The sequence below is a fragment of the Amblyomma maculatum genome, chromosome 2 (assembly GCF_055883805.1).
Source record: "Amblyomma maculatum isolate TAMU_Amacu chromosome 2, ASM5588380v1, whole genome shotgun sequence".
Classification (NCBI taxonomy): domain Eukaryota; kingdom Metazoa; phylum Arthropoda; class Arachnida; order Ixodida; family Ixodidae; genus Amblyomma; species Amblyomma maculatum.
Window position 1 is genome coordinate 201,939,177 of NC_139345.1, and position 140,610 is coordinate 202,079,786.

The window sequence follows — 140,610 nt, forward strand, 5'->3', positions numbered from 1 at the left end:
AATTAAAACGAGCCCCTTCCGAAATCAAGCTCAAAGCTTATACACTAATCAATATACCGAAAATAGAATATGCCTTTACAGTGTGGGATCCTTTCACTAAAACCAATATCTATGCATTAGAAATGGTCCAGCCGAAAGCAGTTCATTTTATTTTTTCTAAATTGCGCACTACCGATTCCCCTATAATTTTATTGAATGTTTTCATTTATGTATTTTTATTTATTTATTCAGATAACCTAAAGGCCCGCGGGGGGCATTACATAGGGGGGGGGGACATAAGCAAGTATACAATTCTTTGTTAAACAAACAAAGAACAACAAAAAAGAACAAGCAGAGCAATGGTGATGGTGAAGTAGCACTTATAAACAACACACCCAGAGATAACATAGTATTGTATCCTTGAAATTGAGTATAATGCAATCTGGTGAAAATTCATGCAAAAGAAAGAAAACAGCGGTAGAAAAAAGACGGCAGAGTGGTCGAATATATTTACCAAAGGTGTAATGATTCAAGGTAGGGTCGTAATGCTGACTGAAATAAAGATGATTCTGTTATCGTCGCAATTCTGGGTGGCAGTTCATTCCATTCTTTTATTGATAAGATTAATGGTGAATGTTTGTACTTTTCCGTCCGGTCAAAAACGGGGTTAACTTTATCGGCATGATCAACGCGATGTGACGTATGAGGGGGTGGAAAAATATGTGACCGGGTGAACGGGGTACTACTGTGATAAAGTGTATGAAAATACAATAAACGGATGATTTTTCTGCGCACTGATAGGGATGGCATGTTGAGTGTTTCCTTCAGAGATGAAGCGCTTTGATATCGCGAATAGGATGACAAGATGAATCGGCGCAGCTTTATTTTGGACAGATTCAAGAATATCAGTTAGGGTGATTTGATAAGGGTGCCAAATTATTGATGCATACTCCAGAGAAGGACGTACAAGGAAATTATAAGCTTCAAGTCTAGTGTCCCTGTCGGCGAGATATAAGCGACGCTTCAGAAAACCAAGTTTCTTTTGTGAGCTTTAGACATAATTTGCTCTATGTCGTCAGTCCATGTTAATGTAGAATTTAGGTAGACACCGAGGTATTTAATTGAGGAGACCGAGTCAATTAAACCATTAATTATAGTGTAAATATTGGGAGAAGACTTTGAACCTATGAAAAACTTTATATATTTATTCTTTTCTGCATTAATTTGCATCTGCCATTTGCAGCACCATGCCGTTAGCTTGTCAAAGCCAGATTGAAAAGTAATTATGTCGTTAGGGCTGTTTATATCTCTGTAGGTTATACAATAATCGGCAAAAAGCCGAACTGTAGAAGTAATATTATCGGTTATATTATTAATTATATTAAGAATAAAAGCGAGCCTATTACCGAACTTTGAGAGACACCAGACCTGACTGGTGCTGGACTGGAAATAGTACAGTTCAGTTTAACCGCCTGAAGACGATTGGTGAGGAATCCTTCAAGCCATCTTATTGTTTTATTATCTAACTCCAGATTGCGTATTTTCATTAGTAATCGTTTATGAGTTGCACAGTCAAAAGCCTTTGAAAAATCTATAAAGATGCCATTTACATAATGAATCAGATGCAATGAATTGTGAATGTCTGCTACTAGTTTGTAAAGTTGAGTCTGGCATGAAAGCTTCGGACGGAAACCGTGCTGATTGTTTATCAGCAAATTATTTTGTTTCATTTGGGTGTAAAGAATGTGCTCGAGCAGTTTGCAATTGATTGAAGTTAGCGAAACGGGCCGATAGTTGCTGAAAAGTGTATTATCACCAGATGTAGGTATTTGTAGAACATAGGCTAATTTCCAGTCATCAGGCACACATCCAGAACTAATTGATTGCTGAAATATAAGGGAAAGCATAACAGCTGAAAACTCACTTGTTAGTTTTAAAAGTTTAGCACTCACGCCATCAGGCCCTGGGCTAGTCTTCAACGGTAGACGGTCTATAGCACATTTCACGCCATGTGCAGTGATGATAATGGACGGGTATGCAAACGAGATGCTTAGCCTGGGGAGCTAATGGCATACAAACACTAAAAACTCGAAGAAAGGTTTTGTGAATAAAATTTTTCTTTTTGGTGAAAATTAACAAGTTATCAATAAGCCCAGACCCTTACATAACACCACTAGTGACGCGGTCAACGAGACATCGTCACGCCCAGTCCTTAACACCTTATCGTGCCAAAACCAACTTGTTTAAATATTCTTATTTTCCACGTACAATAACGGGGTGGAACCAGCTTCCTTCGAGTGCGCTGTTAACCACTGAGAACATTGCCAGTTATTTATAAATACTTTTCAATGTTGTATGTTCAGTTCTGGCAATAAACTGTGTTCAAGTTGCTTATTATTTTTGTGTGTGTTCGAATCATGCACGCGTTGTTTTTGGTTTGTTTATCTTTTATGCTGTGTGCTGAATGTTACCTTGTTTTGTATCGCATTGTATTGCACCTCCTGCCTCGGTCTACCAAGGCTGGCAGTATCGAAAAAATAAATACTAAATAAAAGAGCTGCGACGCAGATTTGCAGCGGCGGCGAACGCTAAGAAAGCGTCATCTCCTCACGCATGGTTGCACGTTCGGGACTGCTTGTGAGCGCGGTTTTCTAACGGAAGCGGATAGCTGCTTGAAGCTCTAGCGCTACGGACCTTCTTGGTCACGCGTGAACTTAATTTGCAGCACTTACACCCTGAACCTGTCATAGGAACAGCCCTCTCAATTTTATTTGTTTTATCGACGAGGAAATGAATCTTGCGTCACCTTCTGAGTTCTCAAAGCCACGCGGATTCTGCGGCGCGAATTTCCATCGTCATCGAATAACCTCCTGAAAATTGGATAGTGCTACCCTCCTTTTACCAAGAAAGGTGCACCTCGGACGCCGTACACGTGCTCTCAAACCTCCGTGTACGGTAAGCCTCCACCGTGGTCTAACCCGTGCAGTGCCGATATCCACCACCTGCTGTGGAAATGTCCAGCGCTGACGCCGACACGGATCAGGCACCTGGTAGCCGCTGGACCGATCCCCTCTCACCCCCCCCCCCCCCCCCCCCGCCACTACAAACGCGCACATGCACACGCCATCTGTCGTCATAATTCGCTTGGACGCAGGGACCGCACTATCCTTTACTCCTGGACTTACATCATTACATAAGCCAACCTCTTTTTTTCATTTATTTGGCCATAGTTTTCATCCTTCATAATATATCTTTTTCTGCCCCGAGGCAGTAAACATCGCAAAAGAAAGGAGTCCGGTGAATGTGCGCCTTTAATAGGCAAGGAATCATAAACAGAGGCGAAATTCTTCACAAAGAAATAAAACCATTGGGGCTAAACGAATTGCTTTTAGTATCTACAACTACTTACAAATTAGTTTTTTCCACTGCTGGAGCTGACGCTACGCTCTTGCAGGTTACTCTTCATTTCTGTACACTTTCCAATGCGCGGAACTGCACATAGACAACCCGAGACAAGCACCGATCGAGTGTCGTCTGTTAGCCGTCTGCAGCGCTCGGTGCCTCGCTGGCTTCGGAAATGAAAAAAGATGGAAAAGAGGGACGGAAAGTGGGTTCTCATCTCGTCGATTCGCGCCGCGCTCGCTCCCCGCGAGATGTCGCGAGATTGCACAGCCACGCGTGCGCAGTAGCAAGCGGCACTGCTTCTTTCAGCGAGCCTTCGTCTGTGCCGGGAGCCCGCACCGCGGCGTGGAGCCAGCCGCAGCTGATGGCCAGCGGACGGAAACACTGGCTGCTGACCGTCGCGCCTTCCGCGTAAGTCCGTTCTCTACCAAGTTCGCGCAGCCTTGGTGACAGAAGCACTCAGGTGCACGTATTTCCCGGAGAGAGGAGGAGACATCCCCACATACCATGGTGGCACGAGGGCAAAGACGACCCGCGCGCTTAACTTGACAGGGGCTGCTTACACGCACCTCAAACGTCTCTTGTTACCTGAGCCGCTGCTCGCAACTCCAGATCCCGTGAGCCTTGACGATTTCGCGTCCTTTGCGTGTCTGGCAGCGATTGTTCTGTCGTTGAGGCGCGAGGACTAAATCGCTCGTCTCCGTGAAGGTGCAGAAAACCGTAGTTCGAGCAGCGCTTTGCAGTGTTCGCTGCCCGTCTCTGCAGTCTAAGGCTGCACAGGCCAAGACAGTATCGACAGTGTCAGTGATCAATACCGCAGGCCGGCCGGGCCACCTCATCAGCTCGGTGCAGTGCGATTCCCCCTCCTCCTCGAATTGCACTGGAGTGCAGTTTAATGATGCCTACATTGCATTAGCGCTCGAGGCGCGCGGCGCGCGCGTGTATTGGGCAACCGGGCGCAGCGAAGGCCCGGTCGGCGAATAGCAAGACAGAGGTTTTGTAACACAGCGCTGTCGTCGGGCCCAGTGTAGCACTGGCGATACTCTACGCTGACAAGGGGCCAGAAAGCGGAGTTGCAAGTACGGCTCATCTCCCGTCAAGCCCCGCATTATATGTGCGTCTCAGCGCGGGGTGTTTCATAACACACGCGTCTCCTTTGCACCCAGTCTCCTCGAAACCCTCCTGCCGTTTGCGTGCAGCAGCGCAGGTTTCCGGTCTTTCATTTCTGCTGAAAAATTTGCAGGAAGGAAGGCAGCATCGTCCACGGCTTCGGAGCATTCATTGCCAACAGCATCACGCGCTTTCACGAGCTCGGCTTAATTCAAGCCAGGGATTAGAACCATTGCTACTTCTCCGCAGACAGTGGCGCGCGAATTTTTTTTCTTCTCTCTAATGCGAATCAAAGGTCTTCCCAGGACTGAAGTTGTGAGCTATATATAAATACGTAGGAAGAAGGGAGGGGGGGGGGGGGGGGGTGTAAGCGGTACTCGTTAGTCAACAGTGTAAGAAACTTACAAATTAAGGAGGCGCTTTCGAGGAAGCAGTGGCGTGTGTGTGTTGGGAGATCGTTGATAAAACCGAGCTACAGTATTAGTTGAACCTCGAATAGCGAATAAATAATGATCCGCGACACCATTAAACTCAAATGCGTCAGCAACGAACTACCAGAGCTGCGCCGGGCAGCTATCAAAATCCTTCGTGTAACAAGTGCTCATTACAAGAGCCAAAATCGGCATTGCTGAATGTAACCCGGACTTTGCCTTGCATAGTGCGCTAACAGAAATTAGCCCTCTTGCATTTTCTCGTAACTGTGTAACGACCTGGGCGGTTTCTGTTCCCTTGAAGGGCTTTAGCAGCCTTTATGTACAAGTTCCAATTTCCGCTTCATGATAAAGTCAGAAGCTGACGCATGAAAACGTCCAAGTTTAATGTTCTGCTTGTATACGTGGCAGAAAGCTTTAGCGTAAATTCTAGGTATTCGCACATGTCACCCGTTGATAATAGCTAATTTCTAAAATATATGAATGTACTCTAAATGCAGCTGCATAGGAGAAAATTGTAATGAAGAGTGACAGTGTTTAATGACGCGCGTCAGTCACTGACACTGGCCCTGACTAACTAAGTGTGCCGTGTGTTCTCGCCCCAGCAACAGGCGACAAGTACCCAAATCTGCGCGCAGCTCTTTGGTGCGGTTTCTTGATTTCTTGATTCTGCCTGATCGGCGCTTTAATTTGCCGGTGTGGTCGGCATTGTAGTTGGTGGCGTTATCGGCCCCCTGCGAGCGGAGACAGATGGGGCTGAGTGAACACCGCTTGCTACGACCAATAGACGACATAATGGAGGCACGGAAATGCTCTTGCCGCATTTACCGATAGTGAAGAAGAAACTTCAATCAACCAAAGGATGAAGCAAGTTTTTGGTAAGGGTATACTGCTATCGATCATACCTATACTAATAACCGGGTGATAGAAAAATCATCGGAATATAACTAGCCCATACATAGCATTCATTGATTATGAAAAAGCATTTGACTCAGTTGAAACCTCGGCGGTGATGCAGGCATTGCGAAATCAGGGGGTAGACGAGCCGTACGTGAAAGTGCTGGAAGATATATATAGAGGGTGCACAGCAACCATAGTTCTACATAAAGAAAGTAACAAAATTCCCATAAAGAAAGGTGTTAGGCAAGGAGACACAATCTCCCCAGTACTATTCACAGCTTGCTTAGAGGGAGTATACTCGGAATGGGAGCAGTTAGGGTTAAGGGTCATCTGCGGTTAGCTGCATTGCCTGCGAAAGCAACTCAGATAATTGACTGCAAATAATAATTTATGACCTAGACAGGAAAAACAGAAAGGTAGGCCTAGAAATAAGTATGCAGAAATCTAAGGCAATGTTCAACAGCCTCAGGAAGGAACAGCAGTTTACAATAGGTAGTGATCAAGCACCGGAAGTGGTAGGCGTATATGTCTACTTAGTCATCATGGGGTGTTACCGGGCAAGTTGGTTCCAGATCATGTTGGGGGAAAAAACTAAGAAAAAACAAAACAAAAAAACGGGACGAAGGAAGAGAAAGAGAATGAAGAGCGCTCGTGTGTGTGTCTCTTCCTGCGTCCCGTTTTTTTTTTTGCGCTGTTTGTTATCCCCAACCCGTCTAATTAGGAGAGGTATAAGTAACCGCAGATCCGGATCACGAAATGGAAATATCTAGGAGAATAAAATTGGGGATAGAGCGCATTTGGCAAGTACTCGCAGAATATAAGTGGCAGCTTACCGGTATCGCTCAAGATGAAAGTATACAACAGTTGCATCCTACCTGTACTCACCTATGGGGCGGAAATGTGGAGGCTAACGAAAAGGGGTCTATTTAAGTTGAGGACAACGCAGAAAGCTATGGAACGAAAAAATCGTAAGTGGAACGTTACAAGATATGAGGAATGCAGAGTGGGTCAGAGAAATAACTCAAGTTACTGACATTTTATTTGAAATCGAGAATAGGAAATGGGCATGGGCAGGGCATGTATTGGGAAGAGAGGATAACCGATGGTCGAAAAGGGTAGCCAATTGAATTCCAATGGAAGGAAAGCGCAGAAGGGGGCGGCAGAAAATCAGGTGGGCGGATGATGGTAAGCAGGAGTCAACTGGATGAAGAACAAAACCGGGCTAAGTGAATGAATATTGGCGAGGCCTTCGCCCTGCAGTGGGTGGCTGATGATGACGAAGAGAGAGGGTAAGATTCAACAGGTGGCTTAGTGGGTGGATGTTGTGGCGTAGGAATGGGCAACCGAAGGGTGACTGCATTCCTTGGGAAGAACCCTGGCTACCGTGGGAGCAGATCGAGCTAGTTATGACCAAGTCCGAAGGAAGCTCGTTCTGAGAGTGCTTTTACAAAGTGAGTCCGAATGGTGACTATGCGGTGGAAGCAGAAGCCGGCAGCGGATAAACTCACAGTATACGCAGGCGAGAATGAAAGGTGGAGTACAGGGATGCGGCTGGAGAAGGCAGCGGCTGTAGGTGGAAAGGTGGACGCGTAAGGTGGAAAGTGAGGGTGGCGGGCGGGGGCAGCGGAGAGAATCGCGCTCACTTTGCGCTGTGTGAGGCGTAATGTTCCTGACTGAAATGCGGTCGAAATAAAAACGTGCCCATGTTGCGTATACGCTCCGCTCTAGACGACGTACACTACAGTGACGAACTCACGGAAATCATGCACACGGCTGTTCTTTCAGAACCAGGTATTGGTCAGCGCTTGTGAACAATCTCCTGTCAGATCACAGGGCGTCATTTGTCACGATGAAGAACTGGGAAAGGAGCAATATTCGAAGCCTGGTCATGCGTGGGAAACAAGAGCAGCGTTTGAGAGCGCATACCTGTTTACCTCGGCAATTCGCAAAACCAATGCACCTAAAGGGCATTTCGCATTGCCGAGTATCATAATCATCTGGCCATTTTCTTTTTACCATGAACACGTCAAGAGATGCGCAGGACAATTTCGGTCGTAAGCACAGTGTACTTTTCAAACGGCACCTTCTAAAGGAATATCGAGGCGACGCGTCCAAGTGCTCCTGTATCAGCATACAACGGTGCCTCTGCACCAGTAACTCTAACTGAAAATTGAGTCTCTATGGGGTAGAAATGAAGATAAGAAATGCAGATAATTTTGATTAACATTCTAATATCGCTCGAGACTAGTGTTGCATAGGTTTTGCCCTTCTGTCACTTTGTGTACTTCGCTGAAATGACGCGCATTTTTCACCGGTTAAATCTCCTCTTCTATTCACTGGCTATGCCACTGCAGCGCCATACTGCGCGGCTTGCCGTTGCTTAGACAACGCGTTGCAGTGGAGCTGTTGAGCAAACTTACGGAAGACACTTCGTCAAGACTAAAGTGTAAAACGGCGGAAACCTGACGCCATTGCCAATGGCGATTTGTTGCATCGGAAACGCCACGGAAGCACACAGCTCGTACACTATGTGGATGTTTGCATGTTAAAGACCTGCAACGTCATCTACGCCCATGTCTGTCGTTTCGACATTTTTTGAGTCTATCATTTCAAAGCTGTCATCTGGGAAGATGTGCTTTAGTGGGTCCACATTCAGAATGGCTGCTTTATGGTCACTTAAGTGCACGGCTATGTAGCTGAGGTTGATCACACTACTGCGAGTGCGTAAGACGAGGTCTAGACAACTCCCTTGATTGGTAGTGGCTTCGCTGGGCGGGGTATCCAACCTGAGCATAAGGAAAGGACGCGCCGATGCATTGAGTCATCCCACGCAGCGCCGTACCACTCCGACACCCGCGCCCAACGACAGTGACGTCAAGCGCGCCAATCAGGAAGCGCACACCTGCGCCTAGCGAAAGTGACGTCGCGACACGGAGGAAACCAATCAGGAGGACGAAAACTGTGACAGTTCCTGCTAACGGCAGATGACCTTGACAATGAGCCATTAAAGGCAATATGTAGAGTGGTCGAGCACAAATAAAAATGCCGCACGCGTGGCTTGATAAAACTTGCATCTCCCATAGGCAACAAAGAATAAAATGAGCAGTGCTTGAGGGGAGCCTAGACAATCCGCTATCCAACTTTCCTAACCATGAATCTAACCATCACACAGCAGCAGCCGGACTATACCCACAGCAGGGCGAAGACCGCTCCTATATTTTTCAAATTAACCCGTTCATGTGCTAGCTGCGTCGACTTGACCCCTGCAAACTTCTTAGCCCATCCGCCCACCTAACTTTCTGCCGCCCCCTGCTACGCTTTCCTTCCCTTGGAATCCAGTTTGTTACCCTAAGCGACCTTCAGTTATCCTCTCTTCTCACTACATGTTCTTCCCATGCCTATCTCCTCAACTTGATTTCCACTAGAATGCCATTAACTCGAGTTATCTCTCTGACACACTCTGCACGCTCTATAACTGTTAATTTTACACCTCGCATTTCCCGTTCCATGGTTCTCTGCGTTTTCCTCAACTAAAGTAGGACCCTTTTCTTTGGTCTCCACGTTTCAGCCTTATAGGTGAGTACAGGTAAGTGCTGTTGCATACCTTCCTCTTGAGCGATACCGGTAAGCTGCTAGTCATAATCTGCGAATAATTGCCAAATACTCTCCATCCCATCTTATTCTCCTAGTTATTTCCCTTTCACGGTCTGGATCCGCGGTTACTACCTCTCCTAAATGGACATATTCACCTACCACTTCCAGTGCTTCGCTACCTATTGTAAACAGCTGCTCCTTCCCGAGGCTTTGAACCTTACCTTAAACTTCTGCATAATAATTTTTACGCCAACCTTTCCTTGGATCAGCAGTACGCTACTTAACCGAATAAAAGAACGTGACAAATTGTACAGCCAATTTCTAAAAGCGAAATGTCCTGATGCGTTGAAAGCTTTCAAATCTTTCAGAAACATAGTGACAAAAGAGCTTCGAGCTGCAAAAAAACTGTATTATGAGAATTTGTTTGTTTTTTCGAGGAATAACCCAGAGGTGACTTGGAAGAAATTGAACTCTATCATAGGGCATATAACAGAACCAATTACCAAACTTATTCTTAATGGTATAGAGGTTGAGCGACATGAACTCGCTAACGCTTTCAATGATTTTTTCACTTCTGTTGCCCAAACTTCGTCATCTTTCGAAGAGGTACCGCTCAACTATTCTCGCAATAACTCAACAATATTTTTGATTCCAGTTTCAGAGGGAGAGGTGGTGGCGGCTTTCAACAGTCTTAACAATAGCAAATCTGAGGATAGCGCGGGTGTTCAGATAATGCCAGTAAAATTTGTTATTCTTGATATATCAAACTGCCTGACACACATTTTCAACTTATGTTTATCAAAAGGCGTGTTCCCACGTAACATGCAGTCGGCGAGGGCCACAGTATTATACAAAAAAGGCGATAAAAACGACCTATCCAACTATCGCCCAATATCTATCCTGCCTACCTTCTCAAAAGGATTTGAAAAGTTAATTCTTGCTCGTCTTACGTCCTTTATTAATCATCATAATATTTTAAACCCCGCTCAATTTGGGTTTCGGAAAAACAGATCTACTGAGCTTGCCCTTCTCGCTCAAAAAGAGTATATATTAACTAATTTTGAAGAAAAGAAACTCGTCTTGGGCATATTTTTAGATTTCTCTAAAGCTTTCGACAGCATCAACCACAAAACTTTACTCAATAAACTAGACAGGTATGGCATACGTGGCACAGCCTACTCTTTAATATCTTCCTACATAGCCAATAGGACACAATATGTTGAAATAAACGGTTTCTCCTCTACAGTCAAGCCAGTCATCTCGGGAGTTCCACAAGGCAGTCTTTTAGGCCCCCTTCTTTTTATTCTCTACATCAATGATCTTGTTTCCATAGATTTATCTGCAAAACACATTATTTACGCTGATGATACAGGTCTGTTTTTCTCTGGTCACTCAGGCATAGATCTATCCAGTCGGGCTAACATAACCTTGGAAAACATTGAACACTGGGCGTGTCAAAACAGTCTAAAACTCAATGTCAGTGAAACAAAAGCCGTTCTCTTCCATCCCAGAAATAAAGCATTCGAGCTGCCTTCTCTTGAACTCAGTGGCACGAAAATAGAAATTGCTCACTCTGTGAAAACGTTGGGCGTGTACTTCTCAGAGCACATGACATGAGATGTTCACATAGAATATTTAGTCAACAAATTATCACGCACAATAGGTTCTCTACGCCGACATTTCCGTGTATTTCCACTTACTATTAACATTATGCTTTATAATTCACTGTTTTCGTCTATTCTGAACTACTCCTTGCTAGTATGGGCAACAACAACAGCAGAAAACATTACAAAGTTGCTACTCCTTCAAAAACGTGCAATAAGAAATATTACTAAAGCTTCTTATCTCGAACATACAGGACCAATATTTAAGCAGCTAAAAATAGTTAAAGTAACATCTTTGTATAACTACAGGCTTTTTAGATTATATAAACAAGGCATCAGTAAAAAAGACAACACACTAACACTCATAGCAGCGCTTCCAGACAACATAAAAACATACAACACCCGTAACCCGGAGCATTGGCACGTTACAGCGTGCCGGACGAACTATGGCAGTCAGATGCTTCGCTTCAGGCTTCCTACCATATTAAATCAATACTTTGTTAATAGTGGTCAAGATTTCTCTCTTCCTCCCATTAAATTAATCCGCGAAATGTTTCTATAAATACATATTTTTAAGTTAAGTGTTCTGTCTTGCAGCGTTTCTGTTTTATTTTCATGTATTTTTCCTGATTTACCTAGTGCTTTTTTGTAGTCTAATTATTTCTCCATTGATTGTTTACTCACTGCTTGGGCGTGACTTTCTCTGCTGTGAAATGCCGTCATATGCAGGGGCAGCCGCCCCGTCAAGCTGCTCTTCGAAGCAGCTTTTTAGCGGCTGCTCCTTTCCTTTCCTTGTAGTAAAGGAAAAATAAATTATTATTATTATTATTATTATTATTATTATTATTATTATTATTATTATTATTATTATTATTATTATTATTATTATTATTATTATTATTATTATTAATATTATTATTAATATTATTATTATTATTATTATTATTATTATTATTATTATTATTATTATTATTATTATTATTATTATTATTATTATTATTATTATTATTATTATTATTATTATTATTATTATTATTATAGGTCATCAACCTTTGCAATCCATCCCCTGAGTTACTTAGCAATGCATTGTCATCAGAGAATCGCAGATTACAGAGGTCTTCTCCATCTACCGTTATCCTTAACTGTTTCCATTCTATGTCTCTGAATACTTCCTCTAAGGAAGTAAGGCTGGGTAGATCGTGTCTCTTTGCCTGACACCTTTCAATATGTGAATTTTACTACTTTCTTTATGGAGAACTGCGGTTTCTGGGCAGCCACTATAGATACCTTGCAGTACTCTCACATTCGGCTCATCTACATCCTCATTTCTCGATGACTGCATGACTGCCGTAGTTTCTACTGAGTCAAATACTTTTTTCGTATTCAATGAATGCTACGTATAAGGGTTGGTTATATTCTGAGCATTTTTCTATCATCTGGGTGATAGCATGGATCATGGCAAAAAAAAAAAAAAAAAAAAAGAAAACACAGCGCCCACTGCGACACAGAGAACAAGGAGGAAACACAACCCCTTGTTCTCTGTCTGTGTCTCAGTGTTCGCTGTTTTTTCGCCGTGAACATTCACCAACTAGCCCAAACATCTGCTCTACGACTGATGACATGGATATGGTCGATGTAGAGTACCCTTTGCGATAACCTGATGAATCTTTTGGTTGGTTGAAGTCTAAGGTTGCCCTGATTCTGTTAGCGATTACCTTAGTAAATATCCTGTACCTAACAAATGGCAAGAGTAGTGGCCTGCAATTTTTCAAGCCCTTAATAGCGTCCCCTTTCTTATGGATCAACCTAATGGATGTCTTAAATATGGCGGTGAGAGCATATATAAACAGAGAGTTTACAAAGGAAGGGATGACGGAAAAAAAGCAATTCACTAAATCAATTCAATAAGTCTTCAGTGATAATTCTGAACTGCATCTTATCTATGATATGTTTGTACAATATCTTAAATGACCGCCTCACCACATCGGCGGGACATTCGTTTCTTCTCTTTGATATAGTAACTTACCCAGCAAAATGAGCCGAGTTTCCCGATTTTCTTTATCTTTTTATTCAGCTGCGGAAAAGTTTGCCTATTTCATTGCAGGGCGACTTGATGTTACGCTGTTCCCCGTCTAGTCTCCGGCCAAGAACGAAAGCACCTCTGCCCCGTGAATGCCGCTCGACTTAGGAGTGCTTTTTCTTCCTTTATCGAACGGCTTGCAGGCCATTATGTCTTCTTCCTCGTTCAATATTTTTTGATAACCTAGTTCTCGACCATTGTTTTCCGCATAGGCTCATGAAATGCCCTTTATGCCGGTATCTCTTGCCTCGATACAGTGCAGAGAAAGCTACATTCACTCTTTCATTTCACGTGTTGAAGGTGAGCCGATAATTCTGAAACAGATTTCTTCGAGATGGTGCCACGATTCCCGTGACGTACACGGCTGGCAAGAATCACTCTTCGCTATTTTGCAAGCGCTTCTCCATAGACGAGTGTCACGTCGATCTCGTCCGAGGATTGCTTGTAGTGAGCGTGTCCACATGTGGAGATAGAACGGGGAGAAAAAGACGAGTGTTCTGATAAAACAGTTGTATTTAAAAAAAAAAAACGGAGTGCTGTCCATATTCTGATGACTAATGGGGTGAAATTTCACGCGGTGCTTCCATCAGATCTAAACGAGGTTTAGTTTTAATTCTTTTTTTTTTTCCTTATGAGCGAATTTCAACATAGTCGATCGCGTCTGCAGTGAAGATGAAAGCAAGATGCCTTGGACACGTATTTCAGATGACCACTCTGCATGTCGCTGAAAATATACGCGGAATCACTACATGGAGGACGTCACTGTCAGTTGTGCGAAGTGCGCAAGATTGCCGATACTGCATCTCGAGGAAGCGAGCCTAGAGAATCCTGCAAGAAAATACTGCACGCGAGCCCAATAGGCGTGAGGGCTCGGAGGAAAGCGTGTGATGCGTCTTCCCTCGAGCAAGGCTTAATATCCCAGCTGCTCCACTTTATCGGTGGTCTTACGCAAAGAGAAAAACTGCACAAGAGTAGATTGAGGGGGTAAGCAAATAAGTCGATAACGGCACTGGCGCCAGCGTTCCCTCTGCTTGCGATCGTCCTGCGACTGCAGCCGTTCGCGTTCTTACGCGTCGGCCCGCGGCAGCAGCTTTCGCTTCAGAGAAAGAAATTTGGATCCGGTCTGCTTTTATGGAGATTAACGTCCCAAAGCGTAAATATGATGACGGAAGATGGCACTGCTCCAGTTTCTAACCATGCATCCTTTCTTTAGAATAATCCTTGGATAATCTGTGGCTAAATGTAGTAAACCGGAGTCTATCATATTCGCATAATGAGCACCACTTTGGAAAGCTTGCGAAATTTTGTTCAATAGTGACGGGGTCGTTGAAAGGCATATTTTCCAATAAATAAGCAATCGCCGCCAGATGTTACATCATTTAAGGAAGATAACTGTTATCAGACGTGGACTGTGTACGAAGGATAATTCGTAATTCACAAGAAATTGATGAGGAACTGAGACATGTTTGCTTTGCGTGATGGTGGGGATCACAGGCTTTAGCAATGCCGAGGAACACGCAGTCGAGTTGAAGAATGTGGTCCACTGTCGGTAGCACTCTATTAGTTGTGACTCACATTATACTTCCCTCCCATTCCCGCGGCTATTGTACGTAGGGTTAATGTTCCAACGCGGCACACGGAATGTGCGATGCACCTTGCAATGCATACTAGAGGGATAATTTTGACCACCAGGGGTTTGCTTGACGTGTTCTGACATCGCAGAGCACACGGGGGCGCATTGGGCTTCATCGAGCCCAATGTTCCCTGCACTTGAGTGCCCGTCACCAATGCAGGTAATATCGAAAAGTAATTAGCGGTGACAAAAGAGGCAAGATGAAAAAAACGGATGCTCGCAAAAAATAACACCTGCTGGTTCACGATTACAACTTCGCTTCGCCCAGCGGAAAGCAGGGTCATCGATTGCCGCCAGTGTGTTCGCTGCATGGCATCGACCTCGGTGAGCGAACGCGGTCTGGCTTATGGAAAAACATCGAGCATATCAATTTTTATTTCGCATCGACTTTTTATCCGACGCGTCAGGATATATTTTGACTCGAACTTTGCAAGCACTTTGGAAGGATCGGGCAGTTGAAGGGCAAAGAGGACGCGTCGGTCTCGCAGAAAGAGAGAGAGTGAAATATGCACGTCAAGTTCTCGACGAGGAAAAAAAAAACATCAAATTAAGTGCACTGATGTCGAGTGGCATTACACCTGGACCGCTTCGCAGCAGATGAATGCGTGGGTAGCGAAAATAAAAGATGAAGGGTGACTCTCGGTTTGTGTTTCCGTTGGCTTTCGCGATAGTGTTCTGATGAGGTTGCTGACACCCCCCCCCCCCCCCCCCCCCCCCCATTGCCTGATGGGTCTCATCTGACATGCTGCAATAAGTTATATCTTGAGAGCACTGTAAAGCTGGTCCGTAGCTCAAGGAAAGAGCAGTGGTCCTAGCCGACACACTGGAAGACTAAAATTGTGAGTGTTTAAGCATGACTTGGACCCAGTGTTACGAGCAAAAACTATTTTAAGCATGATTATGAATGGTCTCAATGTTTGAATTATGGGGACGCTCAAGCATCGCCTTGATAGTCGCCGCAATAGCCCCTGTAACACCACATTTTCAATACGCGATACTTTTTTTGTATATTTTTTTCTTAAGTTATGTTTTGGCGAAATGAAAGCGCAATGTCAAGGTCACTTTTTCATATTTTTTTCTTTGAGTTAGGTTTTGGGAAAATAAAGGCATAGTATACTTTTAGGTGGACACCACGGAATAGTGGACACCTGCACTTAAACAGGTCAAGCTCAAACAACATTTTTTCAAGATCAAGCAGTGTAACAGGTTGACCTTGGCTGATACATGACGTAGTGAAGCTATCGCTTCAGAAATTTTAGAGCACTGCCGAAATACGAAAGCGTGGGCGTTGTTACCGTTGTTGAGGCACAAGACACATGTTATTTTTATTTTATATTTCAGTACTTTTTATTTTTGTAATTTTTGTTTTTTTAATTTTTATCTCATTTTTATTGCTCGTCTTCTGTAAATCTTTATTTGTTTATTTGTTTGTTTCATTTAACCCCCTCAACGTTTCTACGCTAGACAAGGACAATTCTGGACACGTTCACTCTAGGTCGGTGTAGATTAGCACAGGTCCAGCTGGGACTTGCGGTCCAGTTGAGCACGCTGGGAAAGGAGGCGGTGGATCAGTAAAGCGCTAAAACTTCTTTGAAAGTCTCTTAGCATCGTTTTGCGTGTGTTTAACATGGCTTCACGGATGGTGCGAAGCGACGCGCCATAGATGCAACTCGAGAGCTCTGCACGCCCACACAGGGAAGCGGAAGTGCGGCGGATCAAGACGCGGGCCGAGTTTTCCCACTTTCTATTTCTCTGCCCTAGATGGCGCTCTTCTAGGACACATGCACATATATCCCCTCGATACAAAAGGGTGCAGCCAGGATCATCATCGTCAGCAGCAGCAGCAGTAGCTCTACCGCTCGATCCTTATGCCATTTAATAAGGCTCGAAGTTGTCCGGAAGGCGTTACGGTGGTCTCTTTCCTGCGTTTTCAGTCAGGCGTTTCCGTGCATATGCGCCCCCTGTTGGCCCATCTCCCAGCTATCCCAGCTATCGTCAACGTTCATATTGGTTCACCCTCATGGGTCCACCTCTGAGCAATAAAAAAAAGAGCATAGAGCATACCTGAATCACGTTTTCAATTGAAAAAAGAAATCAAACAAAAACAGTGCAAAGGAAGCAAGAAACCGCAAACACGTATATAGTATAAATAAATAAATAAATCTCGGAAGAAAGCGCAGATACTCTACAATGTCATCTTGTAAGAGCTGATCTGTGGTGGAATTAAGGTGGAATGAAGGTGGAATTTAGCATCTGTCTTCCATAATTGATACATTTATTCACTTTGTCGACACATGGATGGTGTTCGTGTTTTTCTTTTTTTTATATAGACTGTCCAGTTCGGCCAAGGTTGAAATATATTTTATAATGTATGGCCTGTTGCGTTTGCATAACTTGAAGCAATGAATTGAATCCCGGAGAGGGAAATTCAGATTTTTTGGATAAGTCCTGGGTAGCATGTCGGCATAGTAGTTGATAATTTAGTTGGAAAGAATTTATACAATCGTCAGACCCCATCAATAACAATGCTAGCTTATGCCTCGCTGGTCGCCATAGTGATTGTGACGACAGCCTCTGTCGAGCCACCGAAGAGGCGACTGGGAGGCATGCACGACAGGTACCCACTGTCACCTCTGGTGCGCCATTTGCTTGAAAAGAATCATTAACTGGTCTCTTTGGTGGCGCAACCGTTCGTCGTACAACGTTCTTGGGGCAGGGTAGAGCGAGATGAAGAAGATGGCTGCACAACATAAAAAAAAAAAAAACCGAATTGAGGGAGGAGCCTCAGCCTGCGGCTGTTGAGCTCCCTCTCTTCCTCATTCCTGGGGTGTCATTCGATCAGTCGTTTCATACAGCACCCATTTGCTAGTTATGCGAGGGGCTGGCACGCAACAGGGATTCGACCCACTCATAATTCATGCTTTCAAATCAAGGTTTCGGTGGATACGACTTCGAGACGCCGCTAGAAGCATGGCAGTCTACGTGCAGTACGCAAACGCACGCAACGAATACATTTGCAGCCGAAAAAAAAAAAAAAACGGAATTGAATACAGGTCGCAAGCATGACTCGAAGACGTTTCATTAGCGGGACTTTAATGCTTTCGTATTCGTACACCGTAATTAGTCTTAAATATATCTGGCAACATTTTTGTTTCTTGGCTGCTGGATCAATCAGTAATGTATGAAATTTATGGAAAAAACACGGTCCACATACTGAGAAGCGACGCAGAAGTCCCTATCTGAGTGCAGCAGCATTCGAAGTGCGTCGCAGTGTAGGAGGATCGGCTTGCTTGCTTAGGTGCACATCTCAGCGAAGAAGCGCGGGCATCGGTGCGTTGCTCAACTGCCTTGCCTTTATCTTACTTATATACTTGTAGCATTTACAGCATCACTGTTGGAGCTACGGGGAGTCCGCACTGAATTCGCTCATTCGACCTCACCGACAGCTCCAGCGCGCAACTAGAGCCACTTTTGGTTTTGGATTTCGTACTTTTCTTCATGCTAATGTAGGCTGTTTAGCAATTATGAATATACGCAAGGTTCAGTCAATTCTGTTTCGGCTCGACAATTAAATGCTGCTTGCAAAGAGATACCAAACGTTTTACATGAAGCGTTATTTGTCCCGTCCTGCGTTGTTTTTTTTTTTCTTTTTTTTTTTAATGACACGGAGTTTTTACTCGCGCAACTGCTGAAAACATTATAATCTTGATGACAGCTTTTTTTGCGACTACGAACGGAAACGCGTACAGAGCTGGTTGTGCACCGTATATTTCAGCTTTGAACCTCAAGAGCAGCAGCATAGCGTCTCTCAATCAGTGCACCGGACTGTCCGCGTATTCTGGCCCTCTTCACGCGGTTTTGAAAAAGGAACGGTAGCCTACCGTTCCCTTTTCAAAACCGCGAACAATTCCCATGTTCTTCTGAGAAGAACACGCAGACCACGCGGGCCACATGGACACTGTACGGGGAGCTTATCGACGATCTTCGGGCTCCTACAGAGCTGCATGCTTCAGGGAAAGGCGTAGGCCCTTCTCCAGCCATCGGATGGAGAAGAGCGGATCAAGATAAAGTAGTTTCGAGAGTCTATTGTGTGCAGCTAGTAATTCATTCTTCGCACGCAGCGACTCTCGACATCGTGGCCCGAGAGTCCGCTTATCAAATCCGCTGGGGGAATACTCTGCACGTGCGCTGCACCACCATTACTCCGGAAGGGTCCCCAGCACCTCGTCCTGCCGGTGGGCGCCTCTTTTGCTTCTCCAGGTGAGCTCACTGGAGCCCCGATGGCTTCCCACGGCGGCCGCATCCTCAGTTTTGCTGCCACCCATACTTGATTAACAGTGAGCTTTAGCCAGAATGATCGCAAATATGGTACAGATGTTCGAGAGGCGTGTACTCACGTGGGAAGCGACTTAGCCTCTCCCAGCGAAATGCTGCAGACAGCAGTCTGTATCTCGTTCAATATGAAAGGGAACAATGATTGAGCATTCAAAAAGTAAATTTTCCATAATGATGCGCGTCTAGCAGACTTTTTCTCTTTCCGAACTCCTCTTGTGGTAAATATCCAAAAAACCATTTTCGGCTTAAGTAGAAGAATAACGGATATATTAGTCCTTTGTGCAAACTGGCCGTTCCCGTTCATACTAAGCGACACTGTTATTGGGTTAGCTGGAGGGATTAGTGTGCCTCCACTTTCCCTTGTTCGGCTCCTGCGCGCTCTTTTTTCGTCATGTGCCAGGACTGCGAGAGGTGCAGTCCCCTACAACTCGGCGCTATTTATGGCTGCCTGCGTGGCCAGAAGTGTAGTGAGGATAGAAAATCTTTTTTCCCTGCCAGGAAGTCATCGCCGCGCTTCACGAAGGCCATGTGCGGAGCCGCGACCACCTTTCCGCTAGCTTGTCCTCCAGTCTCGCGGATAGTGCAAGCGACGTGCGAGTGCTCTATGTCCCAGCCGCTATGTCTTCGGTGATGGGCGGCGAGCAGCATGTGTCCCTTGAAAAGAGGCAGCAAGCTGGGCTCGATAGATGTAAGTCGCGCATGAAGATTATTCAAGAGACACGCCGCGAGAGCTTCGAGTGCAGTTCGGGACTTCGGCGAAAGTTTTCAGCGTACAACCGTTTCCTCGAAAGTATTCTCTGGACACGGCCGCATTGTTTCTTCTTTTGTTCTTGTTTTTGCTCTTTCTTTTTGCTTCCGTTTTGTACAAGCTCCGTCGAACTGCACCCTTAACGACGACGTATCGATGGTAAAACAATATCTTCTAAAGCGATTCCAACTTTGCGATTCTCACCAACGCTAGGAGCTTGTTTTTCCGGCGGATCAGGCGAATCGAACCTGGGCTCGTTAGCTTTCCGCTAAATTGGCATCGGCTAAATGAGGCGGGGCCACCTCGATGGCGCTTGTAATCGCTGCGTATACATACACATAACTATACTGCAGCCCACCGCATCGAAACAAATCGAAAGGGCGCATAAAATCATCTTTCTAGTTCTGGGTATAGAATATTCTAGTTCACTGGAGGTCTGGCCGGTGCTGCAGGCCTGCAGTGGTGCCGGATGAGTCAACAAAAAGCGAGTTTAGTCCATGTGTGGGCGGCGGAGAGAAGATGCGGCATCTACAGCGCAGGGGATCGCCTTGTGCGCTCTCGAACTGCAATAGAAGCCACTAATGGCATTCGGGGCTCAAGCTACGCGAAAGTGACCACCGAATAACAAGCTCACTGAACAAAATCGGGAGAAGAAGGCGACTTGTACACGAGATAAGAGTCCCGGCCGATACCACTTCTGAGAGCACCGCGCTATCACCATCCATTCCGTGCTCATATTTTGTACTCTTGACGACGATGGGTATGATGGGCCACGATCATTCCAAAAGATATCTATAGTTATCTGACTGAATTGTAGTGAATTGTGGTAACCTTGCCCCGGAATGTCGTTGTTATCATCACGAAAGGTGTATTATCGCTCACAGGATGGATGTAGCACTAAAGAATAGCGGGCGTCGCCGGTTAAGGAAGGCGAGGACGCTTCGTACGGTCGAATACTTCTTCGCAGCGCTGCGATAATTTGCGACTTGTCTTGCCTGGGAGATCGAGGAGACGTGCTCTGCGCCGTATTGCGCAAAAGCTCCTTTGCATGTTCGCCATCCGATGGAAGGTTGCGAGGAAGTCTAAGCAACGCGATGCTTGTCGCGTTCGTGTAAACGCTGCTTGTGAATGAAATGCTAATTCGTCGTTGCGGGCAATATCAGTGCCGGAACTCCGGCGAGAATACCATGCGCGATTAGTTGATTCTGAACTGCGATGTTTTGGATCAAAGTAAGTGTTTTACATAGCCGGTCGAGAGATGTGCCGATCGCTTCGGGTGATACAGAAGCATATGTTTCTTAATTTTTTTTTTTTTCAGTGAGAGCGTTGCTACGATATCTTTAGCCTCCTAAGTGCTTACACGAGCACTACCACAGTGACCTAAGTCATTAGCGAGAACATCAAAGTTAAAAGACGGGAAGGGCGCAGACTGGATATAGAAACATGCGTTAATTACCGATATCCTATATCAATTCAGGGCTTGCACGTATAATGCGAAGGCCGATGGTCATTATGGGCACGGTATTCCAAGAGTGGGTTGTTTGGGGTGTCAGGTTAAGACATGCCCCCAATGGCCGCAGTTAGGTTGCTGATCACCATGAAGAAACTAGCGGGGCATGAGCTCAGGACAAATACTGGTTGGATGTCGCCTTAGCCGAAACGTATACTACCACACCATAGCTCGGCAACTAAATAGGCGAATTACGCAGGTGATAGCGTGGGACCACCAACACGACTGTAGCATGCCTGGTTGGGCCGCCACGTGCCGTGGCCTGGAAGGGCGGAGTCGATGTGGCGGTCTCATGGAGGATGCCAATTTTTAGTTGTCTTTTTGCTGCGAAGGCAGACAAGCCGTCGTCCTAAGCGCCGGCCCAGAGACTGGCAGCAACGGTTGCTCGCAGTTTCTGGGTCAAGGATGGGGGAGGCTCGCGACGCACCCGCATCGATCGTTGCGCGGGGAAAGCCCCGCGCAGCCGCAGTGGCACCAGAACCCCACACTGGGCGGAAATCCTTAGCGACGGGCGACGCTGTCACGGTGTTCACGTAGATACCCATCTGTCTGGATGATCTGCAAAAAGGATGCGGGTGGCCTTATCGAACGAATAAGACGGGAGAGTCGCACGCGCGGTTGGACGACAATCAGTTGCCGGCGGAGGGCGTAACGGCGAAACACGGAGCCTGCACACGAAAGAATTATCCACGGCATTAGACGAGTACTACCTCTCGCGAAAAGATGTTTTCTGTTGCAGCTATTACTCCGTCTACGCATTTGTTCGTCAGCCTAGGGTCGTAACAAATATGTCTGCGTTTACTTTCGAAACTTGGGGACTAAAGGAAAATATGCTGGACTTTAATTTAAAAAAGACAACGTATAACGCATTACGCCCTATCAATAAACCATTATCATATACAATAGCACAAAATTTTGACGAGCAATGCCTTTCCTCGGTTAATAAACTAAAAGTCCTAGGTGTATGTATCTAGGAAGAATTGTCATGGCCGCCACACATGAACAATTTAATGTGTGAACTGGCACGAACCGCTGACTCTTTATACAAGGTAGCCCACATAGTCCTCCTATGGATAAAGCAGATAAAGCAACTTTTGTATAATACGCTGTTCTACTCAAAACTGTTCTATGAGATGATGCTGTGGGGTACCACAACATACACTAAATACAATAATATTATGACACTACGCATGAAAATATTACGTTGGTATGAAGATTATGGGTTTCGCCAGCTTCTACGAACTTCTCATTTCTTCTTAATGTACACAATGTGCAAGGCCGACCAGCTTTACTACTGAAAAATACTACAGTTCACAAAACCTCAAGAGCTGTACATCTACAACAGCGAATAAAATTTTGTTTATGCTTTCCGACATTAAAAAAACATGCCAAAAGCAAGAACAAACTATGCAAAACAAAGTCGCATGACATAAGATTGTTATTCTCAAAACATTAAAAGAATCCAATAAATTTCGAAACTAGTGTAGGTAGGTAAGCACATTGAAGATGTCTTAATATCATTGGGTGTTTTGTACGGGTATTGAATACCATCTTGGTCATGTGGTCATGTTTCCGCAGAATATATCATAGCATTGTATACTGTCCTGGTGTTTAATATAATTTTGTCGAATTGTGTTCCTGTGTGTGTGTGTGAGTGTGTGTGTGTGTGTGTGTGTGTGTGTGTGTGTGTGTGTGTGTGTGTGTGTGTGTGTGTGTGTGTGTGTGTGTGTGTGTGTGTGTGTGTGTGTGTGTGTGTGTGTGTGTGTGTGTGTGTGTGTGTGTGTGTGTGTGTGTGTGTGTGTGTGTGTGTAAATAAGAAAATATTTGTCAAATACAGTTTCATTTTCGTTCTACATATTGCTATGGTGTCCTGTAGTGTCATGTTGTGATTCTGTCAGTTCTTTCTTGCGCATTGTTTAAATTTATGTGCATTACTTTCTTTTTATGCAGTAATATGACTGCACTTCTGCCGACTGCAGAGAGACAGAGGCCTCCGTCAGGCGGCACAGCCTTTGGCATCTGCCCCTGCAGCAGATGCTGCTTTTGCTCAGCTGAAATAAATTTTAAAAAGAGATAAAATGTGTTGCCTGCCTAAGCTGCAAGAACACTCGAACGCAGTCCCGCCACTTGCCAGTTCAACGAAACAGAAACTTCTACGAGCATGAGTATACCTCGCGAAGGGGTCTTCTTTGCACTTCACAATCATGCGCACCTTTTAATTTTTTTATCTACCGCAAGATAAAAATGCCTCTCTTTAACAGCTTCAAACGAATGTGTCTCGATGGTTCATGTGCAGCGTGCCTGACTGGCAGCCCACGAGCGCAAGCTAGATTGTCATCTATTTGCTGAGATTATTTTTTTCAACGCAATCAATTTGCTTCAAATTCTTATATGTCAAAATGATGTTTCTGTCAATGCTCCGAACCACGATGTCAATTCCTGATGACGTCACGACCCTCTCGACCAATCGAATGAAAACTATCTCTATCGCTACCAGGCAAGTAACCAGATGGACCAAAAGTCATATTTATTGGGTAGCCTGTAGAGCCGGAGTGCAATTGTTGCGCCTCGTTTCGCGCTTACTGAGGAGGGGATAAGTTGCTGATCGTGGCCACAGCTCTATGAGAACTCATGGAGGCCCCAAGGTAGAGTCCCTACCAGAAGTACGTCTGTGCGTCATCCTGTTGCGGCACAGCGCCAGCCTGCTGCAGCTCAGTGCTCGCCTACAGAAAATTTAATTCAATTGAGTTTTTTTTCCCAAAAACCCAGGATCGTCTCCAGGGCTGAAAGCTGCTCAAGGAGCTAGAATGAGGCCCAGGTTACCATTTATTGACAGCAGCTGTTTATAGTGCAATACATAATTGGTTGGCATCAATAACAATAACAAATTGATAGAAGTTTGAAAAATCTCCAAACTAGCACAAACCATTTCAATGAATTGCGTTTCAAACCAATATTATGGCAAAAACCATGTAGGTGTCTTGTAAAGGCTAGAAAAAAGAAGACAATCTGATCTATATATAAAAACAGGGATCTAATCTGCCTGCTATTCAAACTGATTGTATGTATATGTAATTATTTAGTAATGACTGAACATTTGGCATTCCTTTCTTTGCTCCGGTGTCTCCGCCGCACCTTTAGCCTTCTGTTCGTTTTCCGTACGTTCAACGGCCAACTGCCAGGCGGCAACCTCGGGGTCCGACGAGTTGGGTAGGTTCAGATAGGAGGACCGGAGCGCGGACGGTGCGCGCGCGTAAGCACTACCCGCGCCCCACGTGACGCCAACGTCACTGCTCTGAGCGACGGCGAGAGAGCGGCGTGGCCGTCCGGGGCCCCGGATCGCGGAGCGGACTGAATATGCCGAGCGCCCTTTTCAGTCCGCGCAGGCCGAGCGTCCACCGCGGACCGAGGTAGTTTTCGCTCTTTTTACTTTATCGTTGCTACCTCCGCGTTGCCACGCCCGCGCTTTTTGTCTCGTATTCAGTTCGAGCGGGGTATGTTTGCTGTGCATGCGCTGCGTCGTTCGTTCTGTGTTCGCAACAGTGCATCGTTTTTTGTGTGTGGGTGGGTGTGCCAGAGTTGTAGCTTTACTTGGTTTCTAGTGCTTATTATGGGTGAAGTAGCGAAAAAAGCTATCAGTGATGAAGCGACAGTCAAGTTTTTAGCGCTCGTAGGGAGCTGCCCACCGATATGGAATATTGAAGATGCTTGCAATAAAGAACGATTTTTCGCTTCCTTGTCGTCCTCGCATACTTCACGTAGAACAGCCAGAGCGACGAGACGACGGTTTCGCTCGGCGTCCATGTTGAAGCTCTCGGTAGAAAGGTTTTCGGCAGCGCGCACGAACAGCGGGGAGGAGGGTACACGCGGATGGTCCGCTGGCTTCGTGTGAATGCTCGACGGCCGAATGGGCACGCGGACGCGTGGTCACGTGGCACCAAATCCGTGCTGACACGCGATGACCATCCGCGCTCCAATCCTTTCGCTGAACCCACCTTTGCGGCTTGACGTTCTTTAGCATCGCCCTCCATGGAGAACTCCGGGCTAGGCTGCTTTCACCGCCCCACATTTATACGCACGACACTGGCACGACGCTATCTCCTCGCACATGCGCAGTAGCGCGCGCCGCTTCTGCTCCACAAGTGGCGGGGCCGCTGGAGTGACATCACCCGGCTCCTCGCAGCTACAGCGCGCGGCCGCGGCGGCGTCGACGGCGTGGCTCGGCTCGCCAGCTGCGGCAATGACGTCGCTCGTTCCTCGCGCATGCGCAGTACGGTCGCCGGAGAGCCACGTGAAGCCAGCTAGAGTGCGGCCAGTGTAGCTCACGCAGCCAAACATGTCGTACCAAGTGTTCACCAAAGTTTAGCGCACATTTTTGTTAGTTGCCTTTAAAATACATGCTTCGCGTGCTGTTTGGAACGAGAGTCTGTGGTTAGTATTTACACGACCATGGAGGAGCCACAGTGGCCCGTGGCCACTCGTAGACGGCGCCTGCTATGTGTACAGCATCGTGATTGCCTTCCTCTTGGCTCTGAGAGGCGTCAGCGCAGTCTGTTCCGTGCATGAAATTTTTTTTTTTGAACGTCCGCGCTGCAACTCCCAAGGCCATTCACTTGCACTTTTGACCTTGCGTCGTTGGAAAGGGCCTAGCGCGAGCGCTCCTGGCCACGCCACTACCCGCTTCTTCGTCTTCCTCGTCCATATAGCCCCACCCGGGGCCATCGAGTGATCGCCCCGATCGTGGACACGGAGGCTGTCGGCGCTGATACCGCATAACTAAACGGGAGGAGGGGTGGAAGGGGGACTTTACTGCTTCGCTGGCAATTGGTTGCTCAGTATTTCCATGGATGAGATGCCTGCCAGGGAATAGTAACCTCGACAATATAATCAGGCATGTCCTCGATAGCCACCGCCAACTATGATTTCAATGGAGCTTACTTCTGCCCCCTCTCCCGCCCCCCCCCCCATCCACTCCTCTCCACCTCGGTGTTCGACGTGGGCACTTGAGACTGCTCAGGTGTAGGAATATGAAAGCTTTGTAGTCGCAAGCGTGAAATATTTTCGCCATGCATTTTTTCCTGCCGGCGTTCGATTTGCATATTGGACGTAGACTGCAATGCTTCACACGGCATCTGGGAGCCGTAATCACCGAAATATCGCTTATAAGGCATACAATTCAAGGTGCACGTACCTTATCGGTCAGAATCGCTCCTTAAATTTATAGCCTCCAGCTTGGCTGGAAAATGAATGGTAAATGCGACCTGAAATTGTGTGACACCAGCGGAGCGGCTGCGCTAATTTTGATATGAATGTCCGCAGGACTGCTACCACATGGTGTCAGTGACGTGATTACGAGCAAATGGCAATCACTGCGCAGACGCATTCACCACACTCCACGTTCTCAGGTGCCATTCGACTGCGTCGGCCATATGCGTGATGACATTTTTTACGGTGTTTGCAAGCCTGACGGTAGACTGAGTTTTGTGTAATGGGGATGTAAGGCTTTCACCTAAAGCTGGCTGCTGTGCCACATTTTCCCTGCTCACGAGTTTCTGACGACACATTCCCATGGCTGCCAGCGGAACGGCAGCTATCACTCTCGTTGACCGGGAGAGCGGATGGACGAGATCAACGCCGCATTTTCCAGTTACGACGTCCTACCTTACCAGTGCGATTTCCGCAATGCTTCTTCTGCAGAAGTTACCGGCGCACAATCCTTCTTTAAGCAGAAGAAAACTGAAAGAACCTGCCTACGGTTTATCGCATTGCACAGATCTCTACCCCACACCTTCCTGGTGTACACCACAGTGGGCCCACTGTGAGGGTGATGTCGCTTTCACTGGCGAATGCTATAAGGCTCCATTTTCAGTGTCGAGGTGGTGATCCCGTGAGTCTGGTGTGTTGATCATTCGGTGACCGATGAATAAATGCAGAATCATGCTACCTCTATGCCTGTTTTTCCAGCTGCAGCCTGACTGACCTTGCTGCTGCGCCCACAGGACCCTTGTGGCTGTTTGAGAGAGATGGTCTTACGCCCCACCGCCCTCATCGGGTGCAGCGTCCTCGCTAGCGACCCGCGAAGGGAAGAAAGGGACAAGGACGAGGACGACACAGCGTTAGTAGCTAATGCTATTTATTACACTTGCAAATAATACAGAGCATGCCGGCTAGCTATACATCAACAAGGTTTCTTGGAAGGGCAAGGCTACGTAAGAACGACTTCTGACTAACCAGCCGGGGAATGGGGGTGCGACTTCGGCGGTGGACATTCGCACCCCGTGCGTGCTGCATTCTTCGGACAAACCATAACATGGTGTCTGCCACGGGAGGCGGCGAGAGCATGCGGTGTTTACCGGTCGCTTCGAGGTGGGAACCAGAAGCCGGGCGGCCGTGCCAGCTATCCCCCGGCATTTGTCAGGAGAGGCGGCGACGCACCCATCGCTGGTCTTCCTTCCCCCAAGGGGAGGTAATTACCTCCTCTCCCAGCCGGCGCTGCCACGACGCTCGCTGGGGTGGTGGTGGTCCGCAGCGGCGAAAGGGGTGGCAACTAACTGGTATTCCACACCCTCCCGCCATGGCTGTGGTTGACGCCGACGCCGCGTAGGATAAGCGCCCCTACTTGGCAAATTGCTGTCCAACTGATTGCCGAGACATACGTCGATGTCGCTGGCCGCACACGGCGTCGCATTAGAGCCGCCTTTCTGGCTACTGTCCTGGAGATTTGTCTTTCGGTGCCCGCTCGTGACCCGTCCTTGACAAAACTGCCAACCAGTCAGTGCGAGGCCATACCACATGCTACAGGCATGCTTGTTAGTGTAGTGTATCCAGACACGCCACAACACAACCGGGCAGATAAATAACCCCGAGCCTTTATTGCCTTTGTCCCAGTCCTATTCTAGAACAATGATAGGGCAGGCATAGGGGGCGCAGTCTGGTAAAACGTTCGTGCAGGGTGATACTGGTTCTTGTGGATCTAGACCATGCTGCGGAACTTCCAATTTCGGAGTCGCCACGGCCACCACCTCCTCGCCTTGAGACAATGAAGCAGTCTTCTAATGCATAGTCCTGAAACTTAAGAAGACACGAAGGTTAGGAGCTTGGATTTTGAAGTCAAACGACAGCAGGACATGGAGGCGATTTGTTACGGCTGAACATTACATCGTCGGCCTGGCAGCAATTGCTGCAGTTGCAGGTACCGAATGATCCACCATTCCGGAAGACTTCGTCTATGGCTGGGCCTATACGCTGAACAGAGGCGGTAGCAGAGACGTGAGATCACTTAGAAAAGATTGAACTTTGCAGTTCCGAGAAGATACACAGGGAGCGCAGTCTGTTAGCTAGCGCCACCTACAGTACACTGTGGAGGTTCGTACACCAGCACGCAATGGCTATTCTGCTGAGCGGAATCCATAACACATTGAGAAATCCACGCCAAACCTGACCCCCGGTGCACTAGCACAGCCTAACTGGCACCTGTAGTCCTCCCAACTGCCCAGCACTCATAAGCCTCGGATGTCATTTCTTGCCGACCATGCAAGCAGCTTTTTTTTTCACCGCAAAGTACCCGCGTAGTCCTTATGGCAGCGCGCACTGATCGCACTGCATGCCAGGACGAGCTGCGCAAACCAATCCATTCGCATGCCAGATTAATCCTGCTCCGTGACCCGAGGCCCTGGGGATAATCCAGCCCACCCTGCTAGGGTTAATCCGCAGGGCGTGCGGCCCGTGAACTTAAGCTTCGGGAAGCTTGTAAGCCCTTGTGCAAACAGCGAATGCTTGCTCAACAGTAGAACGCAGCGGCTGCTCGCAGCGTCGGCACAGATGAAAAAAAAAAGCAAAATGGGGGGGGGGGGGGGGGACAACGAAAACATGGAGTACTTTGCCGTCAGCTACACTACGTCCATTCAGTTTTGCGATCCCAGACAGCCTTTTCAAACCGCCACTAATTTTATTTTCATTCGCCAGTGTTGGCCTATCTCTCTTCTCAGCGTTTCCTTTGGCGAGCGGACATGATCGCCCAGCGCAGCCTCCTCGTGAGAGATTTCGTCATCGCCGAGCAGCGCTCTCTCAGCTCGTAGTGTGTCTAATTACACGTGCATGCAGACACTGAGATATGCCACAGATTTTGTGTCCATCCTTCCAAACTTTGATTCTTCTTACCAAATGGACCGACCTCAGTGCGATATGGTTACTCCTGGAAGTTAAAGTATCTTGCCTTGTGAACGGCTTGACTTGCCGTGCTGTCTTCTTCAAACCAGGGACCGCTACTTCCTTTTCCAGTCTGGTACGGTTATTTGCTACGCGGCGCAAGTGTTCACACTCATCTCATGAGTAACTTTGTAACGCACAAAAGCACCAGCAAATCATGGCGGCAAAGAAAGGCAAAAGTTAAAAAAAGAAAGCTGAGCAAGCCACAGGGTTAACACGGAAGAGGCTGGATTGACAATTTGGAATATTGGCGACTTCTTTCTTCTTTCTACTTTTATTGCCACCAAAACTTTCCCTGGCCTGGAAGTGCTATGCGTGGTGAAGGCCCATCGCCATTTCATGAGCAATGAAAAAGACGTACCACATAAACAGCGGGTTTGGCCGTGGTGGGTTTCAGACGGCAAGCCGTACTACGCCAGCTAACCCGCAGCAGCCGTACACCAGCGGGACCTTGTCGGAGCAAAAGCAGAGGTACGGTGACTTCGCGGGATGTCTGGATGCCCATTGCATGCCTGCCCTGAGGGACGTCACGTTGCTCACAGCTTGCGACACTTTTCCACTGAACCCCACGCTGTGACAGTCATACTAAACACGGCTTGCGACCAGATATGGCACGTCGCGGCCTCATACGCGTCAGCCTAGCATCAAATTCAAGTCTGTATTCCTGACCTAGCTCCTCCTGAGCATCATAATTTTAGATTGAGGTTCACCATGAGGACTTCGACCTCCAAAGTCCACGCTAATAGCAGCTGAAACTGTTACGCTTCAAGATTAAGCTTGTAAACACAGGAAAAATTATGCGTGATATCGTGTAGCGCTATGCATTAAAAAAAGATTTCTTTTATGGGTTTTCCCAACCATCATACACGTTGCATTTTTTTTTTTCAGAGCACTAGTAATACCTGCAGGAAGCATTCGGGAAGATGCACTTGCATAAAAGCTAAATCTGTTTCGCGAAGAATTTGCAGCGTGCCAGTCCTTTGAACTAATGATGCACGTTAGTAGTTACAAACTGATAGGTCAGTGCCGTGACTATATACCACATGTGGTGTTATCTCGTCCATTACAACACAACAGCGCTAAAGCCTTGTTGTCCACCGTTGGCGTTGCGAGCGAAAAATCATGACCACGTGGTGGTCCACTTTGCATGTCAGAGTTGCCACCTCGGTTGGTTCTTTTAACGGGAATGAAATATTCAGGGATCCCATTAGGCCACGCAGGCGCATTCCCAGGGCTTAGTCGAGAGCAAGAATTTTTAGCGTGCGGCCTTTCACACAATGTGGTAACCTAAGACTAATGAGTCTGTGTGAGGTAACAGATGCACAAATTAAATGATTAAGCGAGTAGAAAGGTGCATGTATGCGAACGATGGTCCTCAAGAGGATACGGGAGGCATTATTGCTGCGACGTCATAGCCTCTGATACGGAGCTGAAGAGTCCCTAGTATGTTTGCTTAATTGTGACACCTGTTATACAATGGCCTCCGCTGTCAATTTATAAGAATAAATCTAAAATAACGTCTAGTATTATCGAAAAAAAAAATTCACGAAGGGCAATTGAGACCACTTACAAGGTACAGTGTATTCATTTATTCATTTTACCCTCAGCGTGCAGAGTACATTACAGAGGCTAAGGGCAGTTCACAATAAAAAAGAACACAAAGCACAATTCGTACAACAATACAAAAATATAGACAAAATCAATATTGTTAAGAATTTTCTTACAGCATAAAATAGCTGATCAACAATAATATAAAGAAATATGTTAATAAACACAGACACAGTATTTATTTCATCAGTGTTGTAAGGACTGTAACTTTATAGGATCATTGATGCTAGTTGTAATGCAGGTAAGGAATTCCATTTTTCAAAGTTCTTGGAAAATATTATGGCGCACATGTTTACTCTATTGCAGTGAGATACTAAAACTTTTTTTGGCGATTACGTCGAGAAATGTAGTGTGCTAGTTGAATTCATCGGGATAGAAGTTTAGTGTTATTGTAGAAACTGTTATGAAACAGACGAATGGGGACGTGCTTTCGTCGCGTAGCTAGCGGCATGAGGTTTAAAGATGATTTTATTTGTGTGGCGCTAGCTGAACGATGGTAGTTAGACAAAATAAAGCGCCTTGTACGGTCTGCACAGGTTCCAACATGTGTGCCTATTCGACGTGATCAGAGTCTTATATAGGTGAAGCATGATGAAGATGATGCTCGCACGCATGCGGTATATAATGTCGATTTGGATGATGATGATAAAGAAAAGGAAGGTTCTTCGAAGGTAACCCTGTGTTTCATGCAATTTTCAGGACAATAGGCTAGTTATGTGAATGCCGAGATACCACTAAGATGTTTTTCAAGAGGGTGACTCTAATTAAGTTGGACAAGTTGTAATCGAAGTAGAAATCCTCAAAACGTTTTTTTTTTTTAATGTTTAGTTCAATCTCTCAAGTATGACACCAGTCAAGTATCCAGGTTGAACGAGAAGAAGATGGCTGACACGGTATGAAAGAGCACTCTCCCCTCCTCTACCCTTGTTGAGTGCTCTTTCATGCCAATCAAGTATGCTATTCAGATCGAACCGGAGAAAGTGGGTGTAGGAATCGATAGCTATTTTATGGCACATCACACAGTCATCACCAAGTAAGCAAATTCTTGAGGTAACAGTACTAAGCAAGTCGTTTACGTAGATTACGTATAAAATAAGGTCAATACTGGTTCTTGAGATTCCCCATGAGCCAACTAGTACCTCAGATAAACTAGGGTCAATAGTGCTGGCAAAGTGAACGCGAGAAGAAAAAGAAAAAAATTTATGAATTCAGTTAAGAACCACTACGACAGTATTCAGACAAATGTCATCGAACGTTTTAGCAAAGTCAAGAAATATGCTATAGGGTAAAAAAGCGAAGTCTAAATAGAAGTGCAAGTCATTAGAGAAGGTTGAGTGTCGCAAAAAAAAATTTTTTTTTTAAGAAGTCGTGCTGTGTTAGAGAGAAACAAATTAGCCTGAGTAAAATTAACCTGATGTGTAAACATTATATGTTCCATTATTTTGCATGGTATTGGCGTGAGAGATATGGGTCTATATATATTACGTTTACCTCCGACTTTATGTACTGATATGACCGCAGCAGTCTTCCAGACTTCATCATGATGATACGATTGTGAGAACTATACACTGCTTTCTGTTTTGTTTTTGTATTGCTATATATTATGCTCACGACACAAGAATGGGCGGAATGAAGAAGCACACTCTTAAAACGCTGTGTCGACTATAGTCTGCATGGAAGAATAGCGGCTTTTCCTCACAGCTTGGTTCATTTTGGCTAGCATCCAACCCCTGGCCTATGGGAGGCGGACATTTGCATAACTTTGCAGACTTTTCTTGGAGGAAGCATGGACGTTAACTGCGTGCGAGCCGCTACTGCCATCTCGTTGATGCTAACGGAAGTAGCCTGTACCCGCCAAAGAGCGCGTGCTGCCCTCGAGACCGAATTTATGGCATGATCCCAGCCAGTTTGGGTATAAAACCGGAAGGAAGCTCGCTCTTGAAGGTACCGCATCATCAAGCCTCTGCATATTCAGCCATTCTTGTAGCCATAACATAGCTTCATGCGCTATAACGGTGATTCCGGTTACGAGAACACTCGCTGCGCACCAACGCACCCAAGCGTGACGCGTTAAGGGGGGATGCGGGGCTAAAATCGCGATTTTAAAAGAAAAAACGTGTTTTTTTATTTTTTGCTATTTTGGATCCTGCATTTATCAAAGAAGCTTCTCACCAATTTTGGTAGTCATCAGCGCCGTAGAAAATAATAAAATGAATTTTTTTCACGAGGTGGTGGAGTGCGTTCGCTGCCGAAAGCGCCTATGAACGCTGCTTTCAACGAGCGGCCACAAAGCGGGCAAGAAACCGAACGCGGAGTGGAACGCCACATTAGAAAGTTTGTTTTTTGCACTTTCTAGCCAAAGATGACCTGCTGTCGAGAGTACAGCGCACAACTAAAAAAAAAAAAAAAGAACGGAAAGCCTTATTTTGGGCCGGGCAATTGCGGATTGGCTGGAAAACCGAAACTGAAGCTTGGATTGGCCGAAACAAGACAAGTGACCTTCGAACGCTGTTTTTGCGCCAAAAGTAGCCTGGCTAACCAGACTGCTTTAGTAAGTCTATGAATAGTAAGAATATGGAACCCAGATAAAGAGGTACGCTCAGTAGGCAACAATGGAGAGCATTTCACGAGCACAGACAAGGGCGCTGGACAGCTGTAAAGCTGAAAAAAAGAGAAGGCGACTCGAAGCAATCGCCACAGAGCAGCGTCGAGTTGAAGAGGAGGGCCCTATGTATGCAGCAGGGCACTTTGATTAATTATTTTTGGTCCGAAAATTAAACAGCATGTTCCGAAATGTTTGAACTCATTTTTCTAAGTTCGCACTTTTTGCGAAAACACAACCTTAGGAAAACTATCATTTCCAAACTCTTTCGCTATAAGCGGCTTTCAAGGTGGTTTCTGGACTATATTTTTGTCGGGAACAAGATAAGGTACTTTTTAGATCACTAATTACTCTCCAAGTTAAAAAAGAATTGAGATATCTGACATACAATGACAACAAAAAAATGAAGTTTGTTTTCCAAATGCAGAAATTTTTACAAAAATGCCGTAAAAATCCCGCAATTCTCCTTATCCTGCACGATGAACTATCTAGAAGGTATTCAATCACAAAAAATTCGTACATCTTCACTGTTTTTGAAATGATCGTTTTCCTAAGCTGACACACTTCTTTGTTCAGTATAGCAGCTACAAGTTATTACCTATTTGTGCAATGAAATTTAGAACATATTCTAATAAGAGGAAGGTAAGCCACTCCAGAAAATTTTATGAAAATTGGTACAGCCGTTCAAAAGTTCACCCTTTAGCCTAGCATCCCCCCTTAAGGGTGGTTGTTGAATCGTTTCTTCAGGCGCTTCGTGTGCAGATCACGGAAGACATCTGATCAAACCCAAAGGATTCGAATATTCTAGGCGCTCGTAATTGTATAAATGCAAATCAGTAACCTTTTTACAGGCTTAAGGTAGATTGCAGTGGATTAAATGTGCGTTGAGCTGGAACAGAGTTTTTGGTGGAATAAGTAGACAGCGCCTTCAAAACACGAAAGTAGTTGTAGGTGCCCTCTTTACCTTTTGCCCACCTTGATATGTCGTTCCCATCTTTAGGCAAAATATTGCACCTCGGAAGCTCAAAAGCACTCCGCAAGCGGGAGCTCAGCCATGATTTGTTGAGCTCCCGACTCTGCGCATCGCATCTGCGGGTAATTTGCTTCCTAATTTGCTCGGCTCACAGAATGGAAACAAAATAACGAACGAAAAAAAAAAAAAACAGCGATCGCGGATGGTGCGTAGTGGGGGATGCGGATCATGCTCGTCCTGCTCACGATGCTTGACGACAGGCTGGACAGGGTGAATTTGTGCTCGGAGGCCAATCGGCGGCGTAACACGATGGAGGTCCAGCGTACGACGAGTACCAGGCGGCAGCAGCAAAGGTACTGACGCCATCGCGTAACAGCGAGTTACACCGTGGAGCAGAAGCGGCCGCCGCCCAGCGCCTGGCTTACGCCGATTTAATTAGCTGTGGTTTGGTTTGTGGGGTTTAACGTCCCAAAGTGACTGAGGCTATGAGAAACGCCGTAGTTGAGGACTCTGGAGATTTCGGCTACATGGGGTCCTTTAACGTGCACTGACATCGCACAGCACACGTGGGCCTGATTTTTTGCCTTCACAGAAGAAGCTTCCGTCGAGGCCGGGATTCGATCCCGAATACCTGGGAACAGTAGTCAAGCGCCCTAATCACTGCGCCATCCCAACGGGGTACCGATGTAGTTTGGTCATTGCCTAGTTCCGTCAGTATTTTTTCAGTATTTACATCGATTCCAGTGCCTAGCGAATTTTATACCTGAACGTGTCTCTTTCAAATGCTTGCGAAAAAATGATAAGCCAATAACTCACGATGGACTCCATGAGGAAAGGGATGAACGAAAGAGTGAGAAAAACCTTAAAACCTTTGAGAGCACTGCAGAACCTGCACTGGATAAATGCAAAAGCCTGAGCGTTGCTGCTGCTGTTGCCGCCCTGTCGGCGCTCGCAGACCTCGCTTGCTCTCGTTCAGGTGGGATATGTGTATGGCGCAGATTGAAGTTCATGAAGACGACGATGTGCACTACACAGCGCGTGAGTTGCGGCTTTCAACAGGGCGTGATCGGCTGCGGTGGTAGCATAGTCCAATTTGGAGAGAAGGCTGCGGTATGGTATATGTGTCCTCGTGCGTCACCCAGAAAAGCTGATCTCTTCGTTTTGGCGTGGGCTCGAACCCAGTCGCGGCAAGTTTTTCTTTCTTGTGTCAGATCATGCGGGCACAATCTCGGTCCATATAGACTCTGGTGACGTCATCATTAGACTAGAAAAACGTTCGCTTTAATAAGGGAGGAAAGGACTGCATGGATTGCAGATCTATTTCGCCCGCTGAACCTCGTCATAATATACTGACTTCGCACAGAGAAAATTTTGCTTCCATTTAAAAGCGAGAGAGAATAGATCTCGCGCATTCAATTCAATTCAATTCAGTTTATTTTTCAGAAATCTTCTGAAGGGTCACCTGGGCTAAAAGCTGTCATGTCAGCTTGGCAAGACCCAGGTGCCCGATGTACAAGGCAGGGCATGGTTGTCTACCATGCATAGGACAGTACAATGAAAAATAATAAAATACACAAAACTCATGGTATAGATTTGTACATGTGAAAAATAAGCTATGAGATGACAATAGGGATACATGCTTGCAACAAAACAGCAATGACATCATCCAAAGAATAGATGCAAGAGAGAAAAAAAATCTAGAGATGCAATAAAAATAGTACTTTTAAAAGGAAACATACAGAAAACAGTACATTTTCATATTAAAGGCTTCTGAGAATCGCGCTCATTGCCGAACACCGTGACGATGGAACCACCTGGGCTAGGGCGCTCTCCTGGACGAAGCTGCGCAGCTTCTACACAGATAGCGCAGACGCATCGGGGCACCACTATGCTAGTGGCCCACGTGACCAAACTGCGTCACTTTGACGTCACGTCGTGAAGAATGAGCGCTCCGGGAACCTGCTTACAGAGGGTCGACGCTCTACGCCAAGAGAGGCAGAAAAGCACCAGTGCAGCCATGCCAGCGGCAGTGCGCCAGGGAACGAGGGCGTGCTGTCAGTGAATTTGCAAACAAGCACCGTCGCCATGACGCATTCACCGCAGAGGCGGCTATCATGAGCGGTGTGACTGCCGCTGACACACGGAAAACCGGGGGGTCTACACGTTCGCTGCGTCCCGAGGAAGCACTTGCCTCACTCCTGCATTAGCAGTGTCGGGGCTCACTGTGCAATACCGCGGAAAACCTTCGCTACTGCAGTCCTGAAGGCTCCTTGTAAGATTAGTGAAGTACTGTGCGTGTGTCAGAACGACACTGGCAGGTATCACCTATCGCACAAAAAATTTGCAACAAAAGAACTACCATTGTTCAGTGCTCTTTCATACTGTAAATCCATCTTCTTTCTCTCGTTCTGCCCTGTATCCTTAACAAAAGAACTGGTTATTCAAACGGTTGTTGCGTTCTTCGTTTTATGCTTCACTAATCACTTTCTATTCTCTTCATGAAACAAAGTTATTTGTGAATTTTCTTGCTGGGTTATTTTTGCTATTTTATATATTTGTGCTGCTATTGCATTGATACATAGTAACTGCTATTGTGATTATTGTCTGTTCTTTTTCAGCGTGTCATGTTTATTTAATCTTCGGAAACTAACGTTTACTAAATGTACCAAATTTTTCACAAGAGGTTCTACTGCAGTTTTTCCTTTAGAATACTTTTTTTCTAATACATACTCTGATGCCTAGTTCTTTAACTGACAATAAACTCTAACTTAAATGGCTCCTGAAATGTACTTGCGGTAATATATTATAGTGCAAGAAATTCGTAGCGGTGGTCTTTGTGAGTATTCAAGTCAAATTGAAAAGCTTTGCGTAGAGCCTCTAATTTACAAATAATTTTTAAGAAAGGCTCCTGGCGACCCCTCGCAGCCAATCGGGGACATGCGCACAAACCTCCCCGATGACGTCATTAGAGCTTGCTGGGTGAGCCCATTAGACGCTCCCAAGTGACGCGGTCGGGACGCGTGTCGTCGCGACTTGTTCTCATTTTTTCTTGCCCACCAGCCTGCGCTCAGCTGAGGCGGAGAAAAGGAGCATCATTTGCGATTGCCAATATAATCGGTGCCAATGAACGCGCTAGCTTAAGGTTTTTTCGCTGTTGAGTAGACTGATGGGATACTTATTGCTCGGCTTTTATAGATTTAGTAAATGTAAAAGGGGGGGCATTTACCGGTTAAGAAAGCTATCAACAGATGTAATTGATAAAGCGAGCAAAAACACTCTCTTGAATCATGAACTGTTAGCAATCGCGTGAAGTCCGTCTCGAAAGACACCGACGGCCGTACCCTAGCATACACTGCTGGAGAAACTTCTCGAATACCCGTTGTAAAATTATGGATAGTTTGATTGTTTAGAGCCGCCTTCGAATGTAGGCTGGTTTTCTGCCCGTTGCCGTTTGTTTCTAATACTGAATGATTCACCGATGGCACAGTGGGTTAATTTGCATCTTAGATATATGGGTTTGCTACATCGACACTTACCCGTCAAGGTCACCATGTGTTCAGTGTTCTCTACGTGTTGCGCTCCTAGTCGAATTTTTGTCACAACACTTGAAGAAAGGCGTACTGATTTATCCACGGTATGATGCAGTCGCCACCACCCGTGTTGTTTTATTCAAACCTGTACTTGCAATTTCTGCTAGCCAGCCTTCAGACCTCTTATGGAGGTGCAGGCGTTACGTAAGACTGCCTACGAACGTAAAATGAAATGAATAATAATAATAATAATAATAATAATAATAATAATAATAATAATAATAATAATAATAATAATAATAATAATAATAATAATAATAATAATAATAATAATAATAATAATAATAATAATAATAATGTAATTTGTTACTGTTATTATTAATCAGTATATGTAATTCGTATAATAACCTTGTGCAACTCTATGCACACAACGAATGCCGGGTCGTCAGCGTATAGCCTAAGTGGCGTGCATGGACAATATTAATGAGGTTCGTAGCTTTTGCTAAAACTGTAATGGAGGATACGAAGTTGTTTTGAATGTACTGAAATGTATAAATGACAAAACACTGGCGGTATTTCTCAGATACCAGCAACCGTTCTTTCCTGTAGCAGCACCGCTGCAAGTGTAGCGGCGTCCTTGGTTGTAAGGTTCGTGTTTTGAAAGCCTTCTGAAAGTGATTTAAGCAACATTAAATAATAAAAGTAGCTGTAGTTTATTAAAATGGTGAAACGTATACAGTGTTAAGTTGATAGGAAGAAAACCGACCACCACCGGAAGGTATCGCGACCTCGCGCCTGGAATACCACATTCTCTTCCTCATTCTTCCCGGACTTCCAGCGGCTGGAATGGCCTTCTCCGCCGTGATCTTGTTGCCATTACCTGCCCATCTACGTTCTTTGATGCCATTACGCGTGTGCTTGAATAGCGAAAATGCTTTTTGTATAATTTTTTGTATATTTTTTATTTACGGTTATCATAATTCATTTGTTATTAATTTGTAAAATACGACGGCGTTATAGGTGATATCGTTGTGCGTGGACGAGGCATTCAAACAAAGTTCATTCCCTACAATGTGCTATTTCGGCGCTGCAACGAGCTGCATACTGAAGTGCTTACGTCTAGTCTTGACGAATATAGAGACGGCATATTTTTACTGTGTTAGTCTTCTTTCGGCGAAAAAGCATCATTCCGTATACGGAGTGTGGGCGTACGGGCTATTACCCACCCACCCGCCTTTAACCACCTGAAGCCTCTGCCGGAATACTGCGAGCGTTGATTTGTCGCACCAGATCGTATGATCGCTTGTCATTTTGATGCGTAGCATTACTAATTGGCTCATGCTTGGCGTGTACGGCATGTGTGTACAGAAGTAAGTCCGCAGGGGGTGTCGTGTATAATTGCAGGTCCTAATTAATTACCCTTAACTGATTAAAAGGTACTTAATCATTGTGAATTTTCGTAGGTTTAAAATTTCAACTAATCACATTGTTGTATAAATTATATCGACCACGATTGAGCTAAACTAATTGCAGGTCTTAGGTATCGACTGTTAATTAGTTAATTTTGATTACAATGAATCTTTAGGCAACAACGTCGTCATATGTCGTCGAAAAGGTCTAGACGAGTAGAATGCGAAACCATACACTAAACCACGCAAAATCCATGTAAAACCGAGCTGTCGCTCTTCCAGCTCGGTCCAAAAAAGCCTAGCAAAAGTGAAACAGTAGCACGTTATGCTTCCGCATTCTCAGCGCAAAACACTTTTTTATCTCTCTTACCCACATATGCTCTTTGGACCCTATAATAGTGTGTTACGCGTTGCAAGAATCGCACCGGGGGAAGCACGTGTACATCGCGGTGGTCCCAGCATGCTGTGGTCTCGGAAGGAGCAACGCCGCTGCGTAATAACGTATCTATTTTATGCCATAGCTTGGTCTGCTTCATTCCACATACACAAAGCGAAGCACATCTTCTTGTGCTCAGATGGCGGCCTAAGGAGTCAGTCGCTGGCGACATTTACCACGCCCCACAAGGATGCCTTCACCACTTCGGATTCTGCAGCTGCTGCACCCTAGCCGGTCGCTTTTCAGTGAATTTGTGTTGCTTGTGTGAGCAGCAGGAAAGCCAACCAATGTAGAAGCGACCCTATCTCGCAGCATCGTACAGAACGCAGGATTTTAATTCTATGAAAGCAGTCCTCGAGTGTGCAAAGGGCTCTGAGGAATGGCGCGACACATATTCTTCTGCCCAGGTCCTTCAGCGCTGCTTGCAAATGACGCAGAATCACCTCACTTAACGAGGTACTCTGCGTAAGCCTTCAGATTGAGTTAGGCTGCGAACGAGCGTGCGTTTTCCGAATCAAGCTCAACTGCATGTTTGCGCTTGTCCCCCTGTCTTTACTGTGCTGTGTTTGTGTGAAATGCTTGACGACTTCCCTACCCTTATAAGCCAGCTTGCAACAGTTGATTGCTTTTTGTTGGTTGCAGCACAAGCGGAAGCGGAATCTGTAGCGTTCATCCCTACGCTGTTGCCGCACGCACAAGGCAGCAACAGAAACAGGGTCATCCGAGGCGCCCGGCTGCCGCCAAGCAGAAGAGCAGCAACCGCAGAACTAGGTAAGCAGAAGCGGCCGAAAGCCGACCCTTGCCAGTGTTGTCACGGGTCTCAAAACCTACTGCTGTACCTTGCCCGCTGAGCCTTGAACCGAGAATCTTTCCTCTCCGGCCGATCACGTGCTTACGGGTCGTTTTTCTTCCAGGATAGCGTTGCAATACCGCCCACTCTCCCATCCGCTGCTTTCCCGGAGCTTTAGACGTTCATGCACCCGACGATAGCAGACACGTACGGAGTGGATACTGCGCGGAAGGAGAGCGTACAGGCCAAGAAACTACACAGGAAGCTCAGCTTTCAAAAGCGCAGGGTCTATGTCGACGATGCCGCATACCTGCAGTCCGTAACGTCTTAGCGCTAGCCACACTCAACAGGACTTCCAACCTCAAGTTTGGAACGGCAACAGCAGTGCCGCTTCCCGGCGCGAACCGAAGTTGCAGGGAGACGGCAACGGAGTGCACAAGGTGTGGCAACGCGTTTAGCAGTGAGAAACGTGTACCGCGCGTAATACTATTCAAACTATTCCCTCCGTCTGCATTACCGTTGCGTTGTGGAGGGCAACATTTGCGGAGAACAAACAGTCGGGAGCTCACTTCTCAGGCAAATGATATGAGCAGCAGAGACCCGAACCGTTTTTCATTAGCAATGAAAGCCGATTTGTTGACAAAACCAGAAAAATTGTAAACTTTTTTCGTGAGGCACTTCGAAGGTGATGTGATTTGTCACCTGCGATACACACTTCGTCTGCACGGAAACATTAATGCTGCCCTACTTGCTCCACATTTTACTCATGTCCTTCAGAATTAAGCATTTATTTAAAATATTACATAGTTGCACTTAAGTCTTATTATAAAGTTAGAGCGCAAAAAAAAAAAAAAAAAAACAACCACACGCAGACAGAGTAACGACAGACAGCACAAGCGCTGCGTCGTGTGTCGTTACTCTGCCTCTGTTAGGTTGTTGTTTCTTTTTTTTTTTTGCGCTCTACCCTAATAATATACAGTATGCACCAACTCGCCCAGGAAGAAGTTTTAATGCACTTAAGTCTCTATGCGGGAATGCGAAAGCAGCGTGAGTCTAGTTTCGTTACGAACTTGTTCGGCGTTTGTTTGTTTGTTTTCTGACGTCTACAAATTTACTTTTACTTACCTACTTACTTTACTTGTTTCATCTGTTTTTATTATTATTATTATTATTATTATTATTATTATTATTATTATTATTATTATTATTATTATTATTATTATTATTATTATTATTATTTAAATATTTTTTATGCTTATTACTTTTCTTTCCTTTTTATTGTATTTTCATTTTGTTATTTTTATTCGTGGTTTACTTGCAGCTGTTTCCCACAGTGACCTCCGGCGTCCTTACACTAGACAAGAACTATGGACTGCAGCACTCTAAAAAATGTAGATGTGGTTACTACATTTTGGGGTAGCAACAATTGTCGCATATATGACTACCTAGGTAGTAACTGTACGTAGTAACTACGAGGTATCAATGTTTTCTACCTCCAGACAGGTAGAAACAGTAACTACTACCTTCAGTACCATTTACTACCATAGGGTAGTAAGAATGACAGCTACCCTAATGTAGTAGCAGCAGCCATCTTTAGCAACGTTTAGTACCTTTGCATGGCGGTAACGGCAAGAACCTTTAGCAAACTGTTCTGTTTGTCGGTGAGGCAACCACTAACCTGGATAACACAAGTTAGAAGCACTATTAAGCAGCGGGGCTTAAATGGCTTCAAGAAAGAATGAAAATCAGCACAAGTGTTGCTCAAGATATCTACTTTATTTCTAACTGAGTTAAAAATTTCTTAAGGAGATGGCCCGCATCACGAGCTGTGTATTTGCTGCTGATTGTAAGCCAAAAAATGCTTTAAAAGAGCGAAGGTGCTCTTGTTCTTACTCAAATACTGGATGTTTAATACCCATCTCCATCAAAGCTCTCATTCCCACAATGATGTCAATGACCTCCACCTTCAATGTTTCAAAAATGGCACATATTTCAGTGGCGACCTGCACATTGTTTTGCGGACAAGGGAAGGGTAGTTGTCCTGTAATAAATGTAATTTACAAAAACGCGTAACTTTCATGCAAACTACAACAAAAAAGGAACAGTTTAATCTTACCGGTCCTCTCGGCTAAAATGGCTGTTCTTTTAAAGTGCGGCAAAATCTGCATCACAGCAATGTGAAAATAATCTGTCCACAAAAAGAATTCACAGAGCAACCAGACGATCACAAAAACATGAAAGTGGAAAGGAACAGGTGCTAAGAAACAAAACTGAACAAGTACATCTCTTTTCATCGCCTTCAGCTTCTGCAATGGCCTGCTCTGCTTCGATGAGGCCTTTATTGCTGAGCGATTTCACTTCATGATTTCAATGCGTCGTTGTCCATATGTGTTAAAAAAAACTCAACAGTTTGGGTTCAAAGTCTATTTGTGTGACAGCAATAAACTTCTGGCCAAGCTGAATATGATAAACAAAGCGTCTATAATCAGTTAATTCACAACATACTTTCAATGGACTAACAACTCAAAGCAAGCAGACAGCCTAAGCAAGTAAAACTCCGGTGCCACAAAATTATATACTTTTATATCTAGTCAGTGTAAAAATACACCACCGTTACAACACTATTACAGTGTTACAATCATTAAACTATACTCATTGCAGAATGAAGGTGATTGCCACGTATCATATGACCATCATCCTGCATGTGCCAACAGTTGCCTCTGTTACTCCACCTGCTCTCCTCCTAACATTATTGCTATCATTTTGCTTTTCAGTACTTGCATTTTCCTGAATTGTTTTCTAGGCCTTTTCATTATCGATTGTATTGGAGTTTTTGGCGTATACGCAACTCAAGCTATCATGCGCCAGGAACAAGGCTTGTTTATATTCTGTGGATAAGGACTGGTATATATATATATATATATATATATATATATATATACCAGTCCTTATCCACAGAATATAAACAATATATATATATATATATATATATATATATATATATATATATATATATATATATATATATATATATATATATACCAGTCCTTATCCACAGAATATAAACAAGCCTTGTTCCTGGCGCATGATAGCTTGAGTTGCGTAATATATACCAGTCCTTATCCACAGAATATAAACAAGCCTCGTTCCTGGCGCATGATAGCTTGAGTTGCGTATACGCCAAAAACTCCAATATATATATATATATATATATATATATATATATATATATATATATATATATATATATATATATATATATATATATATATATATATATATATATTGTGAGCCTTCTGTGGACCTTCTTTCATGTGTACATGCCATGATCTTCTTCTTTCATTTGTACATACCATCATCATCGTCCCGCGGCTCCGGCGCGCGCCTGGGTTCGTGTTCGGATTAAAACGCTAGACAAGGCTTCGCTGTCCTTGCCGTCACGACCTTGCCGTCTCGACCTAGCCTTCTTTTACAAGTGGTGGAGGTGAAATTTGATCCCCTTACTGCGTTGGGCATTGCCTCTCACTGGAGCTACGTTCCGGTCGCCGTCTGGCAACTGCCACCATCGCTATGTCTACCGACAGTACCCACGAACCGGCCGGACCCTCTACCTCGGCTGCACCACCCCCTCCGACTGTGCCCACACGACAGCGCGACCCGCCGCTGTTCGCTGGTCTTCGCGATGAAGACGTCGATGACTGGCTTGACACCTATGAACGCTGCAGTGCCTACAACCGGTGGGACGATGCTCTGAAATTTCTCAACGTTTCTTTCTACCTTATTGAGGTCGCCAGGAATTGGTTCATCAACCGCGAGCTCCACACAACTAACTGGCCCACCTTCAAACAGCAGTTCCGAAAGTACTTCGCCGACCCGACAGTTCAGACTGAGATCGCGAAGACCAAGCTCGCTTCCCGCCTTCAAGGTCCTGATGAGTCATATGCGTATCACATTAAGGCCATACTTGCACTCTGCCGGCGTATTAGTCCCACCATGGCGGAACCTGAACGAGTACACCACGTTTTGAAAGGAATCAATTCTATGGCTTATAACACCCTAGTTGCTCAGAATCCTTCAACTATTGATTCCATTATTACGACCTGCCAACGCATCGACCAGCTGCAGTCTTCCCGATTGTAGCCCGCCAACGCTACTGGCCCGACCTATGCTGATCTCGATCTGCGGGCACTTATTCGAGCCATCATCCGCGAGGAGCTCCAAGCCCTCAAGCCTGTCTGTCGACACGGGTGCGATCATTCTTCCGTAACTTCTAACGACGCTGGTCTCCGCAGCATCATCAGAGAAGAGCTGGCAACAATCACCCAACCTATGGCATCTGACCCTCCTGCACCCCGCCCCGTACCGACTTACGCGCACGTCGCAGCATCCCCCCCCCCCTCCTTTGGTTCCCCCGCCCCGACCGGCATCAACTTACAATCACGTCAATGCAATAGCGACGGCTCAACCTGCACCACCCTATTACGCACCTTGGCGCCCCTCCCGACCAGTTTGCTATTACTGTGGCATTAGAGGACCTATATCCCGCTTCTGTCGTCGCCGCCTCCAGAACGAGCGCCGTGGTTACGACACCTTCGAAAGTGACATGCCTTCAACGTCATGTTATCAACGGCGGTTTATTCCAAGCCCACCTCGAAGATCATCTTCACCTCCAGAATCCTCGTCTAAGCCTCGTGGAACCCATGCATCCCGACGCCGCTCCCTATCCCCATACCGCCGTTCAGTTTCCCCTCTCCGACCCGCAACAACTCTCCCTGTCCGCCATCCGGAAAATTAATCGTTGCAGTTTCCGGAGGTCAAACTGCACTCTGCGAACTTACTAAAAGTCCTCCTGATCTCCCGTATAATGTGATTTCTGTTTTCGCTGAAGGATTACCGGTCGAAGCATTGATTGATACAGGGGCTGCCATTTCTGTCATTCACGCTGATTTGTGCTACCGTTTGCAAAAAGTGACGACACCATATGATGGGCCTGAACACCGTGGAGCCAATGACGTCCCTTTGCGCCCTTTAGCGAAGTGCACCGTACGAGTTGTTATTGACGGCGTCCGCCATCATGTGAAGTTTCCTGTGCTCTCACCATGTGCGCATCTGATGATTTTTGGATGGGATATTTTGTCAACCGCTTCGGCGTTAATTTCTTGTGGCGACCATGTTATCCATATGACCGAGAGCAATTTTTCATCTGTAGTTTCTGAACGACATCATCCCCTCGTTGCACCGCTGATACTGTTTTGCCTCCTCAGTGCGAGAAACTGCTTACCGTTGTTTTTGACCACATCACTGACGGGGACGTACTCATCGCACCATCTTATCGTCATCTTGCACGCGGTATCGCCTTCCCGTTCAGTCTTGTGAGGTTCTGCAACGGCTCAGCGACAGTAGCGGCCACTAACACTTGACGTGAATCCCTCGTGCTCCCAAAAGGAACTTCTCTTCCCTGCATGGTGGATGTTCAACCTTTGTCCTTGATGGAACTCACCGCCCCTCCGCCTCAGCACCGTGTTTCGCCAGACGTCTCTCTTTCTGTTCTCACAAAGACTATTATTCCTAACCTCACGCCGAACCAACGCCAAGAACCGCTGACATTGCTTCGACACCACCAAGCCATTTTTGATGCCGCTTCCCCACCACTGGGACGGATTAGTGTTGCGCACCATCGCATCATTACTGAAGGTAACTCTATCGTTCGCCGACGGCCTTATCGGGTTTCCCTCTCTGAACAAAACGTAATTGAAGAAAATGTAAATGACATGCTCCATCGCAATATTATTCATCCCTCGACAAGCCCATGGTCCTCCCCAGTAGTGTTAGTTAAGAAAAAGGGCGGCTAGGTACGCTTTTGTGTTGATTACCGAACACTCAACAAAATTACTCGCAAAGATGTATACCCAATGCCAAGAATTGATGACACCCTTGACTCTCTCCAAGGCGCCGAATATTTCTCGAATTTGGGCCTCCGCTCAGGTTATTGGCAAATGCCTATGCACGAGGACGATAAATAAAAAACCGCTTTCGCAATTCCCGATGGTCTTTACGAATTTAATGTTATGCCTTTCGGACTTTGTAACGCACCAGCGATATTTGAAAGAATGATCGATACTGTGCTTCGTGGCCTAAAATGGAGAACCTGTTTAAGTTACTTGGATGACATTGTCATCTTTTCATCAACTTTTAACGACCATCTCACTCGCCTGAATGAGGTCCTCACGTGTCTCGCTTCAGCGGGCCTTCAGCTCAACACCAAAAGTGCCACTTTGCACAGAAGGAAATTAAAATATTGGGACATCTAGTCAACCATGACGGCATTCGTCGAGACCCTGAAAAAAATCATCGCGGTCTTGAACTTTGCTCGTCCACAACGGATTACAGAATTGCGCAGTTTTCTCGGCCTGGCGTCTTATTTCAGGCGTTTTATAAGGCATTTTGCAAGAATTGCTGCTCCACTTCATGAACTACTTAAAGCACGTAGCCCTTTCGTGTGGACTGAACAGTGCGAAGCTGCTTTTAATAACCTGAAGCACGCCCTCACATCAGACCCTGTTCTTGGCCACTTCAGTGACAGCGCTCCAACCATCCTGCACACCGACGCCAGTGGTCTCGGTCTTGGCGCTGTACTCCTGCAGCGCGATGCAACTTCGCTTGAGAAAGTGATTGCCTTCGCCTGTCGGACTATGACTCCAGCTGAGAAAAACTACACCATTACCGAGCAGGAGTGCCTTGCCGTCGTCTGGGCTGTCCAAACGTTTCGCCCTTACCTATACGGTCGGCACTTCACAGTTGTGGCCGATCACCATGCTTTTTGCTGGTTGCCTTCGCTCAAAAATTTGACAGGCCGACTTGACCGTTGGATTCTACGCCTGCAAGAATACCATTTCGACCTCACTTATAAATCGGGTCGCCAACACCAAGACGCCGACGATCTTTCTCGCTGTCCACTTTCAGAATCGGCTTGCTGTGTTTCTTCCCAATGCATTTCCACCTATGACCACAGCCGACCATCTCTTTCCCCGACGTATATCACGTTTCATATGACGACTCTGAGAACAAACACGCTCTCCGCTCACAGCAATTAGCCGATGCCTACTGCCGTCCCATCATCGACCGCCTTATTGGCGCTTCGGACCCACAAGGCTCGGCTTCGCCGACAGCTTCGCAATTTCAAGCTCGAAGATGGCATCCTACTCCGCTTCGTGTATTGACCTGATGGAACTCGCTGGATCCAGTCGTGCAGCGTGTGCTTCGCCCACGTAAACTGGCGGCTCTCCACGATGACGCTACTGCAGGTCACCTTGGTGTTGACAAAACCTACGACCGCGTGAAACAACGATTCTTTTGGCCTGGCCTATCTTCCAGCGTTGCCAAATACGTCGCATCCTGCCCTCTGTGCCAACGTCGCAAACGGCCGACTTTTTCGCCCGCTGGCCTTCTATAATCTGTTCCATGTCCCGCCACGCCATTCAACGTAGTCGGCATCGACTTATATGGTCCCCTACCTCTCTCCAATGGGGGTAACCATTGAATTATAACAGCTGACCACCTTACACGCTACGCTGAGGCAGCACCTGTAGTTAAACTAAACGGGGCGAAGGGCGTGGGGAATGGATGTCTTCCCTATACAGCAGGTGTTCTCGCTGCTTCTTCTGCTGCCTTCGCTCGTACCGAGTGGTGTTGGTGACCACCGCTGCGTCCGTGGCTCAGTGACACATTGCGGTGCGGAGATGACGACTTCTCTTCTCGGACTGTACACGTTTATTTACACTTTTTACAATTGGCGTATTTACACATATGTCGTCGGATGCGACATCAAACGTAGAGGGCTAACTGCGACTGGTGAACGATCTGAGGTCAGAGGCTAGCAGAATCAGGCCTTGGCCTCCTGCTACACTTTAGGCCGGAGTCCCTTGAGACCTCCGTCAGCCTAGCCTCCCTCTCGAACAACCCGTCTGCTCTCCACTCCCGTCCGAGCCCAACTCTGCTCCGAGCCCAACCCTGCTCCGAGCCCAACTGTCCAACGCTCATTTTCTTAGCGTTACCCAAAAATTCCAGTTTTGTCCGTTGACCGATCAACGTACGCCACTCTGTGGCCAATAACATGCAGTCCTTTAAAATGGGTTGGCCAATCATTGCGCCACATATACCCTCTCCTACGCATGTCAACTAAAACACACACAAAGCACGCACTAAGCGGCGAGTGGTTGCGCACACAAACACATACATCCGCAACTTTTCCCTCTCCAAAATCCTCCCACGCAAGAGGCGCCAAACAGTCGCAAAGACAAACGGCGTCAACGGTTACACTTCCGAAAATACATAAAAACACACGCGCAAACCTCAGGCCCAAACATTCCGATCCCTGCTCTTGGTCGGTTGCGCGCGGGCGGCGGATTCAAAGGGACACACAGGCGTCTTCCCGGGAAGACATGTCAACAGCGCGTTCTCCCCAGGCCTGTGTTACGCCGCGTTTCGGGATTTATGGCCTCCGCGCCCTCTCCACTCGAACCGGGAGACACCGCAGTTAGCGGCGAACCCAGAACCACGCGCTTATGCTGTGCGCTCTAACTGCACTGTTCTGCCTCCCTCGCGGCACGGGACGGAGAGAGCCGGCGGCGTCGCCCGCTGCCATGTGTTCTGGGCTCACTTCCGACAAGCGGTCGCCCGCGCGACCGTCATAAATCTGCCCGAGTCCAGCTGCCCCTTGACCTTGGTCGCCCCTTCGGAATCTCGCTTCTGTGCGAAGCCCGCAAACTTAACTCCTCCCCATCGAGAATGTTGCGCGTACACTTGCTGTACGCTCAACATAAAACTCCTCTAATGGGGGAAAGATGGGGGGCATTGTGGTTTGGCGTACACCAAACAAAACAGAAACAAACGCAGCATGCAAACAATAGTGCACCGCTCCGTACATAGGCGTGCGCGCCCTGAACGACAATACCCGGTGCGCCTATTCGCGAACGGTAAGTAATGCATGCGCCAAAACTCTGAACAACACTCCTGGCGTATGCGACACCACACAAAGCAATACAAGGTAACACTGCTTGGCGTATACAACACGAAACAAGGCAATACACACAGCATGATAAAGCACAAAGCCGGAGTTCACACAAGACACATAGTCCGGCACAGGAATGACTGTCCACTCCGTGCTCGAAGTCTCTTGGATGAGTCAACGTTCCCCCACTCCCAATCATTGCCCCAGCGCGTGGTCGAGCCACAGGGGATCTTTACGCCTGTCACAACTGGCAGTGGCAGAGTGGGTTAAGACTGTGAACATTGCTCGGCGCTTACCACCGGGATCAAACGGCTTGACTGCTCGCACGGCACAGACGAGCCGCAGCATGCAAGACAATCGCACGCGCCCTGCTTTCCGGCTGTGCCGCTCTCCTGCATCACATAACACGCTAGCTGCCTGCGTGCACGACACACGCGCTTCCTCGGAAGCACGAACAAGAATGCACCCAAAAGGCGCCTCTGAGACTATTGCGCCTGTCTCCAAAAGCTCATTCTCCGGAGGCTCCGCCTTAGCAGTCCTTCCTTTACGCAGATGCGCACCGAGGTCACAACGCTGGTCATGGTCCATCGCTGCATGTGACAATGTTATTTTGCGGTTTTCTAAGCGTGGGACGCAATTTCCGTCGCCATCGCTCAGACCATGCCTCAGACTGCGCTCATCTACATCCTCACACGAGCCCGTGTTTTTCGGGTTAGGATCGCCTCGTCTATCCAGCTGTGCGGCTGCTGGCTCCTCGGACGCTACTACTGGTGTAGCGATCACTGTTTCGACTGTCGCGCGCTCGACACAGCCTGCCTGACACTCTATCGCTTCGGACGGGGACACAAGTTCAGCGCTCGCGCCAGCCAAGCATTTCGCGTCCTTGCTCATATTCGCGTCATTAGCATGGTGAGCACATTCGGCTACCTCGCAAGACTTGACCTGCTCATTTTGGCTAATGACATTCCATGTCACAGGCGCCTCCGTAGAGCACACCTCTACCTCAGGGATATGAGACTGCTCCTCCCTCTCAACATCGGTTGATTCTACAACTCGCGTCTCCTCAACGCGAACTTCAACTGCTCTCCCCTTACCGACCGCCTCGATCAGCGTTTGATCAGTGCCATTTGCGGGAGTGTACGCCTGAATTTGTACCGGCTCCGGTAGTTCACGCGCTGCCCTCCGTAAGCGCTCCTCCTCCTCGAGCCTTTCCCTTTCCTGCCTTAGCTCTTCCTTGGCTATGGCTAACTCCCGCAGGCGTTCGTGGATCTGCGCTATTCTTTTCTCCCTTCTCTCCCTTTCCTCTTTTTCCTTAATTCGTTCAGCCTCTGACATCGGCGCATACCAAGCGTCGTATGCACAGTCATAATCACTCCACCAACCCAATGTAGCCATTATGCGTTACTTTACATTAACCCTGCGACCCATGCGCATACGCTGAGGCAAGTAAAGTGAGAGCGGAGAAACTGACTCAGTCGGCACTGTCAACCAGGGAGCTTGGGAAGTTCCCACACGCAGGAGCCGCGCAGAACGGGGTCCGTCGTCTCCCTGTCGCAGCGCTCCGTTCACTTTCACGGCGGCCTCTCGCTCGCCGGCGCTGTCCTGAATGAAGCCTTGGCTTCTGAGGCCTCTCACTTGGATGTCGCCTCACTGTCGCTGCCTCTCTGGGCCGGTAGCGTCGATTCCGGGGCACCTCGACGTCAAACTTCTACCTGGTCAGCCTTGGCTCACCGAGGTAGTGTGCCGCCCTCCGTGTACATCAGTCCGCGGCGTCGTCGATCTCTCGCCACTCCGCAGGAAGTCGCTGGGCCGATCCTGTCTCGACTGCGCCAGTTATACAAAACGGTGCGAAGTTTGGGGGATGGATGTCTTCCCTATACAGCAGGTGTTCTTGCTGCTTCTTCTGCTGCCTTCGCTCGTACCGAGTGGTGTTGGAGACCACCGCTGCGTCCGTGGCTCAGTGACACATTGCGGTGCGGAGATGACGACTTCTCTTCTCGGACTGTACACGTTTATTTACACTTTTTACAATTGGCGTATTTACACATATGTCGTCGGATGCGACATCAAACGTAGAGGGCTAACTGCGACTGGTGAACGATCTGAGGTCAGAGGCTAGCAGAATCAGGCCTTGGCCTCCTGCTACACTTTAGGCCGGAGTCCCTTGAGACCTCCGTCAGCCTAGCCTCCCTCTCGAACATCCCGTCTGCTCTCCACTCCCGTCCGAGCCCAACTCTGCTCCGAGCCCAACCCTGCTCCGAGCCCAACCCTGCTCCGAGCCCAACTGTCCAACGCTCGTTTTCTTAGCGTTACCCAAAAATTCCAGTTTCGTCCGTTGACCAATCAACGTACGCCACTCTGTGGCCAATAACATGCAGTCCTTTAAAATGGGTTGGCCAATCATTGCGCCACATATACCCTCTCCTACGCATGTCAAATAAAACACTCACAAAGCACGCACTAAGCGGCGAGTGGTTGCGCACACAAACACATACATCCGCAACTTTTCCCTCTCCAAAATCCTCCCACGCAAGAGGCGCCAAACAGTCGCAAAGACAAACGGCGTCAACGGTTACACGTCCGAAAATACATAAAAACACACACGCGCAAACCTCAGGCCCAAACATTCCAATCCGTGCTCTTAGTCGGTTGCGCGCGGGCGGCGGATTCAAAGGGACACAAAGGCGTCTTCCCGGGAAGACATGTCAACAGCGCGTTCTCCCCAGGCCTGTGTTACGCCGCGTTTCGGGATTTATGGCCTCCGCGCCCTCTCCACTTGAACCGGGAGACACCGCAGTTAGCGGCGAACCCACAATCACGCGCTTATGCTGTGCGCTCTAACTGCACTGTTCTGCCTCCCTCGCGGCACGGGACGGAGAGAGCCGGCGGCGTCGCTCGCTGCCATGTGTTCTGGGCTCACTTCCGAGAAGCGGTCGCCCGCGCGACCGTCATAAATCTGCCCGAGTCCAGCTGCCCCTTGACCTTGGTCGCCCCTTCGGAATCTCGCTTCTGTGCGAAGCCCGCAAACTTAACTCCTGTACCTACCGGTTGCGCTCAAGAAGTAGAAAATTTCTTCTTGCGATCAAATGTATTGCGTCGTGGCGCTCCTCGGGTGCTCCTAAGTGACCGCGGGATGGCCTTCTTATCGACAGTCGTTGCCGAAATTCTTTACGCGTCATCCACCCTTCATAAGACAACCTCAAGCTACCATCCCCAGACTAACGGGCTGACTGAGCGATTTCACCGCACCTTATCGGATATGATCTCCATGTACATCACACCGGATCATCGAAATTGGGACACTATTCTACCATTCGTCACTTTCGCCAATAACGTACAGCGGACTACCGATTATTCTCTATTTTCCCTCGTTTATGGCCGCCCTCCCACTACAATTCTCGACGCTGTTGTGCCTGGCCAAAGCCGCCTAGAAATTCAGCCGGACGCCAAACTTCTTCGGCGAACGCCTCCTTCACAAACTTGGATACTTCTCTGCAAAGCACCAATGCACTGGAGGCGAGCCGTACCAAAGGGACAGAAGCGACGTGTTTTAACATGCGCTGAACGTCCAGACAGCACGGCGCGCCGTGGCCCTGACGGTGAACCCCTTCTCGCCCCGCGGCATATTTGAAGCGAGAGCGCAGCAAGCTCTCCCATTGGCCCTGCGAAAGTGCTGCCGTCGGATTGGACCATTTGAGCGTCAACGGTTCTCAGCAACGGAGTCTCAAGTGCTTCCGTTCGAGACTCCGAGTGTGAGTTCGTCACTAGCGTCCATCGGGAGCAGTTCGCCCCCTGACAGTGCGGACGCGGCGGAATCTCCCCGGCCGTCGCTGCGCGAGAACAGTCGCGTACGGCTATGTTGTGCCTGGCCAAAGCCGCCTAGAAATTCAGCCGGACGCCAAACTTCTTCGGCGAACGCCTCCTTCACAAACTTGGATACTTCTCTGCAAAGCACCAATGCACTGGAGGCGAGCCGTACCAAAGGGACAGAAGCGACGTGTTTTAACATGCGCTGAACGTCCAGACAGCACGGCGCGCCGTGGCCCTGACGGTGAACCCCTTCTCGCCCCGCGGCATATTTGAAGCGAGAGCGCAGCAAGCTCTCCCATTGGCCCTGCGAAAGTGCTGCCGTCGGATTGGACCATTTGAGCGTCAACGGTTCTCAGCAACGGAGTCTCAAGTGCTTCCGTTCGAGACTCCGAGTGTGAGTTCGTCACTAGCGTCCATCGGGAGCAGTTCGCCCCCTGACAGTGCGGACGCGGCGGAATCTCCCCGGCCGTCGCTGCGCGAGAACAGTCGCGTACGGCTATGTTAGCTTTCGGCCCCAGAGCCGATCTTGTTGTGTAAATACATGTAAATTAGTGTATAAAGCCTTTTCTTCATCTCACCAACGCCGACTCGGATTCATCGCTACCGCCCAGGAAGCTGACAGCCCTCGTTCACGAAACGGGTGACGAGCGCTGCGTTACCAGCTCCTTGGCACAACCCTGTTGACGGTGGGCTACTGTGTGATAACCCCACCGGCACAACAACGCTTCCTTCTTCTCTACGCCCGACTACTCCACATCACTATCTACCCAGTTCTTATCTCGTGTGGCCAGATGCCGTTATCTTGCCCGCCTCAACACAGCAGCGTGCCAGGAAGACCGCAAGAGGCACTACGATTCTAAGCATCGCGTGGTCTCTTATCATCCCGTTGACGAACTACTGCTTTATACACCACTGCGCACCCCTGGCCTTAGTGACAAATTCCACTACTTGGTCCCTGCAAGATCATCAGCCAAACTTCTGCAGTTAACTACAAAGTCACGCCTGTTGATCCCCCAGTCGATCGACGCCACCGTGGAACTGAACTTTTTCACGTTTCTCGCTTGAAACCGTTTGTGCGCCGCGGTACATCGGTTAGTTAGGAGCGGCCAGGCTGGCCGCTTCCGACCCCCCGGGCAGATTGTGTGAGCCTTCTGTGGACCTTCTTTCATTTGTACATGCCATGATCTTCTTATTTCATTTGTACATACCATCATCGTCGTCCGGCGCGCGCCTGGCTTCGTGATCGGATTAAAACGCTAGACAAGGCTTCGCTGTCCTTGTCGTCACGACCTCGTCGTCTAGACCTAGCCTTCTTTTACTATATATATATATATATATATATATATATATATATATATATATATATATATATATATATATATATATATATATATATATATATATATATATATATATATTTACGACGTTTATTTAGACAGATGGTAGGATACGCTGGAGATTAGCACACCACAGCGGACAGACTCAGCTTCCTCGTCCTCTTCTGCTTATTCCACCAAACCTCATCTTCCTTCAATAAGGACCGCGGGAAGTGTGTGAAACTGCCCCCTTCGCAGACGATGCCCGCCGGGTGAGTCAAGGTTCGTCACGTTGATAGAAGGGCTTCATGCGGGCCACGTGGACTACTTGAGTCTTCTGAGAACGACGCCCTTGGGTGGTCACGCGAGAGACTACAAAGTTTACTGCGCTGAGGCGTTCCAATACAACGAAAGGGCCAGTATAGTGGTGCAACAGTTTTTGGCACAAGCCGCGCTTACGCAACGGCGTCCAAAGCCACACCAAGTCACCAGGGACATAATTAACATCTTGATGACGCTTGTCGTAGCGTTGCTTGTAGCGTTCCTGGGAGGCTAGAGTGCGAAGTCTAGCGAGTCGACGAGCTTCTTCAGCCAAAGAGAGAGTATGCGCTAGTGAAGTTTCAGCAGGGAGTGAGAAAGGCAGAAACGTGTCCAAAGTGCTTCGTGGAGGTCGTGCATAGAGAAGAAAAAACGGACTGTAGCCTGTCGTTTCGTGCTTAGCAGTGTTAAATGCGTATGTTATAAACGGAAGGACTTCATCCCAGTTTTTGTGGCGGGAGTCGACATACATTGCGAGCATATTGCTAAGCGTCCGATTGGTGCGTTCGGTAAGACCATTTGTTTGTGGGTGGTAAGGAGTTGAATGGCGAAATCGGGATGAGCAGAGGCGAAGAAGTTCTTCTACAACTTCTGCCGTAAACTGTCGGCCACGATCGCTTATTAACACACGAGGAGGCCCATGTCGAAGAATGATGGACCGTAGTAGGAACGCCGAGACATCAGAAGCAGTGGCTGACGGTAAAGCAGCAGTTTCACAGTACCGCGTAAGGTAGTCTACGCACACTATGACCCAGCGGTTTCCGTTGGAGGAACGGGGAAACGGTCCTAGAAGATCAATTCCTGCCTGTTCGAATGGGGTTCGTGGTGGCGTTATAGGCTGAAGATGACCCGGCGGTGAGCAGGTTGGGTGCTTGAAACGCTGGCACTGGAGGCAGCTGGCCACATAACGTTGAGTAGTTTGACGCATCTTCTGCCAATAAAAACGTTCCTTAGTCCTGTGCAATGTCCTCGCGAAACCCAAGTGTCGAGCTGTGGCATCGTCGTGCATTACCCGAAGAACCTGACACCTAAGACTTGTAGGAACTACCAGAAGAAGCCGCGCACCTACTGACGAATAGTTCTTCCTGTATAGTACACCGTCACGAATGCAGAATGAGGTCTTAGGGTTCCGGGAACTTGCTGCCTCAAAAAGCGGCGCCAACTCGTTGTCGTGCCGCTGCGCAATCTTGAATTTGCCAACATCAGGGAAACTTGTAGAGATAGCAGCTATATATTCATCCAGGACCTCATTGTCGCAATCAGTAGTTTCAAGTGGCAACCGTGACAAGCAGTCAGCATCACCGTGCTTACGACCACTCTTAAAAGACACAGTAAAATTGAATTCTTGAAGGCGCAAAGCCCACCGCGCAAGGCGTCCAGAGGGGTCACGAAGGTTTACAAGCCAACATAAGGAATGATGGTCCGTCACAATTTTAAATGCACATCCATAAAGATATGACCTAAACCGTTGCACACCGAATACAACAGCTAAGCATTCCTGTTCAGTTACAGTGTAATTACGCTCAGCCTTGCTCAAAGAACGGCTTGCATATGCAACGACATGTTCATCGCCATTGTGGCGCTGTATGAGCACAGCACCAATTCCAACTGCGCTGGCGTCAGTGTGAAGTTCTGTTGGAGCTGATGGACAGAAGTGGCGTAGTACTGGTCCTGATGTCAAAATAAACTTTAACTGACGAAATGCGGAGTCACAATCGGCAGTCCACTTGAATGGCACATCTTTTTGCAGAAGACAAGTAAGGGGATATGCTAGATCAGCAAACTTCGGAACAAAACGCCTAAAATAGGAGCAAAGCCCCAAAAAACTCCTGAGCTGTTTTAACGATTTCGGCGGTTTAAAACAAGTGAAGGCTTCGATCTTTTTCGGATCAGGCCTGATTCCATCCTTGTCTATCAGATGTCCAAGTACCACAGTCTGGCGTTCCCCAAAACGACATTTCTTGGAATTGACTACCAGACCAGCTTTCTCAATACACTCCAAGACAATCTCTAATCGACTGTTGTGTTCATGAAAAGTTGTCCCGAATATCACTACATCGTACAAATAACACATACAAATGTGCCACTTCAGCCCGCGCAAAATTGTATCCATGAACCTTTCGAACGTGGCTGGAGCGTTACATAATCCAAACGGCATCACATTAAATTCATACAGCCCGTCTGGGGTGATGAATGCCGTCTTTTCTTTATCTTCCGGGTGCATGGGGATCTGCCAATAGCCTGATCGCAGGTCGACTGAGGAAAAATAGGAGGCGAAATGTAAGCAATCAATGGCGTCATCAATACGTGGCAGGGGATACACGTCCTTCTTGGTAACAGTATTCAGATGTCGATAATCAACACAAAATCACCATGTGCCATCTTTCTTTTTGACTAGAATCACAGGGGCAGCCCACGGACTGGACGATTCCTGAATGATGCCCTTATGCAGCATGTCACGAATTTGTTCTTCGATTGTTTGGCGCTCTGATGGGGATACACGATAAGGCTTCTGGCGGATTGGATCAGCAGTTCCTGTATTGATTCGGTGCTGAGTACGGGAAATGGGAATCCGTGGTGGCGAGTCCCGAGAGAAATCGAAAGCCGCAGTATGTTTCGCCAGAACTTCCACTAAACTGTAACGGTCACTTGTTGGCAGGGATTTGTTAATCATGGCGAGAAAGTTTGTCTCATCTTCTTCTGAGCATGCGGTAGGCTGGGAATTGTCTGTGCTGAGCACGGCCACTGATTTAAAAGTGTCTTCGTCAAAGTTGGCAAGTTTTAGACCGCGTGGTAATACAACAGGTTCGTTAGAGCAGTTAGTCGTCCACAAAGAAGAATGGCCATTCATGATTGAGATGATGCAGTGGGGAATCAGAATACTTTTCTTCGCGCAGTTGAGGGGGAGTGGTTGAACCACAGCGTCGAACGCATCACTGGCACAGCTGGAACTAACAACTCGTATAAACTCTGCTGACATTGCAGGAATGACTATGTCTTCCGAAACGGAAAGCGTGCTAGGATGGGTCCGCGAATTTTCACGCAAAGCAGATTCAATTCGAGTGCTCACAGAAATGTCTCCATTGCGAAAGTCGAGAGTGGCCCCACATTGCTCCAGAAAATCGAGTCCAAGAATTACGTCATGCGTTGATCGAGTAAGTACTGCGAATTCAGTTCGGAATGTGTGGCCGGCGATAACAAGCTTCACGGAACAGACTCCAAGTGGGTTAAGCGGTTCGCCACCAACACCACATAATGTTGTCGCACTATCCCAAGCAAACATAATTTTACGACCAAGGCAGTTTTTAAAAGCGAGACTTATAATAGAAATAGTTGCACCTGTGTCCAACAACGCCATAGCACGTACACCGTCCACAAACACTTCAATTCGGTTCTTTAACATCGAAATGGGCAGAGGCATGAGTAAGCTAGAATCATTTGCGACCTCACCTCCATCGGCCGCACTCACTAGTTTCCCGGAGGTGGCGACCTTCGTCGGGGAGAAAGGGAGCGTCGTAGGCGCCGAGATGGTGGTGTCAGGCTACGGTCAGAGGCCGGTGATTCGTTTCGGTTCAGCACCACTCTGCGTTCTTGTCGGCTAGCTGTTGCACTGTACTCATTCCGGCCAGGTGTTCTATATGAATCATCCTTGTCAGCAGGAAGCCTTGTACGGGAGTTCACCCACTGTCGGCGATACTGCTGGTACGGACGACGGTTGCGGCAAAAGCGGGAAATGTGGCCGATCATTCCGCAGGCATAACACACTGGCGGCTCACGTTCGTTCGATGAATAAGGCTCATCGTCGCTTGTATTAAACGTTTCATGCTGTGGATGTGGTCGACGAGGAAAACGAGAGTGCTCGCTGTTGTAGGCGTTGATGGTAAGAGGTTGGATGTTCGGGCGATGAGCAGCAGAGTATCGGGTGTCCGAAGGACACGTAACAGAGGGAGCACAACAGGTAGAAGATGGGCTATTGTCTGACGAAGAGGTGCCACTGTAGACGGGTCTGACGGGGCCCCCAATATCTTGATGCCTCCGATGCTCTTCGCGGACGATCTGGCGGATTGTATCTGCCAGGCTTGTCGTTTCAGACACATCCACACTAGCGACAGTTGTCACATTAGGCAGCCGACCAAACTTCGGAATGATACGGCGTCGCTTCAAAGATTCAAACGTGCGGCAGTGTCGTGTTACATCAGCGGTGGTATTCAAATCGTCCCTGCAGATAAGAAAGTTGTACACGTCTTGCGCTATTCCTTTCAGGAGATGACCCACTCTGTCTTCCTCAGTCATCCGAGCATCGACTATTCTGCACAGCTTGAGGACTTCTTCTATGTAAGTTGTGCAGGTCTCCCCCGGTACTTGCGCTCGTTGAGCCAGAGTCTGTTCGGCGCTCTTTTTTCGAGCGTCGGCATCACCAAATCCCGCTCTCATTTCTTCCATGAAGCAATCCCAGGTGGTAAGAGATGCTTCATGATTGTCAAGCCATGTTAGCGCAGTTTCTTCAAGAAAAAATACCGCATTCGCCAACTTGGTAGTCGCATCCCAGCGGTTGTATTTGCTCACCCAATTGTAGTGGGTGAGCCAGTCATCCACGTCTTCCCCGGGCTTGCCATAGAAGTGCCGGGGTTCCCGATAAGGCTGTGCAGTGGTCGGATGAGCTGCTGGCGTGGGCTGCGTTGAGCCATCTGCTTGCGCCATCTCCGTCCGAAGGGGGGGTAGCCCAGCAATTCTTCTGCTCCGGCGAAGTAGGAGAGGTTCCGTGGTGATCTGTAGCCCGCAAACTCCACCACACTTGTTACGACGTTTATTTAGACGGATGGTAGGATACGCTGGAGATTAGCACACCACAGCGGACAGACCCAGCTTCCTCGTCCTCTTCTATATATATATATATATATATATATATATATATATATATATATATATATATATATATATATATATATATATATATATATATATATATATATATTATATATATGTTTATATGTATAATAATAATAATAATAATTTAATGTTTATATATATATATATATATATATATATATATATATATATATATATATTGATCACGTTCCACGTGACGCTGGCGGTAACAAAGGACGTTCCACGTCCGCCGCTGAGGATGGCGCTGGTGAACACTCTCAAGGTTCGTATACAGACAACATAAATACCCAAGCAAGTAGCAGGGGGGACAGCGGCCGATGTAGCTCAGTTGGAAGAGCACCGGACGCGATATTCGGAGGTCGTGGGTTCGGTTCCCACCATCGGCAGGTTGTTTTTTCTTCTACTTTGTGTTTATCTTTCCCCTAAACAGATTACATTACTAATTTGTGTGGTTATCCAAGTAAACATTAAAAAAAAAGACACAAAGTACCATCCCCAACGCTTTCCTTGGCCTCGCCGACTGTTGGCTTCTTTCCTTCATGTATTATAACGAGCACCCTCATTTCCCCTTAATTGATCTGCTTGTAGCTTACGGGGGTCTCGGTTCTGGCAGTCTTGAAGCCATAGGTAGCGTTAGAGGGTTCTAGCACAGCTTTGGCCCTCGCTCTTGATCACGTTCCACGGGACGCTGGCGGTAACAAAGGACGTTCCACGTCCGCCGCTATGGCTGAGGGTGGCGCTGGTGAACACTCTCAAGGTTCGTATACAGACAACATAAATACCCAAGCAAGTAGCAGGGGGGACAGCGGCCGATGTAGCTCAGTTGGAAGAGCACCGGACGCGATATTCGGAGGTCGTGGGTTCGGTTCCCACCATCGACAGGCTGTTTTTTCTTCTACTTTGTGTTTAATTAGCTTTCAACTAAACAGATTACATTACTAATTTGTGGGATTATCCAAGTAAACATAAAAAAGACACAAAGTACCATCCCCAACGCTTTCCTTGGCCTCGCCGACTGTTCGCTTCTTTCCTTCATATATATTGTAAAAGAAGGCTAGGTTGAGACGGCAAGGTCGTGACGGCAAGGCCAGCGATGCCTTGTCTAGCGTTTTTAATCCGGTGACAAAACCCAGGCGCGTGCCGGAGCCGGCGCCGCGGGACGATGATGATGGTATGTACAAATGAAAGAGGAAGATCATGGCATATACAAATGAAATAACATCCACGGAAGGCTCACACAATCTTCCCGGGGGGTCGGAAGCGGCCAGCCTGGCCGCTCCTACCTAACCGATGCATCGCGGCGCACAAACGGTTTCAGGCGAGACACATGAACAATTTCAGTTCCACGGTGGCGTCGATCAGCTGGGGGATCAACAGGCGTCACTTTGTAGTTCACTGGAGAAGTTTGGCTTATGACCTCATAGGGACCTACGTAGCGGTGGTGGAATTTGTCACTAAGGCCAGCGCTGCGCAATGGTGTGTAAAGCAGTACTTCGTCCCCAGGACGAAAAGAGACCACTCGATGTGTAGAATCATAGCGAGTTTTGCGGACTTCCTGGCACGCTGCCGTGTTGACGCGGGCAAGATGACGGCATCTGGCCACACGAGATAAAAAATGGGTAGGTACTGATGTGGAGTAGTCGGGCGTAGAGAAGAAGGAAGCGTCGAGAATTGTAGTGGGAGGACGGCCGTAAACAAGGAAAAATGGTGAGTAACCGGTAGTTCGCTGTACTGCTGTATTATAGGCGAATGTGACGAATGGTAGAATAGTGTCCCAATTTCGATGATCTGGTGTGATGTACATTGATATCATGTCCGACAAGGTGCGATGAAATCGCTCAGTCAGACCGTTAGTCTGGGGATGGTAGCTTGAGGTTGTCTTATGAAGGGTGGATGAGGCGTGAAGAACTTCGGCAACGACTTTCGATAAGAAGGCTGTACCGCGGTCACTTAGGAGCACCCGAGGAGCGCCATGACGCAATACAATTGATCGCAAAAAGAAATTTGCTACTTCTTCAGCGGAACCAGTCGGTACAGGTGCTGTCTCAGCGTAGCGTGTGAGGTGGTCGACAGCTGTTATAATCCAATGGTTACCCCCATAGGAGAGAGGTAGGGGACCATATAAGTCGATGCCGACTACGTCGAATGGCGTGGAGGGACAAGGAAGAGGTTGTAGAAGGCCAGCGGGCGAAGAAGTCAGCCGTTTGCGACGTTGACACAGAGGGCAGGATGCGACGTATTTGGCAACGGTAGAAGATAAGCCAGGCCAAAAGAATCGTTTTCTCACGCGGTCGTAGGTTTTGTCAAAACCAAGGTGACCTGCAGTAGCGTCATCGTGGAGAGCCGCCAGTATACGTGGGCGAAGCACACGCGGCGCGACTGGGATCCAGCGAGTTCCATCAGGGCAATACACGTAGCGGAGTAAGATGCCATCTTCGAGCTTGAAATTGCGAAGCTGTCGGCGAAGCCTAGCATTGGGAGGGTCCGAAGCGCCGATAAGGCGCTCGATGATAGGACGGCAGTAGGCATCGGCTAATTGCTGTGAACGGAGAGCGTGCTTGTTCCCAGAGTCGTCAAAACAAACGGTTGTGATATAAGTCGGGCAAAGAGATGCTCGGCTCTGGTCAGAGGTGGAAATGAATTGGGAAGAAAAGCAGCAAGTGGATTCCGAAAGGGGACAGCGAGAGAGAGCGTCGGCGTCTTGGTGTTGGCGACCAGATTTATAAGTGACGTCGAAATGATATTCTTGCAGGCGTAGAATCCAGCGGCCAAGTCGGCCTGTCAAATTTTTGAGTGAAGACAACCAGCAAAGAGCATGGTGGTCGGTCACAACTGTGAAGTGCCGACCGTATAGGTAAGGGCGAAATTTTTGGACTGCCCAGACGACAGCAAGACACTCCTGCTCGGTAATGGTGTAGTTTTTCTCAGCTGGAGTGAGAGTCCGACTGGCAAAGGCAATCACTTTCTCACGCGATGTTGCATCACGCTGCAGAAGTACAGCGCCAAGACCGTGACCACTGGCATCGGTGTGCAGGATAGTTGGAGCGCTGTCACTGAAGTGGCCAAGAACAGGATCTGATGTGAGGGCGTGCTTGAGGTCATTAAAAGCAGTTTCGCACTGCTCAGTCCACACGAAAGGGCTGCGTGCTTTTAGTAGCTCATGAAGTGGTGCAGCAATAGTTGCAAAATGCCTTATAAAACGCCGGAAATAGGACGCGAGGCCGAGGAAACTGCGCAAATCTGTAGTCCGTTGTGGACGAGCAAAGTTCAAGACCGCGATTATTTTTTCAGGATCAGGGCGAATGCCGTCATGGCTGACCAGATGTCCCAATATTCTAATTTCCTTCTGTGCAAAGTGGCACTTCTTGGTGTTGAGCTGAAGGCCTGCCGAAGCGAGACAGGTGAGGACTTCATTCAGGCGCGTGAGATGGTCATTAAAGGTTGCCGAAAAGATAACAATGTCGTCCAAGTAACACAAACAGGTTCTCCATTTTAGGCCACGAAGTACAGTGTCGATCATTCTTTCAAATGTCGCTGGTGCGTTACAAAGTCCGAAAGGCATAACGTTAAATTCGTAAAGGCCATCGGGTGTTGCGAAAGCGGTTTTTTCTTTGTCGTCCTCGTGCATAGGTATTTGCCAATAACCTGAGCGAAGGTCCAAGGTCGAGAAATATTCGGAGCCTTGGAGGGAGTCAAGGGCGCCATCGATTCGCGGCATCGGATATACATCTTTGCGGGTAATTTTGTTGAGTGCGCGGTAGTCAACACAAAAGCGTACCGAGCCGTCCTTTTTTTTAACTAGCACTACTGGGGAGGACCACGGGCTTGTTGAAGGACGAATTATATTGCGATGGAGCATGTCATTTACATTTTCTTCAATTACTTTTCGTTCAGAGAGGGAAACCCGATAAGGCCGTCGGCGAATGATAGAGTTACCTTCAGTAATGATGCGATGGTGTGCAACACTAGTCCGTCCCAGAGGTGTGGAAGTGGCATCAAAAATGGCTTGGTGGTGTCGAAGCAATGTCAGCAGTTCTTGGCGTTGGTTCGGCGGGAGTTTAGGATTAATAGTCTTTGCGAGAACAGAAAGAGAGACGTCTGTCGAAACACGTTGCTGAGGCGGAGGGGCGGTGAGCACCATCAGGGAAAAAGGTTGAGCATCCACCATACAATTCAGAGAAGTTCCTTTTGGGAGCACGAGGGATTCATGTGAAGTGTTAGTGGCCACTACTGTCGCTGAGCCGTTGTGGAACCGGACAAGACTTGACGGGAACGCGATGCCGCGTGGAAGATGACTATATGATGGTGCAATGAGTACGTCCCCGTCAGTGATGTGGTCAGAAACAACAGTAAGCAGTTTTTCGCACTGAGGAGGCAAAACAGTATCAGCGGCGGCAACGAGGGGATGATGTCGTTCAGAAAAGTCAGATGAAAAATCGCTGTCTGTCATATGGATAACACGGTCACCACAAGAAATTAACGCTGAAGCGGTTGACAAAAAATCCCATCCGAAAACATGAGATGCGCACAAGGTGAGAGCACAGCAAACTGCACATGATGGCGGATTCCGTCGATAACAACTCGTACGGTGCACTTCGCTGAAGGGCGCAAAGGGACGTCATTGGCTCCACGGAGTTCAGGCCCATCATATGGGGTTGTCACTTTTCGCAAACGGTAGCACAAATCAGCGTGAATGACAGAAATTGCAGCCCCTGTATCAATCAAAGCTTCAACCGGTAAACCTTCAGCGATAACAGCAATCACGTTATACGGGCGATCAGGAGGACTTTTAGTTAGTTCGCAGAGTGCAGTTTGACCTCCGGAAACTGCAACACTTAGTTTTCCGGATGGCGGACAGGGAGAACGGTTGCGGGGCGGAGAGGGGAAACTGAGCGGCGGTATGGGGATGTGGATCGGCGTCGGGATACATGGTTCCCACGAGGCTCAGAGGAAGATACTGGAGGTGGGGAGGATCGTCGAGGTGGGCTTGGAATAGACCGCCGTTGATAATATGAGGTTGAAGGCATGTCGCATTCGAAGGTGTCGTAACCACGGCGCTCGTTCTGGAGGCGGCGACGACAGAAGCGGGATATATGTCCTCTAATACCACAGTAATAGCAGACTGGTCGGGGGGGACGCCAAGGTGCGTAATTGGGTTGTGTAGGTTGAGCCATCGCCATTGCATTGACGTGATTGTATGTTGGTGCTGGTTGGGGCGGGGGAACCAAAGAAGGGGAGGATGCAGCGACGTGCGCGTAGGTCGGCGCTGGGCGGTTTGCAGAAGGTTCGGTTGTCATAGGGCGGCTGATGGTAGCTAACTCTTCTTTAATCATGTTACGGAGAACGGCGTCATTAGGAGGTGCGGAAGAATGATCGCAGCCATGTCGACAGAAAGGATTGAGGGCTTGAAGCTCCTCGCGGATGATTGCTCGTATCATTGCCCGCAGATCAAGGTCAGCAGAGGTCGGACCAGTTGCGAAGCCGGGCTGTAATCGAGAGGACTGCAGCTGGTCGAGGCGTTGACAGGTCGTAATAATTGAATCAACACTTGAAGGATTCTGGGCAACTAAGGTGTGATATGCCATAGCATTGATCCCTTTTAAGACGTGGTGCACACGTTCAGGTTCCGTCATGGTGGGGCTAATGCGCCGACAAAGTGCAAGAACAGCCTCTATGTAAGACGCATATGATTCATCGGGACCTTGAAGGCGGGAAGCGAGCTTGTTTCTCGCGATCTCAGACCGAATTGCCGGGTCGGCGAAGTATTGGCGGAATTACTGTTTGAAAGTGGTCCAGTTAGTAGTGTGGGGTTCGCGATTAATGAACCAGTTTCTGGCGACCTCAATTAGATAGAACGAAACGTTGAGGAATTTTAAAGCATCGTCCCACCGGTTATAGGCACTGCAGCGGTCATATGTGTCCAGCCAGTCATCCACGTCTTCGTCACGACGACCAGCGAACAGCGGTGGGTCGCGTTGACGTGTGGGCAGAGTCGGAGGCATCGGTGCAGCTGAGGTAGAGGGTCCGGCCGGGTCGGGATTGCTCTCGGTGGACATGGTTATGGTTGTAGTTGCCAAACGGCGACCGGAACGTAGCTCCAGCGAGAGGCAGCAAGGGGATCGAATTCGACCTCCACCACTTGTAAAAGAAGGCTAGGTTGAGACGGCAAGGTCGTGACGGCAAGGCCAGCGATGCCTTGTCTAGCGTTTTTAATCCGGTGACAAAACCCAGGCGCGTGCCGGAGCCGGCGCCGCGGGACGATGATGATGGTATGTACAAATGAAAGAGGAAGATCATGGCATATACAAATGAAATAACATCCACGGAAGGCTCACAATATATATATATATATATATATATATATATATATATATATATTTTTTTTTCTTCTACTTTGTGTTTAATTACCTTTCCCCTAAACAAGATTACATTACTAATTTCTGTGATTATCCAAGTAAACATTAAAAAAAAAAGACAAAGTAACATCCCCAACGCTTTCCTAGGCCTCGCCGACTGTTGGCTTTCTTTCCTTTATATATATATATATATATATATATATATATATATATATATATATGCTTTTTTTTTAAGTTTTTTTCAGGAGCTTTGCATCCTTTAGGAAATGGAGAACATTGTTAACTTCGACCAGTGTATTTTTTCGCAACAGTAGGCTGGGATGGAGAGGGACCTGTTCTGTGTAAAAATGTGCAAAATATTTTTTCCTCAACTTCTCTAGTTCAGTGCATGAACGTAGGGCGTGGTTTATTGTTAGTTCACCTCAGCATGAAGCTATGTGTCAGATGAGTCTGTCCGATGCGAAGACGACATAAAATGACTTCGATGAAGAGTTTTTGGTGACTGCACGATTTTCATTCATCAATGATCGGTTTGACAAGGTGTAATTTATTATTAATTTTGTTATTCCATGAGGTCTGCCATTTTACTCAGTTTTCTCTTTACAAGTCCTAGAACAACTTTATGTGTTATGTTGACTGGCTGTATTTTAGTATGACGGGCTGCTGCAGCACATGCATCAGCTCTCTCATTACCACTGATTCCAACGTGGCTTAGTTCCCAACAGAATTTAATTGTATGCCCCTGTGTTTCTGTGGCTATTATATCCTGAATGATGTCTCCGATTAGAGGTTCTGTAGCATTTCTATGATTTAATGCTGTGATAACGCTGAGAGAATCGGTATAAATGATGCTATTTTCAAAACCTGTCTTTAATATTTTTTATACTGCCAAAGAAATAGCGTGACATTCAGCTGTGAAAATGGATAATAACTCCGGTAAATGCGCTATTTTTCCCAGTTTTCTTGTATTACAGCACTTCCAACGTGAGATACCGTTTTAGACCCATCTGTAAAGAACGCTGTGTAATCTCTGTATTTGTCATTTAGTGCCGAGAACTCTTGTACTATCTGCTCATGTGGTGTTTGTTTCTTACGGAAGTGTGTCAATGTAAAGTCGTGTACAGCGGGGATGTGGTACCAGGGGGGCAGTGGACTGGGTTTTCGGGCAATGTGTGGAAGATAATCAAGTGTCTAATTTTTAGCATATCTGTTCGAAGCGAAGAATTAATGGTCTGATTGCTTGAGGTTTGTTGTTAGACAGGGTTCTAGTTGAGCACTTTGCAACTATGGGGTAGCAAAGGTGTTTTGGTAGTGAACGGATCTTAAGATTATGTGAACATGTTAGCATGGTTCTTCTACCTTCAAGAGATGGCTCATTGGTTTCCACATAAAGACTGCTTATAGGTGATGTCCTGTAGGCTCCGTTTAAGAGACGCAAACCTGAATTATGTACAGTGTCCAATCGTTTCAGATATGAGGGTCTTGCTGAACAATACACTATGCTACCATAATCGAGGCAAGAGCGCACTACAGAGCGTTAGATATGCAATTGGCACAGCCGGTCAGACCCCCAATGTTTACGTGAGCGGACCTTTAATGTATTGAGAGCTTTAAATGCTTTCTGTTTTAGGGCATTTATATGGCAGAAGAAAGAGAGCTTTCTGTCAAAAGTTAAACCGAGGAATTTGTGTTCGTGTTTTACTGGTAGTGTAATTCCATTCAGGCAGATTGTGGGGACAGTGTACAGTCCTCGTCTGAGAGAGAAAAGGATGGCTACTGACTTTTGTGTGGAAAATCTGAAACCATTTGTATCTGCTCCGTTTATTTACTGTTAGCTGTATCGGCCTTCCACATGTTGCTACGGTGGCTGATGTGCATGCAATTTGCAGGTCGTCAGCATAAACAGAGTACGCAATGGACTTCGGGATTACCTTTGCTATAGACGTCATTTTTACAATGAAAAGAGACGTACTTCAAAATGCACCATTGGGGCACACCAGTTTCTTGTGTGAAGTTTTTAGAAAGGATGTAACCAAGACGTACTTGAAAAGATCGGTTATGTAGAAAGTCGGTTAAACATTTTAGCATCATGCCGTGAATTCCAAGCTCTCCTAAATCCCGTAGGATCCCAAACCTCCATATGGTGTCGTAGGCTTTTTCGAGCTCAAAAAAGATGGCAAGGCAGTGTTGCTTATGTATAAACGCTTCTCGAACTGTACTTTTCAGCCAGACAAGGTAATAACGGGTGGAACATGCTTTCTTGAAACCGCACTGCTAAATGTCCAGCAGTTCTCGAGATTCGAGAACAAACATCAGTCGTAAATTTAGAATGCTTTCAAAGCACTTCGCTAGACAGCACGTCAAAGCTATTGACCTATAACTGCCTGGGGAGTTTAGCAACTTCCCAGGCTTCAAAAGAGACACTATAATAGCTTTCTTCCAGGCCTCTGAAATTTTCCCGGATATCCAGATTTTATTAAAGAGTTTCAATAGTGCTTCAACTGAGGTTTTAGATAAATGAGCTAACATTCCATAATGGATTTCATCGGGCCCTGGAGCAGTGTTTTTGCCTGATAACAGCACTCTTTTTGATTCTTCAAGTGTTATTTCAGCATTAAAGGTTTCATTTGCACTACCAGACATTGGAAGTTTTGGTCTTTCAGCTATTGATTTGTACTTTAAAAAAGAATGCGTATAGTGCATCCTCAAAGGTGCTGTCAGAATGGCGACTACTGAGCAGACACCTAATACAGATTTGTCTAAAGCTGCACTCGTAGCCTGCTATTCAAAGCTTCTATTCATGATCTAGGAGTGCATGTAAAACTATTCTTATGCTTCTATCTATGCGCGGGCATAACTAGTGTCGCTGTCATCAAGTGACACTTGTCTTTATCGTCATGAAGTTAGTGGCAGTTTTTGCAAAACACACTAAAAGCAAATTGAGTTAAACGAATTCAGTCAGTTTGGTTTGATCACACTTAATCTGAGAACGTTCACAAGATAAATTCGTTGAGCAGCCAAAATCTGTATAATATTGACATGACCTTACTTCCAGGATAGTTCAGAGTAGCTCCAGTGTTGTCTAGCCCAAGCAGATGTAAGCACATAATTCTGTAGACACGTTCGCTCTGCAATGCACCGTTAGCACCAAGCTTATTTTAGTCAATACTCCACCCAAGGACTGTGATAAACTAGAAGACGTATTTTCCTTAATGCAGATTACTGTACGTACAATGTTCACATTTCTGCGTGCACCGAGTAAGGACACTTAAGGGGTGGTAGCAGGTGAGGTAGTTGTTTGTGAACAATTAATTAAAAAGGAAGTCGAAAAATGTTGCCGGCCGTGGTAATCACAACCTAATATCTCAAGCACCCGAGCTGCGGCCGGTGGAAATAAAAAAAGACAGGAAAGGATAGTGGGGAGTGCAGAGGGGAGCGATATGCAGTAAGGACAGGGCTTCCAGGAAGTCGGCCTAGAGTAGTGGTTTACTCGCTCGGCTGGGAAACAGAAGGATAGGGGTTCGAGTCCTTGAAGTGGATTCACTTATTTTTCTTAACTTCTTCCTAACGAGGACACCATGAGGACCACTCGTGCAAGATGACACATTCCTGACGAGGCAAGAAATTTTTCTGCATTAAAACCGTCTCGAAAGCGGCACATCGCCAAACGAAGCGCCTCGCAGTATAAAATTCCCGCCAGTGAGGGCGCTGAGTGCTTGCCCAACCGAGATTTCGATCCCTTACACAGGGGTACTCAACGTCTGTGATTACAGGGGAATCCGATTTCGAATAATCTACTGTTTAGCCTCTCCCATAGCCTCAACACCCGCTATAGAAATTATAACTCAGTACGGTAAGAGTGCGGACTAGTTGCTGTTTCATGCATGGTTGGTATTAAAAAAATCAGCGCCTGTGTGTCCTCGTGTAGTAATTGTGTCTTTTGCCGTGTGGCGCTGGTATAATACAAAATTGCCGAACTCGTCATTATAGCTCTCGGTAATCGCTATCAAGTCAGCATTGATGCTATCAGCACAAGGACGTTGCTTCAATCATTGTTTTCCATCGAAGAACACAATGATGCACGCTTTAGTTCTGATATTGGTGTCATCTGTGATAAAGACCGATAACCCATGATCAGGAATAGATGTAAGTATAGAATGGTTACGCGCTCCGTTGCGGCCTTGTCACCTTCGTAAGCAGCCGCCTAAACGCGGCTTTGTCGGCAAGGGAAGGGAGCAGTCTTTCCCTCTGGCATATAATCAGGGCGGTCGCTTTCCTCAAGACGCTTCCTACTTCTCCTTTCATCAGGCTATTTTACCTGCATGTTCGGAGAATGCTTGCGCATTCTTGAGCATGGCCCGCATAAATTTTGAGGGCATCATTGTGTTGGCCAAATGAAATTGGCTTGAACACCACTTTTGGAAAAATTCGGATGAGGTAAATTTTCGGGCGTCTAGACGGCGAAATTAATGGGGTGGCCCACCTATATTTCGAAGTCACCACTGAATTTGCCATACTCAAGTCAGGTTGGAGACCACTTTTGCTCAAATTCACATGAAGTCAAATTGTGGGGTGTTCCACCTAAATTTGGAAGTCACCACAGGGTACCATACTCAGGTCAGGGATTAATTTTGGCGGCGGCCCTCCTAAATTTTGAAGATCACCCCTGAGTTGGCCACACTCTAATAAGGTTGGACACTGAATTTGGTCTGATTCGGGCGAGGTCTAATTTTGGGGGTCCGTAGGGCAAAATTCCCCAATCTAAATTTGGAAGTGACTACTGAATTAGCCTTGCTCAAATTAGGTTATAGTCATCGTTAGACACCAGAGGTCAAATTTTAGATGTCAGGAGTGCGAAATTTTCATGTGCTGGTGCGGACAAACACTTCCTGGGACACATGCCGGTCCTGTACAAGGGCTTAAAGCGCGGAGAACTCGTCTCATTAAATCTTGTTCGCTGCCCGGATAACGGATAATCACTGCCCATGCCATGTTTCGGGAAATCGGTGCCTTGGTGTTAGCTCTCTGTTTTGGCTCGAGGTCCCCTCACGGTTGCTAACAACTGGAACTGGCAGCAACCCACGCATCCCCGGAAGCACCGCTTCAGTCTTCGTACGGGCAGGAATCCGCTCCACCGTCCGTGTACATCAGACAGGTCCGTGCCGTGCAACGACCAAAGGCACCCGCCGAAATTCTCGTGTCTCTTCCGCCGTACTTATCCTTTATCTATCCCCGCTGAATCGCCGATCACATTCCGGCCCCGTTATTGACAGCTCGCTCATGCGCATTGGCGCTGCTCGTGCATGCGCGCGTAGTTTGAAACATTAAGAGGGGCCGTGGGGACCCCACAGAGGATTGAACTGAGCTTTTCGATATGACATGTTACGCCCTTCTACGTTATTTGCTAATTGTAAGCAATACTATAGGCTTATATTGCAGCATATTCTTTGATGTGACGTACGCGATATTCGTAGGACATTATTCGAATATTCGGTGCTTCTTTAGTCATAGTCTTATGCATGCGTTGGTAACGAGGTATCGTTATTTGCTGATGCTTTTACATCGACGTTTGCGTCGTGCTTTCATGGCTGTGTCGGCGGACCTTTACACGTGTGTGCACACAAGAAGAGCCATCTCCTTGGCCATCCGGCTGGCAGCTAGATGTTTTTCCAGAAAGTGTCGACACACACGGCGACAAGGATCTAATAAAGATGCATTATACAACGTACAACTGTCACTTATGGTCTGGCGATACCACTTCCCTCCAGCTAATGGGGGCAATGTTTATGACACCGCATTTCCGATGGAGGTTTGTAATGCAATCGAAATAAAATACCTTCGGTTAATATTCTTGGCTTTGGAATAAGCTTCACTGGGTTGCATGTTTATTTTTGCATTAATTGGTATTGGACTTATTCGCCCGACTGTAATGCTTCGGTTCTGCGGGTCCACAACAAAACAAAAAGACTCAACCTGTGCAATTGTCTCCATTTGAGGGTGTCATAAATGACCACCTCAACCAGTTCGGAGAAAAAATAAATCCATAGCAACTGCCATCGTGAATGTTTTACGTTTTCATGTCGTTTTAGCAAGTTGAATCCCGTAGTCAGGAAGTCGAGGTGGTATTCACTCTGTCACCAATGTGTGCTGGTGCCATTTGGGCCGCGTAATTTTGCGTTCTGAGCTCTGTGAAACCCGCGATGGAATCGCTGCCGAGTTTACACTTTAACCTCGGTTCGTCTTGGTTTCCGCGCCTAGTAGGCAGGATTACATTTTCCTTTCCTGCGTGTTCTTTTCAGGGAACCTTATACGCGCTCCCTTAGCGCCCCCACGAATAGGCATATATTGACCGATGTGGCAGCCTCGCCGAAACGCATCTCGTTACCCTGCAGTTAGCCACAGAAGTGAAATCCAAAAGCAGGTCTTGGATATAATATTAATTGTCACTGAGGACAAGGCATCACTGTCAAGGTTTCTTGACAGTGAAGCCGATATTGGGCGCACAAGAAGCGTCTCGTGTACCGCATGTGTTTGCTTCCCCGCATCACGCGATGAAGATGTTGCATAGCTATTACCTAGTTTCACCACATTATAAGACTGTCTTGTGGTGGAGTATAGAGCCGCGAAGTTGATAACCATTATCACATGCAAGAATAACTGCACTCTTGTTAAAAGCTAGGACGATAAATTATTTAGAAGAATATATGCAGAGTAGCCATTCTCGAAAGCAATCTGCAAATGTCTCTGTGCAGCCGCGGCCTTCATCGTCAAAACCCTGCAACGGAACTAAGCGAGAGAATTTAGGAAAGGGCAACGTTCAGGCAGTTTCCGCGCGTTTTTTTTTTTTTTTTTTTTTGCGTATTCTGCCTGCGAACTGTCACAGCTTCTGCACTGCCGGCAATTAGCGTCTTCGGTCATCCGCCGAGCACACGCGACGAGGCTATTATTGCAGCAGGCAAGTTTCGCCAGCACGTGCGTCCGTGCAGACTGCAATCGTCGTGGCCCTACCGCGTGTCGTTGCGCCATGCCGCGGGTGGCGACACTTTTTCCGACGCATTTATTTTACTGTACTTGCTGGGGTGGCGGCTGCTTTATGTGTCATACAGAGGCTGGCTGGCACTCCGCCAAATATATTCCTTTCTTTTTAACGCGCTTCATCGTATCTTACCACTGCGCCACACCCCTGGTTCTGACGCCAGGGAATGCGGGGCAAATCTTTCGTAACGCCCGATGACGTCTGCTCTTCCTGGCGCAGCGCGTTCTCCGCGAAAGTTGATGTCCCCAACTGATACCGTCGTCTAGATACTCACGTGAATCTATCTCGTGTGGTAGACGTCATGTTCGTCGCAGAGAACAGTCAGTTGGCTTCTGTATTTCCGACGTGTACACGAGAAGACCCTACGAGGCCCGTGGGACGATCACGGCTAGGTAGAGCTATGGTTTAAAGGGGCGTTTGCAACGCTCACGCCTCCTGATGATTCCTCCGGGGATGTGGAGTATTTCGGAAATGTTGAATGGGCCGGTGCTTCTTGGATAGCTGTGATGTAAACTGAGCAGTGCTGTCGAGGCGTCACGGGCCAACGACACGTGTGCGCCTGTCAGCCATACTGGGCCGAGTGCGATGACTCTGTCGCACTTGGTGCGTCATTGTCGGGCTCCATAACAGGTGTTTCGGGCGTGTATTACCTTAGTATTCAAGCTCTAAGAGGCCGCGTGAATCCTCGTTGATCCCTATGGGCGGTGCTGAGTGGCCGTCATCCGCCGCCAGCTCTGACTGTGCTCGGGTAGTGGCTTCGGACTCTGCGCTACGTCCCTGCCTCCTCGCGGTCACGAGTCAAACGGCTTCCGTGAAGGGCGTCTGTTGCCACCGGCAACGTTTGCAAGAGCTGCCGGCACGTTCCGCGAAGACGGCCGCCGGGTGCGGAGCGCGAGGAGGAGCGCAGTTGCGGGGCGCTCCCAGACGAGGGCGACGGAGAGCGCGGAAGAGGCTTCTGGCCAGGGTCCAAACAGCTGTTTACCCGGAGAGATGCACAGCTGAGGAGGGAGGGCCGTCTTGCGTCACGCTTCTCTCTTGCTGGTTGTTTTTGACCCGACCCTGTGGCAACTAAGTGGAGGGCAGTGATGCAGCACCCGTCGCGCACCGAAGCAGTGCACCCGAGGCACCGCCACACTCGCACAGCCGCGGCGGATGTCACGCGAGCACTCCGAGCGCGTGGTCTCGTGAATCGGTACACTGGCGCGCCGGCGTTTCAGCGGAGCTCCGGCCGCCCCTTGTCAAGGTAGGCCATCAACCTTTTCGCTCTTCCGCCTTTGCGGACAGCCCGCCTTACAGACTGCCGTCCTGTATCCGGCCTGTGAAGTCTCGCGACAGCCCTATGTGTCACGGCCTTGTACATCCCAGGATCACGTGGACCTCACTGCTCACGTGCATTCATTGACGTAGCGGCAGCTTTCCCGTGGTTAACTAGCCCGACTCCATTCAGTGTCTTATGAAGGATTTGAGCCGAGCCACACGTGCCAACGGAAGGGGCCGAAGCTGACCGCAGCCGGTGCGGTCAGCATTTCTATACAGCCTTGAATCATACTCAGCCAGCTTTATGAATTTCCTGACAAATAATGTGCATTTGCAGAGGCTACTGGCGGGATGGGGGGAGTAGAGGATTGTGTTGGCAAGGTGTCACGCGCAGCAGGTGCAATAACGTCAGTTCTTCTAGAACGTAGCTGAAATAGAATATACTTTTCTTTTTCATCCGCGAACGTCTAAAGACAATGGGAACAATACCGGCGTGGTAAAACAACCATTGTCACATCCGTCCGTCTGAGTTGCGCATCGCTTTCGCTTCTTGACCCTCGGATTTTTCTCGAGGGGCGCGTTTCGTCATGCCCTCCCCATACCGAGCACGTTGTGAAAGGCTGTGCAGATGACAGCTTCTGTCCTTCCTTCCGGTGGGCCTCACTTCGAGTTTCAAGGCGCTTTTTTGCGAGAACTTTTCAGGGTATCATTTCTCCAATTGTGCTACTGTTGAATTCCGTGCTCGGAAGCTAACTGGAGTGATATCCTATAATATTCGTGGGAGCTTGTAAACAACCGTTCGGCTGCATGCGCATGCAGGCGGCGTCATTATGTGTTAACGCATGCTCATGGGTTACTGCATCACGGCGCGTACGCAGGTGCGTATATTTTTGGCACCTTCCATAAGCCTTCCATAGCGCCTGAACTGCTACGACTTTCTACTGTGGGAGGCGGTGGCCTCACTGTAAACGCGACTGTGCTATCGTGGACCTCGGAAAGGACTTGGGCGATGGCGGCAGTGTGCAGCGCTGTTGTCTGATGCGCACTATAGCTGGTGCAAAATAATCCGAAATGCAAATGTGCTAGAAACGACGAAGACGAGAAGAACAGAGCGACAGAACAGGAAGTGGCCATTTTCCACTGTGCGTCTCTTGTGCGCCTCTTCGCCTGGCTTTATACGGGGTAGCAGCACATTTGGCTCGTTCAGCCAAAATCTGTCGCCGTGCCTCAGAATTGAGAGAAACGTGTTGAAAAAAATATGAAACTCAATGCGTTAAGTTTGTCACCATTGTGGCTCGACCCAAGCCTCTGCATGGCAGGCGCGATTACTAACACGAAAGTTATTTTTCTCTTTATTGCTTTTATTTCACGAAAACTACAGACTGGTAGAATCGTTGACATGCGGCACATGTGTTTATAAATAGTTCAAATTGGTTGTTGCTGCCAAGCATATTAGAGTAGCTTAGTGCACGCATTGTGATGCCTTGACATGATAAGATGTGTTTGAGATATGTATTCATGTACCCGGTACAACAAAAGAAAATATTTTATTAATTTGAACAAAAATTACCAACCGCCCAATGAACAGGTGCTATCTCGGTTTCGCATTGCATTTGCTACCTGCCTTTCATCCGGACGAATGGAAACGCGCGATAAATGTCGCTATTTTAGACATGCGTAGATGTCACAAAAACCTGCTCATCAGTCGCTTGGGAGAATATAACCCATTAGTACCCAGTGTCGCGAATTCCCGGCTTATAAGTTGTCTCAAGACAGCATTGTCATCTACCTCAATTTCCAAGTCACTGCCATTCGTAGTCTCTCAATCTCCTTTTTCTTTAGGCTTGTTTCGTCTGCTACAACCAGTCATTTTTTAGCACCGCATTCCAAACTGGAGTTGGCAATATTAGTTAAGTCAGCTCCAACTCGGTGCTTAATTTCCCACTAATGGCGGGATGCCAGTTTTTAGAACTTTATGGCCCAGGCATAATTCTATTGATTTATGAGGCATGCTTTGTTCATATAATCCCTCTATAGCAGCACTATATGCATCTATGGAGCAGTAACATATAAAAACGTTAGTATTTTATCTCTATTTTTTTTTTTGAGGCCAGTTACACCATGTTTGGCGCAGCGTGCGATGTCAGAAAGCCCACTTAACGAATTTTGCAAGGTGCCTATATCGGTAACTTTGTCGTGGTATATGAAAATCTCCTCCTCCAAAGTGCACGAAGTCAGTGCATGCGGTTCGGTTGCTGCTGAAAAAGCCAAAGCTTCGGGAGTGCATTTGCGAAGACTCAGCCGATGGCGCAGTAGGAATTGCCGCATGCGCAGGTCCGTAGTACTCAAAGGCTGCCGGCGAACGACTACCCTTCTCCAGCTTTTATACCAACTAATTCAGGCCTATTTGATGACGGGCTATTGAATGCACAATGGTGCACCTATGCTACAAGTGCCACTGAAGCAAACAGTCGCGGGCAGAATAATACAGACGATTGTTCGGCTGCCAAAAACTACCCTCGCATTGCGTAATGGAGATATAACGGTTGGTTGCATTCATGCGCAAGCGCACAAAGCGGCCCCTACGTATGCATAGGCATCGTCAAGTACAGCGGTAAGAGCGGTCCTGTCGACTTCCTACCTGTACAGAAGAAGACCTGGCGCCAGCGCGCCGGCACGAGACGCGAGCACCAGTCGTTCGAGTCAGCGAGCTACGCAGCCGTGCCCCCGCTACCGCGATGCTAGGTGACGTCATCCAACCAACCGCTTGCCACCCGCAACCTGTCCCGGTGCGCTTCGTCAACGGGATCCCGCCATTTTCAGTGGCACGGACGACCATGATGTGGAAGACTGGCTGTCCTCCTACGAACGAGTGAGCGCTCACAACCGGTGGGACGACGGCATGAAGCTGACAAATGTCGTTTTCTGCTTGACGGATGTGACGAACCTTTGGTTAAAAAACCACGAATCGGACCTCGCCACCTGGTCCGCTTTCAAGACATCTTTTATTGACATCTTCGGGTGTCCGGCCGTGCGCAAACTTCGCGCTGAACAGCGTCTTTCCTCTCGCACCCAACAGCTCGGTGAAAGCTTCACTAGTTATATTGAAGACGTCCTCGATCTATGCAAGCGCGTCAGTGCATCAATGACAGAGACTGAGCGCATCAAGCATGTGCTTAAGGACATTGAGCTAGACGCCTTTCACATGCTTGCAGCCAAATGCCCCACCTCTGTCAGCGAGATCATCAATATCTGCCAGAGTTATGACGAACTACGCCGAGGGCGAGTCTCCACTCGGCTGCCCTCAACACAGGCCGCGACTCTTAATAACATCGACGTAACGAGAGAAGTCAGCACTTCTCTCCTGCTCCAGATCCGACAGTTCTTCAGGGAGAAGGTCGCCCAGCAGCTGTCGCTGCTTCCCTCTGCTCCGAACCCGCCATCAAATCTGGCACCGACACTTCAACATCTCATCCGGGAGCAAGTGCCCGAGGCCATGCCATCAGTTTCTCATCCGCCTCCCGTTGCAATCCCTGCAGTTGCAGCGCCTCCCGTTGCAGCGCCTCCCGCTGCAGCGCCTCCCGCTGCAGCGCCCCCCACTGCTGCGTATCCTGTTACAGCGCCGCTTACTTAGGCTGAAATAACCCGACAGCCGCCGCCAGTGTTTCCTCCTTTTCGATCTCCCCCTCGAGTCATCCCCATTCCTGCTGTCCGCCGGCGCCCCAACGTTTCCAACTATGGCGAACACCAAACAACTTGCCAATTTGCTACGCCTTTGGCATCGCTGCACACGTGATGCGTCACTGCCATCGCCGCGTCATGACCTCTTTTGATGAAACCAACCACCGAGCATACGCCTCCACGGCATTTTACCAAAACCCCTACTTCCGAGCCCATCGACCCCTGTTCGTCGTCAATCTCCATCTCCGCGTCGCCGCTCGGTGTCTCTCATGAAGCGTCATTCAACCCCGCCGCAGGAAAACTAGTGATCGCAGTTCAGAGGCAAGAACTACATTTTTGACGGACGATCTAAGCCCTTGTTTTTCGCCGCCGAATTTGATAACAGTTTCCGTGGAGGGCATCGATGTTCTTGCCCTTGTTGACACTGGTGCTACTGTGTCCGTGCTAAGCGAAAAATTGTGCCGCCGATTCCCAGCTCATATACATTGCGGCAGCCTGTACAGTGAGAGTTCGTATTCAGGGCGCTCTCTACATCATTGAATTCATCGTTCTTTCATCATGCTCTCACAACGTCATCTTGGGCTGGGACTTTCTATCCCAACATCAGGCCGTTGTCGACTGCACTCGTGCAGAATTAGTGCTGTTTCCCCCCTGCATTACTACGACGACCGACACCGTTCATACCTGCGCCAACCTCGCTGTGGCTGACGGTGTTTCAATCCCGCCATGTTCTGCCGTTCTTATGTCTGTTTTTTCCGACTCTCTTTCCGACGGATCTGTCATCTCTACGCCTTCCGACGGCTTCACGCGTCGGCACTGTCTACCCCTGCTTTTTTCCGTGCTTACTGTTGAAGCTGGCTCTAGCGCCATCAATCCATTCAACTGCCCGTCCTCTCGTGGTGAGTGTCTGGGACACGTCCAACTCTTTGCCTCGATGCTCGAATGTGACAACTGCGATGATACCCCTTGCCATATACCGGTTGCTGCGCTTACTGCTACTTCTGTATTCATCTCCAGTAGACATCTTCGCCAGCTCTATTGACAATAAGCTCACGCCGACTCAACAGACCCAGCTTCTTGCCCTGCTTGACCACTTCCGTGCTTCCTTTGATTTGTCGCATCTTAATTTAGGCCGCACATGGGTTGTTACACATCGGATCGACACCGGTACCAATTTGCCCCTGCGCCAACGACCTTACCGCGTTTCCGCGACCGAACTTCAAATCATTGAAGAACAAGTGGCCGACATGCTTAAGCGTGGCGTCATTCAACCTTCCTTGGGCCTCTCCCGTCGTTCTTGTCACCAAAAGAGACGGCTTCATCCACTTTTGCGTTGACTATCGGCGGTTGAACAAAATCACTCGTAAGAACGTCTATCCTTTGCCGCGTATCGACGACGCTCTTGACTGTTTACAAGGCGCAGACTTTTTCTCATCTATGGACCTTTGTTCTGGATACTGGCAAGTCCCGCTTCCCAATGCAGACCGTGCCAACACAGCTTTCGTGACGCCAGACGGACTGCACGAATTCAACGTCATGCCGTTCGGGCTGTGTAATGCACCTGCCACGTTCGAGCGCATGATGGACAGCATATTGCGCGGCCTCAAGTGGGAGACCTGCTTGTGCTATTTGGACGACATTGTTGTTTTCTCGCCGGATTTCCCGACGCATCTCCCCGATCCAGCTAAACTTCGTGCTGTCACTGCGTTCCCAAAACCATCCATGATAAAGGAACTCCGAAGTTTCATAGGCCTCTTCTCTTATTTCCGACGCTTCAACCGCAATTTTGCTTCCATCATCGCGCCACTGACAACCCTCCTTCGTGGAAGCAACGACCTCTCCGGCTGGTGTTCTGCCTGTGACGAGGCGTTTAGTACACTGCACCAATTGCTTACCTCACTGCCCATATTGCGACATTTTGACCCTGATGCTCCTACTGAGATCCACACTGATGCAAGCGGCACAGGTATCGGTGCTATTCTGGCGCAACGCAAACCCGAGTGTGCTGACTATGTTGTCGCCTACGCGAGCCGCACCTTGACGAAGCCGGAGTTAAACTACTCAATTACGGAGTGTCTAGCCATAGTTTGGGCGATAGGAAAATTTTGCCGTTATGAGTACGGCCGACCCTTCGAGGTCGTTACGAACCACCATTCTCTGTGATTGCTGTCCTCCCTTAAGGATCCAACTGGGCGCCTCGCTCGCTGGGCATTACGGCTTCAAGAATATGATATTCGTGTTGTGTATCGATCTGGAATTACGCATACCGACGCCAACGCACTGTCTCGCTGTCCGCTACCCTATGGAAGTGCGACGACCAGCCGCAAATGGCTGGTCGTCATTCCTCAACACTTGCGTTCCGAAATCTGCACTTCATTTCACACTGACCCGCAAGCCGCTCACGCTAACGCATTCAAGACTTATACTCGGCTTCGCTTGCGTTTCTACTGGCGCGAAATGTACACCTACATCTGCAAGTTCGTTCGTTCATGCCTTGATTGCCGGAAGGTCGCCCATCGCCATTCCATCGGCACCATGCAGCCTCTTACTTGCCCATCAAGACCGAGTAGGCATCGACCTCTACGGCCCACTTCCCCACACTGCAACCGGAAACCGCTGGGGCACTGTAGCGGTAGACCATCTCACCCGTTATGCCGAAACCACCGCTCTACCTGTTGGTACGGCACGCGATGTTGCCACCTTCATCTTACACTACTTCATCCTTCTTCACGGAGCGCCACGGGAATTGTTGAGCGACCGGGGTCGTGTATCCTTATCTGAAGTGGTTTCCTCCCTCCTGCAGCAATGTAATATCACCCATCGCACTATTACGGCCTACCACCCGCAGACTAATGGTCTGACTGAAAGATTCAACCGAACCCTAGGCGACATGTTGTCGATGTACATAGCTGCCGACCATTCAAACTGGGTCACATTGCTACCCTTCGTCACGTATGCATATAACACCGCCACGCAGACCACTACGGGGTTCTCGCCATTTTTCCTATTATATGGACGTCAGCCATCTTCGCCACTCGGCACCATACTTCCTTACCGGCCCGATTCTTCTGAAACCACCACTGTGTCTGAAGCCTCGGGATACGCTGAGGAGTGCAGGAAGCTCGCCCGTTCACTCATTCACTTATGTCTTCCGACCAGGGCCGATAGAAAAATCGGTTTGACTCAGCTCACGCCGCCGATAGCTTTCTTCCGTAAGCCCGTGTTTTGCTACATGTGCCTTGTGCGTCACCTGGCCTCTCCTCCAAGCTACTGCCGAGATACCAAGGACCCTACCGCGTCCTTTTGCGCACCTCACCCGTCAATTACATTGTTGAGCCCGTCACGCCTTCGCCAGACCTTCGACGACGTGGGCGTGAGACCGTCCATATTTCTCGGCTCAAACCGTACTACGACCCAGACGTGGTGTTGTCCCCTTAAGTCGCCAGAATAGCTCCCTCTTCTCCTGGGGAGGGGAGGGGGGGGGGGTTGTAAAAAAGAAGAAGACCTGGCGCCAGCGCGCCGGCACGAGATGCAAGCACCAGTCGTTCGAGCCAGCGCCTACCTTGCAAGCGCCTACCTGCAAGCCTCGACAGCCATAGCAAACAAGCTCGCCTTGCAACTAAGCTCGTTACATACCAAGGTTTTCTTTTGTTGGTCCTCGGCAACGTTGTTGCGCGCTGAGTGTTCTTCGTTGGCGTTAATGAAGCGTGGTCTTTAGACCTTTTGGAACTGGGAAAATACTTATTCCGGAAGGGCATTCTGGGCTAACGAAATATCGGCGCATCATGCGTCTTCGGCTTTTTAACGAGAGCCTCAGCCACCAGAGATGAGACGCGGGCCGTAGAAAAAGCAGATGTCATCAGCTCTGCGCTGGTACTTGACAAGGCCCCAGAGGTTTTGCACCTTACCTTTGCACGAGTAATGCTGCCTCTACTGTTTGTACATATGTGAACTCCATTTACAAACTTCATTCTCCAACGAGTGACCTTTATTATTCTTGACACTCCACCAGGTGAATTTGAGGCAATCAGACATGTCCAGATTATGTGAATTATTGATCCAGCTGCGTCGAAAACGCCTGCGATGTCACGTAGTTGCCGTTAAACCACTTTTGAAGCTCCAACTCTGCAGGTTGTGGTTGCTGCTTTTATGTCATTGACTGTGCGTTCTGCTGACCGGTTCGTCGTACCTCTTTTGTCCGCTGCAGAATTACTGCGGTGTATGCAGTGACCATCTTAGTGCACTCTTTTCGAATGTACCCATGCTTTGCTGGTATAAGTGGCTCAGCTGCGAAATACGAATCATTCAGGCAGGTCTGTGAGGCTCTGAGTTCAAGCTTTGGTCACCGCCGCCTTCCTCTGTTATTCCAACGTACCTGCAGTATTCCATTTTTTGTCATGTAACTGGTGAAGAGCGAATACTGTCAAATCCTTGCACATTTTCATCTCGTGCGCCGGGAGTTGAAAATTAGACTTTGGCGCTCACTTTTTTTTTTTTCAGCCCAGCTATGGGCAGTACTCACATGAAAACTGTTTTCTATCACATGTTTTTCGAGCACTCAAACGCAGAATTAGAGCGCAATTCTCGTCGTCAACAAAGTATCAATCAAGCTGGATTAATAAAGCGGTTAATCACTGAACGCGGCCAACATACTGTGACTGCAAACTTTTATTTAGTCATTCGTATTAAAAGACTAGTCTATTTGATGTCCTACTTCATGTGGTTTTTGTGTGAGCCCACCCAGCGAATACTTACGTTAAGAATTGTAATACGAATAAATAAATAAATACCATAAATAAATATATATTCGCAATCTTGTAACATGCGCTCGTTTTGATATATCCGCCTCCAAATCTTCAGCTCGATCCATGTGATGAAGACATCCAAACGCAGTGGCGACTCCTCTGTGATGTAAATCAACTGTTACATAAAAGATGCATATTTTTTTCGCAGCGCCGCAGAGCAATAGGCGATGCTGATAACTATTCCACTTTCATTTTCATTCAGTGAAACTGAAAAAAAAAAGCTGAACATTATATGCTTTACGAGAACAGTGATATTCACGCGCAAATGTATCCATTACGCATGCACTGATCATGCTACACGCTTTCTAGCAAGCAGCTTGCAATGCTGCTGATATTTTTGCAAAACAAAATCATTCATCAATGCGGTGAAGTGCAGAGTAATGTGCGAACGAGCCCAACTTACAACCCGAGATTTGCTTCGTTTCTCCCTTTTCTAACGCAGGAGAACAAAACTGGCATGTATGTTTCCTCCCCTTTCTCGGCCGCTATAAACCCACTATCGGAAAGAAGATGTGCGCGAACACTGTGTGCTGCAGTGATGCCTCGGTCCCTGTTACACGCGCCGAGGTCCTTTTTCTCGGAGTAAATGCTTTGCTTCCTTTTTTATTATTTCATAGGGCCTTGTCAACTCGTCCGCCTGTCACTACAGTTTCTGGAAATCTTCGCGACCTTGTTCGTGGAGACACTGGTGCGATAAACTGCGCGCTTCGTAAAGTGAGATGGCAATATCTAGTGCAGGGAAAACATGTCTCAAATGGGCTATACCTCACACAAGAAAAAAACGTTATGTCCTGGCACTGCTATAGCATCAGAAGTTGTTTGCGAGTTTACACCTAGTCCTTCATGGCCCTGTTCCTGGTCGCTGCACGTCTGTCCGCGCACAACCAGACCTCTTTTCGGGTTATCTAGCTGGGTGTTTCCCGAAAGATGTCTAGAGGCTGTGACACAAGCGCAATCAAGATACATGGAAAAGTTTAACTCTCACTTTCATTCGTCTGATATCGCTGTCCTCTAGCCAACGGCCAGCAAACTAGCAAATTTTTTGTTGCAGAGGTCGCCGGCCGCGAGTTTTCTCTTTTCTGCGATGGGGCTTTTATCGTATTAAAAGCGTCGCTAACTGATTCCTCGCCGTTGTCACTTGCGGCCAGATAATTCGAAGTGCGCTGCTGGCCACTGCAAGCTAGACAGTGAAACGACGAGTAATTAATTTTGCGCACGTTCACCTTTCATTTATATGTGATTGGCTTGATACTCCCTTTAAAATAACATGGGAGCGGATTCGAATCAGTCGGGTGCTTATTAACTGCTGAGCCACTGTGTTTGGCGCTTTCGCTCGCAGTAAATAGGTTTAACTGTACGGTTAAGCCTCCGTCATTTTTTGTAGTACCGGCAATAGACGTGCAGTGAAACGCAAGTAACACGTGTGCATGGTGCTAAAGGCATTATTTTCTTTGCTTTCTTTTAGTGCAAGTGTTTGTTCCTCTCGCTCTCCATTTTCAGGCAGCGACTGAACGAGTACTGAGGACAGGACCTGAAGTCGACTGCGCGGTCAGCGCGCTGGAGGAAAAGCCATTTCGACGCTTCAGTGCCCTGTTACCGCCGCAACTAGAGTGGCCCTGTGGTTAGTACTTTGGCTACAGCCACGAGCAGTGCAATATCAGTCCAGTGGCCAAAGGCAAGGAGCCTGCGGCAAACAGGCTTCTTCCACCCCGAAAGCACGGGCCGCTGGAGGGCGCACCGCAGCAGCGTTCGAAGGCTAGAGTCCGGCCATCTCGGACATGGGTGAGCAGAGGAGCACGACGGAGCCTTCGGCCAACGGAGTGCTCAAGTCGGGCCACCAGCTGACATCGTCAGCGCTTTCCCCGCCGCCAGACGGCGGCTGGGGCTGGGTGGTGGTCTTCTCGTCCTTCATGATCCACGTGATCGCCGACGGCGTCACCTATACGTTCGGCATCTTCTACCTGGAGTTTCTCAAGCACTTCCAGGAGTCCAAGGGCAAAACAGCCTGGATCGCCTCTATCATGGTCGGCACCACCTTCTGCATCGGTGAGTCTTCACTCCTGGTACCACTGGGCGGAGCATTCCGGAGCATTCGTTTCTTCAATCAGCTGTCGTGAAAACACGCCGCGCAGGCAGCCGCTCTACTCGTGTATACCGGGCACCAATAACGGTTCGTCTTGCAACTAGTGTGCTGATCTGAAACGATGCTCAAACACGCCAAGATGAATATAGCAAATAGGTAACTGTGAATTGTTCAACCGAATTCACAACTTTCTCGGGAATGTTTGGCGTAGAACTGACCATCATCATCATTCATCATTTATTATACCCGTAATGCCCCGGATGGGGTACTGCATAGAGGGGGAGGGGGGGGGGAGGTAACACATAAAAATAGCAATTGTTCATGGTCTAAACATAGCATGAAAAGACAAAATGCTCAAATACAATTCTAATGAAGGAGGCGCTGCAAATAAAAAGGAAGAGGAAACAATCGGTTTTAATGCGAAATGACATGTGAGGCGTTCTTTGAATCTATTAGGGTCACGTTCAGTTACAATATGCTCGGAAAGCTGGTTCCATTCTTGAATAGCGGCTGGTAGAAAAGACTTGTTAAAGGCGTTAGTAAATCCTTGTAAGCGATGGATGCTCATGGAGATGAACAGACGAGATGCTGTGCGCAATGGTGAAACTAACAGAGAATCGTGGAAGTTTTCGTACAGCTTATGGAACAGGCATAGGTGAGAAATGTTGCGTCTTAGGTCTAATGGGCTGATACCGAGAGGAGTCTTAATACTGCAGATGCTGAAGTGAAAGTCATAATTTGAATACATAAAACGGGCTGCGCGATTCTGGATGGATTCGATTTCGTTAATTAAGTACGTATGATGAGGGGAACAAATTGCGGATGCGTCTTCGAGCTTCGGGCGAATAAAAGTTTCGTGCGCAAGCTTGAGAATGGATGACGGTGATAGCGAAAGTGACCTTCTAGTAACGCCCAGAGTTCTCGACGTGTCAGCAGCTAGTTTTGTGATATGCTCATCCATGTTAGTTAATTGCTGATTATGACGCCGAGATACCTTAAGTTTCAACCTGTGATATGATAGTTGTCTATGGTGAATATGTATAGCGAAATGTTAGAGCGTTTACGTGAGACCTCTATGAATATGCATATGGTTATGTTCATCTCCATCATTAGCAAGATCACGGTAGTATTCCGAGGTGGTCAGTAAGCGGAATAAATGGTTGCATGATTTGAAGGCATGCCTTAAAATCCCTGCTCTTTTAAGAGACAGATTTCTGGCCGATGTCTTTGTCAAAAGCATTGAAGGCACGATGGCATGTATGCCACTACTGGAGAGCTTTTACAACGAAGCGGTAGATATAGGTTCTCTGGCGCACGGTTCTTACAGATGATTTTGAGCGATCCACCCTTGTAAATGTGGCCTCGGTTTACAATGAATGAATAGTGATTAGGGGGATAATAATGTTAGCCCGACCGCGCTATTGCATGAACTGTCCGAGGCATATTAGGGTGGTGTATATGCTACAAACAAGGCAGCATTATTGTTAGCTGTGCATTGCGTCCGAATACATAGAATGCAATATGCCAGTCAAAGCAGCGCTCAAGTAAAAAAAATCGAAGATAGAACATATTTCTGAAGATCATATAAAGCTGGCTTATTTCTGCTGCAGATCTTGTCAAACTGTTCTCGTCGACACGTCTCTACACACCTGTATACGTACGGTGGTGTATGGGTGTCGTCCGACTGCACGCCGACACTCATTCATTCAAGAGGAACCAACCTCTTTTGGGCGCCTGTTGCGGCGACAAGTTTTAAAATGAGATATATTGCGTAAACTTTAGCGCAGTTCATTTCTTTTTGCTTAAAATACGGCGTGCAGTACTGTGCATTCAGTTTTGTACAGCAAGAATCTGTAGTGATATTATTTTTGGGGGACGTGCCTCCTGGAGAGGGGACGCAGTAGAAAAGCAGCGGTATGCAGCTCAAGGTGCCATTGCGTCCACCGTTACAAGCAGTCCACATGACAGCACGCAGCAAACTGAATACAAAGCTCCGCGAACAGAAAGTAAAAAACAGCACCGTTATAGTTAATATTTACACTTGTTCTCACTTATCGATAACATGAAGCGACACAATTGTTTTGCATTTGAAAAAAGAGGAAGGAGAGACAGGGAGAATATGGGGGTGCATGTGAACAGACATCCTTATAGTGAAGAATGTGCCAACGGAGCAGGAACAGTCAGCGCTCGTCCTTAAATGTGTCTTCAAAGGCAGTTCAGTGGGAGAGGACTTGATTGCGCGGGAGCGGAGCGAAGGAGAAAAAGTACAAGGGCCTGTTTTCTTCCGACTCTGTGGCGTATACAAGGGCGTGCATGCTTCCGTGTAGCGTAGTATGCTTTTTGTCGCAACATCAGTATCTCCAGGGGTCTCCGGTAGCGTTGTGTTGGCGTTCACGGAAGCGTCAACAGGCACGTGACCGGCGCATGGGTGTGCCTACTACAGAACTTCACGTGTCTTGGATGCGAAGAGATGCCAGCGCGGCTCGACCGCCTGCGCTGTAGCCGGAGCAACGCTTGGGCGCACAGTGCCCTCTAAATGCTGAAATGTTTTCCATCCATCCACGTGGCGTTCCGAGAAAGTAAGCTTGCCGGGCAATGGCCCTCTTTGGCGGCGGGCCCAGCGAAACACACTGCTGGCCTGCCGCGTGCCCTCGACTGAAGTGAAGTCGTCGGATGAGCATTTGCTTACAAACAGGACCATGGCCTGCGAAAGTACCGCGCTGCATTGCCTCGAGCCTCAGACTATTGCAGCAGCTAAACGCCGATGAATGTACAGCGGTTTAGTTGTCACTTTTTGGGCTCTCGTTGGCAACATTCTGCTGCACGTGCGCACATTCCGCGGAATCCTACCTTGCGCATTCACACTGCAGAACTGGTGGCGTGCGTCACACACTGTTCGCTTTGACAATCGATGCAGTGATGAAAGACGAGTGCGCGCTCTCCCCGGGAGGTTGGTTGGTGCTGGTATGCGTACTGAGTAGTTACACTCTACCCCGGAAGCCCTGACTATAGTGCCTAGAATATATTCTAGGCACTATACCCTGACAGTTGTGCTGACATCTGAGAGCAGCGGTGGCTAGACATGGTGGCTGTAGACGCTAGAAGGAATGAAGCTACAATAGGAGACAGCTTAAAGAACGACACTTGCTAAGTGCCGGTAGGGGTACAAGGTGTGTGTGTGCGTTACTCCGCAAACAATAAACAAACGCCGTTTTGGATATCTGACTGTACCAAACAAGCCAGATACATCGAAATTCGGTGTCATTTTTAGACCTTTATTTAGATACCAAAAATCTTTGAAAGTGGACGACTTTCTGTCGCATAGGAATTGTGTGGTGGTTACTGTAGACTTGGGCTATACTCGACATACATAGTGTGCGCCCGTCTGTTCCGAGCATTGCGCGATTATTACACCAGTGTCATGCCCGGTGTCAGATGAAACCATGGGGCGTCGGCAGCGCATGCGTCGTTCATGACCGGATAATCGCGTGGCCGAATGACCCCGAGATGCAGATCGCTGAATGAGCGCCGCGGAGTGTAGCGTCATGCACCACGTGACCTCTGCATGTTCGGCGCGATGGGCGAGGAGACAATCGACAACTGGCACCATATGTGTGCGGACATGAAAACCTCGCTGTTGAAATGGAGCCGTTGGTATGTAGTCGTCGTGCGCTACGAAAACTGTCCGTCCAATAACAGCTGCGCGGAGGCGCTATGTGTATGTCGCGCGGTCTTTCGCTTGACGATTGTGATTATCAAAAACGGAGCATGCCACCTGTCAAGTTTAGTACAAGGTAGCTTCATCTGCCACTTGGCATGATTGGAAGGTGGCAGAAGATGGAAATTCCCGCCATGCTCTCATATGAAAGAGGAGGTGCGGTGCAGTGGTGTTTGTGTGGGCAGGTGGACTCGCTGACGGTAATAATTAACCCTTAAAGGCGGAGGTGAGGTGTCTCCAATTTTTCGCCAGCATGGAACGGAGGGGTACATTTTGTGGGTCATTTTGAAACACTGCGAAACGGAAAAGAGAGAACGAATACAATATGAACACGTGTAGGCGTATTGTGCGACGCATTTTCCGCTGGCGTAAGCACTTCCACGGGAAGTAAAGTGTGGGACTGGAAGGGGCCAAGTTGATGGCACTATTTTGGGCCTCTTTCTTCGATGTGTACATTGCGTGAGCAAATGCACGCTTCCGGCTCGATACCCCAGCAGCGCGCTCCACGGTGGTCCGACGCTGCCATCTCCCTGTCCTCCCTCTCTGCCTTTCCTCCTCCTCCTCTTCCCAGCCTAGCCATGTTGGCTTGCTGCCATTTGTGCGCGAAGCCTCATCGCCATATGCATCTATGATGCAATCGCAACTGTTTATGTGAGCTTACAGCGTTTCGGCTCGAAACACACAAACATCAGCAACTTGTCGAGACGCGCCGGTCCAATGTTGACGCATTCGCTTGAGTGTTCCAGGCAGCGAAGGAAAAAACGCGAGTTCCCGGAGCAAGGAAGAGCGAAGGCAAAACAATAGCAGCATGACCAGAATGTTCAAACTAAAGGCGGCTAAAATAACAGGGAGGGCATCCATCTCTCCGTGATCAAAGCAATAGCAACAGAGCCCACGATTACGGCGAGTTGATCCACCCCGAAAGCTTCAGCATTCACCTGCCGAGTTCGTCGGTTCACGGCGGCCGCGTTTCGACAGAGGAGAAATGGAAAACACGGAAACACCTCGGTGCACTTCAAAAATCCTGGTGCCGTGGAATGTATCCTCAGACATTTACTGCGCTTGCTCCATTGACCGGCATTCGGTGTTAGCAAGTGGAAATCCCCTAACTCTTAACATTATCGGGAAACATTGAAAAGCAGGTATCGGGACCTTGAACATTAAAGGGGGTGGTAATGAACCGATCATTCGTCTTTGCTGCAGCCGCCCCCTTGGACTTTTGAACACCATAGCTTTGAAGTTCACCGGAAAGTCCGGCTTGGCCGTTGGGAGCGAAATATCACGAGCATGGCGCTCCAGCCGACCTGGTCGAGCACTGACTCGTCAATGGTTTATCTTAACCACGCGGTACCGTGAAGCTTGGAGGAGCTGTCAACTGGGGTTACTCATTTGAAGTGGGATGGTGGATCAACCATCCAGTGCTGTTTAAGCCGAGCCAGGCTACTCAGATGCGGCTTGGTTAAAGCGGGGCTTTATATGTGGGCCTACACTACACCGTTAAAGGCGGAACTTAAGTGCCCTTCATATTTTGTTTCTTGAGATTATCACTTTTCGTAAAAACTGACCAAGTGCCGGTGCGTCGAGAGGACCAACGAAGGGCCCCCGGAAGACGCCGCTGCAACATGTACTGAACTTCGGATTCAGGGCGTAGGCGGCAATAGCGGAGGATGCCGTCATACATGCCGAACAATCGCGCCGCTCTTACCGACGGATGCTTGGATCCTGTGGTTTATCCGAACCCGAAAAAGTATTTCCATGGAGTCAGTGACGAAGATTAGTCGGTTTTTCATATCTTTCTATATAATGTTTGAATTCGTCCTTTCAATTTTTTTATGTGTACGCGCCACAGAACGCAACCGCCGAGCCCACTCTTCCATTTCGAATTTAAAGATCGGTCCTTGGACCAAGCGAGAGCCACCTGATCGGTCTCCGGACCAAGCAAGGCCACACTCGTCCATGAGGCCGTTCTCGATGTTTACGCCTCGACCTAGCAAGCGCACATCCCGCAATGTTTCGTTATTACATTTTATTTTCTTTTTAGCTGCTTGCTCAGTATTTTACGGTGATCTGACGTAGTCAAATTACTCGAGAAACAAGGCCTGCTCAGCAGTGCCACGTCGCATGGCAGACGGAGCAGCAGCGCAGATGGCGCTCGAGGAGATCCTGACATAGAGTTACTCCCTATCCTGACAGTCGCAGGCAAGAAGTGCAAGAGGAGGACGGCTTAAGCGGCCAGTGACGTAGCGGCTCTGTGCGCTTTTTTTCTTCACTTTCCTTTCATCACGCTATAGCGTGGCGTAGGGCGATAACTACAGTCCTTGCAACTATCGCAACTACAGCCTCATTGTTGCAGATAAGCGTCAAATTGATGGTTTATTGTCTCGTTTCGAAGATGCAGGTTAAATGACGCCTACTCCAATAAGGCCTCTGTGTGGGATGTGAAGAAGAAACATGCGGCCTCTTATAGCACTCGACGTACTCTGTACTGTAAAGGTGCGTGTCAGAAAGACACTGCGGATGTGTATTCCACAAAAGAGACTTCAGCAGACAAACCCCGACAAACGCGCTGTTCCCGTCCTCTGAGCACCTGGCAGCCGTCGGGATTCAGTCAGCTGCGAAAGGGAGGAACGCTCTGGCCAATTTATGTTTGTGAGGCCCAAGGTGTAAGCAGTGACGTTTCATCTAAGTGCAAGTGTAGGGCGTGTCCTCTCCTGTTTTCTCCCTGTTTCAATAGTTTCCCTGCGTTCCGATAACCTGATTCCAAAGCTCTGTCTCGCTTAGCAGTGCGAGCGATTTATAAAATGGTGAAATACGCTACAAGCTCTTTCTTCTTAAAAACATTTTTTTGCAAACTTTTTGTGCGCATCATAGCATCAGTACGGACGCGTTTTGTTTTTCTTGCTGTTACAACCGAAATCATGGCAGGTCGGAATTCAGACGCCCTCCAGGCCGCCATCTTGGCCAGCTATGTTGTACACCGCTAGTCAGCTCCTAGCGAATGCCTTTGGCTCAGCGAACAGCGCTACACACTAGTGCGCCAGAATTATTCGAGCTTGTCTAGTGCAGTAGTAGACCAGGCACCCATTCGCAGGTCCCGTGGCGAGCGGCCTGACGACCAAGTACGGCTGCCGGGCGGTGACCATCGCCGGCTCTCTCATGGCCACCGCAGGGCTCGCGGTCAGCGTAGTGGCGCCCAATGTCACCTACCTCTTCTTCACCGTCGGCCTCTTCACAGGTGCGTATACGTGTGCAGGCTGCCGTGTGTGCTGGAAGCCGTACCGTGAAGCCGCGAGTTGTCTGCAAGGACACTCTCACAAAGCGCGCTAAAGCCCCAACTTTCAAAAAAGGGGGAAGATCAGCTTAGTGATGCGTTGATCTCTCTTCTTAACACGACTGCATTCAGGCTCAGTGAAAAACTGTGCGTCGGCACTGTGAGCGAAAAATATCTAGCATACCTCAATTAGTAGACAGACTTAGTGCGTTAGCCGACGTTTCGACCACTCGTCGTCGTCTGGGCCCGTACGAAGACGAACGCCCTTTGGTCGGAACGTTGGCTTACGCGCTCAGGTTTCCTTTCAAAGCATCTTCATCTTTCTCTGTCTTCTACAGCAATTCAATCTCCGCAACATTTTGGCTACAAAAAACCACTTAAACTAATATAGTTAAGCTTTCACGAGCATCCTCCTCGCTCTAATCAAGACGGCATTCCTAGTGCCAGATTAATAGGTTACGGCGCATGACGAACGCAATAATGTAATCGGAATTTCGCAAAGCGTAATCTTGCGTCACTGATCTGAAAGCATTTTTTTTTACAGAAAAACAAATTAAAATTTGGGTAACAATATTAGGACCATATCAACAGGAGAACCATATGTTCGAAATGAACAAGTAACTGCGGGTAGTGTGCTAAGGGTATTCCTTTAAGAACTGATGGTGGTATTTAACTGACAGCGTTTAAAAACTGACAAGCAGTGTAGGCCATGTATGCTGTCTCATCATGCTCTAAAAGGAAGAGCTCAAGTGTCCCCCAAATTCTTACTTAGTTATATTGATTATGCAGGGCTTAATAAATAACTTGCTTCTCAATAGCAAACAAAAGTAACTCAGCAAAGCTCTCTGTTGTGCTGCTTCTTTCACAATTATAGGTCACAACGAGCTCAGAAATCACTCTCTTCACCTCTTGTGTCTGCAGACGAGTGCTCGAGACAATTCCTCGAGCTTCGATACGAAGATTCGAGACATTCGTGTCAAACTCCCAGCGTCAAAAGGTATTGAGGCACTTAAGAACTCATAAGAACAGTAAGGTGAAATCCCTTGGGGCTGGTGCCACTGTAGTGTTAATTTGACAGAACTGCGCGGACCACACAGTGTAGGACAGCGGCTTCTTCCGTGTCGGATTTGAGGTGAGTAGCTCCACTCGATGGAGATGGTGCGCGCTTTTGCGCCGCTTGGTCTTCATTGTGCGCCACGCTCTCCCCTGGAGGTGAAGGCGTCATCGTCGCGCCCCTACGTTTCCATGGAGAACAGGACAAGGAGAACTAAGATACGTTTCTCGCGTGCCCGGCGTGGAGTAGTCGGTTAGCGCGCTCGGCTTGTAATCGGAGGGGTAAGAGCACGATTCCCGGTGGAGGATGATTTTTTTCTTAAAGGTTAAACAGAGCCCCGCCGATATTCCGCAGGATTTCTCACAGACACATCTCGCGGACAGATCGCGAGGACAGAACTCGTGGACGAGATATTTTCACTATAAGCCAATTAAGGATTTCGCCTTAGAACAGCAGTGATTTGTCGGCACAACTTAATTTGCTCACCCGTACATTCTCGCGCGGCAACATGTGGAACCACCAGCGGCCCACGTGTGTGGTGTCGAGGAAGCAGCAGCATAAGGGAGCACTGTTTAGCTGCTTCCGTTGTCCTAAATGGATAATCTATGAATACAAGGGAAAGTGCCTTTAATTATAGCAAAGTGAAGTCACCGGGGTTGTGCCTACAATAGTCGGCAGGCCTGCGTGCTTCAAAGTAGTGCGCAGTATATTCTCTTCGGTTCTCCTTCCGAAGAACGGTGTTGCGAGCACCCAGCAGCGAGCAACGTTATTCGTAACGTTGTCAGCGAGATGGGTGTGCACGCTCCATCCCTTCCCATGCATCAAGCAAGCGGAAACACGAACGCAGTAATCGCCTTTACGCCTTCCGAAGCTATATGCTCCTCTTGCTCAGTAATGCGGGGTACAACACTGAGTGTGAATAATATCCGGCTGCATGGCATTGTGGGCAGCAAAAGAGAAAATTCAGAGTCGCTTCGAGTGCTTAACGTAGATATTCGAGCGTTAGCCGTGGTGTGACAATAAGGAACCTTTCAGACAGGAACACGCCACACCGCCCTTTCAGCTTCTTGGCCCTCTCCTATAGCTTGACAGGCGAGCCATCGCGGCTGGCACTTTCTATATTAGAGCATCACCGGACGGCGTTACAGGTTTGCGCAGTGTACTTTCTTCGGCTCTTCTTCCGACGAACGGTGTTACGAACACTCAGCAGCGACCAACAGAGGTTCAGCTGCTGCGTTCCTCAACAACATAAAATTGAAGAGCGAAAAACAGGTAAAGGTATATAAGTCGCTAAGCCATTACAAGCTGGGGATGCTGGGATGGTAGGTTGGCGATGGACTTTTTATCTGTGGGTGCGCGAAGCTGCTCTTTCCGGAGGATGTGCAGCCTTTATAAAATATTTGAGGGACATGGGGCTTGCTTCTGAGCCGTGTAGTGGAGCTTTAACATTCCTCGAATTCTTACGCGTTTTTTCCTTCCGAAAATTTAGAATGCTGGGGGCCCACTATGTGTCATGCGGTGTGGCTCTGAAGCAAATCACCTGGGCTGCAAAAGTTTGTCAAATAAATGTATCTTCTGTGTGGACGATGACGGCGGCAATGGCACAAAAGTAATGAAAGCTAAGAGCTGTAAAACTTGTCTCTAGGCAACGCTGGCAGGGCATCTCCGTGGCAGCGCTCAAGGACCCTCGACTGCGCAGGTGCGGGCTTCGGTCTCATGTACCTTCCGGCCATCGTGTCGGTGACCATGTACTTCGAGAAGCGGCGCGCCTTCGCCACGGGCATCGCGGTGTGTGGCTCCGGCTTCGGCACGTTCGCCTTGGCGCCCTTCATCGAGTGGCTGGTGCACGTCTACGGCTGGCAGGGGGCACTTCTCTGCACCGCCGGCATGGTGCTTAACTGCTGTGTGTTCGGTGCCCTGCTGCGCCCGCTGCCCGCCGTCGTCCGCCACGAGAGGGCGCCGCCCAGGGAGATCAACGGAAATGCGTACCACGCCGCGTGAGTAGCATCTCCCAGTGCTGTCCTGTCACTGAACGGAGAGGCAAGATTTTACCTCATGAATGCTGCACGTCATACTCAGAACTACATCCTTGTAAACGAACGAGCGCATTCCGTGTTGCATGCAAGTACCCGCACAGTCTTTCCACGCAGTTCGTCGTACATAAATCGCTCGATTTAAAATGCGCAGTGGTATTCGACTTATTGCTATATCGTAGTTGGGTAAAATGGTAGAAAAAAAATTCTGGAAGGAGGGTAAGGTGGTGTTTATATCACCTCGGCTTTAACACAACTTGCCAATTTAAAACTTCCCATTCTAGTTTTTCTCGCAACGCCAAGCTGTAAAGCTCGCAAAGATATGTGGTGCGTTGTGGATGACGTTTAACATCCCAGAATCCCACAGAGTCTATGGGGGACACCGTAATAAAAAGATCCGAATTGCTTTCGACCACCTGAAGTCATACCATGGGTATCGACAGCGCACAGCGCGCCGGTGCATTTGCATTTCGCATAACTGTAGACCGCCGCGGCCGGGATTCGACCCGCGACCTTGACATTGGCAGCCGAACGCGTTGCCACGAACGAACCGCGACGGCGCTTTTCAAAGTAAGACCCATGATGGACTAATTATTCCCAGTGGTCCTTGAAGAAGTATACTAGTAGTAAGCACGGCCCCTTTGTGCCTTTTACTGGCTGTGGCGCTGTGTTGATCCTAAGGTTTCGGAATCAATCCTCGATGGAAATTGCGGAGGTCACGTTTCGTTGGATCTGGCCATGTGCTGTGCGAAATAAGTGCGCTTAAAGAACTCAGCTGGCTGACATTCGACCTTGAAGTATATATCTTTCAACCACGAAAATAATATGGTTTGTTTTAACTGAGCCCGTTTAACGCCTCATGCACATCTCTACTGCTAATGTAAAGCCTTTGGAAAAAGAAAAAAAACATCGGGGTGTGGAAGTTGTCACTGCGTAAGCGTAAACGTCAATAAATGCTTCAAATAGTAAAGTTCTCGTCAAAAGCCACTTTGTAACCGATTTTGAATAGTTAAAGAAATAATATTATTACTGAGTGAGTTCATGAGGAGTAAGGGGGCATAATAAATGTTGTAAATTCTTTAAAAAGTACCGTTGTGCAAGGCTTACGTCTACAGTTACTGAAAAGTAGGTTTTATTATTTTATTTTATTGCAGTTGTTTCCGGATATATCGAACTCGAAGGCGATCGAGAAATAGATTATGGAGATGCGCAGCTACTATTGTGGAGGCCCGCGCGTGGTTCCGAGTGCTTCAATGTATGCGGGCGGTTCTCAATATTCGACTGTTGAAAGCATTCTACCGTATTATTTGCATAATAGTATATGTACTTTTATTTTATTTTAAAGGGTCCCTGAAATGCTACTGCGACCTCCCCACTAACGTCAGCGGGGCTGCTGGGCGCGCCCGCTCATTGGACGCTCCCAAGTCACGCGGGCGTGACGGGACGTGGTTGGGCGCCGTCGCTACTTTTTTCTTGCGCGCTGGTGTGGGTTGAGTTGAGGGAAGACAGGAGGCGCATCATTTTCGATCGCCTACACTTTCGATGCGAATAAAGCTAGGATATATATTTTTGCGCTGCAGAGATGATTGATATGATACCCATCGCTCGTGCGCGTTTTATAACCTTAGTGAATAGCTTTTTATGGGCACTTCAACCTACCCTGCCCTTTATTCCTGTCTCTCACCACTTTACTTCTTTCCTGTTCCTCACAATCGCTTTCCGCAGCGTCAGTTTAGGGGCTTCTGGAGATTTGATAGCAGATACCGAGGCTGTCTAACATCTTTTCACTTCCTTTTTTTATAATTTTTCCAATAAAATAACCATTTACTATTACTACTACTAATTCGATGCGCAAGGCATGGTGCCAACATATGGGCTTCTTGTAATCCAGGAGCATGCTGTACCCACGCTAGCGGTGCGCTTTGTCTGACTATATGTGCTGCCCGTTTGTGGCGACCCAACGCGATGCGCACGCGCTTAGCGGCACACCCACGGCGCACCTCATGTCAGGCGTCTAAAAGAGGGCGCATAGGGAGCACCTCCATGTGCCTCGCCGTGGGCTCGAACTCTAATTATTTGGCAGCGAGAGATCGGATCGTCGGAGCTCATAATGCCCTCGTTTCTCGCCTCGCGCCGTGTGGCACAAATGCCGTTGACATTAGGGCTCACAACAAAGCTACTGCGGACGATGCATTGCAAAAAAGACACCACAGATTATAAAAAGTAATTATTTTCTGGTAAACTATAAATGCAATAACGACTCATTATTTCTCAGAGTAATTCAGCAGCTAAGCAGGCATGCTAGCGACATTGCAAGTCTTCGGTCAACAAGGCTGACCTGACCGCACGACAACCGGCGCATCAAATCATTATGGCTGTCGTTGTGGTCTTTTGGGCTCCCTCTTATTTCGAGTCAGGTATAGTATAGCGTGCTACATTGCCCATTAATAAATTTGGAAACCAACTTTCCCTACTGCTCATTATTTAATACTCAAGTTTCGTATCCAAGCAGTCAACTCGGCCTGGCATGTTTTCGTGAGTCTTCGGATGCTTAGACGAAATTTTCGCCGCCTGCGTGGCCCTTCCTCTCCGCAGGCCTGGCCGACTGAGCTCGTGCTCGGCGTCCCGCGAGCTGTCCCTGTCCACGGGCACCATCGAGCAGGTGGAGCCTCGGCGCACCCGCTGGTCTGCGCTGCTGCCCAACGAGGAGGAGGCCATGTCGTGCCTGCACATCGCTGGCTCGACGCCTCCGAGCCCGCACGCCCGCAGCCTCCTGGTGCGCAAGGACATCTTCTACAGCGGGAGCCTGATGAACCTGCCACCCGAGTACCGAGGCTCGTCCTCCGTCCTGTCGCGAGAGCTGAGCGTCACCTCGCTGCGAACCATCAAGTCCGTCACGGTGCCCCCGTCGGACGAACGCAGCCGCATTCAGAGGTAATTCCCAGGCTGCAAACTGTCGCCGGCTAAAGAATCGAATGTTAAAAACTCGCGCTGATCCACCAACTGTTTAGCTGCTCAAGGTGCGCAAAAGGCTTATCCAGAGAGCAGCACGGAGCATTGGCAAAAAAGACCATATTTTCGTATAGGTAGCTTTGCTTTCGTGCGCTCCTGGAATTTGACACTGCGCGAGAAATTAGTGCTACATGCCGCAGTAGCGCACGGCCTTTGAACATCCGCGCCTACTCATCTGTGGCGCTGGCGTGCCCTGTTCGCGACACTTTCTGTCATGTTCTGAGGTTCTGAGAAATAAATAATGTCGGATGCATTACATTTGTGTAACAGTTGCAGCTTTAATTATTAGGTTAGGCTAGGCTCTTGACATTTAAGGCATCATATTTATAGAAAGGTCCTTAAAGTCTTCTTTCTTATGAATGAGGATAATGTTGGCATTCTTCCACGGTTCCGGTACCGTCGATGACACCAGGCACTGCGTATACAGGGTGGCCAGTTTTTCTAGCACGATATATCCCCCCCCCCCCCCCCCCCCCCGCCCGTCCTTCAGCAAATCTGTAGTTATCTGATCCTCTCCAGCTGATTTCCCCCTTTTCATAGTTTCTAGTGCTTTCTTGACCTCGTCCTTCGTCACTGGTGGAACGTCTGACTGTTTTTCTCTACCGCCAATCTCATTACGGTCCTGACTACTTTGGCTACTGTAGAGATCTGTGTAGAAATCCTCGGCTGCTTTGACTATCTTGACCATATTAGTGATGACGTTGCCCGCCTTGTCCCTTATCGCAACATCTGGTTTTTGCCTATGCCCAATTTATTCTTTACCGCTTTAAGGCTTTCCCCGTTCTTTACAGTATGCTCAATTTTTTCCATGTTCTACTTCCTTACATCGGCCACCTTGCGCTTATTGATTAGCTTCGATATCTCGGCCAATTCGATCTGGTCTGTTGGATTGGAAGCTTTCATAATCAAATCTTTAGTCTCCTTAGCTTACCGGTATCCTTTCTAACTATCCTACCGCCTACTTCTACCGCGCACTCAGTAATTATATCTCTGAAATTATTGTTCCTTGCCTCTAGGGTAATGTCGCCATCCTCGGTCAGAGCTGAATACCTATTCTGTAGCGAGATCCTGAACTCTTCTGCCGTCCCCCTCACCGCTAATTCGTTGATGGGTTTCTTTCTTACCAATCTGTTGCGTTCCTTCTTCAGATTTGGGCTAATACGGGACCTCACCATCCTGTGGTCCCTTCATCGCACTTTCCCGATTACCTCTACATCTTGCATAATGGCGGGGGTTGAACACATTACGAAGTCGATTTCATTTTTAGTCTCACCGTTAGGACTTTTCCATGTCCATTTCCGGTTCTTCCGTTTGCTGAAGAAGGTATTCATGATTCGTAAGTTATTGCGCTCTGCAAACTCAACTAGTAACTCCCCCTGCTATTCCTAGAACCAATGCCATAGTCACCTACTGCCTTGTCTCCTGCCTGCTTTTTCCCTACCTTGGCGTTGAAGTCGCCCATTAGTACAGTATACTGCGTCTTTACTTTTCGCATTGCCGACTCTACATCTTCGTAGAAGCTTTCAACTGCCTGGTCATCATAACTACATGTAGGTGCATAGGCTTGTACAACCTTCAGTTTATACCGCTTATTAAGCCTAATTACGATGCCTGCAACCCTCTCATGAATACTATAGAATTCATCTATATTACCCGCTATATACTTAATGACAACGAAACCTACTCCTAGTTGTCGTCTCTCTGGTAAACCTCGATAACACAGTACATGCCCATCCTTCAGTACAGTATATGCCTCATTCGGCCTCCTAACCTTTATAAGCCCTATGACATCCCATTTCATGCCCTCTAGTTCCTCTAACTGCACTGCTAAACTAGCTTCACTAGCTAGGGTTCTAGCAATAAACGTTGCCAGGGTCAGATTCCAATGGCGGCCTGTCCAGCGGAGCTAGGCCAAATTACAGACCAGTCAAGACTAAAAATTACAGACCAATCAGCTTACTGTCTGTTACGTACAAGGTATTTACTAAGGCAATCGCTAATATAATCAGGACAACCTTAGACTTCAATCAAGCAAAGGATCAAGCAGGGTTTCGGAAACGGTACTCTACTATCGATCATATCCATACCATAAATCAGGTGATAGAAAAATGCTCGGAATATAACCAGCCCTGATACATAGCGTTCATTGATTACGAAAAAGCATTTGACTCAGTTGAAACCTCGGCGGTGATGCAGGCATTGCGAAATCAGGGGGTAGACGAGCCGTACGTGAAAGTGCTGGAAGATATATATAGTGGCTGCACAGCAACCATAGTTCTGCATAAAGAAAGTAACAAAACTCCCATAAAGAAAGGTGTTAGGCAAGGAGACACAATCTCCCCAGTACTATTCACAGCTTGCTTAGAGGAAGTAATAAGACACTTGGAATGGCAGCAGTTAGGGATAAGGGTAGATGGAGAATACCTCAGTAATCTGCGATTTGCTGATGACATTGCCTTGCTAAGCAACTCGGGGGATGAACTGCAAATAATGATTGATGACCTAGACAGAAAAAGTAGGGTAGGCTTGAAAATCAATATGCAGAAGACTAAGGTAATGTTCAACAGCTTCGGGAAGGAACAGCAGTTTACATTAGGTAGCGAAGTACTGGAAGTAGTAGGCGAATATGTCTACTTAGGACAGGTAGTAACCGCAGATCCGGACCATGAAAAGGAAATAACAAGAAGAATAAGATTGGGATGGGGCGCATTTAGCAAGCACTCGCAGATTATGACTAGCAGCTTACAGGTATCGCTAAAGAGGAAAGTATATAACAGTTGCATCTTACCTGTACTATGGCGCTGAAAGGTGGAGGCTAACCAAGAGAGTTCTACTTAAGTTGAGGACAACCCAGAGGGCTATGGAACGAAAAATGGTAGGGGTAACATTAAGAGATGGGAAGCGTGCAGAGTGGGTCAGAGAAATAACTCAAGTTACCGACATTCTAGTGGAAATTAAGAAGAAGAAATGGACATGGGCAGGACATGTAGTGCGAAGAGAGGATAACCGATGGTCGTTTAGGGTAACAAAGTAGATTTCAAGGGAAGGAAAGCGTAGCAGGGGGCGGCAGAAAGTTAGGTGGGCGGATGAGATTAAGAAGTTCGCAGGGGTCAAGTGGATGCAGCTAGCACAGAACTGGGTTAAGTGGAGAAATATGGGAGAGGCCTTCGCCCTGGAGTGGGTATAGTCACGCTGATGATGATGATGATGATTTATAGAAAACACGATGCAGGAAGACATATAGAATCATTCAGAAGGAAGCAGTACACCCTTTATCGTAAGTTCGTAGTCCAAGAGGTTTACTTCTGAAGTACATTGTGCAACTAGCACCACGTCAACAATGCTGCAAATCTCTTGAAGACTACAAATTCTTGTTGCAGTCTCCCTCTGACGGGTTATACTTCCACAAATGCTGGAGGAGCCCCGCTACACGACCCAGCAACAAACTCTCGGGGCTCTTAACTTTTGACAAAGGGCGTGCACCATGATTTCACCTGAGCCTTAACAATTCGCTGGTCCCTTCAGTGGGAGCCGTGAGCCAACTGATCCTGCAATTCATTTGGTCTGTGTACGGCTCACATCCTGAGATTTGGATTAAAACCTGCTCCTCACACAGTGTCTCGCCCTGCTGCAGGTTCCTCTGCTCGAGTGAGGTGGAGGCGGCGCTGCGCGAGATGGTCAACTTCACGTTGCTCCGGTCACCCGTGTTTCTGCTGTTCGCCGCCTCAAACCTGTTCACCAGCGTGGGCTTCAACGTGCCCTACGTGTACACCAAGGACCGCGCCGTCGAAGACCTGCACGTGCCCGAAGAGACCGCCAGCCTGCTGCTCTCCTGCATCGGCCTCTCCAACACGCTGGGCCGCGTGCTCCTGGGATACCTGAGCGACAAGTCGTGCGTGAATCGACTTTGGCTGTACAATGCTAACCTGACGCTGTGCGGCCTCGCCACCGCCTTCAGCTACGCCGCACGCAGCGGTGCCGCCATGGCCGTCTACTGCGTCATCTTCGGAGCCACATCGGGTGCGTCTGTCTTGGTTCGATGTGCTTTCCATCATTTCCGCCTGCTTTCTGCGTTTCTGTCGTTTCACCGATTTCATTACGATGGCTGCGTATGACTATGACAAATGAGTCATCCGTATTAGTTCGTATGTTCCCAGTGGCTTCCGCCCCGCCGCTGTAGCATAGTGGTAAGAGCGCCTGACTGCTATATCCAAGAATGTGGGATCGAATCCCGGTTGCGGTGGCCGCTTTTCGGTGGAGGCCAAAAGCAAGGCGCCCGAGTGCTGTGTGATGTCAGTGCACGCTAAATAACCTCATGTGATCGAAATTTCCGGAGCCCTCCACTACAGCGTCTCTGACAGCCTTAGTTTCTTTGGGACGTTAAACCACATAACCAAACCAAGTCCTATGACTCCCATACGAGCTACATAGAGAACAACGTTTGCAATAATTGCATTTGTAGCCTGGAATGTTTCAACAGTATATGGGTTTGTGGAGCCACAGCCACGAAAGCAACGGAAACCACTTCCAGCGCCCTTGACTATCCCCCCTCCCTCCCTTTAAGATCAGCTGTGTCATTCTGACGGATGCGAGTTTGCACTAAAACGCTGCATTAGTATCGTGCTACCACTTCGCCTACGCTGAGTGTCTATTTACCTTTCCACGACTGGGAAAAGTAGGTACATACCGCAAATACAAAAGTGCTTCCCGTAAATGAAATGACCAATTTCTTCTCAGAGGAGATTGCGCGCTCTGCTTTCTTGCATATAACCAATTATTTGCACTTTTTAAAGCAAGTAACACACCATGTGTCTTCGACTGAGCCGCACGATACAAAATTTCCCTCAAAGCTATTGAGCACTAGAACGGTTGTCAGTCATTGTTTCGTTTTCTCCTTTTCTTACTTAGCGCGTTCAAGCAATATAGTAATTTGTATCGTGTCGCCACCGTATGCAGGCGCTTTCGTTAGCCTAACGTCGGTGATCCTGGTGGACATCCTGGGCCTGGAACGGCTCACCAATGCGTTTGGCCTGCTGCTGCTCTTCGAAGGTGTGGCCTGCCTCGTGGGACCGCCGGTGACTGGTGAGTGGACCCCGTGACACTTTTTCTTGTTGGGCCTCCTATACTATATACTTCTCAGAGGCAATGCTATGTATGTAGTTGGCAAAGTGGAACGTCTGCTGTAAATGGAAGGTGGGCAAGTGATCGGCGGAGCAAGCGGTCTCTTCCTCTCCCGTATGTATAGACACGCGTCTGTTGCCGGCGTGACTCCACCGCCAGCAGCAGGTTGTTGTAGTTCACGCTGGCGTGCCCCAGGGCAGTGTCTTAAGGTCCATGTTGTTCAGCATATATGTAAATTATTTGGTAACTATTGACAACACAGTGAATTTTGTGATGTACTCTGACGGTACTGCCATCTTCCTCAGTTCATCAAAGCTAAATGGCTTCTCTTTAAAGGCAAATTATACTATCAGTTCATTAGCACAATGGAATAGATAGAATGGACTTATTATCAGCACTAATAAAGCTAAGGCTATCCTGTTTACGCCCAGAAACCACAAAGTGGACATACAGGATTCACTGCTACTGAACAGTTCAAGTATTCCCATTGTACTTGTCGTCAAATGCCTTGATGTATTGTTTGAAGAGCATATGTCATGAAGCATACTGATTTTGTTATCTCAAAAATCTCCCGTATAACTGGCGTCCTTCCCAAACTGGGATTTTATCTGCCAAAAAGCATCATTTTACTATAAAAATATTTATTTCTCTCAAATATACACTACTGTCATTTGTCATGTGGTACTACCACAAACACGAACATCTCCAAACTTCACAGATCGCAGAAAAAGGCTGTTCGGATAATCGTGAATGTTCCATATGACAGCCACACAAACATATCTTTACGGAACTAAATCTAGCTTGTTTGCCTGAAATCTACAGAACAACTTTAACAAAGCGTTACGAGTGAAGCATTAAATGAAATAACAATTTGCTTGGTAATATTGCAAATTTATCTCCTGAACAATCGACATGTAGCACTCAACAAATTCAACATTGGGAAATTCCGCGCCTGCACACTAATTATGGTCAACAAATACTTGTCTCGCATTTTTCTTGAATTAGCTATCATTTATCACATACATGGAACTTTACGATCATGCACTACTATCATGTACCTGTGTTTGTTGAATGCTGCCATGTGCATGGGAGCACGCAACCCTTCAAGCCTCATCATGAGGCTTCTTGTCTGCGGCCCCTCGACACCGTTGATGTTGAAAATAAACTTATTGATTGATTGATTGATTGATTGATTGATTGATTGATTGATTGATTGCTCGGCAGCTGCAGCATGCAATGAAAGAAAATAAATGTTCACAGCATTAAAGATAGCTCAGTGCAAAGTGCGTGCACCTGACACTGAAAGTAAAAACCTTGTTTATTTCTTAGTGCTTCTGACATTGCATAAGTACTGTCGGGGAACAGTGGCAAAAGGCTTAACGATAATATCTCCTCACTCGACTCTTGCAGCAAATACTTGCAAATCCCAGCAAATACTTGCAGCACAAACAGGGCAGCACGTTTCACAGTGCAGGGCGACGTACAGATTTAGCACACGTAGGCAAAATATAGAAAGTTCATCTCTAGCTGACCGCTGCCACTCCGAGATTTTAACAGCGCCGCACCATTTTCCGTGTGCCTCCAGTTGCGGAGCGATACTGAAGCAGTTGATTGGTTCTTTCGATTGGGGGGTATTAGCTATAACATTTCCTTTATACTTAAGTTTCGTTTCAGCCTAGTTACAAGAACGCGTGTCACGGTTGTTGTTGTTTTCACGATACAGGCTTGCAGCGTGAGACCTACGCCCGTGTGTCTTCTCATCTTTGTGCTTCGCCTCTTGTCTTCTTTGCACTGAAATCCTGCATCACGGACCATTAGCTCTCCAGCTTCCTTACCGCAGCCTTTTTCACGAAGCTTGTGGCATTGTTACCCCAAGTGCTCAGTTTATATAAGAACTGTATTCTTGTGCAGACTTCGTCATCCTTAGTAGAAGGCTCAGTAGCTCTCTGCTTTGCCAGCAGAAGGACACTCTTCATAGCTGCTTGGTTTCCAGGTAGCGCTTGCAGACAAGTTGACATAAACAGACATACAACCAGGTCGGCTGGAAAGCTACCTGACAACCATGTACTGCTAGTGAATTTCAGTTATCTAGTGCACACTTATTCGAACGCTGTGCGTAAGGGTACAGACGGTGCGTCGCTTTAGCTTTGGAATCCACCATGTTCCCCGTTGGTAAAAATACACAACAATGTATCCAACAGGGGAGCGGTGGCGTAGAGGTAGAACATCCGCCTCGCATGCAAGAGGACCGTGGCTCAAATCCCGGTCCCACGCAATTCTCCACCAGATTAAAAAAAAATCCGTGTGTCGATGGAATTGCGTAAACAGGTTTGGGGGACTACCTGATGCCGATGAACACCTCCGTCAAAGCACTCCCTCACCAGAACAAGGATTGGCCACTCTGGTGCAGTAATTGGCCACAGCATCCTATGATTAGTTTTATAAAGCCCCGGCCCTATGTCACCGGTGGCTGCGGAGCAATTGACCACGGCGGCGGTCAGACCTGTGACGCAGCGGGGGGTGCTATGAATTTCTGGCTCCGCTGGACAGGCCGCCATTCGAAACTGACCCTGGCAGCGTTTAATGCTGGAACCCTAGCTAGTGAGGCTAGTTTAGCAGCGCTATTATAGGAACTAGAGGGTATCAAATGGGATATCATTGGGCTTAGTTACGTTAGAAGACCGAATGAAGCATATACTGTACTGAAGGACGGCCATGTACTGTGTTATCGAGGTTTACCGGAGAGGCGAGAACTAGAAGTAGGTTTCCTTGTCAATACAGATATAGCTGGTGATATAGAGGAATTTTATAGCATTAATGAGAGCGTCGCAGGCATCGTAGTTAAGCTTAATAACCGGTATAAACTAAGGATCGTACAGGCCTACGCACTTACATGTAGTCATGATGACCAGGCAGGTGAAAGCTTTTATGATGATGTAAAATCGGCAATGTGGAAAGGAAAGACGCAGTATATACTGTGCAAATGGATGACTTCAATGCCAAGTTAGGGAAAAAGCAGGCAGGAGACAAGCCAGTGGGTGACTATGGCATTGGTTTTAGGAAAAGTAGGGGGGAGTTACTAATTGAGTTTGCAGAGCTCAATAACTTAAAAATCATGAATACTTTCTTTTGCAAACGGAAGAACCGGAAGAGGACATGGAAACATCCAATCGGGAAGACTAAAAAGGAAATTGACTTCATACTGTGTTTTAACCCTGCCATTATGCAGAATGCAGAGGTAATAAGGAAAGTGCGATGCAGTGACCACAGGATGGTAAGGTCTGGAATTAGTCTAAATCTCAATACGGAACGAAGCAGATTAGTAAGAAGTCCATGAACGAATTAGTGGTGATGGGGAGATCAGAAGAGTTCAGTATCTCACTGCAGAATAGATATTTAGCTCTAACCGAGGATGACGACATTAACCTATAGAAGCAATGAGCAATAATTTAAGAGATATCATTACCGAGTGCGCTGTTGAAGCAGTAGGATAGTTAGAGTGGATACCGGTAATCTGCATAAGGAGATGAAAGATTTGATTAAGAAACACCAAAGTCTGAAAGCTTCCAACACAACAGACCAGATAAAACTGGCAGAGGTATCAAAGCTAATTAATAAGCGCAATGTGCCCGATATAAGGAAGTATAACATGGAGAAAATTGAGCATGCTGTAAAGAACGGCGGAAGCCTTAAAGCGGTGAAGAAGAAATTGGGCATGGACAAAAATCACACGTATGCGCTAAAAGACAAGGCGGGCAATGTAATCTCGAATATGGACAAGATAGTCAACGTAGTCGAGGAGTTCTATACTGATTTGTACAGTAGCCAAAGAAGTAGTCGGGACAGTAGTGAGATTGGCACTAGGGAAAAACGGTCAGACGCTCCACCATTGACGAAGAAGACGTCAAGAAAGCTTTAGAAACTATGAAAAGGGGGAAAGCAGGATCAGGTAACTACAGACTGACCACCCTGTATACGCAGTGCCTGCTGTCGTTGGAGTTACTGGAACCATGGAAGAACGCAAACATTAACTTAATTCTTAAGAAAGGGGACGATAAAAACTTGAAAAATTACATTACTATCTGTTACGTATAAGGTATTTACTAAGGTAATCGCTGATAGAATCAGGACAACCTTAGACTTCAATCAAGCAGAAGATCAGGCAGGTTTTGGAAAGTGTACTCTACTATCGATCAGATCCATGCCATCAACCAGGTGATAGAAAATTGTTCAGAATATAACCAGCCCTTATATACATAGCATTCATTGAATACGAAAAAGTATTTGACTCAGTTGAAACCTCGGCGGTCATGCAGGAATTGCGAAATCAGGGTGTAGGCGTGCCGTATGTGGATGTACTGGTGGCTGCATAGTTCTGCATAAAGTAATAACATTCTTGTAAAGAAGGGTGTTAGGCAAGTAGACACGATCTCCCCTGTACTATTCATAGCTTGCTTAGAAGTATTCAGAGATAATTTGGAATGGGGGCAGTTAGGGATAAGGGTAGATGGAAAATACTTCAGTAATCTTCTATTCGCTGATGAGTTTGCCTTGCTAAGTAACTCAGGGGATGAACTGCAAAGAATGATTGATGACTTAGACAGGAAAAGTAGAAAGGTTGGCTTGAAACTTTATGTGCAGAAGACTAAGGTAATGTTCAATCACCTTGGGAAGGAACAGCAGTTTACGTTAGGTAGCGAAGCACTGGAAGTAGTAGGCGAATATGCCTACTTAGGACAGGTAGTAACCGCAGATCCGGACCATGAAGGCGAAATAACAAGGAGAATAAGACTGGTATATAGCGCTTTTGGAAAGCACTCACAGGTTATGACTAGCAGCCTACCGGTATCGCTCTAGAGGAAAGTATACAGCAGTTGCATTTTACCTGTACTCACCTTTGCGGCTGAAACGTGGAGGCGAACGAAAAGGGTTGTACTTAAATGGAAGACACTGCAGAGGGCTATAGAACGAAAAATGGTAGGGATAACGTTAAGAGATAGGAAGCGTACAGAGTGGGTCAGAGAATTAACTGCAGTTTCTGACATTCTGGTGGAAATCAAGAAGAAAAAAATGGGCATGGACAGGGCATGCTAGTGCATAGGGAGAACAACCGATGGTCGCTTAGGGCAAGAAATTGGATTCCAAGGGAAGGAAAACATAGCTGGGGGCGGCAGAAAGTTTGTGGGCGGATACATTTAATAATTTAGGGGTCAAGTGGGCGCAGCTAGCGCAGGACCGGGTTAATTGGAGGAATATAGAAGGGGCCTTCGCCCTGCAGTGAGTATAGTCCGGTTGATATTGATGATGATGATGCCTAAAGACTCAACGCAAGCTTTTTGAATTTGGTCAGTCATTTTCCCTCACCCTTCTATAATCCCGATGCATGGATCAGAGTGTCAATTAAATAATAAAAACGCTGTGTCATGGTGCCGCACCAGGCGTGCAGTGCTGATGATGTGAGCATGCGTCTTGGCTGTGGTCCTCGGCGGACCGTCAAACCAACGAGGTTCGGTCCTGGTCAGCGTTGCTGACCGCGCACCAGTCGAGAGGACAGAGGAGGCCTGTCACTTATGTAAGCTCAGTATAAACCGCTTGTAGCCATGGTGCCTTGTGCATCCAGTCATCAAGGTGCCGTTTAAATTGCCGGGCGTCGCTTATGAAGCAAGAACTCCGCGAAGGCACGATACGGCGCGCAAGAAGCGGGGAACCGTAGCACATGGCCGTATATGTCATGCTGATTGCGACTGTGGGGAGGGCTGCCGGTGAGCCCATACAAGCCTGTTGACACGTTCCATCAGAGGCGAAGAAAAGAACTCTTAATAGCCACGGTCGCCGAAAGATACCGCTCGCCAACTATACATATAATCAAGATATTTAGTCAGTGGTGGTCGCTCATTTAAAAAAAAAAAAGAACGATTAAAGATATGCAAATTTTACTGCATTAATGGAGGCTTTTATCATAGCAGTGACGTGTTAGTGTAGACGTATACCGGTTTACCAGACGCCGGCTGCACATGCACTGTGGCCACACCTTGCTACACCCACGCCAGTGCGCTTTCTTAGCTGGCGTCCGGGTAGACCGGTATACGTCTACGGTAATACGTCACCGCTATGATAAATCTCTCTAATGTATGTGATGTCAGACATTAGAAAAAAATGATTAATTATTAGCTAGTTGTCTAGCCTGCATTTAACGAGATTTGTAGCCGTCCCGTCGGGGGGTAACAAGGTTATAATTTCTCAGAATTCAAACAATGCAGCATTTCTCGGCGCTCCAGAAAAACGAATTCCTGTGACCGGCTTTGCAATATCAGTCGCTTATTTCAGGACACGAGACAAAGAATACAAGCACACGGAACAGTCCATAATGATCAGACAAAGCTGACTTGAGAAACTTATATTGGTCAGATATTTAAGGAATCCCCCAAAGTGGCGTAGAGTTATAGTAGAAGAATGAGTCATTACTCTCTTATTAGAAACTTATGTTATGTATGCAGTCATCAGCACAGTCTGGAACCGTGGCAGCATTGTCAGACTGCCAAACACTGGCAGTAACCATTCAGCATGTTAGGTACAGCTTTTTCCCTGATAGCGATGCTGAGGCGCCCTTGCACATGCACATACTTCCCTTGCTATGCAAATGGCCTCGTCATTCTTGCTGCTAACACTCTTTTCTTTTGGAGGACAGGAATAAAAGGCATCACATTGTCATTGGGGACTTCGCGAATACGTTCTCATATCCCGTGGAGTTTTTATTTACTTTACTTCTCCGCTTGATCATGCGATACAGCGCGCTTGTGAGTGACACTGTGAAGCATGCGTTATTACCCGTTCTATCATTGTGTTTCGTATGTTAAGAAATAGAAAAATGCAGGTTGGATTCTATACTTGAAGCCTATCTTCTCCTTCAGCGAAAACAGCGCGCAAACACTAGAGGTTCCTACAGCGAATACGATCATTATTCAAATGTTGTTTCTCTAGTCTCTTTCCCGTTTTTTTTTCTAAGCTTGTGGGCCAGCTGATACTTGTAACATTTCTACCAACGAATGCACCCATGCTTTATTACACCTATTCGCTACCTCTCGGAAAATATTAAACACACATCACGACTGAAGCCCATGTAACAAAGCCGTGTTCAAATGGCAGCAGTGCAAAAGCAAACTGACTGCATAAAACGCGCACATCCGAATCTGTCCGGGCACGCAAACCTCTCATTCACAGCCTCATACCTCTCCCTCCTTGCGCAGGCTGGCTGTACGACTTCACGGGATCCTACGACCCCGGCTTCTTCGTGTCCGGGGCCATGATTGCCTTCGGCGGTGTCATGCTGTTCGCCATACCGTGCGTTCAGCGCTGTGAGGAGCCCAGTACCACGTCCACCACCAAGACCACCTCCTCCCGGGAAGAGACCGCCACGACCGACATGAGCAACGGCACCTCCTCGCTCAACGGCCCGCATAACGTGTGACGCCTTTCAGCCATTGTCCGAAGTGCGTGTGACCGACTCGAGGAATCACCCAGAGCCCAGCTGCATCTCCGCAGCTCGAAGGACGTGGACGAGGAGCGCGGTCCCCATTTGAGTCCGGGCGTGCATTCCGCGGAAAGCGAATGCCGATATGGCTCCGACGACCAGACACAGGCCGTGGTAACCTGCGCGCTGCCTGGAATAGCATTCATGGTTACCTGATTGTGTTGTGAAGCTCCATGGCGTCGGAAGCTTCGCTAATCAACAGGGCGCACCCTCTTCCAGAGCCAGGAAAGGTGTCGAGCCATGCCTTTCGTCACCGCTAATGTCGCCTCCATGGACAGGCGACATACTGGAATCTTCAGGGCACTCGTTCTACTTCCTCAGCGCTTGGAACGCCCGCGTGCAATGCCTTTTTGTGTGGGAAACCTCCGAGATGGCCTCTGTCGCCACGAACGTGGTGACGTGTGCTTCATGTCTCTACTGTCCAAAGGCTCCCTTGCAATGATCGTAGAGAGGAGTCCTTCACAAGAAGGGCTGTGGGATGCAACTGGCTTTATTTTGCAGTATATCAGTGACTTACGCGACAAGCTAGTGGAGCCCAGACAGTGGTTATAGCACAACGTTTGGGACGAATTTTTCCTCTTTCATCTTTTGAAGATGTTCTTAGGCACGCCCTATGCGAGCCTTCAAGTTACTCTGGCGGACCTAGTTTGCCAGAGCTTTCCATTTTGTCCGCTGGGTGGACGTCTTTCGCCAAACCACGACGTAGGATCCTCTGTAAACTATTTCCACGAATACGCGAACTCCTGCAGCCTGCGAAACATGGAAGTTCAAAGGCTCCGATCACAATTCAGTGCCATTTGCAGGCACAGGACGGCATCGCCGATCCATGCCGCACATTCTTCACTGTGCGCGCGGCTTAGTACGTAGTATACAGTAGGAAAAGAATTGAGCGGAGGACCACGTTTCCATACTTCTCAAGTGCACATAGACATCCTATTCATCTCACTATTCGCTATTGTACGAGTGAAATATGCGCAGCGCTTGTGCACCCACGGAGGAAGCTGAACGATTCTTAGCAGCATTAGTTCGATGCTCGACTTCGTAAGTATCCACTCTTCCCAATTTTATATGCCTCGCTTTCAAGTCGGCCACTTTATCGTCTCCAAGTCTGAAGTGCACAGCCAGCGCAGCAGCCTGTCTAATAGTGCGCGAGCGTGTAACTGGACATCCAAAGCCTAAGTGACCTTAGCGCAGGTCGCCCTTCAAGCCCCATAATGTGCGATCACGCTGCATGCGAGACAGTGTTGTGGACCGACGCGGTGCCTTGTACTCTCCTCTGCTGGTCCTTTTGTGCTTCGAGAGTGAAAGAAGCGTGGTATGACATCTCGTTTGAACTTGTTCGCCTTTATTCACTGTTCTACGGCCTGTTCGCCTTCCTTATCGCCAATGAGGCGAAACGTGATCCAAGCGACTGTGTTATGTAAAAAGAAAAGAAACTTCAATGTTGTTAGCCACATGATGGGCTGCCTTGCCTTGTCAGCTACTTATATATCTTTTGTGTGTTTGTTCTCGCATGCGTATACATCATTAAAGACCAGACCAATGCGAGAGTTCACCCTTCCTTCCCTCTGTTTGCTTCTTGTTCATGCGTGCTTCACATTGCGTTGCATTTTCAAAACGCCCTCCAGAACAGCTGCTTACATTTCGCTGGTGACCTCCATGTTTCACCAAGACTGGTATATTTGAAACTTTCATATCGAAGACGTAAGTTGAGCTTTTACATACTTGTGCATGTGTGTTTCTATGTTCCTGCTCCCATGTTTTGCGTTACTTTATTTGCTTCAACGAAGATCCAAGTGTCATATCAATTTGCATACTGCAATAGAAATCTATAAATTGCTTTGCCACTGGCGACTGTCCCAGGACCTTGAAGCTCTTCGTATTGCGTCAACAACAGATGACCAAGTGAACCATTGTGGGCTTCATGCGATTCACAACATTGCCCAAGTGATATATTAAGATTTAGAACCGAAGGCCTCCAGGTCTCCTCAAACACAGAATCTTACCGATGTAACCTAACCGGCTGGGTTTTTCAGCAAACTTTTTATTTTATAGCTCAATTTGTCCAAAACGAAAGAAAGGCCTTTAGTTTTGCAGAAATCACAAATTTTTTGGAAGAGACACTATTATATAACAATAGGTAGAAATAAAAAAACATTTTATTAATTTCTATTAATACGAGAGTTGGACTGTGAAAAAGGCTGACCGCCGAAGAATTGACGCGTTTGAATTGTGGTGCTGGCGAAGACTCTTAAGAGTTCCTTGGACTGCCAGAAGATCAAATCAGTCGATATTGTCAACCATAAACCCTGACTGCTCATTGGAGGGTCAAATTCTAAAGTTAAAGCTCAGCTACTTTGGTCATCTGATGAGAAGAGAGGAGTCGCTGGAGAAAGATTTGATGTTGGGAAAGGTTGAGGGTCGCCGGAGAAGGGGTAGGCAGCGAACGCGATGATTAGATGGCATTCTCGAGGCATTGCAGATGAAGCTATGTGATGTTAAGAAGATAGTGAGAGACCGGAAAGCGTGGCGTGACATGGTCCATAGGGTCACGAAGAGTCGGACACGACTGAACGCCCGAACTGAACTGAACTGAATTAATGCGAAAGCGTTACTTCGCTATGTTTACAGATTTCTGTCCGCAGAACGTGTCCGCAAAATCGTGTCCGCAGCAGTTGTAATTGAGAAGTGGTAGAGGTTAATGAGTAGTGTCAATCAGTAGTGGATGATGTAATGTGTCCGAAAAAATATTTAGGTACGTAAGTTAATTAGGTATAAAATTGGAATAACTGGTTCACAGGAAAGAAAAGTTGCAGTATCTGTCAAACTTGTTCTGTGGACACCTGAACCGCGACGTACAGGAAGAGAGGAAGGTGGGAGTGAAAGCGGAGAGAGAGGTGCCGTAGTGGATGTGACGTCACGCAACCGGAAATAGTCGAAAAAGGGCATAAGAAGGGATTGACACGCAATTTGAAAGTACCAAAGACTAAAATGGGTAAACAAGAAGTTAGTGTGACGTAGAGGATGTGACGTCACGCAACCGGAAATAGAGCTGAAAAAGGGTATAGGCAGGAATTGGCACTGCTATGCCCGAGCAATCGGCCATATCGTCCCAGAGAGTCCGCGCATTCGGAGAAGGCCGCTGGATAGCCGGCTGTGGCTTTTCGAGAATGCGACACGGACCGAGGCGTGTTGACGAGGCGTGGGGACATCAGGACAAAGGAGTACGGATCCTTAGCCGCGTCTGCTACAAGTTACTTGAAGTCAAGCGCTTTTGTCGGCAACCGAAACGGGCGTCTTTTGATCTCCGGCACCCGTGTTCTGAACAATGGACCAGGGTGAGGGGGGGGGGGGGGGGGGACCAGGAGCCGCGGCACGCCGTCATGTTGTGACAGAGCAGCGGGAGATGGCTTCCTTAGCTGTTCTTAGGGAAGAGACTGTTGACTCAAAGATGCTGCTTGTGTCACCCCTTGATCATTAAGGCATACTGGCTGGGACCAGGGTGTGGTTCTTCCGGGCTCCAGTTTGGCGGCGCGGAGGTGGGTGCCCTATCGCCTGGCCGCCTCCGTTGCAGCAAGGTTACGTTTTGTGACTGGATACTTCTGGACAATGGAATGGGTCGGCGGGGTGAAATGGAGCAGCTTCACTCGTCGTATTGTGACTTCACTGTGGAAGCTTGCTTCCTTAATTGCTCTCAGGGAGGCGGCGGTAAATTCAAAGGAGCTGCTGCACGCGCCGCTCGAAGACCATTAAGATGTATTGGCTTAGACCAGGCTTTGTTCTGCTGAGGATGTGTGCACCATCGCCTGGTTGGCGCCATTGAAGATGGCTCGAACCAGATGGGACATCGCCACATCATGCAGGGGGTTTACATGAGACCGACAAAGTCGGGTCGGGGAGGCATGTCGGGCTCATGTATACCCTAGAGGGTCGAGCTAGACGACCGTCCGTTGGTGTCCCGCCAGCCCGACTGCAGGGGTTGGGTTGGCTCGACCATACCCGCTGGGCGAGGGGCATGTATACGCTGACGCGTCGGGCAGGCTACCTCTTTCTTGCCTCCTTGCTGGTCGGGGACGGGATTGTGAGCTGTTCGGTTGAGCATTGCTTCTTTTCCTCTTCTCCCGCTTGCGCCTGGTTTACTTGCTCGACGCGCGGTGTAGCAGCGATTTCTGCCAATCTCTGCCCGACAGAAGCGAGATCATGTAAACCCGGACGGGTCGGGCCGGCTTATCCCGACAACCGGCTCCCCCGTTCCCGACCCGCTTGCATCGGGCTCATGTATAGACCTTTTCACGGGGGCGCTTCTGACGTTCTGGCGTCGAGAGTATGCATCAATGTTGCCTGTTTGGGCTGGACTGTGACTTGCCTCGCCCTTGCATTGTGAAGCGGTAGATATCCGTCGACGTTTGTATTTATTTTCGTCGCGAATGACTTACCCTCGTAAATAATGGCATACACCAATCGGAAGTCTACAGGCCAGCACTGTGATTTGTATGGGTGTACGAACAACCAGCGGAGAGAACGATTTTGGGGACAGAAGTGTGCCCACAACACAGCACTCCGCAGGAGCACTGCCGATGTGATATGTTTACGCTGCACTGGTTTCCTGCATCACTCGATCTGCGAAGGCAGTGGATAGCTGCAGTCAACCACAAAGATTTTACAGTGAGTTCGTGGTCATGGGATTTGCTCACGACTTTTTATCGCCGGAATAAAGACTGATGTGAACGCTGTGCCCGCGCTGCACTTTGGCTTTCTTTTCCTTTGGGCCAGTCCTTCATATTACCACGAAAGAGTTACTTTGCTATGTTCACATATTTATGTCTGCAGATCGCGTCCGCAAAATCGTGTCCGCAGCAGTTGCGAGTAATTGAGAAGAGGTGGATGTTAATGAGTGGTATCAATCGATAGAAGCTGACGTAATGTTGCTGCTGAAAAAATAATTAGGCTAATAAGTTAATTAGGTAATCAATTGCAAGCAAAAATGTTAAAGTTGTCCGCAGCAGTTGTGAGTAATTGAGAAGTCGTAGAGGTTAATGAGTGGTGTCAATCGATAGAGGGTGATGTAATGTGCACAAAAATAGTTAAGGGAATAGGTTAATTTGGTAATTAGACGCAAAAAATGTAACCTAAATGGGTCTCTAATGAGACCCATTGGCTTGGCGCCATAATTGAATGTATCAAATACTAAAATAGTTAATGAAATCAGTCAATTAGGGTGACGTCAAAGGTGTGACGGCACGTAACCAGAAATAGAGCCGAGAAAGGGCATAAGAAGAGATTGGCGCGCAATTTGAAAGTCATGAAAACTAAAATAGTTAATTAAGGCAGTCAATTAGGGTGACGTCAAGGACGTGACGTCACGCAACCGGAAGTGGAGCCGAAAAAGGGCATAGGAAGGGATTGACGCGCAATTTGAAAGTACCAAAAACTAAAATGGAAGAACTGAATTAATGTGATTTAGAGGATGTGACGTCACGCAATCGGAAGTAGAGACGAAAAAGGGCATAGAAAGCGACTGGCGCGCAGTTTGAAAGTACCAAAGACTAAAATGAATAAACAAGTGAATTAATGTGGCGTAGATGATGTGACGTCACGCAACCGGAAGTAGAGCCGGAAATGGGCATAGGAAGGCATTAGCGCGCAATTTGCAAAATCGTGTCCGCAGCAGTTGTAACTGAGAAGTCGTAGAGGTTAATGAGTGGTGTCAATCGATAGAGGGTGATATAATGGGTGCGAAAAAATAAGCCAATAGGTTAATTAGGTAATTAGAAGCAAAAAAATGAAAAAGTAAAAGCTAAAAAGGTCTCATTAGCGATTGACTTGGCGCCACATTTGAATTTATCAAATACTAAAATAGTTAATTAAATCAGTCAATTAGGGTGACTTCAAAGATGTGATATCACGCAACCTGAAGTCGAGAAAAAAAAGGGATTGGCGCGCAGTTTGAAGTCATTTATTCTTTGGTACTTCCAAATTGCGCGCCAATCCCTTTTTTGCCATTTTTCGGCGGTACTTCCGGTTGCGTGACGTCACATCCTCTATGTCACATTAATTCACTTCTTGTTTATTAATTTTAGTTTTCGGTACTTTCAAATTGTGCGCCAATCCCTTCCTATGCCCTTTTTCGGCTCTACTTCCGGTTGCGTGACGTCACATCCTTTACGTCACCCTAATTGATTGCCTTAACTATTTTAATCTGGTACTGTCAAGTTGCGCGCAAATCCCTTCCTATGCCCTTTTTTGGCTCGATTTCAGGTTGCGTGACGTTACATTTTTGACGTCACCCTAATTGACTGATTTAATTACCTATTTTAGTATTTGATACATCTAAATTTGATGCCAAGCCATTCGCTAATGAGACCATTTTCGCCTTTACTTTTTCATTTTGCCTGCAATTAATTAACCTACTGGCTTAATTATTTTTTCGCGTGCATTACTTCACCCTTTATCGATTTAGTGGTGTCAATCGATAGAGGGGGACGTAATGCACGCGAAAAAATAATTAACCACTCATTAACCTCTACGACTTCTCAATTACAGCTGCGGACATGATTTTGCGTGTTCTGCCTCTAATTACTTAATTATTTTATTGCCTTAATTATTATTTCGGGCACAACCTTACGTCACCCTCTATCGATTGACACCATTCATTAACCTCTACCACTTCTCAATTACTCGCAACTGCTGCGGACACGATTTTGCAGACGCGGTCTGCGGACAGAAATCTGTGAACATAGTGAAGTAACGCTTTCGCGTTAATAAATAAAAAAATACCCACCGCTGACTAGCACGCCAGGCCTCGACGAACCCGATGCGTTTGACACCAATGCCTACGACGAAGCGCCGGATCCGCTGACTGGGTTTGCGTTGGCTATTACTTCACATTGGTCGTTCATACGAGCCTATGAATCGCCTATTAGATCATGCGGCACAACAGAGGTGAAATGGAAGTAAGGAGCAGTATGAATATGGCGCCTTCAAGGGCACAAAACAGATGCGCGGCCGTCCGGCCCAAGTTCAGCTTTCACAAGCACAGTTCAAAATGGCGCCATAACCTGTTTCGACGCTAGACGTCACTCGTATCGGGCAATGGCGCTACTGAAACGACGATTTGTGAAAATATCTATACAAGGCAATCCGTGTCAAAGTATGCAAAGGATTAATACAAGGCTGTCCTCTATCACCGCTGCTGTTCATGCTTTATATGATAAACCTGCAACGGAGGATACAAGACAGTAACCTAGGTTTTAACCTGTCATATAGATTAGGTGGAAAGGCGGTAGAGCAGCGCCTCCCGGTTTGATGTATGCAGACGATATTGTGCTGCTAGCTGAGAGTCTGGAAGAATTGCAAACCCTAGTTAAGTATTGCGGAGACGAAGGGGACGCTCTAGGCTTCAGTTTTAGCGCAGTCAAGTCGGGTCTGATGATTTTCAACGGCTCAACTGATCAGGGTCTTAAAATACAAGGCTATGAAATACCTAGAGTAGCAGAATATAAATATCTGGGGGTATGGGTAAACGAAGGATTGGCATACATTGCAAAGCATGAGCAATCACTTAAGGCCAAAGGGCGAAGGAATGCCGGGATAATGAAGCATAAGGCATTGTGGGGATACAATAGGTATGAGGTTTTGAGGGGTAATTGGAAAGGAATTATGGTGCCCGGACTTACTTTCGGAAATGCGGTTTTGTGCCTAAAATCAGAGGTGCTGTCGACATTAGAAATAAATCAGAGATCCGTTGGACGATTAGCACTAGGTGCCCACGGCAAAACTACAAATGAGGCGGTACAGGGAGATATGGGCTGGGCATCTTTCGAAGTACGGGAAGCTCAGAGTAAAATATTATATGAGGAACGCCTGATGAAATTAGTAACAGATGGGCAGCTAAAGTATTTAAATACCTGTGCTTAAAAAGCGTTGACTCACAATGGAGGAAAATAACTAGGAAACTAACTAGTAAGTATGCTAGTCACAAGGACGGATAAATAAAGAGCATTAGCAACAGGTGAAAAACACAGAAGTTAAAAATTGGATAAATTCGATGGAGAAGAAACAGAGTGTGGAATTATACCGAAAGTAGAAAATGCATATCAGGAAGCAAGCTTTCTTTGATAACTCAAGAGGCAGTGCCCTACTTTTTGAAGCTAGATTAGGGTGCCTTAGAACACGCAGCTACAAAAAGAAATTTAACAATGAAGACGACGCATGTGCTGTATGTGGTAACTCCAGTGAAACAATTAATCATATTACACTCGAATGTAATGGTATCCATCCGGAAGTTGATGCAGGCGCAGTAACTGTTCCTGAAGCTCTGGGGTTTAGAGATACCAGTGGCCGGGTGAATAAACCGGCGGTGGAAACTAGCAAAAAACGACTGAAAGATTGGTGGCTTAAAGCAGAGAAGTGACATAATGTTAGTAATGTGGAAACAAAAATTTAATAAATAGAATGATGGTTTAGTTAACCAATCTAAATCAATAATTAAGATATAGGGAGAAAAATGAGCATGATAGCTACTGCTACCACCCCGTTTCAATGGGGACGCTCCTATATTCCATCCATCCATCCATCGCGGCACGCCGTCATGTTGTGACCGAGCAGCGGGAGATGGCTTCCTTAGCTGTTCTTAGGGAAGCGACTGTTGACTCAAAGATGCTGCTTGTGTCACCCCTTCTGGCTGGGACCACGGTGGGGTTCTTCCGGTCTCCAGTTTGACGGCGCGGAGGTGGGTGCCCTATCGCCTGGCCGCCGCCGTTGCAGCAAGGTTACGTTTTGTGACTGGATACTTCTGGACAATGGAATGGGTCGGCGGGGTGAAATGGAGCAGCTTCACTCGTCGTATTGTGACTTCACTGCGGAAGCTTGCTTCCTTAATTGCTCTCAGGGAGGCGGCGGTAAATTCAAAGGAGCTGCTGCACGCGCCGCTCGAAGGTCATTAAGACGTATTGGCCTAGACCAGGCTTTGTGCGGCTGAGGATGTGTGCACCATCGCCTGGCCGGCGCCATTGAAGATGGCTGGAACCAGGTGGGACATCGCCACATCATAGAGAGCAACGGGGACGGCCTGGCTATTCTGCAGCGGTCTACAGTATTCTGTGTTCATGTGCGAGGAGGTGTGTGTATGTGTGCGCGTTTGTAAGTGAGGTGCTGGTAGAACAGTTGGGCGGAGCCAACAGAAGCGGCTCAGCGCCCATTGGACGTTTAAAGAAGCTGCGGGCTTCACAGCTACAGGAAGCTTGGACTGAAAAGTGATTTAAGCAGCCTACGAGGGCTGGTTCAGTGTGAATCGCCTCTGCTCTCAGTTAAGAGCTACCTCGCTCGCTTTGACGTGCTTGCACGTTAGCATTGTTGTAAATATGTAAAATTAATCTTCAGTTTACTCTTCTTCTAACAACTTCTGCCGTCTTCTGCCTTCCTCAACGCCTGGCGGTGAAGTCTTATAGGCCCCGGTCTTCCGATCATATCAGCACGTAATTTGAAAGTACCAAAAGTCTAAAATGGGTAAACAAGAAGAGAATTAAGCAACTAGAAGCAACCAACAAAGAAAAGAGCACACAGGGCTCCAAAAATGGTAAATTATCAGCACAATATGAAAAGATATCGAACAAGAACCGCCGCGGTGGCTCAGGATTAGGGTGCTGAATTGGTAAACCCAAGGACACAGGATGAAATTCTGATTACGGCAGCCGCTTTTTAATGGAGGCGAAAAGCAATGCGCCCGTGAATTTTGCGATGTCGGCGCACGTTAAAAAACTGAAGGTTGCTGAAATTTTTGGAGGCCTTATTTAAGGAGTGTATTTATGTATCATTAATATAGAAACTCCCTGCCCGGGCAATGGACAGGGAGAACGTACACGAAGGTCATTGAGAGTGTATTCACCATGGCAGGGGTGGATCCAGGTCACACTATCTGTTAGTGGGGGGGGGGGGGGGGCACAGCTGAAATGTTGCAACGAAATGTTTATGCTTTGCTCTGAAACCCTTCGCTATTATTATTTGGTTTATGGACTTTAGCATCCCAAAGCGACTCGGTATACACGCCGTATTTTAACTTAGACTGTGTCGTAACACCAAGAAATTCATGCAGATAACACATCCTGTCAGCATTATTGCAGCATATCTGTAGTGTATCCTGATATATATATTTTTTTACATAGTGGCCACGTGGGCCAGTTGGCGCAAATCTAACTTGCTTAACCAACCAAGGGCGCTCAACCAATATGGGCGCTCAATAAACAGAAGTACATGGGAGAGCATTGTTTGATGAAACCATTTCACCCCAAAGAATCAAGCATTAGGTCAGGGGAAATCCTGTACCAATTGGAAAGCTGGTGGGTACCTGTCAGCACCAGGAATCGAACCCTGTACCTCCCAAATGCGCGGCAGATATTGTTCCGTATACATCTGTTTCTTGTGTTCCCGTGTCGTTGGCTGGTCCAATATTTTAGATTTAAGTTTAGTACAACCCCAAGAAAACAAAAATGGCAAAATATTTTTGGTCAGTACATAACCTAGTTGCCGGCTGTTTTAGTTTTCATATCATTGTTTGTCTATAAGATATATGTTTATGAAAGTTGTCGCTTAACTACTAAATTTTGTGTCGACCTGAACACAAAATTTCACCGATTCAGTTTTTTTTGTGCTCAGGTAAAAACTAGTAATTTAAAAGAAACATTGTTCTACATGCTAGTTTACTATATTTTACAAAGGCTAAGCTTCAAAAATAAAAAGTACAGCTATAAGGTTCCTGAAAATTTTTAAGCAGGTCGTCTCAGTGTATATTATTTTTTGTTGCGGAGGCAAACTACTCTAGTCGGTGAGCCATTTCGCGGAGTCCCCGATGAGCCCAGCTGCGCATGCGCGAGGAGCGAGTGACGTCACACGGAGCACAGCTGGAGAGCCGTGTCGGAGCCGCCGCCGACTCCTCCGCTGCGCGGGTGAATCAAGTGCGCCAGCTGCGCATGCGCCAGGAGGGAGTGACGTCACACGGTGCACAGCTGGCGTGCCGGGGCCGCCGCAGACTCCTCCGCGGCGCGGTGATTCAAAGGTGTCGCCGCGTTCGCCGCACCGCGCATGCGCAGTGAGGGCATTGCTCTTCCGATGCGCCGGAGCCACTGCGCATGTGCGGGGTGTATATATGTGGCACCGCGCCGGTACCGGCGCAGTCAGCCATGGAAAAGTTGAGCCGAGCAGAGGTTCATCGCCTTAGGCGAGCAAATCTTCGTAATTGATTAACGCGTTACCTAGTGTAAGTGTAAATGTATTGTTAATAGTCTTGTGTCTAGAGTGAAAGATTATATACTTATTTTTGGCAATGTTCAGCATTAAGCGATTGTTGAGGAACCAGAAAGACAGCATTGTCAGCTCATTCATTAAGATTCATTAAGATTCCCCATAACTACAAGAGCAGTGTCGTCTGCGTACAATAGTACTTGAGAAAAGCGTAGCACTTTCGGGAGATCGTTTAGATAAAGTGAAAACAACACGGGACCCAAAACAGAACCCTGTGGCACACCACAGGTTACATCGTTGACATCTGATATAAAATCATTAATAAGTACTCTTTGCTTACGGTTAGATAAATAGCTGTGAAAAAATTTAAGCGAATTATCGACAAAAACCGTAACTTTCCAATCCCTGCAAAAATATAGGATGACATACCGTATCAAATGCCTTTTGAATATCTAAAAAAACAACAACAGCTATTTTGTTCTGATGCAGGGCAGAATTATTAGCTTGAGATAAAGTTAACACTGCTGTGGAAGTTGACCTATTTTCGACAAATCCATGTTACTGAGGTGTAATGATATTGTAACGGATGAAATGGTTTTAATACAAGTGAACTTCGTATGAAGGACGGACGCACACGGCTCAGAAAACCCGGATCAGTCTGCGCGCGCCTCGCTTCCTCCGCTTCTTCTGCTTCTGCTTCTGCTGCTTCTCAGTGCGCCGCAAAGCGGCGTAACAATATTATTGTTGTCAAGAAAGCTTTTTACTTGTTTCGCTACTAGTTTTTCGAAAAGTGTATTAATCACACTTAGTACTGATATCGGCCTGTAACTACCTGGCTGGTTACGATCTCCTGCTTTATATATTGGAACTATTTTAGCAACTTTCAGTGTATCAGGATAGCGATTATTTTCTAGGAAACGATTGAACAAGTGGCAAAGGTAAGGGCAGAGGATATCTATGTTATCTTTGACTACCCTTGATTGAATGCCGTCAAGACCGTTTGCTTTGTTTACTGCCATCTTACTTACAACAGCTTTTATGTCTTAAGTGGTAATAGCGCGAAAATGAAAGTTATTGCATACAGTTGTTGGTATACAGATGAACTAGATAGCGATAGTGGGGATTGGCTAGAAAGGCTGCTACTAATGTTAGTGAAGTATTCGTTGAAATCATTGGCAACTTGCAGAGAAATGCTATTGGGGTGACTTCTTTCTGTTTATTTATACCAGTCACATTTCTAACTATCTTCCATAGTTGTTTCCTGTCCCCTTTGTTTTGACTAACCAGTTTAGTGTAATACAGTTCTCTCGATTTTCTGATCATGGCTACTGACTTATTCCTGTAATATTTAAACTGCGTTCGGTAATAGTCATTTGCTTTGTTTTTCTTCCATTTATTGTACCATGAATCCTTTCTCTTCAGGACGTCAAGTATGTCCCGAGTTATCCATGGGCATATCTGATCTTTGTATTTGCGTTTAACACACTCCCGTATTGATTGTCTGATTGCATTTTTTATGTACGAGAGAAAATTTTCAAATTCAATATTTACGTCAGCATTACATATAGTACTGAAGATAATGCTCTTAAGTATATTTCTAACTCGCACGTAACCAATAAGGAAATATCGCTTTGGATTACTTTAACTAGACTGTGACATACAGGATCGGGGCAAGAACATAAATGTCGGACAATGATCAGTAACCAGAATATCACACACACCTGCCCGAAAATTTATATCAAGGTTACACAACATATGATCGATCAGGGATGCAGTTTGACCGGTTATCCGAGTTGCATAGTTGATGACATTTTTTTAAAATTGAATGATTGAAGAAGAAAAACGTAATCACTGCAGATGTTTGATAATAGGTCAATGTTGAAGTCGCCAAAGATAACAATGGGATTTTTTATACTCGCATATGACATCGAAATAGTTTCCATGTCAGAAATGAATTGTGGCATTTTAGAGTGCGGAGGACGGTGAACCACGCCAATTATGGGGCCACATCGAAGTTTAAAGAAAAGAGCTTCAATTGCTTCATTGCTGTATTTCTTAACATCGGAGCTACAGTAACGCAATGCAGTTTTGACAAAAAGGGCAACATCACCGCCACGTGTACTGCCAGACCTTGAGAGTGACAGCATTTCGTAGCCTGGAATAAAAACGGATTAGGCCTCTTTTAACCACGTCTCTGTGATAGCAATCACGTCGTATTTGAAGGAAAACTGTGACAGCTACACTAGAAGATTGTCAGAATTTTTGCGAATGCTTCGTACGTTGCAATTTTAAGATAGATAAGTCATCGTGCGCAAGCCTGGCTTGCTCTATCTGGGAAATATTGTATGCCATCTGATTAGACAGCTCTGCTCAGATCTTCGACGCATGTCACATGAAGTATACTTTGTTTTGTCTGCTTTTCGCATGAGGATTTTGCCGTCGGATACCCAAGTATACTTCATATTTTTTTCTCGTTTTGCTGCAAGAGCTTTTCCGAGGAGCAGTTTATTCGCCGGACAAAGGTGTCCATTAATGAAGATGAGATCGGGGTCATCAGAACATAACACAGACGTATTTAGCTGGCATTTCTTAGCTGCTCTCAGGACACTGTCCCGGACTTTCTGGGAAGTAAACTGCATAATGATATTTGACTTGCTTTTGTCTTTCGTTGGACGCGATGTATAACTTCTATGTCTGTTTCTTGAATATCTGATTTCAATGAAGTGCAAATGGTTTTCATGGTCCGAAAGAGGTCTTCCTCCTGTTCTAGGGAATGCCCTTTATCTCCAAGTTTTTCTTTCTACTGTATTGTTGGAGGTCAATGACCTCGCTCTTTAACTCCTTCAATTCTTTACCAAGACGGTTATTTTCCTGCTTGAGCTCGTGATTTTCATCCTTTACGGAAGCAAGTTCTCGTTTCAGAGTAATCATCTCAGTCCTGAATTCTTCAAACTTTTCGTTCATGAACTGCCCCGACTGTTTCACACTTTCCAGTTCTGTCTCGATTATTTCTTTCAAGGCATCTTTCAACCTTTCTTCTTTGCCGTCGAAACGAGCTTCGAAGTCTGCGAATGCCTTGGCCAACTCTTTTATAGTCGTACGTGGCTTGTCACTCATTTTGTTAGCAAAGTAAACACTAATGACTAGTAACACTAAAAACCAGCACAAAATCAAACACACTTCAAACACACTTGGAGCAGACCAGGAACTAAAAATTCAATCGCTAAGGAGACAACATACCTGCGCAAAGCGCACAAAGCAGATAAGTCGCTGTGCTATCCTGCGGCTGCCTGATCTGCTCCAGAGTGATCTGGATCAGACTGCTTTTACGTGTTGAGAAAAATTATGAATTCAGCGGATTGTAGTATGCTCTCTATTGGGGACGAAGTCTTGTGGCTAATCCAGACATAAACTGCCGGTCCACTGCTTGTCGGGACGACAGCGATCCAATGTGTTCGCGTCACTTTGCGGAGCTTGTTTGTAGATCTGAAAAGCATTGTACCCGATGATTAAAATTATGTGCAATAGCAAACTGCAACGCATCAATCCATATGTGACCAAAGAATGGCTTGAATACAAAGAACACTAATAAATACAGCCAGCCAACGTGTCCTTGGATGAATACTGAAATATTAGCCGTGTTAAAAGATAAGGACAAATGGTATCACAAATGGAAGCAGTTGAGATAAACGAGTACTACCTAACCCAGTTTAAGCGTTCCACGAACTTGTAAGTACTTCTTAAGAGAAAAAGAAAAAAAGGAATATTATTCATCCCTGGTGCAACAGGCGCATGGAAATACATGGGACATAGTGAACAACGCAATCGGCCTGCGATCCAGTGCAGCAACACTTCCGGAGACAGTTGACGAAGACACCGCTGAATCATTTAATAACTATTTTACCTCCATTGGGCCTACGGTTGCCGCCCAGATTAATGCTGACGCACCTACGGCGAAGATGCCGGAGCGTGTTAACAGCACGTTCGCTCTGCCTGACATAGAAATAGAAGAAATAATCACTGCAGTCGGCAGCCTTTCAGCCGGCAAGGCGACAGGACCTGATGCAATACCCGTTAGACTGATAAAAAACAACATAGATATACTAGCAATCCATCTACTAAATATCTTTAACCACTCATTGGCAGATGGGATATATCTTGACGAACTGAACATTGCAAAGGTTGTACCTGTTTATAAAGGCGGTGAACGATCTGATTTGCGAAACTATAGACCAATATCGGTGTTAAATGCAGTTAATACAGTTTTTGAAAAGGTGCTTTGTAAACGTAACCGAAATTTTCTGAATAAGTATAACATTATATGTCATAATCAGCACGGCTTCAGGCCACAAAGGTCAACGTCATCCGCAGTTCTTGTTCTCACACAACTGACAAATACTGCACTGCATAATAGCAAACTGGCCATAGTAGTATATTTGGACATACCAAAAGTCTTTGATACGGTTGATCACACAATACTACAACAAAAATTGGAAGCCTACGGTTTCAGAGGGAAAATTTGTGATCTAATTAAGAGTTATTTTTCGGGACGGAAACAATATGTTGTCGTGAACAATTTAACCTCACTACCGCAAAGCATTAATCTAGGTGTACCGCAGGGTTCCGTGCTTGGGCCGCTATTCTTTTCCCTGTATATTAATGACCTTCCATCAACGTTGAAATATTCAAAAGCTGTAATATATGCCGATGACACCGCATTACTTTTTACAGGTGAAAATTTAGAAGTACTTAAATGCATCATTAATGAAGAGCTTAACTGAGTTTCACAGTGGTTTAAAAGTAATCGGCTAACCCTTAATACTGAGAAAATAAAGTACACCGTATTTCACTCGCGCAGAAAGAACATGAGCTATGAACACATATCTCTAACTATAGACAACACGAATCTGCTGAGGGTACCCCAATACAAGTATCTTGGTGTCCTGTTCGCGTCTTATATGCACTGGAAAGAACAAATTAATAACATTTGCTCTAAATTAGTCTATGGTTGTCATGTTTTACTAAGGGCCGGGGACTGCTTTGGTCTTCCAATTTTACGCATCCTGTATTTCGCCTTTGTGCACCGTCAGTTGTCCTATTGTCTGGAAACATGGGGTGGTACATATAAAACATACCTAGACCCTGTTTCTCGCCTTCAAAAACAAGCTATTCGTATGATAACTTATTCAAATAGTACATACCCCAGTAGGGCACTTTTTCAGCAGCTTCGCATCTTACCGCTATCAATGGCATATAAACTGAATATAGCCGAAATAGTAAACACTGTAATAAAATCTAACAACCCCCTGCCTCTTAGTTTTTTTAGATTATCAATGAAACAAACAAGAGCTGCAACTACCAACATATTTAATTTAACACCTTGTTATAATATGTACGGCCGGACACGCCTAGAATATAGTGGAGCCCATGTGTGGAATGAAGTCCCCCCAAATGAAGTTAAGGAAAAAAAATAACTTTTCGGCATCTTTAAAACACTATACAATTTTCACTGAACTGTCGGAATAAATTGATTGTGTGTGCTAATTTTGAAGTTTTTCTGTACAAGGTCTGCAGTAACATTGTACTTGTTTTTCATTTGGACCCATAACTAGCCGCAAAGGCTATGGGTCCAACCAACTGTTCGTGTAGTGTTTTACCACAAATAAAGAAAATAAAGACGGAAAAAAAAAAACAAAGGAAGAATGTGGCCCAAGCTAGGGTATATTCACAGCGTCTGTGCGGTGTAGTCGGGCGTGCGTCTCCCGGATGCTCTGCCCTTACCGCCGCGAGGGGCGCATGCACCGCGGTCCGAGCTACTCCTGTGCGGTGCCCATAACAGCTTAGCATCATCCTTCATTCATTATCATGACAGGAAAGAAACGAACTGAGGTACACATACACTATCACAAAATTGAAGAATTTGAAGGAAAGCTGTCTGAAATTGTAAATTGTGATTGTTTTTTTTTTAGAACTGCAGTGGTATCATGCATTGCACAGACAAAAGCATTGGCCTAGCTGATAAACACTGGGCCAAACGCTGCTCTGCGTGAAATGTGTTTGGCCACACGTACTACCAGTCAAAGCTACCCAATGGTAACTATGAAAAGACAGAATCAAAAGCATTGAAGAAAGCTGCAGATTGCCTCCAAGGGATCCCTGTTTCAGCCCAAGCACCAGAGACAAGGAGGGAGCTATAAATCAGAAGAATGCAATAAATGCCCGCTCCTGGGACAGGTAAGCCGTAAATGATCCTGCTGAAACACAGAAGAAAGGTATACGTAATGCTAGTAGATGTCACTTGGCACTCACATGGAGACATTTAATATGCTGTTAGTAAAACAAATTTCCTAAACCAAAAAGAGCAAAGAAAGTTTGCCCCAGTGTCAGCAGCGCGTTTGCTGGTTGCAAGATAACATATAGGAAAGCGTGAATATGATTTGGCAGTGTAAACCGAAGTAGCTCGGAGATGAAGAAATGAATAAAACAAACTTGGCACTTCCATGAGCGTTCCTTTCGTCCTTGGCCTGTTTGCATAGGCAAACCACATTACAGCTGGTGTGCCAGCTAGCCCACAAAAGCGTGCTACTGGAAAGCACTCAGAGCAAATATACAATTATATTTCCCACCATTACTGGCCTACAACATGTGCCTACATGAAACAGGTTGGCTCAACCTAGTCGCGTCTTGTGCCCCTCAATGCCCTCTCACTGCATTTGACAGCTACTGCAAAACATGCCCTAGCATTTATATTATTAATGTGCTACTGCTGAAAGAAGACATCGTCTCAATAGCTTTCTTCAAAGCAAATGAATAAGTTTAAGGAATAAGAGCGCGGAGACGAAGGACAAGGAAGAAGACAACACCTGCGCTGACTATCAACTGCAGTGATTCAGAAAGAAACACGCAATATATACTCTTCACAACCAAGAGCGCACGTGCAACTCCAACCGCCAAACATATAACTCAGTTTTTTTTAATCAAGATATATTAATTCACAGTCATGAACAGATACAGAAGGGGTGCTTACACACAAGTCATGATTTTTATGAATATGAAACGCTTCGCTGATTTCTCTTAGTTTATCTGTGTTTGTACAGAATTTTGGTTTGATTAAAAAGGGGAACACATGACTTTTCAGAGCAATTCAATTGGTCGTTAAGCGGACAGTTCCTGTAATGCTGAGCAAGATTTGAGGATGAAGCGCCCTTCAATGAAGTGTTCTGGTCACGTAAGCTGGTATTTAGGCACCTTCCCGTTTGGCCTATGTAGGTCTTCCCACGTGTGAAAGGCACTTCATACACAACTCCCTCTGCGCAACAGACAACCCTCAAGTCATGCTTTATCTGGCACCCTCCTTTTGTTTTCCTTCGTTTCTTTTCATTTTCCCTTGACTTTGCCTCAACCATGGCGCATATTTTTCCCAGCTTTTTGGGTGCAGAAAAAAGAACATCTACTCCATATCTGCTACCTACTTGCTTCAAACGGTGAAAAATTTGGCGAATATATGGCATGACTGCAGTTTTATTTTTCTATTTTTCGGAATGCTGTGGTGACTCTTGTCTACCGCACGATTTCATCCTTTTTAGTATCTTGCTGCGTGCAAGAACTATGATATCATCCGGAAACACCGCTGTTCTTAGTCTCTGAACCTGTCGATTAAAACTGTCAGTGATAGCATGTACACATGATTTATAAATGGCGGCACCTAAACAAGAAACAGCTATACCACATTTTACAATCTTGCAATGCGCGGGATAGCAACTAAGTAAAGGCTTTTCGGACCTCTGCAGAAAAGACCAGCACAAATGATCCTCATTCATTTTTAGTGTAATATCTAAAAATTGCAGCTCATTTTTACTAGGCTTCTCAAAGGTGAATGTAAGGTCGAACCCGCAAATATTGGGCGCACGGAGACTCGAGGACTATGGCTCGCTGCTGATTCTCTTCGAGTGAAGCGAGGTGCAAGGGCGGATTAAGTGTCTAGGATCACTCAAGAAATGCTGGTTATACAAAAAGCTGGAAGTGTGCGTAGCGTGCGGTTGACTGGGACACAGAGCCGACGTATGCCCGGACCTGACGAAAACAAAGTGCCGAGGCTGCAGCATATAGGACCCGGAGCAGGGACACCCCCCTATGCAAGCTGTGCGAGGGAGCCCACATGCTGGGCGACAGCAAGTGTAGGAAGATATTGTTACGATGAAATAGAAAAGGGCTGTTTATTTACAGTGATATGGCAGTAGGATAAGGTGAAGCCTACTAGCCCCCAGGCACCAATGCTTTCTCCTCTTCTTCTCTCAGACCATCACAATCCTTCATCGTCGTCAGTGGCGTGAAATATCCCCCCTACTCAGCCTAAGCTCTCTGGGCGTGTTCGTGAGTCGTGCGAGGCTGACACGCCTTCAAGCGGGCAACATGACATAGTTCGGTTTTGGCAGACCGACGACCCGATGCTGTCAGGCGGGCTATTGCATAAGTTAAGTCACTGATGCGTTTTACAACCACATATGGTCCGTCATAGTGGGCCAAGAGTTTTTGATGTAGGCCACGACGCCAAATTGGACGCCACAGCCAGACTAAATCACCTACAGAGTACGTGACCCGCCGGTGACTGGCATCGTATCGCACTTTTGAACGTTCCTGGGAAGCACCAGACCGTAATCGGGCGATTCTCCGAGCTTCTTCGGCGAGACAGAGGGTCTCAGCCAGGCAGGGGTCTTCACTGCTTGTGAAGGACAGGATAGTATCCAGGGGGTAGCGTGGCGGTCTGGCATAGAGCAGGAAAAATGGACTGTACCCAGTCGTCTCATGCGTGGCGGTATTAAACGCATACGTGATGAAGGGTAGTATGGTGTCCCAGTTCTTATGCCCTGCGTCCACATACATGGCTAGCATGTTGATAAGCGTTATGTTGACGCGCTCAGTCAAGCCATTTGTCTGGGGATGGTATCGCGTCGAGTGTCGGAAAGTTACGGAGCATAAACGCATGAGCTCTTCAATAACATCAGCAGTGAATTGTCGGCCCCGATCAGTGATGACAATTCGTGGCGGCCCGTGTCGTAAGATGACTGAGTGCAGTAAGAAAAGCGACACCTGATGCGCCGTAGCAGATGTAAGAGCGGCGGTTTCACAGTATACGTGTGAGATAGTCCACGCAGATTACAATCCAGCGATTTCCCTCCACGGACTTTGGAAACGGACCTACGAGGTCAATGCCTACTTGACCAAAAGGAGTTGTCGGGGTCTTCACAGGGTGCAGCAAGCCAGATGGAGTTGCAGTTGGACGTTTGTGGCGTTGACATTGCTTGCAACTGACAACGTATTGTTCAATCGTCGACCGCATTCTGGGCCAGTAAAATCTTTCTTGAGCACGCCGATCCCAAATGCCCAGAAGTTGGATCATCATGCGTAACACGCAATACGTCTGTGCACAATGTCTTGGGAACTACGAGTAGGTATCGTTGGCCGACAGGCGAATAACTCTTTTTCCATAGGAGGCCATCACGCACACAAAAACGGCTTGTAGGTACGCTGGCTTGGGCGGCGGCAAAGAGAGGCTGCATCATCTTGCTGTTCCGTTTTGAAAACATTCGTGTCGGGGAACTCTGGCTCGAGGGTCGATATATAATTGTCGAAATCGTCACTGTCGGGTCCAGTCGTGGCCATTAGCATCCTAGAAAGACAATCTGCGTCTGCATGACGCCTCCTGCTTTTTACACCACGGCAAAGTCATATTCCTGTAACCGGAGGGCCCAGCGTGCGAGGCGACCACATGGGTCTCGAAGGTTCCGCAGCCAGCAGAGTGAATGATGGTCAGTTACCATAGTAAACGACCGTCCGTACAAATATGAACGGAAACGCTGCACAGCGAAAACTACAGCCAGGCATTCCTATTCGGTGACTGTGTAGTTTCGCTCCGGCTTGCTCAGGGTACGACTTGCGTACGCGATAGCATGCTCTCGTTCATCGTGCCGTTGGACAAGGACTGCCCCGAGACCGATTCCACTAGCGTCCGTGTGAACGTCTGTCACTGCAGCAGGATCAAAGTGACGTAGGATGGGTTTCGATATTAAAAGACACTTCAGTTGACGAAATGATGCGTCGCAGTCTGGTGTCCAGTCAAAAGTGGAGTTCTTGTTGAGAAGGCACGTCGATGGGTAAGTAACATCAGCAAAGCGATGTATAAAGCGTCTAAAATACGAACACAACCCTAGAAAACTGCGCAACTCCTTCACTGCCTGCGGGGGTTTAAAAGACTCAACAGCGGCAGTTTTCTGGGGCTCCGGCACTACACCATCCCCATTGACAAGATGTCCTAGCACCAGCGCTTGGCGCTCTCCAAAGCGGCACTTTTTCGAGTTTAGAATTAGGGCGGCGTTGTGCAGACAATTCAAGACGCGTACCAGACGGTCATTGTGTTTTTGGAAGAATTTCCCAAATATGACGACAAAGTCCAGATCGTCCAGATAGCAAAGACAAATGTCCCATTTTAAGCCGCGCAAAACTGTGTCCATAAAGCGTTCAAATGTGGCTGGAGCATTACACAGCCCGAATGGCATAACATTAAACTCATAAAGGCCATTTGGCGTTACGAAGGCTGTTTTTTTCTTATCCGCAGGGCCCATTGGAATTTGCCAGTAGCCAGATCTGAGATCAAGACAAGAAAAATAGGACGCACCAGAGAGGCAGTCGAGGGCATCGTCTATGCGAGGAAGAGGATAGACGTCCTTTTTCGTAACAGAATTTAAACGCCGATAATCGACGCAAAATCGCCACGAACCGTCTTTCTTGCGTACAAGAATAACAGGGGCAGCCCAGGGGCTAGATGACTCCTGTATCACCTTTTTCTGTAGCATGTCCTCCACTTGCTCATGAATGACTTTGCGCTCAGATGGGGACACGCGATATGGCTCTTGACGAATGGGACGAGCTGAACCAGTGTCGATGCTATGATGGGTCCGATGTGCAGGGCGAGAGGTTGGTCCATCTGTTTCAGAAAAGTCAAACATAGGCGAAAAAGGTAGAAGAATATCCACAAGAGTACGGCGTTGAGGTGAGCTGAGATCGGCGCTGATCATGCGGAAGATCGAAGTTTCATCAGCAGGCAAAGGTACTGTGGCACTCGTAGCATCTGTGACCAAAGCAACGACGTGGGGCGCATCGGGTCCACAGGAGGCAAGCTTCAATCCCGTTAGTAAAACTGCGGGCTCGGACGATGGGTTGATGGTCCAAAGCGAGGCACTACCATGATGCACGGATATCATACAGTGAGGGATAATTACATTTTTCTTCAGGCATGCTGAGTGAACAGGGTGCACTACGGCCTGAAATGAAATCTGGTCAAGAAGTGGATCGGACACGGGGACGAACATGGCAGACAAAGGTGGAACTACTGTGTCTTCGGTAATACTAAAAACTGTTTCTTCATTGCGGCCACTTTCAAAAAGAGTCGACAGATGCGAACCATCAAAATGAACCTCTTGACTTCGACAGTCCACGGTAGCGCCACAAAACTTCAAGAAGTCCATTCCTAAAATGATGTCATGCGTAGAGTGGGGTAAGACTACGAATTCGGCTTGAAAAATTGCACCACCCACAGACACTTGCGCACTACACACACCCAGTGGCCGCAACGCCTCTCCACTCACACCACAAAACGTTGAAGCACGGTCATATTCAAACAACACTTTGCGTCCCAACAAGCGCCTAAACTGATTACTCATCACAGACACAGTCGCACCCGTATCCACCAAAGCTAATGTATAAACACCATCAATGAACACACGAATTTTGTTTTTGAGCATTACAGTTGGAGGGATGTTGGCACACAGCACATTTCCAGCGGCCTCACCCCCATTGGTCGCGCTGGTTAGTTTTCCTGCTGAGGATGCTGAGGCGACATGGAGCGCCGTCGCGGTGATGGAGAACGACGCGCACGGAAGGCGGGTGGTGGAGTAACACTTCTATCAGATGCAGGGGAGTGGTCGCGGAGATTCTGGTTATGGATGTTGCGGTAATACCCATGCTGAGTATTTGATTATTGAAAAACGGGACTGTATTGCCGATTGTTTGGTACTGTTGGAAGCGCCGGACGGTTATAGCGAGGTTGGAACCTACTGCGGTAGTATCTGGCGATGTGACCTTCGACGCCGCAGCGGTAGCATATCGGCGGGGAAGGTAGAAAATGCTGTTGTGCATAAGAGCAGGGAACAGCTGGGCGCGTCGTAGGTCTGGCTGGATGCTCATACTGCTTAGGAATCCTGGTAGATCGCATGGAAGATCTATGTGCACTTGAGGCGACGTCATACCTTGGGGCGTCAGGCATCGACGCATTCCGGTTGGCGAAATGCATAGGAGGATAGTCAATAGAAGCTGCAACTTCAGGAGCTTGTGTGAAAGGCTGCACTGTAATCGCTTGTGGTGGTGAAGCCGGCCGTCTAGATACCCTTTGGACTGAGACCTCAGCAGATTCGTGCAGGGGAAGTGGGTTGAGCCGCAGGAGTTCTTCCCGCACGATTTGCCGGATCGTCGACGGAAGATCTAGTTGGGCGTGGTCATCAAGGCTGGCCACGGTAGGCACGTTGGCCAGCAGCCCAAATTTTGGCGCAATACGACGCATTTTGAGAGCTTGAAAAGCGCGGATGTGTTTAATAACCTCGGAGACGATTTCAATGGTGTCTTTGGCGATTAAAAAGTTGTACACGTCAGCCGCGATGCCCTTCAAAATGTGGCCGACTCTGTCTTCTTCGGGCATGTTGGAATGCACAATCTGAGGATCTCTTTTGTATAAGTGGTACAAGTTTCATCCGGCAATTGAGCTCTTTGAGCAAGTGTCTGCTCAGCTCGCTTTTTGCTCGGTACAGAGTCACCGAAACGCTGTTTGATCTCGGTGGCAAACCGTTCCCAAGTTGTAAATTGTCCTCGTTATTCTCGAACCAGGTCATAGCCGTGTGAGTTAGAAAGAAAACGACATTTGTAAGCACGGTGATAGGGTCCCACCGGTTGTAGCGACTAACTCTTTCATAATGAAGTAGCCACATCTCAACGTCCTCACCTTCTTCTCCTGCAAACGGTCGTGGTTCCCGGTAAGGCTGGCAGGGAATAGAGCTGGAGTGGGCAGGCCTGTCACCAGCCTGGCTTGCAGCGTCGCGGCCGGCACGGTTAGATTCGGTGTGGTCCATGATGGTTGGAAGCGGCGGCAGTCCAGCAAGGCGGCGACTACGTCGAAACTCCAGTTGGTCTTGCTGCGCCGTACTTAGGGATCGAACGGAGCACCTTCCACCAAGTTGTTACGATGAAATAGCAAAGGGCTGTTTATTTACAGTCATATGGCAGTGGGATAAGGTGAAGCCTACTAGCCCCCAGGCACCAATGCTTTCTCCTCTTCTTCTCTCAGACCATCATAATCCTTCATCGTCGTCAGTGGCGTGACAATATATAGGAAGCCGTACGTGGCGACGAAAGACGCAAATAGACGAGAATATGAGAAAGACGGAGCAGCGCAAGCCAAGGACGGGCCTAGGGGAAGGCCCATATCCGGGGCCAAGTCCAGATCCGGGACGCTCTCGAGATCCCAGTCCGAGGCGGGGCTCACTGACCAGAAGGAGTTCCCGAGCTTGCCCTCCAGGGAAGAGTCGAGACTACCCAGGCGGGGCCCGAGAAATCGGTAAGCTTCGCGAGCAAGGTCTCCCAGGCTAGCCCCGAACCAGTAGCGCTGAGGAAGGAAAATGCAGTTTGTGGGGATTCAGAATCCTCTGCCCCCCTTCTAAGGGCAGCGCGTAATTATAACGCGAGTTACGCGCTGTTAAGGAGGTTGACGAAGGAGAGGGCACACTGGCCACCGCCTCCCACTCTTCCGCTGTAGCGACGCTGCCGCGGGCTTCCCTCTTTCCTCCCGGCGTAACCCGGAGACCTCCTTTCCCTGGTCAGAGTCGAGGAGCGCGTCTGTCGCAACTCGCTCGGGCATTTTCGGCGGTTGAGCGCGCACGCGCTGTTTATGATTTATGATTTCCGCCGAGGAGACCACCGCAGCCACCGAGAATTGCCCAGTCACCGTGCGCACCTTCCGCAACGGGCTGTGAGCGTGAAGCCGCGCTAGGTGAGCAGACTCTTCCTCTCGTCTCCTTGCGTGTGCTTCCCGATTAGCTGGTTTAGTTCACCCCCGTACGCGAGCGGGACGTTCGCTCGCTATTGCGGTTGTATTTGAACGTTGTGCCTTGCCGTGTACTCGAGCACAATTGACTGTTCGAGTACGTAACTCGGTATTTGTCCCCTCTAGCCCGAACCCGCCGCAGTAGCGATTTCTCGCACCGCGGGTTGGGGGTCTCAGCTGTGTCTGCTAAGGCTGGCACGCCGGGGCTAGAAGGCGACTGTAGCGTCAAGCCCTCAACTCCACCCCCCCCCCCTTCCCGTAGCGCACTCTTGCGAGAATTAACCCCCATAAGTTGAAAGCGAAGATAGACGATAGGGAACCAAGAGGCAAAACAAAAAGAGGCGCGTAACGGAAATTGCGGAGCCGAGGAAAATGATAGCAGTATTAGTAAACAAGCCGATGCTGGTCGCGCCTCTCACGCAAGCGGTAGTGCAAAAACCACCGGAGGCAAAACCGGTGATAGAAGAAGCAGAGGAGAAAATGGACACGGAGGTGGTTAAACCCCCTTCGATAAAGCGAAAGACGGGCGAGACCAATCCCCGTCTGAGGCTGGAGAGGAAGCTAACTAGTAAATTTGGAAGCAAAATTGATAGGCTAGAAACGCAGATGTAGGAATTTAATTTAAGGTCAAACGCTCTAGTGGACATAAGGGTTCAATGGGACAGATCCTAGTGGCATTAAACGGCCTCACCGAGAGGATGGCGAAAATGGAGGGTGTTGTTTTTGCCAATAATGGCCAGAAATCAAAATGGGGAGGAGAACGCCGCTATTTGACAATGGAATTGTCGAGGGTACCGACGGAAGCGAGCGCTATTACAGCAGCACGTGGAAAACGTAGAGGACAAACAAATTTCTATAGCGCTACAGGAAATAGGGGGAAATCAGGTCGACTGACCGGGTACCAAAGCTTCTGTAGCGATAGGGGGGGAAAATGCAGAGTGGCCACGCTGGTCAAAAGGAAAATAGCAACCCTAGCACGACGTGAGCACGGGGCGCGTAAAAGCGGTAATGATAGAAATGATTACGGGACACACAAATTCGGAGCGATATTTAGAAAAACCATCAAACTGGCCGGGCAAAGCCCATTGTTGATCGTGGGGGACTTTAACGCGGAACACTAGGAAGAGGGGTACGCGAGTCAAGATCCGAAGGCTAGATTTCTCCTTGAGGAGTCACAAACCCTCGGACTAACCTTGCATACCGACCCGTGTGCGCCAACTAGAGATAGCAATGTAAGCAGAGACACCGCGCCAGACGTCACCTTCAGTAAAAATATGCAGGAAGAGTAGAACCTGCCTGCATCTGAGTAAAATATCTGGGAGGAGGAATCAAGCTGCGGAAACTCAAACAGGCGAGAATTATGCTGTGGGACAAATTCCGGGCGATTAGCAGAAGCCACAAAGCTAAGAAAATTGAAGACATAAGAGACTGGGCAAAACAGCTGAGGGAAGATGCTAGAGACGCGTATGCGTTAGCTGAAGGGGAAGGTGCACCGGGAATAATGGACAGCAAACTAATGAGCATGTGGAAGGAGAAGGAAACGTTCGAGAAGAGGCTGAAATCTCAAGAATTGAACAGAAACTTACGGCGCTCGTTAGCCGGACACATGAAAGAAATAGAAAAGTATGCGATCAAACTGAACAAGCAAATTTGGTACGGCAGGTGCGACGAGATGAAAAGGAGCATGAGCCTAGCAAAGACGGGGAGTATACGGAAGCATCTCCTCGACCCGAGCAAACTCAATCAGGCAGCGAGCGTCAACCAGGTAAAAGCGAGACACGCTTTCCAGGGGGCGGACAAACAGCTGATGGACAGGCTCAGGGATATTCGCATAGGGAACGCGACGGAAGTACGACAGATAGAATGTGTACGAGCGGGAAATGAAGGTCTAGACGCAGAAAATACGGTATCGGAGATCAGAGCATCTATTGCTGGGCGAAAGACTCGCTCAGCCCCTGGCCCGGATAAAATATCCAGCGACATGCTCAGAAACCTAGAGGACGACTCGATAAAGTACGGAAAAAAAAAAAGGTAAATTGCCGGAGGAAAGGAAACAGGCAGAAGTGGTTCTCATCCCCAAGCCGGGGAAGGAACCAAAATTGGAAAACCTAAGACTGATCTCACTGACGTCGTGCGTGTGGAAACTCATGGAGCACGTAATGCAAACGAGGTTAACGAGATAGTGAGATTTAGACCTAAGCTCAGCACGCAGGATGTAATGCTCAGACTTAAACATGACATATAGACAAGAAAGGATTATATGCCAAGGTAATCCTAGGTTTTGACCTCACGAAGGCCTTCGACAACGTCCGACACGAGGCGGTGCTTAGAGGTCTGGTGGAGGTAAATGTGGGCAAGAGAACATACGAGTATATCAAGGAATTCCTCCGGCGGTAATTAAATTCCAGGACGCAGAGTCCCCTAGCATAATGCTGCACAACAAATGTACCCCACAAGGAGCCATACTGTCCCCTTTTCTACTTAATACAGCGAGGAGAGGTCTCGCAGGCATGTTGAACAACATCCCCGATCTAAAATTCAGAATGTACGACATAAACGTGTGGATAAATAGCGGAATAGACGCGGAAATTGAGTGGAGTCTGCAAAGGGCAGCATACGTAGTGGAGAAGTATGCGGTCGAAAGAGGCCCGGTGTACTCACCGCAGAAGTCATAGCTCTTTGTGTATAATAGCGACGACAGGAACAAGAGAGAAGTAGACAATAAAGTTGTGGTTGGAGGCCTGGAAGTGTCCAGGGTCGAGTAAATGAGGATCCTAGGCATTTTGATCAACAAGAAAGGCAACAACACCAACACCATAAAGAAATTAGCCACATATGCAGACCAAGAGGTAGGCATATTCAGGAAGGTAGCGGTGAAGGGGAGAGGAAATGTTGCAGGCGTACGTAATAAGTCGGATCTGCTACGCGACACCGTACCTAAACATGAGCAAGGCAGAAATAGAGAAAGTTGACAGAACATTGAGGAAATGCGCGAAGCGAGCTCTGGGACTTCCCATATCCACGTCGACAGAGCGGCTTAAGAAAACGGTGGTACACAACAAATGGGTTGAGCTGGCAGAGGGGGTGGGAATATCCCAATTCGAACGTCTCGGCTAGTCTGAAACGGGCAGGAAATATTCGAATGGGCAGGAATCCGGCCAGAAAGTAGCCCGCACAAGATGGTAAATATCCCGTCAGGAATCAGGGCCAAGATACGCGTCCCACCTATGCCGCGGAATATGTACCCCGAGTATAACAAGGAAAACAGGTAACATATATAGGGCTAAGGCCAACGAGATGAAGATTAGGGAGCGACCGGCAGACCAGGTGGCTTATGTAGACGCGGCGTGCGGACAGCACGGGGCGGCTGTATCCGCTGTGGTCGGCGGGGCAGGAGCACCAATGGTAGCGGCTTCGAGCCGCACGAGAGATGCCACGCGGCGGAATAGTTAGCGATAGCTCTGGCTTGCGTCGGTACCAAGGCCACAACGATTTTAAGTCACAGAAAAATGCAGTGAGGAACTTTGGGAAAGGGAGAATCTCGGAAGAGGCCAAAAGGTGTCCTCGAGGCGAGGCCAATAGAACGTAACAGAGATAATATGGATTCCAGCGCACGAGTCTCTTGCAGGAAATGAGGCTGCATACGAGCTTGCCAGAGCTCTGCATCACCGGGCGGCCGTAGAGCAGCCCTCTCGCACCGACATGAAAAATAGCTTGATTTCATAAACTGAGATCACGGAACATTATAAACTGAGCAGGAGGGTCTGTCCGTAGCCCGACCGTGCTCTCAGAAACGAGGAGGCATGCAATTACGACGAGAAGATTACAAGGGGGATATCATATAAGCCCCTTCTGTGCATACATGACAATCTCGGAGAAAGACCAATGTTGCATAACCTGAGGTGTGAGGGGCACTCTCGACAACGTGATTTGGGATCTATTAAGGTGGTACTTTGGGCTTGTTGGTAACACATGTCAACAAAAACAGCGCAGAGACAGGACAAGGAACAAGCCAGAACACACACGAGCGCTCGTGTGT

At 47.5% G+C, this 140,610-nt stretch overlaps 1 protein-coding gene across 3 annotated transcripts; it reads left to right on the plus strand.

The window, feature by feature from the left end:
* Positions 1 to 3,691: 3,691 nt before the first annotated feature.
* On the plus strand, positions 3,692 to 113,360 carry LOC146201075 (monocarboxylate transporter 12-B-like). Of its 3 annotated transcripts, XM_084595619.1 has the most exons (10): positions 3,692 to 3,792; positions 18,855 to 18,993; positions 40,735 to 40,863; positions 84,862 to 85,407; positions 92,254 to 92,397; positions 95,187 to 95,484; positions 98,116 to 98,454; positions 102,167 to 102,552; positions 103,489 to 103,614; positions 110,901 to 113,360. In XM_084595619.1, exons 4-10 carry the CDS (start codon positions 85,140 to 85,142, stop codon positions 111,119 to 111,121), a joined length of 1,782 nt encoding a protein of 593 aa, XP_084451745.1. In that variant the 5' UTR covers positions 3,692 to 3,792; positions 18,855 to 18,993; positions 40,735 to 40,863; positions 84,862 to 85,139; the 3' UTR covers positions 111,122 to 113,360. The 3 variants fall into 3 exon arrangements, with proteins under 3 accessions (XP_084451745.1, XP_084451746.1, XP_084451748.1); XM_084595620.1 differs by lacking the exon at positions 18,855 to 18,993 and having other exon boundaries at positions 3,699 to 3,792; XM_084595622.1 differs by lacking the exons at positions 3,692 to 3,792; positions 18,855 to 18,993; positions 40,735 to 40,863 and adding an exon at positions 74,527 to 74,861.
* Positions 113,361 to 140,610: the final 27,250 nt, after the last annotated feature.

Coding starts and splice junctions, on each gene's coding strand:
- LOC146201075 (XM_084595619.1), top strand. CDS start 85,140: ATGGGTGAGCAGAGGAGCACGACGGAGCCTTCGGCCAACGGAGTGCTC. Junction 85,408..92,253: donor CGGCACCACCTTCTGCATCG/GTGAGTCTTCAC, acceptor ACCCATTCGCAG/GTCCCGTGGCGAGCGGCCTG. Junction 92,398..95,186: donor CACCGTCGGCCTCTTCACAG/GTGCGTATACGT, acceptor TCGACTGCGCAG/GTGCGGGCTTCGGTCTCATG.